The sequence below is a fragment of the Cibotium barometz genome, chromosome 37 (genome assembly GCF_041138505.1).
Source record: "Cibotium barometz isolate CiBa-2024 chromosome 37, ASM4113850v1, whole genome shotgun sequence".
NCBI lineage: Eukaryota > Viridiplantae > Streptophyta > Polypodiopsida > Cyatheales > Cibotiaceae > Cibotium > Cibotium barometz.
Window position 1 is genome coordinate 7,462,703 of NC_141082.1, and position 130,324 is coordinate 7,593,026.

Below are 130,324 nucleotides of genomic sequence, written 5' to 3' on the forward strand. Positions count from 1 at the left end.
GAACAACATATCATGTTCAATTTATACAAATGCTTGAACAGAGATGTGAAGCCTTTAGAAATCCCAGCTGCCCCACCAAAGGTACATGCGTTGAACCTATGTTTAGAGGGAAAGGCTAGTCGATGGTTCATCACATTGATGCCAGCAATTAAGCCCAACTTTAGAACCTTGAAAACAGCCTTTATCCACAGCTTTTCCAGACAAGGTGATCGGTGGAGTGCAGCGAAAGAACTCTATTCAATTGAGCATAAACCAAATGAAACTATTAGAGACTTTATCCTTCAGATAAAACTTTTGGACTCACGATGTGAGTCATGGTGGGAAAAATTAAACGATTTTCAATTAGAGATATGTTTCATGGATGGGCTTGAAAAAAATCAGCTTACACATCTTGATCATTGTATCCAACCCGGAAACATTCAATCAATGTTGTAAAGAAGCAGTACGTTTAGATGAAAACAGGTTGGAAGATGATCATTCTACGAGGTGTTCCTCATCTAAACCAAGTGAAGCAATGGCAAAAGAAAGATTGATCTTGGAATTGTCATCCCCCTAATTCTATGCAGCCTTGCTTAAAAGCTTTCAATCGACATCTTTAAGAGAAGATGAGCTTCTTCAAAACCAACCATCCTTAATGCCTCTACAAGTGAGAAGCGAAATACCTTGTGTTAAGTGCCATCACTACGACCATCCCAATCCCCATTGTGCATACAAGACACCTATTTTTCTGTACTGCATATATTGTAAATCCTTTGATCATGATACTACAAAGTGTCCCAATTCATCAACAATTGACTCAAAACCTCCATCTCTCATGCACCAAACAGAAACAGTCCAAGGGGTAGAAACTGCTCAGGAAGCAATTAATCGAACACTTCAGTGTTTCTATTGTCATGGACCTCACAAAGTGGCAGATTGCATAGTTTGGAATACTTCCATGCCCATAGTTACTAACACTTTTGCAGCCCATGTGTGAATGATGTGGCATTGATCACATGTTCCAAGATTGCCTAAGACGAGTTGCTTCAATGCAAATGGTCTCATAAAATACAACTCTTAACATCTTAAGTGTACAAAATGGGAAATTGTCCACGGTACCTTTAAATGTGCTTACATGCTTATAAGCCAAGGCACGAGAAACGGTACCTTTGAATGTGCTTACACACTTATAAGCCAAGGCACGAGAAATGGTAAAAAGGAACGTAAAAGCCAATACCTCAACATGGGTAGAAGAACATGCTTTAAAGCATAACCCAAATGAAAAAGAAAAACCTTCTAAACCTAAGAAAAACAAGGGACAACAAACTATTGAAACCAAGGTTGAATTAAAGGAGAGGGAAAAGGAGCCTCTAGAGGACATAAACCCAAAAGAGCCAAAAGCTACCACACAAACCCCAAAACCCATATGTGCGACATAGGATACAAAAGCCCAAAAGAGAATTCGATCTCGTCGCATGAACAAACATAATGAAAAATTGACAATTCAAAGAAAGTCAGGAAATAAAACAAGTTCTAGTACGTCACTAAGTGAGGATGAAATAAGTTCTGACTCTTCACTCAATGCACCTCATAGACCAATCAAGAAACTAGAACCCACCCAACCACCCCAAATGGAAAATCATGATCATATGACATATGCGGAACGCAAAAAGCAAGCTCAAGAGAGCATGCTTAGCATGGTTGAGTGTTTTACAGGATCACCGGTTGTGATTGAGCCTAATAATGCCAAACCTAAAAAAGCAACCAAAATACAAAACCCAGAGGAGTACCGCTTCCCCTTTCAAGAGGAAGACATACTCTCTAAAGAAGAGTCATTCGAGACAGATTGCACAAATTATGCAATTGAGAAAGCACGTGAGGAATTCGATGATTCCCTTACAAAATTAAAGCAGTCTCTCAGAATCTCATTTTTGGAGGAATGCTTTTCTCTCATGGTGAATCCATGGTGAAGCCAGCATAACATCAACACTTGCGCCTTTAAGAGCTCAAAATGAGTCATACCAAGACATAAAGAGCTCCATAGAACAAAACTATGAGGATTCACAAGTTTCCAAACACACCTCATTTAGAATTGTCCGAGGACCAAGTGTGCCAGTGTACACATTGGGTACTCTTGAAAAAGCCGAGAGCCAAAAAGAGGATGAAAGTGAATGGGAATATGAAACATAAATAGGATCTGAAGCTGAAACAAAAATTGAAACATCCATGGTTCCTCTTGAAGATTCTATCATGGTATGGTTAGATTTCCCTACAAGCAATGATGTTAAGCATAAATGTGCATTGATTAGCCCTTAAGCTAGTTATAACATCATGTCAATAGATACTTGGGTGTCATTGGGACAACCTAAACTCATCCCTATAGACAATGGTCTTGCAAGAGGAGCCAATGGACAAAACATTGAAGTTCCCGGTTCTTTTAACTATGCTACTCAAACAATCGGTGGGAGATGTGGAATTTACATTCCATGTTACCCTAGATTCCCTTGAGTATGATGTCCTCCTTAGTGGAACTTGGATACGTGACTCGTTGTATTCAATAAATGAATCCATGTAAACAGTTACCTTGAACACTCCTACAGACATTGTATAATTGCTATTACGGGAGGATGAGACCTTGGAGGAGCTGAAACTTTCAACATATCTTACTGAAAAGATCCCTAGGATTGGAACTTTCCAATAAAATCACCACAGCTTAAGCATAGCTTTATCCAACACGAGAATACAATCTAATGACCCTCGAGTTATGGGATTTGTTATGTCAACCCCACCAATACTCACAGCTCATCCTGAAAGAATTCTCTTTACACAAGACTTGAACATGCCATGTGTGGGGTACTTTGAACATACAATGTATATTGAAACTAACCCCCTTACAAGTTTTTTGAGGTTATGTGTTGGAAGCAGATTTGATCTTAGGGCATAAATAGACTATTGCTTACCCAAGCACCACTGTGCTTTGCCAGTGATAATAGAGTCATCACATGATGATCAACGGCACAAATTTGACAATACCATACTGCAAGGTAGAGGATCCAACCTTAATGGATATCTATGATGTTGAATGCAAAAAGTTACAAGCCTCTTTTACGAAAGCCCCTCTACATAATGACCTACCATTTGCATCAACGACTGACTCCGTTAAGGCATCTACTCCTTTAACCCCATCCTCCCCAACAAAGTTCAATGCCAAAACCTCGCAATCAACAAGCATTTTTGAAGAAGTCCCCCCCCCCCCGCACAACCATCTATCTCTAACAAGGAATTCAAAGGAAAAGCCCCCGGAGCCTATGCCTCTTCATTAAAGGAGACAACCTCATGCTCGAAAGGAGACAATCGCATGCTCGAAAGCCTCATCATCGACAACCACTTCACAAGAGACTCTAGCCTCATCATTATCAAAAATACCCATGAGTCTCAAACCTACAGCTTCAGTGCCAACCAATGTGAAGGAGGTCCCAAAATCTTCTACTTCCACCAAAAAGAAAACTCCACCAAGACAGCCAAGATCAAGATATCTTAATGGTATCAAAATGTGGTGGAGAAGACGCTTCTTGTTGCTTAAGGCTACTATAAAGGTGCAAATTAAATTTGGGTGCCTTCACAGTCAAAGCCTCTTCCTCAACGCAGCACTCAGAGGCCAAGGAAAAAGAAAAGTACTCCACAAATTGTCCACAAAAGTCTATGCGAGTTCCTCAAAAAAGAACTCCACCATATCAACAAGTGTGGGTACCAAAAAGATTACTATAAGCACAAGGGTACTACCAAGATAATGCCAAAGCTTGGATTCCCAAGCGAATAAAAAAGTCACCTCAACTTGTTCGAAGAAATAAATGCCAGCACCAATGGCATCAGACGACAGTTTATGATTTTCATCAAAGATGGGTGCCTGTGCATGTGCTTCAACAACTAGGATACTATGAAGGTAATGCCATCATATGGTTGCTAAAATCAAACAATATGAAGAAAGCCTTACCATCGACTCCAACCCCAACAGATTCACCTAAAGTTCGACAAGAATGGAGGCCCAAACAACACCAAGAATGGAGGCCCAAACAACACCAAGCAAGTCACTCAACCACTCTCGTGCAATCAACACCTACACAAGAGCTTGTGTGTTCAAACAACCCCAATGGTAACCAACCAGCAGTCTTACCTACCGCCTCGACAACATTTGAGCCAACAATTTAAGAATCAATTCCCACATTTGCAAAACGGAGACTTATGAGTGATCGTAATACTCTTTTCACCCCTTTGGATGTGAAGTGTAAGTGCAGAAACTACGCGGTAGACATAAGAACCTATTCTCTCAAAAAGGAGAGTAGCCACAAGAACCTGTTGCTCATAAGGTGGTAGGAGTAACGCATATGGCAACTCCCAAGGATCTTCAATAGCCATTATATTTTGTTAAGCTTATCGCTTGCTATTCTTTTGGCTATATTAACATAGCAGCTGCTCCATGAGTACATATCCATACTCATGCATTGGAGGACATTTGCACCAAAGCCTCAGCATCGACAACTTCTAGGTACATCTCTGAATGTGGGAGCCATGGTGGGCGACAGTTTGGTCAATGGTACAATCCATCGCCTGGAATTTTCCTTCAAATTACAAACCTCTCCAAACGACGCTAGCATCTTCACAAATCAATGATCTCCAATCCTTAGTGAGTATATCTATATTAGCCTCGCAAAAGATGATGTAATTCTTTCAATCCTCACCAACAAGTGGCTACTTTAACAAAAAGCAATAGCTTAATAAGAGTCTATATGACTCAATTCTTGTACTTCATGTATATTTGCTTCATAAGAGCACTTAAATATACATAAAAACATAAAAAGCACATGGGAGGAAGCATGCAAGAACAGGTCGTACTCAACATTTGACAAGAATCCTGCCACACAAAGGGACATCATTCGAAGGTCAATTTCTTCAAATGATGAATGTCGCGTTAATGAATTAAGTGAGGAACTGAGAATCACCATCTCGTTCTGATGATTATGTCTATGTTCCTCCGAATCCTTCCTTCTCTTCTCTCCCATTATTAACATCTCTTAGCGTCCCCACTAACACAAATCACATGTAGCCTTGCTTATGATTGCCCAAAAAAAAGTGAGCAAAAAAAAAAGCTCACACAAATATAAAAATACAATCACTGGCAAAAAACCCCACCTCTCCACCCTGCTAGGAATTCCCAAATAAACCACTAATATGTTCATTCACTAACTAGATTTTCTTATTCCTTCTAGAGGAACAACGACCATTGAACGTCAATCAACATCAAAGCCATCGACAAAGCTCGTACATTCTCCCCACACAAAGGTCTTTAACGCAATCACGAGAACGTGATCGCCATCAAAAAGGGGGGGGATGTTAACCCATTCCTAGGGTTAACAAGAGCTACTGCCATTATCTTACATCAAGGAGTCAAGGTAGATACACCAAAGGGTCATACATTCAAGATATGAAGCAATGGTGTCTAAAGCTACAACTTGGACGGGCGCTCGTAATGGTGTGATGAAGTAATTATGGCGATTCCCACTTTAAGAGCGTGTGGTAGAAAGTTAGGATAAAGTCCTAAGTGATTTAATTCATGGATATATTATGAGAGTAGTCATTGTAATAGCATTAGGCCTCTTATGAGCCTAAAATGCCCGGTCTCGCGGGCCACAGTTTAAGTGAGTGTGAACACTTATGGCCATGTATATAAGTGAATATCTCTCATAATACAACATACTCTCCCATTGTACGATTGAGTCTTGCTCTTGCTAATCTCTCTCCTTAATACATGCTAGTGAGTGTGTGTGAGTGAAGTGAGGTCAGAGGAGGGATGAGTACCCGTAGTGTAATGCGGCGGTGTGACAATGCTCGCGGGAGGTGCGGTGGAATTGCTTCTCAAGGAGTTATAGAGCTTGGAGACCTCAAGGGTTATGAGCTCAACCATTGGAAAGATCCTCAACGACAGTTGCGGTTCACCAGGTAATCTCTTGTTGGATGTGTTTCAAGGGGGGTTAGGGTGAGCCATAACAGCATGTCTGGAGATGAGACCTATTCGAGTAGTTCTTTGGCAATTGTTGAGGGACTATCATGGCTTTTGGGTCTACCTCTTGGGGGGATTCTCAAAAAGTGCTTGGTGGTTGAAACTTCTGTTAAGCTCTCGGATTTCCTCAGTTGGTTTTGCGTTAGGCGTGGATGAACTTGCTACAGTTTGAATTGCTTGAGGTTTCTCCTGCAATCGAGCTTGACAGTCCTTAACTAGCTCTTGAGTGGCCTTCAGTCTCCCCTTCTCATCAATCGGGTTTGGATGTTCAGCTAACTTCCTAGATAGCCAACTGGGGTCTATATGCTCTCTTGCTTAAGGGGAAGATGATAGTATCTTTCTTTCATCAGATGAGGAAGATGGCACATTGGTAGTTGTCCCCTTGTTGGACCCACTTTTTATAACACGGCTATCTCCCTTGTTGATCTTTATCGCATTTTTTCTTTTGAGAGCGCCTAGTTGCTCGTGCTTGTTTAGGAACCTCGTTTAGAAGATAAGATCCTTGCATGTCTTGAGGTTTTCTACTTCTGTGAAGTAGACACTTTGGTGCAGTAAGCAACATGGGTTGTGGATTTTCTCTTACTTTGCATTTGAGTGATTGCATTCAGAGGCACTGTGTAGATGAAACTATCTCGTATACTTAGCAAGTTAATGCTAGTGTTGGGTTTAGCTTCATTTCCCTTCCCCATTATACCCGTTCTTAATGGGAAATCCTTGTACATATGGTCTATCCCACAACATGTGCATAGGGAGAATTCAAGAGTACTCACCATGCCTTTCTTGACTAGAGATTTGGCTATTCGATGAGGTATGGCACAATGATAGCATTGCATAGGGAGTCGTTTAGACATGCTCTTCAAGTATCATCCTCGTTGTGTTGGCTGCTAAGTATACGGGGTACATGTGGTCACCTTCCATCACGTAGTGACTTAGGATTTGCGGGGGTGGGCTGCTTGGCTAAGGGGGTTCAAAGATGGTGTTGTTGATAGCTTTTCCCTCCTCACCTTCTTCAAAGATTTTGGTCAGGGTTAACTGATGTGAACAGGGGTTACTCTAGGTAAGAGTGGTGGGCCAATGTGCGCTTCATAATAAGGATCCATATGGTATCTAGGAATACCCTGCAAGGCAGGTAGTTGCTGTACATATGTGCCGTGTGCTAGCTATAGAGTTTTGGGTGGGCTCTTTCTCTTTGGTAAGAGGTCTCTGGATCTTGGTGAGCTAGCTCTTGACCTAGGCCTGGTGTTGGCCTACAATCCTAGAATGAATCTATTGTTTGGCAGTCGGCATGGCTCCCTAGGCCATTGGATCAATCTAGATTGGGTTATTTCTGCCCTGCCCTAGCTCCGGTCTTAGATCTAGCGAAGGTGTGGCAGTACCTTTTGGTTGATGATCCATTCCCGTGTCCCTGGGATGGGGCTCTTCTGATTGTTTGTTTCCCAAGATAAAGTTTCTTAGTCTCGAGGCAAGACTCCTTTGTGAATGTGGAGGGGATCGTGGGTCTTACTCTTGAGTCAATGGTCCACATGCTTGGATGTTCTTTGCTTTCACTGGTGCTATCAAGGATCAAAACCACGCTGTGTTGACCGAAGGGCCAGATCTAAAAAGTGATTGAGTATAGGAGGATTGCCAAAAATCGAGCAAGCAGCAAATAGAGCAACATTAAACTGATCTAGGCTCCTCCTTCCTCGCTAATTCAACATTTAAATACTAGGCTGCAATCCCAACACCCTAATGAAGATAAAGTATATATGCTTGCAAGGTTTAAATGATTCCTCCTTCACATCCCTAAGAGTGAAAGCTAGAAAAGAGAACCTAGGAAACTTGCATATATTAACTGCATAAGAGACTCTTGATTCCCTCAACTTAGAGGTGGCAACCCAAAAACTATGAGACTTTCCCTAGCACACAATTGACTCACGCACCACCTCCCCACAAAAGATTAGCCTTCTTTATGGATGCTTGGGCCTCCTTGCTTATCTTCTCCTTCCATCTCATGACACGTCCATCCCCTCTCTTAGTTGCTTGCACATTGCATGGTGTTGCTTGTATAGCTGCCACATGCTGTGTCACACCATCCAAAATAAAACCTCAAGCTAAAAGTCTACTAGTATCCTCTTCATCCAATTCCTTTAGCAACTTTCCATACAAGAGGTGCACTCCCACAATTTCTAATAATCTTCTCATCCACTCGTGCAGATTCCATCACACTGAAAGGACAAAACCAAAACACATGCCAACTCTCTCTATCCTTATAATGATGCGGACCCTTGAAGCAAGGTGCAAGAATACCCTTTTGTCTTCCATGTCTTCCATCATGAATGAACATGCCACAATGCCTGTGCTTCTCCCTTTCAACACACCCCAACAGTAGTAGATTGACAACCTGACTTGGTCCTTTGGATAGCCCACTCAGTGATATCTACCTCGTGCTCTTTTGGAATGCCAATAGGATGAGCACACTTGGACTTTTTATTTTTGAATTGAATGGTCACAGTTTCATACTCAGGTCGATGGCTATCCATACCTAGCACTATGTTAGCATCTACTTTTCTTCTCTTCCTCAACACACTTCTTTGCTCTGCATGTTACATATACGAGGAGTACATATATCTTTTTCTTCCAACACCACATATGTCAAATCAACTAATCTTTTTTTTGCACCAATTCCCTCATCACCATACACGAGCCTTTTCTGCAATTACCTCAAAGCCGCCCGCCGCAGCCCTCATGTCTCCTTGTTAAGTATGCTTTGTAATGAGCACTTTGAAGCACATCCATTGCAAGATCAGTAGCATAAGCAGAGAACAGAGTGACTTGTTGTTGTGCATACCCCAGGGCAGTCCTCATAGATTCATTCACCATTCTCCCGATGTAACATCCATTTTAACCAATGGCATCCACGCACTTCCCACCAAGCAAGCCATGTCTTCAATGATGGGATGTACTCCTCCCGTGCATGCCCCAATCTAGAAAGAGACAAGTTTGTCTTTTGTTGTTTTTGCAGCAACCTCACTTAGTGCATCTCTCCATTACCTAGATAGTTGTTTGTGCTCCTCTTGATATTATGGCTTAATACACTTGGCATGCTCCAACATACTCTTCTCCCCCAATGAAATGAGCATGATCTTTCTTTGTGTAGAATAACATTTTTTTCACCTCTATTGAAGATTGTCCGAACTACCAAACCAATTGGCATGTGCTTCATCAGCCCACCATAAAGCCATTACATTGGGCAGCCCCATATCCACTGCTCCATTGTGTCATTTAGCATTGTCCAAAATACCACTTGCACATTTATGTTTTCAACCTTAAACTCTCTGATTGCAATAATAAGTAACTCACGTAGAAATGGATGATAAATATGTGTACTCATAGTCTTCAGTGCACATGATCACAGTGGACCCATTGGTTTTCAAGAGGGCCTCCTGGTCTCATTTAGTTCACCAAGTCCACCCCACTACCAGGTCCAATTGATCACATTTTAAACACATGGGGATCATTGCTACTTCCCATCTGATGGAGAAAAAGGATGCTGTGGAAAAAAGGGTAACATCTACTAGTCTTCTCTTTCAAATCAAGAAGTGCCTCCAAACCCATAGACATTCTGGCATGAATGTCCATTGACCTCTGAATCCTGTATGCAATTAATTTTAGTAATTGAAGATTATGTCATAGGCCACATAGCCCTGTATACAAAGTATAGTAAAACCAACACTCAAAACAACATTACCTCTCCCTTGCACTAGCGGTGTAACCTTCTCCTTTAGTTTCTTGACAATAAGCTCTCCCTCTTCAATATCAACCTCATTCTCATCAACCATCATCTACATAATTATATCATAGGCCACTGAGGTATCAATTTACTTACATTTACCTTGAAGATCATATGGCATTCTCTTGCACACCAAAGAGTTAACAAATTCCTAAGCTACTCTAGAAACCCCCTTAGAGACTGGATGAGAGTGATGCCCTTGGTGAATAACACAGCTTGCTGTGTGACCATCATTTAGATAGCAGTAGTCACAAACTACCAGGCACTTTGGAGAGGTAGAGCAATGACGACACACCAAAGTTCCATTATCAGGGGTTAGCAAACCAATTCATGGTGCTTGCTTGATCTTTCCCTTCCATTGAGATTGATTACATTGTTTTATTCTTTCAAAGAAAGGACACTCCACATTGTAGCAATGCAAGTGACCACCACAGACACTCCACATTGTAGCAATGCAAGTGACCACCACCAGACACTTCTTCAAACAACACCCACATGAAATGTTCTTTTGTGCAAGTCTTGTACTCCACCCAAACATGGTTGTTGTATCTTTGTTCTTTTGTGCAAGTCTTGTACTCCACCCAAACATGGTTGTTGTATCTTTGCTCCATACTGGCCATTGGTTTTCCCTTTGGTGACACTAGCAATTCAAAAACCACATTACCATCACAAATTTTTGGAAGTTCCTTAACTTGCTTTATGTCAGTCTAACATCCATGAGAGCCAAAAGTAAGGAATCATTCAAGGGAAGAGCTAGGATGCTATGAACTTTGTCTTCCAAGGGATGACATATCAAAGGTTTGGTAAGACTTTGCGGAGTGTTAATTAAGGGCTTCCCAAGGGGTTCATCTTCCTACTCCAACTCTAGGTCAATAGTGTGCTTGCTAGATTCTCTAGAACCAAACTTAGGTAATTCAAGGCCTTTAGAGGTAGGCACATAGTCTGTGTGAGAAGAAACTAATCCATTATTCAAGGTGGAGATTGTGTACTCTCTTGACACATAAGGGCATAGCTTGAATGCATAAATACCACCCATTAGTTGAATCCTCTCCACATAGTTGATGGGGCCAAGATTGTGGTAGCTTATAGATAATTCTCTTGGCCATACATAGAAGTATTCTTAAAGTTCTTTCTCGATCATTATGATTTCTTCATTAAAAAAATGCAAAGAAAGAAGTCGCGATGACCCAAAAGAGAGAACATCAATGACATGCATCATTGCTCTATCCTAATCAGAGATTAGGCTTGCATGGCACATGAGAAAATATATACGTCTTCAAAAGACATACCCTCATTTTTAATAAATAGAGATTAAAGACTCTAGCACCCCACATCACAATCTGATAGTACAACCCCATACCGTTGTAAAATATTATCATTTATTATAGGAATATATTTATTTATCAGGTTTAAAAATGTTTCTTGAAATCATTTGTTTTGAAACACAACCATTTAACACGTCCCAATGCTCCATTACTCTGGATTTAAATACCATTGACCCCCTGTCACACTACCTCCTATCCTTTAATGAGCTGCAAGCTATAAGCGGTGGGTTTCCTTTAAGCTGCACAAGCACTCAAGCTTGGATTGCATGCACTCAAAACATCCTTGCTCACCTTGACGATGGTGTGCCAAAGCCCAAGCGCCATCACCGCTTGGGCTATCATCGCCTTAGTGCTTGATCACCTTAACCATCTTGTGCATAGTTATTCCATTTGGATGGATGCATTCAAAGCATTTCGACCATGGTGGCCCAAGCCAAGCATCGGCACCGCTTGGGGTCTAGTGCACATAGTGCATAGGTCCTTAAGCTCTTAAGCTGCAAGCATTCAAAGAAGTTCAGTGGTGCTGCTCACCTTGGTCATGTTGTGCACATTCTACAATAAGTGTGTTCCAAGAGAGAACATCCTATGAACCACAGTGGTCCTTGCTAACCTCAACCATGGTTTACATGATCCTAAGTGCCGGCACTTGGGCTTTCATGGCCTTAGTGCACATGATGCATGTGCATCTCACCACCTAAGTGCTTTCTCACATTAACCCTCTTGTACATATCTTATGCTTACTCTCTTGTGTAATATGGTCCTACAGAGACCTTCTTTGCTCTTCGACCACGGTGGCCCGAGCCCAAGCAACGTTGCTTGGGTTGTCTTTGCTATAGGAGAGTCTAAATACATGGTCTAGATTGGTTATTAATACATGGTCTAAATACATTATCTTTTCCATCTATGCCATTTCTTTAATGGGAGATCATCATGCCACCAAAGAAGAAGAGACAACTCAAGAAACAACTTCAAATGGAGTCATCAATGGCTGTGAGTGAAACCTTGTAAGGCGCTACTTTTATTTCAGAGTTCTCTTTAAGATGAATTTATTTTATTTCATGTTGCTCTGATAACCCACATCTTAGGCTAAGGAGCCCGCATAAGAGATTGAGGCTAGTAATGACGACTCACTTGTAGCTCCTCTATCAATAATCAATGCCTATGGAAACATGCTTGTATATTGCAATGTAATTTTAAATATATAACCTAAGGCTAATTTTTATATAGAATTCTAAAAGACAAACAAGCAAAACAGGTTTGTCCAAGACAAACACAAGCACATTATAGTCTATAGTCTATGGCAAACAAGCACTATAGATTTGGAAAATATTGAGATTATGAAAGGCGGTGACATTTTCTCTTTGTTTAGGATCTTGGATGTTTCAAAATGTCCACCTATTCCCTTATGTTGCATGTTTGTTTATCCTAGAGTTCGAGGGCTTAGGTGTGATCTGTCTCTTCTCTCAAAGTAGCATTGGAAGGAGAGTCTTATTGTCTAGAGAAAGGTGTTTTTATTGTCTCGGTCACTTCTCCATCTGGAGAAGAAATTATTGTGAATGATGAGATTCGGGCTTCATGGGATGTCCATTGGCAAGAGGTGAATAAGGAATTCAAGCAAGAACTCAAAGGTAAAAAGAGCCTTACATTCATGTTAGAAAGGATGTTTTACATCTGGGAAGGTAATCACCGAACTGTCGCATGGCTAGAGCTTACATCTGAGAAGTGGAAAGATGAGAGGAAATGGCATATTTGAGTCTCAAGAAATGAAATCATATCACTTGCACACATCTCAAGCCTCTCTATGAGTACAAGTCTCAATCTTGTAAACTAATTATGCTTGAGTCTATTGCACAAACTCATCATCATGAGTAAACTTAGATTACATCCACCTTAGTTTAATCACATTAATCATGTTTAATTAGTGTAGGATTAGGCTTGATTAGGTAGATGTTTTGCTAGTAGGAGAGCTTAATCCATGGATTTCAACATGGTATCAGAGCCTTCCCTCTCTCCTTTAACTTCTCATTAGCTAATCTTTGCATAATTAGTACTAATCTCATCATTAAGTTCACTAATCATCATCTTATCTTCACTACCTTCTTGTGGCCAAAAATTCATTTGCTTGATTCTCCTTGTACTCACAAACATTGAAGAAATCCTCTTAGCCACACATTATCCACACCTCTAGGGGGGAAGCCACAACTCCAAGCATTCATACTAAATCGCATGCTACAGCTTGAATTTGGTGCTCTTTCGGTTGACTGGTTTTTCTCTTCATTCTCCCCAACCACCACTACAAATTGAGCTGAGATCTCTTGGGGGCTTGTTAGTCATCATGTAAGGAGCCTACAGTTTAAATCTTGTGTGATTTGGTGCAACAAGCGAGGTACACGAACTAAAAATACAGTCGGTGTTTTGCAGTAGATACGCGCGATTTGGTGGGTTTTTGAGCTGAATCTTCCACGTAGGACTTTGATCCTAATCAAGGGAAATAAGATTTGGTAAGAAGGTCCTTCAATGGTAGCTTCCACAAGCTCAACTGAAGCCTCCAAAAATTTGGCTTGCTAATCATCCTAATTAAGCACTAATCACTATCATTAGTGTAGCATTAGCAAAAATTGGGCCAACCAAAATTCAAAATTGGAAAAATAGGGTGTAAATCGATTGTGGTAATCTCTCTCTTGCATCCAAATTCATCACATCTATTTGCATTGATCAATTTGAGTGGGTTTTATTACATTCAATGCATTTTTAGTACATAAGCTTGCATCTTATCACTTGCATTATCTTGTAATCAGTCATTGCACAAAAAATTAGAGCCGAATCTTGTAAGAGAGTACAAACACTACCATAGAGACTTGTCACAAGCTCACTTGCCCTTTATTTTTTCCCGTCTTTCTTTGTCTCAACTTGCCTTGGTTGTAATGTAATCTGTGACAAAACTTCCGTTACTTTCTTACATGTGGTATCAGTATCAGCTATATGCTGCATCCTGTAAGCAAATGTATACTAAGTTCTCCACCATAGTTCTTACGATAGCATGCAATTTGCAAAACTTGATAGTCATTTTTCCCAAACATTCTTGTCAAAATAATGGGGAGTATGCACAACAGAAGCAATAGTTGATGGCAAGATAGAACAACATATATAGGAGAGAAAAAGAACACAAGATATATAGAAAGCTTCTATATTACTTTCTATTTCAGCCACTCCAAAGTTGGCTTGACCTTCATCTTCAAGTGTTGTGTCACTTGAGTTGTGTTGTGTTACAAAAAGTGAAGCCTCCTGCCCTTGATATAGGTTCACCAAGGGCTAGGGTTGGGCCAACCCTAGATCCCTTTTCCACCCACATGCCCACTTTATTTGGGGTGTGTTCACACCTACATGACCTCTTTCTCTCATCCTTTATCACTTATACATCATATATTTCAACACCCCCTCTCAATGCCACCATGGGACAATGCCAAACATGGAGCAAGGTGAGCATTGGACATACAAGAACAAAATCACCCCCTCTCAACCATAGGATAGAAGACAAGGTAGGTAGCCTTTATAAATTAGGCTTTTATAAAAGTGACGAGTTATAGAGTAATGTGGTTCACCCCCAATTCTAGCAAACATGCTTCACTCCTCAATTAGAAGAGTTTCTTATCATGTGAGGAACTCCCAAAATTCCCCTCAACCTTAGTAACATCTTTGGTACCATCTCTTCCCCTTAGTGGTTTTGTGCACCACACTTGTTGCTCCTTTGCTTTGATGAAACCATCTTCTTGCAAAAGACAAACTTCAAGTGGGATTTGGATGTACCATTCTTCATTACCTTGGCTTCATTGGTTGCATCTTCGTGCTTCTCCAATCCTTTCTCGTGGTAGACACACTTCATGCGTACATGTATTTTTCCAATCATGCTAGCTTCCTTAGTCTAGCTGCCACGTAGACTAACACAAGGCTGCCATCCATGTTTTAATAGCTTATGCATGTGCTTCTCAATATGCTTCTTGCTTCCACCTTCCTCTTCATCATGATGCATATAGTAGATGACTTCCATGCATATGAGTTCATCAAAAAAATTTAGGATCGGATTTCATGCTTGATGCGTTGATTTTGCTTGGTTTCAGAAATTGTGCATACCTTGCACTTCCAAAGCGAGAACGGCAAAAATAATTTCTTCCTCCGCTTGCCTCTCGAGCTTGAAAGAAATGAGGGAAAACCTTTGAGAAAAAGAACTTTGTAGAAAGGATTAAAGAAAACCTTTGAAAGGTTTGAAAAAACCTTAATAAAGAAGGTTTGGTTTTTTTTCTTTTTAAAAAAAAACTTTGATGATGAAAAAAAGCAAGGTTTTTAAACCTTTGGGATTGCGTTGTTTTCCTGTCGACTGTTGCGCCTTTTATGTTGTTGCTCACTCAGAAGGAAACGACGCTTACAAAGCTTGGCTTACCATACAAGGTGGTAGGCTCACCAGTTCGTCGACGGACTGTGATGGAAATGGACGGAAACTTCGACGACGACGGAAATGCTGGACGGTCGACGGAAAAAAACGCAAAATGGACGGAAATTCAGAGCTACGCTCTTTTTTTTTTTTCCTTGCACTTTGTCTTCTACCTCTTTGATTGTGAGTAAAGCTTTACAAGGAGCTCCAATGCGTCCTTTTCAATACTCCAAGGCTTCAAAGAGAGATGTCGACGGACGGAACCAGATTCACGGAAAAATGGACGGAAATCTTGACGGAAAAACCAGAAATTTTACCAATTTTGCTTGTGTTTTTTGCATTCTTATCTTCTTTGCTCAAGATCTTGAATTTGATGATGAGAATCTCCTCTTTTGTTGCCTTCCTTCTTGATGCCTTTTTGCTTCTCACCTTCTTCTACCACCGTACTTCTTGATGAGGATGTGAATGGCTTATGAAAGTGAGAGAGAGAGAGAGAAAAAGGGATTGAAGGGGAACTTAGCCTTTGCAAGGCTCTGATACCATGTCAAAATAGTAGGGAGTATGCACAACGGAAGCAATAGTTGATGGCAAGATAGAACAACATATATGAGAGAGAAAAAAGAACACAAGATGTATAGAAAGCTTCTATACTACCTTCTATTTCAGCCACTCCAAAGTTGGCTTGACCTTCACCTTCAAGTGTTGTGTCACTTGAGTTGTGTTGTGTCACAAAAAGTGAAGCCCCCTGCCCTTTATATAGGGTTCACCAAGGGCTGGGGTTGGGCCAACCCTAGATCCCTTTTCCACCCCCATGCCCACTTTATTTGGGGTGTGTTCACACTTACATGACCTCTTTCTCTCACCCTTTATCACTTGTACATCATATATTTCAACAATTCATACATCCTACAGGATGCCATTCCACTAAATATTCATCGTGATCTCTTACACTAAGGAATTCACCTTTTGATTCACATTTTACCACATTAAGGATTTCTATTTGATTAAAAATATATATCTTTAAAACCTCATGATCTTCTTTTAGCACTTGTCAAAATAATGTTAAATTTCATGGTGGATCACAGCTTATGGATTGTTGAAAGTATTTAATTAAAATTTAAAAGTAAACACAAGAAATTAAGAAAAATTAAGAGGCTAAAGTATTCCACTAATTAAGCTCATATTAGCATAGATTAAGTACAACTTTTATATAGCTCCATTAAGCTTCATACACCATACAATGGCAAACATGTGGCCATGACAACCATAACTGTTTTTACCATTCTTGTACACCTTTTTCCCTTTTACATTTGACCAAATAAAATAACCAGCCATACAATGTGATGCATCAAAAATTTAAGGTCCATGCTCCCCCTCAAGTGACACAAAATCCATCATTATAATTCTAATAGTCACCTTAGTGACACAAACTAAAGGTCCATGCTCCTTCTCAAACAACACAACATCCATCACTATATTTTTTAATAGTTCCGTTAGTGATGTTTGTTAGTCGATTTATGGCCCATGCTAAGAAATTTTATGGCCCATGCTCCCCTCAACGACACAAAATCCATCATTATAATTTCTAATAGCCCCCTTAGTGATGTTTGTAAGTTAATTTATGGCCCTTGCTAGAAAAAGAAGCCTCAATCATATTTAGGCACTACCTATCAAAGGCACTTTACATTATGATGTTTATTGTCCTTTAGAGAACCTAACATGTTCTTCTTCCATGCATGACATTTTAGCTTATAAGTTTGGGATATGTGAGGGTCATACCTTTCACAATCCTAATGGTTATCATAATGTAGGATTATATAATGAATATGATGTAGCTAAGATAATATATGTCGTCACACTAGATATGGTTGCCTTATGTGTGCAGTGTTGTACATTTCCCCTTTGCTTTTGCTTATTTTGCAAGCTCCATGCAATAAGGATTGTTGTTTCTTTACTTTCCATCCTCATCTCTTATTGCTCTATAAGATTATGGCACCATCATATGTATATGATCTTATCTACATACATGATTTGCACCTTCTATCATCAATAATGCCGTTGCATTGACCCATAGAATCCTAGACAATTATTAAAACCTATTAATTAATTGGGATAGATGGATGATGTTAAAAGAGCTTGAATCTAAATCATTAAAGCTCCAATAAAGCTTTTTCCTTATTGTACTACGTGAGTGTGAAGATGTGGATTTAGTAGGAATTATCTCTTCAAAAAAAAGTTTTCTTCCTTCTCTCTAGGGCTACCTCATGGTGAGTGTCAAGATGGGTGGAAGTATCTCCAAAAAGAGTACCTAGCCCATGGGTTGAATCCCACATCTCTCTAGCCAATCATGGGCTACCTCATGGTGAGTGTCAAGATGGGTGGAAGTATCTCCAAAAGAGTACCTAGCCCATGGGTTGAATCCCACATCTCTCTAGCCAATCATGTAGATTTAGTTCCAACTGCCATAGCTACTAGATGACAAACCATAATAGTAGATTGGTAGGGTGTGTGTGTGTGTGCGCACACGCGCGTGCGTTTGTTTGTGTTTGGGGGCATGTATCATAGAATTTGATTCATGCTTTCATGGGAAAAACACTTGAATTTTGTTGATCTTGTTTGAGTTCATAACCATATAATATCTTTAAATTGATTTAAATATTGTTGTGAGATTGTATGCCATTTGAGCAATGCCAGCATTGGATTCACGTGGGCAGCTTGTGCAAACACCACATGCCATTAATGAATAATTTTGAATTGCTTGCAAGCATCTCATCACCAAAGTTATGTGCCTCAATATTTATGAAGTTCCATATTCCAATCCTACTTTTTCCATGTTGAGAGGCACATGAGGAAAGTATCCTTCTTAAGCTCATAAACATTCTACTAGATATTACATTCATAATTCTTCAATTTAAGGAGGCATATGAGAAGAAAGTCATAAACACATTCGTATTTGCACAAAATAAGCTCTTGTTTTTTTTAGGTAGGAGATATTATTTGTTGCCATGTGCAATACAGTATATTGCCAAGAAAGCCACTCCAAAAGGTAGCCATGAAATGGAATTATTAAAGTTTCAAAAACTGTTAATGAAAGCTATATGCCATGCAACTTTGAGCCACAAGTGGTATGGGCCAAGCAAAGTGACTAAGTGAATGGCAACTATTATATCGTCCCGTGAAAACGATTACCCACCATTCATTTTTGAAATAGTGCAAGGAGAAATTTTTAGAATTTTGAAACTTTTGATGTATTTTCAAATTGTGTTGAAGATTGTGTTGCATTGCGCCACCCTAGTTTCTTCCTTATGGTAATGAATGCATTTGAGAGGTTGCTCTCTACAATCTAGCCCCTCCTCCCCATGCGAAGGAGAGAGATCCCTCGTCCATTGAGGCTATTAATAGACTTACCTCCACCCATTTGGCTTGGACGAAGTAGGTCCTTCATCTGTGAACGACGCACATAGTCTGAGGTTAGCAAACACACAAGAAGAACAAGGCATGTCCATGCATTTGATATCATGGAGACTTTACCCCCCATGCATGTCATGTCATCGAGACTCTGCCTACTAGGCAACCTCTAGACGCAAGTCTCAGAGGCCATCGTAGACCGTCCGCCCATCCTTGTCCATATTTGGCCGGTCGACCCCTATTTGGGTGCAGGGACGCATATGTAAAAGCAAAGGCCCTTGCCCTGTTTGAAGAAGTCAGTAACGAATAATAATTGTATACAACACACTAAATTTGATCTGAAAATTGTGCAATTCTTAGAAAGTTTGACTTGTTTGTTTGTTTGATATATCTCGTACGCCTACGACGGAACGCACGCCATTCCGGCAGTCTTCTGGCCATTCCGGCCGTTTTTGCTTGACGAAACGGCCCACCAATCCTGCGCTTCCGGCAGAGATTCCGTTTAACAGCAGACAAAGACAAGTAGGGCAAGGGCAAGGGCAAGGGCAAGCTCTCTCTCTCTCTCTCTCCCCACCCCCCAATCGCCATGTCTCTTAGGCAGGTCTGAAGCTATTGTTTTGCAGCGCAACTTCGCCATCGCCATTGTGAAGCAGGTCCTGTCAGGGTCGCCATAGCTTTTGTTAGGGTTTTGCAAAAGAGTTTTTTTCTTCGTATATCTGTTAGGGTTTTTCCATCCCTTTGAGAACCAGGTCCTTGCTGAAGTTAGGTTTTTTTGCAGCTTCTGCATCGCCATAGCATCGAGCAGCTCTGTTAGGGTTCCGCAGCACAAAGCCATGGACGGCTCAAGCGGAGAAGATCGTGTGGTAGCCACTGCTCACCATATCCTAAGAACCCTCAGTTCATCACACACGGACGACATGCTGCGCATCCTCTCCACCTTCGACGATCGCTTCTCGCGGTTCAGCCTTTCAATGCCCCGCAGTGCAGCAGGCTCTCTCTCTGCACCGTCCGATTTCGTCTTACAGAACGGAAGAGATCAGCAAGCGTCGCCATCGCCAGATAATCATATTGATGATGGTGGGCATGGTGATGGTGATGATGAGGATCGGCTTCCCCCTGCTCTGCAATCCGCTGAAGAGATCATCATGCGATGGGATTTTGGCTCCTCTGAATCAGCCAGGCAAACGTTTCTCTGGTCAGCTAAACGAGAAGAGGTGAGTGGCTACCTGGATGCTGTAGATAGCTCGCATGCCCTCATTGATTCCCTGTCTTCCTCTTCTTCAGAGGCTTCCCGCCTTGTAGATCATGCTCAGAACGTCCTGCAGTTTGCCATGCTCCGCCTGGAGGCAGAGTTCTGCCATGTCCTCCAGCAGCACAGTGAACCTGCAGATCCAGATTGGTTGTTTAATCTCGTGTCCAGCCGTTCCTCCTGCAATGGAGGCTTCAGCCTCAGCAGCGGCAGTAGCAGCCGTAGGGCCGAAGAAGAACAGGAGAATGGCATTGACCGTCTCCACAAGGAAGGTCATGCTGATGAAGCTCCTGAAGAAGGAGAAGAAGAAGGTATAGCCAAATCACATCCCATCTCGGACATGACAATTGACTTGCTGCCGCCCGAAGTTGTCTCAGATCTGTACAACATCGCCATGCGAATGCTCCGCTCTGGCTACCACACAGAGTGCATCCAGGTCTATGTTGGCATCAGAAAGGCAACCCTAGAAGAAAGCCTGCAGAAGCTAGGGCAAGAGAAATTAACCTTTGAGGAAGTACAGAGAATGTCATGGGAGCTGCTCGAGAGTGAGATTGGTAAGTGGATCCAAGCCATGAAAATCGCTGCTGGATGCCTTTTCCCTAGTGAGAAGCAGCTCTGTCAAAGTATCTTTGCAGATTCACATGCCATTTCAGAGTCATGTTTCATTGATGTTGCCAAGACAGCCCTCATGCAACTCCTCAACTTTGGAGAAGCCATAGCAATTGGCCGTAGAGCTCCAGAAAAGCTCTTCAAAATTCTGGACATGTACGAGTGCCTGCGTGATTTGCTTCCTTCCATCGAGTCCATTTTCGGAGGGGCATCTTCTGCAGGTGTAAGGTCAGAGGCATCTGCCATTCTGACCAGGCTTGGCGATGCTGCTCGTGGAACATTTGCAGAGTTTGAGAATGCAATCCAACGTGAGACCTCTAAGAACCCTGTGCCTGGTGGTGCTGTCCATCCTGTAGCCCGCTATGTCATGAATTACATGAGATTCCTATCTGATTATTACACAGAAACTATGGATCAGTTGCTTTGGGATAGGAAAGATGTTCAGATTGGAAATTCTAATCAGAGAGTTTCAGATCAAAGCCCTTTATCGGCAGTAACTCTGAGTTTAATGGAAAACCTAGAGAGAAATCTTGATGCCAAGTCAAAATTGTACAGGGATCCTGCCCTAGCTTATTTGTTCTTGATGAATAATGTTCACTACATTGGTCAGAAGGTGAAAGACTCTGGTGTTAGGAAGCTTCTGGGTGATGAGTGGATCAAAAGAAACAATGGCAAATTGCGTCAGTATCACAACAGCTACAGAAGAACCGCATGGACAAAAGTCCTTGCTTGTTTAAAGGATGAGGGCATCAACATCAGTGGGGGCTCTGCCAGTGGTGCATCAAGGAATGTGCTCAAGGATAGGTTCAAAAACTTCAATGCTGCCTTTGAGGAGAATGTCAAAACTCAGTGCAGTTGGATTGTTTCAGACCCTCAGCTATGCACTGAACTGAGAATCTCCATCACTGAGATGATTCTTCCTGCATATCGCTCTTTTCTTGGCCGGTTTCAGAACCACTTGGATGTAGTGAGACATCCAGAGAAGTATGTCAAGTACACACCAGAGGATTTGGAGGCCTACTTGAATGATTTGTTTGAAGGCAGTTCAGGCTCTATGAATAAGAGGAAATCATTTCCAGCTGCAGGAAGTGCCCAGTGACATCGTGGAGGGGTTTTTGGGTCCACAACGCAACCTGTTCTGGTTCAGACACTCTTGAACTAGGCAATCAAATGCAGGTGAATGTGTGCCTACAAGTGAGTTTTTTGGTTGGAACTAAAGTGTTTACTCATGATTATATTATCCTTTATCAGAGTGTTCACTTATTCGGTGAAGAAATGTTCCCTAGTTTGGAGAAGGTGGTATGTTCTGTAAAAAAAAACATTTACAGTTGCATGTTTTGTTCAACCTTTCTTTATCTGCATCAGATAACTGTCGATACCCCTGTTCAGGGGCTCACAGCATCTGAAGTTCACAGAAGGCACTTGTTGCACTACCGTTGTACTGTGTACAGATGTTTTTAAAGGCATGGTAAATCTTGAAAGTATGCCCAAATGCCGTGTTCTTATGGAGAAGGAGGTGCCAACAGTTCATGTCTAGTCATGTCTAGGGCAGCAACGGTGGCCCTCCGAACATTCTGCAAACATCTACATCTTCCAGTGCTCTCTACACTGTGTGAACACATTACTGCAAGTGGGAAGGTGGTGTTCAGGCCCAGGGTATTGTAGAGAGTTGTTTTCTGCCAAACACTGCACTAGATCCATTCCATCCATCTGGCTTACATCGACCGAGCGAATGGGGGTGTAATCTGCTCTAAACACTACTCTTATATATGCTCAACCTTTTTTTTTTTGGTCTTTTTAGATTCTATATAAAGCAAAATGCTCTTTTTCTGCTCTTTATTGTCTAAAAGTGTGCTCTTTTAAGAGCAGGTCTTGAAAGCAGTATGTGTGATGAGGAACTTCAACTTGCTGAGAGGGGGGGTTCGAGCTTTGGGTTGTTTTTTTTGCCAGGGCAGCTTCCCTTTGGCTCAAACACATGCTGTCTATGTATTGTCTCGTAACATCTTGTGCATAGTCTCTCTAACTTAAGACTTTTCCTGTGTTTTCTTGTTTCCAATAGAAAGAGGCTCTTATAATGTTTGCAAGTGTACAAATAAAACTTAAGAGGCTCTCGATTTGGAGTGAGAGACTCTGAGAGAGAGAGAGAGAGAGGGAGCATTGAAGTCTTGCTAGTAAGACATGGCTTTTGATCAAATCCTATTTTATAACTGAAACATCAACTAATATTCTTACTTCTACAAATATTGCAAATTTTGGTACATCTAAGTCGGATAGTCAAACGGTGCCTTTATGATCTCAATCTTGCTTTCCTCTTGCTGGTGTTGTATCACTGTGTTGCTTTTGTTTACGTGTGGGGCATGACCGAGTAGGAGACACGTACGTAAGTCTAGCTGGCAAGGTAGTATAAACGAAAATGCAGAGGTCTAGGCCTATTTAAATGCCATGTAGGCATGCATTATGTCTTATGCAAGTGCCACGCCCTTTCGCAAATGGGGTTTCCAACTTGTTTTTTTGAATACTTTTTCACATGCATTTAAGTTTGTATCATTAGCATCCGAAATATTTCCTCCTAGAATATGTATTTTGACATAAATGCAAGTTTTGTTTCAAAATTCTCTTCGAAAAATGAAGAGATTGCAAAGAACATTTTAAGTTTTACTAAAGGAAACCAAAAACACACTAAACAATAAGTATATTAGCATTAATACACATTAAGGAAGAAAAATGGGCCATGTAAAGAAAGGATCAAGAAGTGGTTAAGGTAATGAATCGAGGATATAAAGGGAGGTAACTAGCCTAAAAAGTGTCACTTTCACCCCTATATTGGGGGTTAGTGTATAAAATGTTGGTCCTTCCCTAGAGGGTAGTACATAAAAAGGTGCTCTCTTCTAATTTTCAACTTTTTCAAATGTTCTTTTTGGGAGAAGATTTGAATAGTCTCTCTCCCTCTCTCCCTCTCATTTCTTCATAGGTGTCTCTCTCTAGAACTCAACCATGATGCAAACCACAATTATTAGCTTTCTCTCTCTTTCAAAGCTTTTTCTCTCTAGAACTCACCCATGCTAGACACCACCATACCTCTCTCTCGCTCTCTCTCTCTCTCTCTCTCTCTCTCTCTCATTCTTGACACCATTCCCTCTCCTTTATTCATAGCTTTCTCTCTCTAGGACTCAAAAATCCTAAACATGTGAATGAGAGAACAAAACAAGAAGTGGGAGAAGTAATGTTCAAGGCAATTTAGCTACCTCAAAAGCACTCCCCTTGGTCTTACACTACAAGAGAATGAGGACGTAGCTGCGTGATGTAGCCGCGCACTAGTGAGAGAATGTAGTGAGAGAGTGGTGATTGTAGTGAGTGAATGTTGCAAGAGGACCGCATTACAGCACACGATTATACACGTAGATATAGTCATATATTGAGACAGAATTCTAGAGGCATACCCGAGGTAGAATATTCATAGACACTCGAGAGGAGCAAATGTGTGTTGCACTAGTATGTGTTGGTTTGTGTTGGGAGGTAATATAGGTGCCCAAGGGAGACTAATCGTGGTGCATCTTCATTTTCGAGGAGGACCGAGATTGACATGATCATATTTAGAAGAACAACTCGTATGAAAAATATAAAATTAGCATTGCTAATTGAGAAAATGAATAATGTATTAGGGTGAGCTTAGCCCGACATTAGCCGCATCTTCAATTAAATCCATACATGCTAATTGGTCTATGTCAAGATCCATATCTCCACCCATTGCAAGATCAAAAAAGATCTATGACACTCCTAGCTAAAGTGGGCTCCACATCATCATTATCATCTAGATCATCATCATTGGTATGTTTGGACTCGATTGCTTCATCCTCATCTTGGATAGGGACACCTTTATCTTCATTGGTTGGTGGTATCTCGCTCTTGGTATCTTACACTTGATCCTCTACATGTTCATTTTCAACTCCCACTTCACTCATGAGCTCTTCAATATTTGCCTCTTGAAAAATACTCTTTAAACGAGATGCTATACCACCATTTCTTTTTATGTAGGTCCCGTTAAAACACAACTTAGTACGAAAGAACACACAAAGTGTTAATTAAACATACATAAAGAACTATAAAAGCTAAAGTAAAATATTTATAGTTAGATTTTACTTGTTCACAATGTTGAGATAGCATAAATGTCTTAAGGATGCCTCATGCAATCTCTACACAATCACGAATACTCCTAGGGCTTGTAGGTATTTTTTCAATTCCCTAAAGCACCCCTAGTAAGAAACTGTTTACTAGCCAACCATGGATTAAATGACATCTGTTGACAAAGAAGGTAACACATATACCCCAAGACTTATCAAGGAGGAAAAGAATACAAAGAGGTCTAGGTAGTACGAGGGAGTCACACCACCTCATAGCCTACCAAAGTGAAAGGACATCAAGAGGAAGAGAAAGAACAATCTCTCATGAGGAAATAACTTCAAGAAGAGGCAGTCCAACATAGGAGCGAGAATTCCCCTTCTATAGCCACAGACAAGCCGCCACGAACTTTTGGGTTTCTTCCTCATTGGCCTAATCAAGGTAGAAAGGATGAGGGAAAACATTATCATCCAAAGAGATGCAGTACCTTTCAAGAGAGCAAGGGTAGCTACTCCCTTAGAACCCAGAGTACCAACTCAAGAAGCATGGGAAACTAAAGACCATGTAGTCACAAATGAAGAGCGCCTATACCAGTAGCCAAAACGTACTTATAAAATCATTACCAGCAAAAACATTAGTTAGAGTACTGGCCTATGGGTGTGTGGAACCATCCTACGCACCGGTGGGATACCCAATGACGCATATGCAAACTTACTTCTAGGACCATTACCAACAGAAACATCAGTTGGAGTACTAGCCTATGGGGAAACATCAGTTGAAGTACTAGCCTATGGGTACGTGGGACCATCCTACGCACCAGAACCTCACAGAGATGAACCAAGATATGTAGCCCCGATAGCTCTCCAGAATTAACAATCAAGCCTATAGAACCTAGAGCATGAGCTCGTAGATCCCTAACGAAACAAAAAGAGTGCGATATGTCATTCCTATGGTAGTGGGTTAGAGTTCAGACCGCCTACTAGAGGAATGAGAGACAAATATGATCATGGCCTTCCGAGGATGAGCCTCACATATATCCAAGATTGTTTTAAAGTTTGATGGATCAAGGGATCCCTACAACCAGCTAGCTACATTTAGACAAATTTGTATGGCTGAGAGAGTAACCAATCCCAGAACTAAGATCGATGCCTTCGATTGACCTTAGAGGGAAAAGCCTTCACACAAAGGGACCATGGAGGACATCGAGCTAACATTTACCACAGGCTTCTTGAATATTGGTGTCAAGCACAACTCTGTTACACAGTCATATCAATTCCATTAGTCAGTGAGAGATTGCCTTAAGAACCTGAACTGAACTATTGTTCAAGTTTGCCCAAACCTAGCTAATCTCATTGTTCTTAGATGGTTTGAGATGCAAACAATTGCATGATGCATTGTGTGATGCTAGAAGGGTGAATGGTAAGAATGATAGGAGTGCCTACATTACCAATAGCTTTTCAGCCATTATTAGCTTTACTAGCCCCACTTACAGCTAGACCAAATGCTACTCATGTAGCAATGAACCCTATGTTGGCAAGAAACCCATGTAAAACATCAAATTTACCACCTCCGCCGATGTTACCACCATGGCCACAACGTCGTCGTGTTGATGAGGCTATTGATACTGAACACATTCCAAATGAACCCCCTAGCATGTTAGAATTCTACATTGACTATCTAGCCCACGCAAAAGTGAATACCATTCAGGACAACCAGGACCCCAATGATGAGAGATATGTAACAGTTGACTACCTTAATGTAAATAGCATTGAGAGTGTTGGCGGGGGAATATGATCACTTATTTCCATAGCAACCTATTGAGAATCACAGGTTATGCACGCAGCATACACCGAACAAATACGGATCTAACACAGAGACACACGCAACACACAAATCACTGAAAACTACTGGACTGACTGCTTAAATAAATAGTGCAAGAGCATGATAACTTAACAGATAACTTTAACGACCATAACGACAGAGACACACGCAACACACAAATCACTCAAAACTACTGGACTGACTGCTTAAATAAATAGTGCAAGAGCATGATAACTTAACAGATAACTTTAACGACCATAACATATGATGCGTGAATGAATACACAAAGATGTAACAGGAAGATGAATGTACAAGAAAGAGAGAGAGAGAACAAAAAGAACGGTCTTGCTTATATCAACCCAAAAAAGGAAAATGATACAATCGACAACCAGCCTTTACAGAGCTCAAGATCCATCCTTTTATACTGCCTGCTTGCAGTCTCTATCAGTACTGTGATAAGATGCTTCGGCTGGGTATTAAGGAAGCATCATTTCCTGTAATAAAGTAGGCGGACCCTAACAGTGACGGTGTTCAAATGCGGCGTTTAAAAAAAGGCATTGGGGTTACCCTTTATCATGAGCTAAAGTGTAGATGCAAAACCATAGTATGAATCCGGTAGAGCGGTGTCATTGTTGCTGTATCTCCATCTTCCAAAATGATGGCTTCTTTGTCCTCTCCTTCCAAAGTAACTATCTTTGTCATCAAACCGCCATGTCTGCCATGCTAGATGTTGCCATATCCAAGAGTGAGCTTTTGGAACCCATTCTTTAATCTCCACTCTTGTGAAGAAGGTGTTTCTCTTTCTGGCTATCCTCAGCTTCTCCCTTTATTGTAAGGGTCTTTACTGCCGCCTCCAGATGACTAGCCTTCACTGTAGAAACTCCTACGAGGGCCTAGACAACCGTCGTAGGTGGTGGCTTCCTTTTCAGGATAATGGTAACTTTGGCTTGTGTAACTAGGATCAGAAGAAGGAACTAGGGGCTGTTGGATTTTGGGAGTGTGTTGTACCTCATGGTGGGTGTGGGTGTACAGATGGGTGGTACTTCAGTTTTGGCTATGGGGGTTGGGTTTTCAAGGGTTAGGAGTTGGACCTTGGGCAGATATATGGTATTCTTCATGGCTATATGGCCTAGACAACCGTCGTAGGTGGTGGCTTCCTTTTCAGGATAATGGTAACTTCGGCTTGTGTAACTAGGATCAGAAGAAGGAACTAGGGGCTGTTGGATTTTGGGAGTGTGTTGTACCTCATGGTGGGTGTGGGTGTACAGATGGGTGGTACTTCAGTTTTGGCTATGGGGGTTGGGTTTTCAAGGGTTAGGAGTTGGACCTTGGGCAGATATATGGTATTCTTCATGGCTATATGGAGAGCAGCATGTGAAAGGCGAGAGATAATGTAAAAGGTTGTTGTAGACGAAGGGTTATGGCTTGGAGTGAGAAGGGGTGTTGCATGCAAACAGATATATACACCAAGATTAGTTGGATCTTGCGGGGATTTAATAAGAGTTACCGTGTAGCATTGGTGCGCAGCGGGTTGAAAATTCTTGATGAGACTACGTCATGTCGCTTTGCACTTGAGGGAAATCTTTCATGATTGTTTTGGACAGAGGCGATGTCATGATGGTGATGGGGATGCTCAGGTAGTGGATTGGTGGTGATGTCGCCTTAATGAAGGGGTTCGGTGGCATCAATGCATGGTAGGGTCATAGGCGGTAGCCGTTGAGACTAGCTTCTAGAAACGTTTGCCGTTAAGTGTGTTAACAAGAAAGGTGCCGTCATAGAATTTTCCAACTATCCATAATGGTCCTATCCACTGGAGCTTTAGTTTTCTAGGATGCGGACCCATGCGAGGCTAAAATAAAAGGACTGGATCTTCTTCCTTGGACATGCAAAACTTGGAGTGGCGGTCGACCCATTTCTTCCTTCTTTTCTGGATGACTATGGTGTGACGAAAAAACTCTTGAAGCATGCTTCATCTAGCGGGGCAGGACATCGCTGATCCTCCAGACGATGTTGCAGCAGGGACTCTTTTGGGCTTACTTTTTTAGCAATGGCAATGGGGAGACTTGGTACTAGGTATTCCATTGGTACGACTACCTCTGTGCCATATACTAGTTTGAATGGGGTCATTCTAGTCAAGATCTTATAGGCTATACAGAATGCCCATAAAGTGGAATGCAGCTTTTCATCCCAGTAATTGCGATTTTGACTGACCAACTTTGTGAGGATTTGCTTGAGGATTTTGTTGGTCGACTCAGCTTGACCGTTGGCTTACGGATAGTACACTGTGGAGCATTTATGAATGATGAGCTGTTGGGTGACCAGTTCTTTAGTAACATCATTGACAAAGTGCTTGCCTTGGTCACTAATCAACTCAATCGGGCATCCAAAATGAGTGATTATCATCTCATAGAGGAATTTGGTAGTTGATTGTGCTGTATTATCTTGTAGAGCACGGGTTTCTACCCATTTGGTTGTTGTGTAGTCTATAGCGACTAGGATATACTTGTGACCGGTGAAATGGGATTGGGGCTTAAATGGTCCAACAAAGTCGAGGCCCCATTTCTGGAATGGTTCTAGGGGAAGGATTGGGTTGTGTGGCATCCAGTCTTTATCTGTTGGCTGGCCGAGACGTTGGCATATGTCACACTGTTTGGCCCATCTGTATGCATCACCAAGTACTATCGGCCACCAAAGTCCTTCTTGGAGGATTTTCCTTCGGCGAAGTGTCCTCCAGTAAATCCTTGGTGAGCTTCTCTGACATCTTCCTACTCTGTGGTGGGATACACCTCCGGAGGATTTGGTCAATCCCTTTCTTGTATAGCTGGCCGACTATGACTTGGAATCTGCTTTCGCTAATCTCTGGAAAGATTATCCTCCATCATACCTATAACAACAAACGTTAGCATTTCATCATACCATGAGTGTGTCAATTGTGAAAAGCTCAGCATCCGGTAGGTCATCTGCTACTCTGCTTAGGGCTTCTCCAGACTCCAACCGAGAATATGCCACTGTATGATTGGCACCTAGGGTGTGCACTATTGTGAACTCAAATTCGTGAAGTATTAGTATCCATCTAGCTATTTTTCATGCTAGACTCTGCTTATTCACCAAATACAGCAAGACAGAGTGATCCACATGAAAGGGAAACTTATTGCCCAATAAGTAGTGCCAAAATTTGGTGACTAAGTAGATCGTGCCAAGGGCTTCTGTGTGTGTGGTTGAGTAGTTTTTCTCAGCATTAGAGAGCCTTTGACTGGTGTAGTAGACAAGCCAGAACCATTTCTTGTTGGCCTCTTACATCAAAACACTACCAATTGCCACATCAAAGGCATCCACAAAGACATGAAAGGGCAGTTCCCAGTTTGGGGGCTGGACAACAGGTGCTTCTGATAACATGATCTTGAGATTTTGGAACGCGATGTCGCATTATGCTGTCTAGTTGAAGTTTGCCTACCTCAACTACTTCGTGTAAGAGATGTTTTGATCCGCACCATCTTTTGATTTAAGGGGGCTGCTACATGGGCGAGGTATTTTAGCATTCCGCTGTGCCATCTGACTTGCCCCAAAAATCTTCTCAACTCTTTCTCATTTGTTGGAGTTGGCTTGGAAATGATGTGGTCTAATAGCATTCCGCTTTGGACAGCAAAGGCACATTTGGTTGGGTTCAAGCTTCATCGGGAGATTCTGCATTTGGCCAAGCACAGTTGCACGTGCATCAGATATGGAGATGTTTTGCCAAAAACACTAAAGTCATCAATGAATACCCGCATGAAGGTGGTTAGAAAATTGAAAAAAAAATCTTGGACCATGCGTTGAAATTTGGCAAGAGCATTCTTGAGACCAAAGGCCATGACGTTTGATGCAAAGGCTCCCCATTCATAATGAAAACTGTTTTCTCTCGATCTTCCACCAAGGCCATTTGAACTTGATTATATCCACTGAACCCATCTAGGAATGAGTACATCTCATGGCCTCCCATAGCATCAAGCATGGAATCTGTGAACGGCAAGGGAAAAGGATTTGAGATGGTTGCTACATTCAGCTTCTGGTAATCTATACAGACCCTCAACTTTTGGTTTTTCTTGGGCACAATCATGATGGGGGACAACCATGTCGCCCGATCGATTGGATATATGAATCTGACTTGTAGAAGCTTATCTATTTCTTCTTTCACCCTTTTGGCACGTTTGGGTTCATCCGATATCTTTGTTGTCGGATGGGGATGGCATCTTTCTTTAGATTGATCTGGTGTTGGTAGAAGCTAGGATCAATCCCTTTCATCTTGGTGTAGCTCCATGCAAACACATCTTTGAAGGAAGTGAGCAACACCGGGACTTCCTCTCAGAACTCGATGTCTAGCTTGGCACTAACCCAGACCATCTTGGGATCATTATCAGTTCCAAGGTTCATTTCAATCAATTCATCCACTTTGGCCCTCTTGGAGTGCTTGAGATCTTTGTCAAAATCCTTTTTTGCGTTGCAATGAGTTGCTGTAGGCTCGGAGTAGTGCCGCCTTCCTTGGCCAAAGCCTCATAAAAATCTTCTGCTTTATCTGGATTGTGTCCTTCCATCCATGGGGAACGGACTGATCCTTGGGAACCTTATCCTTGTGTGGACTTCTTAGTCGATATCTGTCCATTATCTAGACTACATCAACCTTAAACAGGTTGATCAAATTAGCATTCTGTTGGAGATACTCCTCCTCCTCATCGAGGTCTAGCCCTTCCAGCATGTTAACTCCTTTGGCTATTTCTAGCCGGGATGGTTTCTCCACCTTCTTCCGCTTACTTGTGTGATAGAGATCTTTATTTTCCTCTTTCCACACCGGATAGTAATCATATACGCGTCCCAATCTTGCTTGATCCGTGCTTGGCAGAGCCAGGGTCTACCGCGCAACATTGGATAAGCGCCTTTGAGATCCTCCATCTGAACGGCTATCTGGAAATTGTATTCGGATACCTCCAGTGTGAGCTCGCGAATTAATCCGAATGGCTGCACTCACCATTGACCCAACATTTTGATAGCAAATGGCGCAGGCTTCCATTTTCTCAACCCGAGCATGTGGCATGTTGCATCTGATAGGATATTGACTCCATAACCACCATCCAGCAGAACTTCTGTTATATCCACTAAAACTTGACCTGGATCATTGGGATGGCTTCATCATAAATGGGGGCTTACCTTGGTGGGGTATCTGCCTTCTCAATATTCAAGGCTTCCAGTGCTACAAGGGTGGTGTTTCTGCTCCCTGAGGTTTCAAGCGACCTATCAGCTCTGCTGCTGCTCCCTGAAACTCGACACCAATGTGAGTAACTGCTCCACCGACATGTGTATTGGCTCTACTACGTAATCCACCCACTTCTGTGCTTCCGCACATTCTTCCGACCGTGGTGTCTCTACACCTTTCATTGGCCGCTGTATTTTGACTAGCAAAGACACTTTGCCTTCTTCTTCTGAGCTCATCTCTAGAAAATTGAATTGTGATTCCAGGGAGGAATAGATTGGCCTTTGCCTTTCCGAATGCTTTTTTCGCAGCACCTCTTTGGCCTGCTACTCCTCCACCCAAGTAGATACTTCTGTCCAGACTTTGTGTTGTACCTGCCAGGTGACTCCTTTCTGCTTCCCCTTCTTATCCAAGGTCTATTCTTGTGCCGCCTCCGGCGTCTTGGGTTGCATGGATCTGGTCATCGCCATGGCTGATGATTTGGTCGCTTGTGTGGTCGGTCGGGGTACTGCTTACTCATCCAGAGCTTGGATGGTCGGTCGGGGTACTGCTTACTCATCCAGAGCTTGGATTTCCACCACGGCTGATGATTTGGTTGCTTGTGTGGTCGGTCGGGGTACTGCTTACTCATCCAAAGCTTGGATGGTCGGTCGGGGTACTGCTTACTCATCCAGAACTTGGATTTCCACCACGTTTACTGCGAGTTGACCGGGTGCGGAAGTCTAGGCTCCCTCTATTTCTGCTTTGTGCTTTCTCCATACTTCACACTCTAACTTCCGGTGGCCTTGGCCATGGTAATAAAAGCATGTGAGGGCAGGCCTTGCGGAACCAACCACGTCCCTGGTGGAAAGTTTTCGCGTGGGTGGAATTGGGGTCTGCGCTACTGGTCAGGCATAGCCATTGGCTGGGTGGGTTGGACGGCGGCCACCACGGGAGGTTGGAGAACTGGTTGTTGTTGCAAAGGGGCTCTCCTGCCATTGTACTGAAAGGCTTTAGTTGTATGTGTGGTCGTCCTGCAAATGGTGCACCATAGTTCATTCAAGTCGTTCATTGGCTGCGTGTCCATAATTGCAACACTTCACACACCAAATGTCTGACCGGATGGTAGGAGTGGGCTTCACACCTTCACTGGCCAACTGATCCCTAGCTGCTACAGCCAGTTCCTTGGTTGTCTTGCCTGCCTTCTTGCTCTTGGGCCTAGACTTGCGATCTTCCTCCGATTCCTCACTGGTTGTGGAATCATCGGAGTCATCCTCTTTGTCTCCGAAGATCCGAATGGGGATTTCTTGGACTTCCTTTTTCTCTTGGACTTTTCTTTGCTTTTTCCAGGGCCTACAAGCACCCGCTCTGCTCTGAGAGCTGAATCTACAAGCTGTCGGCACTAGCAACAGATCGTTTGAGTTACTTGCTGAGGCCCTTCATAAAATAAGAATTGAGAATTTCCTTTGCAGGGCTGATTAGCTGCATCTACCCTTCAGATAAGTTTTTGAAACTTTGTAGCATAATCTTCCACTGCCATTCTCCTCTGGTTCATTCTGCCCAGCTTATCTAGCACATGCACGGATGTCTTGTCTTCTCTGAAGCGTTAAAGGAATGCATCCCAAATGGCATCATAAGTGGGAAAGGGGCATACTCATACTGAGAAACCCAAAGATTCTGGAGTGTGGGAACAAAGGCAACCTTTTTGAGGTACTAGTCTCAACCAGGCCAGGTACATTGACACGACGCCAAGCGGTGTCGAACATCAGGATATGAGCATCATCATTTGAGAATTTTTTAAAAAATTTGGGATACTTTACGTTGATAGCTGGTCGCTACATCATGTTGTGGTAGTGGAGGGGATGAGGCTACTAGGGTGGTGGTGGTGGAGGTGGTATGAATAGTGGTGGTGAGATTGGGGTAATAGGGGTGAGTGGTTCGTCTTTTGAGTGATGCAGGTTGTTCTGGTTCAGGTATAGTGGGTTGGTCTTCAAGGTTGGCGAACAAGAATTTTTGAGCTTGGTTGCACTCCAAGTAGCACCTTTCACGTGTTGACATGAGGGACGAGTTTGAAAACAAGGGGAGGAGATTCAAACACAACGGCAATCAAGCAGCAAAAAGCATCGTGGTCGGGGGAATATGACCGCTTATTCTCTCAACAACCTATTCAGAATCATTGGTTATGCATGCAGCATACACCAGACAAATACGAATCTAACATCGAGACAAACATGGCATTCAGATCACTGAAAACTACTGGACTGACTGCTTAAATAAACAGTGTAAGAGCACGATAATTTAACAGATAACTCTAATGACTATAACATATGACGCATAAATGAATACACAAAGACGTAACAGGAAGACGAATGTACAAGAGAGAGAGAGAGAGAGAGAGAGAGAGAGAGAACAAAAAGAACCGTCTTGCTTATATCAACCCAAAAAAAAGGAAAATGATACAATCGGTAGCTAGCCTTTACAAAGCTCGTCAGTCTCGTCAGTACTGTGATAATATGCACTAGTTGGGTATTAAGGAAGTGCCATTTCTTGTAATAAAGTAGGCCGGCGCTAATAGTTGATGGTGTTGACATGCGACAGTATGCCTGCCTACTGCGGCGCTGGCCCACAACTCAGGCTAGCATATACGGCTAGCCAACAGAGAGCTTACAGGGCATGGGATATTAATAGTCTCTCTCATCAAGGACCCCACAGAGTGGCAGAATTCCCCATGAAGGCAAATCTTGGTGGTAACAACAAACTCACCACCTTTTGATAGATGGTGTATAAGGTGTGGCACAGATTACTTGATCGATGAGACGGCCTACATAAGCCTATAACTCCAAATCCATCTACCATCACACCGTAGCCACCACTAGCAAGTTTTGGCATAGTTAATGTCATATGCCAATCTTCTTCTTCAAAAGAAGAAGAACAAGAAGTACCAGAAACGATTGTGACTAGGGCATTGGCCCAACAAAAATAGGATTAGGTTAGTCCTCAGTCTACGACCCAAGCACCGAAAACTTTCAAGAGTGTAAAAAACAAGAAATGAGGCAAGAACCGTAGTAGCAAGGGAAAATCTACATTACTCGTCTCGCTAGATCGAGGATGTTCTAGATTTAGTAAGCTAAATAACCTTGATGTTCCAATGGACCTATCTTAATAGAGAGAACCCTAGAACTCCGGTAGAAATTTGGAAGAGCTTCACAAGCTCATAGAGAGAAACAAACAACCCTGGGGTTAAATTGTTAGTATACACTCAATGCCCGCCTCTGAGCACATGTATCTCACTTTGATGTATAATGCGCATTTGTTAGGCCCTCATTATTATGAGTAGTAGCCATGGTGCATATGTCTTTAGTGGGAACCCTGGCTTAGACGCGGTGAGGTTATTATTGTGACCATTGATGATGGTTAGGAGATATTCAGGGGTACGAACGTTAACTGGGGTCCCGGGCATCGGCAATGGTATGAGGAATATTCCCTAAAATATTCCCTCTCACAGATACCAGGTCTATCATTAGTGGGTGATGGTCGGTGAGCCGCGTTCTTGACATGCAAGCGGTGACCATGTCTATACAGTGTAATCGTCCTCGTTGTATACACGTCTACCACATCGCCTACATCATCCAATGCTTGTGAGTATCCACCCCCTTTTACACTTCGTACATACTCCATCCAAAGTCTGTCTAGATCACCAACTAAGCTCTACTTGAGAGTGTACAGGTGGACAACACCACCACTTGTACCTCTTTGGTATCAAAATTTTAAATTCTCTCCATTGTGCTTTGTCTTGCTATCTATTGTGTATCTATTGCATTGTCTATTGTGCTTTGTCTTGCTATCTCTTTCCATTGTGCCATATTCTTATATTAACCCAATTGATAATCCGACGTAGAAATAGAAATTATCCCAGAACCGCCAATTCAAATCACTCTTGATAAATCTTGATGAAATCTAAATGTAAGAATTCCTCAATGGGAGTAAAGTTAGAAAATACCATGGGCCTTGTCCTATGAGCAACTTCAAGCCATTCATAAGGTGTCATGAACCTATAGCATACATGTAAATGGGCCCATGGGTAAAACACTATAAATAGGGCCTTGGGCACATGGATAGGACCTTTTGTCATTTTACTAATCTTGGACATTCCATTGTACCTTTGGCTCCTACTATGGAGATGGCCACCTATGGTCAAGGCTCATGGCTAGCTTTCAAGCCATCCTCTTGGTGAGAGGTTAACACACCTAGGCCATTGTGTATCTTTCTCTTTGCTACATACACATATGGATTCTCTCTCTTGTTCATCTTTGGCTATGATGCTTGGAAATGCTAATTTCATGTGTAATGGATGCTAGAATTCATCTTTCATGTGTTTGATTTCATCTTTAACTCTAGCTTCATTCCATTTGGTATCATAGCATTCTATGTGAGAGCGAATGCAAGTGGAAAAGGTCTTGAAGTTTTATATCAAGAGCATGGTGTCATTGCATTTGAGAGTAGTAGCTTTCCGAGAAGGAGATGGAATTGCATGTTTATGAGCAAGAGATGTTGGCTATACTTCATGCAATCAAGAAATGGCATCACTATCTTTATGGTGCTCATTTCAAGGTGAGAAGTGATCATAGGGTGCTGAAATTTTTCCTCTCCCAACCCAATCTTTCTCCCAAACAAAAGAGGTGGTTGGCTACTCTCCAAGGATATGACTTTGAGATATCTTACACTCCGAGAAAGGACAATGTAGTAGCGGGATGCATTGTCTAGAATGTGGGCTTGCACTATGACATCAATTATAGAAGTGTATAGTGAATGGATCAAAGGGATTCAAGAGGAGTATCTTGTCAATAAGAATGCTGCCCATATTTACAAAAAATTACAGCAAGGAGAGGGTGAAGAATTTCCTCATTTATAAGCTTTGAAATGGTCTTTTATGGCACAAGGATAAGGTGTATTTGGTTCCTACCTCATCTTACATTCCCAAGGTGCTTCACGAGATGCATTCTTCACCACTTTCGGGTCATCTTGGTGTACTCAAGACATTTGACAAAGTGAGCAAAAGCTTCTATTGGAAAGGCATGTGGAGAGATGTAAAGAAGTTTGTTTTAGAATGTGTGTCATGCCAAAGGAATAAGGATAGCCACCAATTGCCAAGTGGTTTAGTCCATCCTTTGCCTATTCCGAATGGGAAATGGCATCACATTTCTATATGGACTTCATCTCACGGGTCTACCAAAGACGAAGCATGGATGGGATCAAGTCTTTGTGGTGGTGGATAGACTCACCAACTCAGCCCATTTCATTGCTTCCAAGACTACATATGGAGCCTCTCACATTGCCAAGCAATTTATGGAGCATGTATTCAAGATACATGGATTGCCACTCAATATAGTTTGTGATCGAGATACCAAGTTTATGGGCACTTTTTGGAGGACATTGTATGAGAACTTGGGTACTCAAATCACTCCCTCTATAGCCTATCACCCTCAAACGGATGGGCAAACGGAGTGCACAAACAAATGGCTTGAAGTGTACTTGAGGCACTATTGTCATGACATGCAAGCATCATGGGATGAATGGCTCTATCTTGCTGAATTTTGCCATAATTCCAGCAAGTATTTGAGTATTGGGATGTCACCTTTTGAAGCTCTTTATGGCTATCAAGTGCATGTGCCATCCATTGCCTTTCATGAGGATAAAATGGTTAATCCTTTAGCCAAGGATGAGCTGGAAAGGATGAGACAGCTTCTTCAATTATGTAAGGACAACATGAAGAAGGCTCAAGAAGTCATGAAGGCAAATGCGGATGAGCATAGACGTGAAGTGGAGTTCAAGGAAGGTGATTATGTGTTACTCAAGCTTCCTAAGAGCCGTCACAATATCCTCAAACGTTCTTCCAACCCAAAGTTGGCTCATCGGTATTATGGACCATATTTGATGGTCAAGAGAGTAGGTGAATTGGCTTACAAGCTTGACTTAACTCCTTCCACAAGAATCCATAATGTGTTCCATGTTTCTAACTTCAAGAGGTTTGTGGGTTCTCTTCCTCTCAAGAGCTTGAAGAACTACCACCAATGGATGAAGGAGAGATAATATATGAACCGGAGAGGATTGTAGACAAGAGGACAAGAGCATTGAGGAACATGGATATTGAAGAATTCCTTGTTAAATGGAAGTATTTGCCCATGGATGAGGCTACTTGGCAATCAATGAAGTATTCCTTGATCAAGTGGCATGTTTAGCATGTGGAGAATGGGCATTACATGAGGAATACATATGCTATAATCTTTGGACAGATTTGCTATAATTTCTGGATAGCTTTGGTTGGATCCATTGTTGGGGCCATCATTCTACTCCAACACACTTGGAAGATCATCTTGATATAAGGCAAAGATGTGGGTTGAGGTTATGCATCAATTGCAACCCATTTTTATGGAGATTTCATGAAGTATTTTCAAGGATCTTCACCGACAACAAGGCTGCCATAACAGTCTCATATGATTGCATTGGAGAAAGAGTTTGTGGGCTTCATTACATTTGGACTTCTTCTTCAAAATGTACTTCAAGGGCATTTTTGGGAACCTCTTTACTTCTCAAAGATTGAAGTGTAAATATCTTGTATGATTTTGAGGACAAAATCTTTGGGAAGGGATGGTTTGTCACATGAACCTATAGCATACATGTAAATGGGCCCATGGGTAAAACACTATAAATAGGGCCTTGGGCACATGGATAGGACCTTTTGTCATTTTACTAATCTTGGATATTCCATTGTACCTTTGGCTCCGACTATGGAGATGGCCATCTATGGTCAAGGCTCATGGTGGCTAGCTTTCAAGCCATCCTCTTGGTGAGAGGTTAACACACTTAGGCCATTGTGTATCTTTCTCTTTGCTACATACACATATGGATTCTCTCTCTTGTTCATCTTTGGCTATGATACTTGGAAATGCTAATTTCATGTGTAATGGATGCTAGAACTCATCTTTCATGTGTTTGATTTCATCTTTAACTCTAGATCCATTCCACAAGGCTAAAGAAAAGAGAAAGCAGGAGGCTGAGATGAGCCTAGTGGGAAGCTAAATCTCAGGTGAAAAAACAAAAGCAAAGGAGAGGTATTATACTTGTCCACATGGCTGAAATGCATGACGATCATGAGGAGGAAGAGGTCAAACCCACAATGCTTATCCTAGACTTCCCCGCCGTGAACAAACAAACCATCACCAAACTTGCTTGATTGGATATAGGAGCATGAATAAACTTAATGTCATATGAGACTTGGGTCTCACTAGGAAAACCTACCCTTGATTCGAAAAAAGCTATGGTGCAAACTACCTCTCACACCTTTATAAAATGAATGTAAAGGGATGTTTAATCTTAAGTTCCACATCAATTCTTACCTCATGTGGAATGTAGTTTTTATGTTATAATTGTAGGTACAATGGTACAACTTTGAGGTAGATTTACGGCTACTACGAGCGTGTTTGATACCTCCCATTCCATCATGAAAAGACATCTGAGAAGTGTTTTATAATAGAATTTTTCTAGTGTGGCATATCAAGGTTTTTTAAGCCATTCTCTGTAAATCCTCTACTTTGACATGATTCCATCTCAGTAACTTCTCACTCACACTACTTGCCATACAGTAACGCTTTCGAGAACGAAAGCTAGACTAGGCAGGTGAGTGGGTTACTCATTTTCTAACTTTTTGTAATCCCCACCATAGCTTACATATTTCAGATTGTATATGGCCAAAGGCCCACCTTTGTAAATGAAAGTCACCCATATAAGGCTTGTATATGTAAAGAGAACATGTTTTTCAACACCACATAAGTGGGAGTGTGGGCAGACGAGTAAATGCCACATGTATATAAGTGACTTATGAGGGTGTTTAAGGTCACTTTTTCATAATATAATCTATTATTAATCTCAAGCTTGGGAGCTATTTCCCTCTTGCTTGTCTTATTCTCTTCTAGATTCTTGCATGCTTTCCATGTTTATTTATGATTTAGGCTATGAAGTCTTGTAGAGTATGATTTCTTGCATGCTTTCCATGTTTATGTATGATTTAGGCTATGGAGTCTTGTAGAGTATGCTTTCTTGCATGTGTGACTTGTGTGTGTGTGACTTGTGTGTGTGTGCACATAACATGAGCATCCTTGCTTGATTCTTGCTTGAGAATAGCTAGATGTGGAGTGTGAGTGTCACACACACACACACACACACACACACACACACACACACACACACACAGATGGAGTGAATAGAGAAGTTTGCCAACTTCTCGCTCTTGGCTTTGGATCGATAGATCTTGAGGACTTGGCCACCCTTGATGTTTCCATTCCTGCGATGAGGAATAAGTTGTCAACGACTCTAGATGGGTTATACTCCTTGGTGTTGACATGCTTGTTGTTACAACTTCTCTACACGTGTTCCATGATGTTAATTTGAGACCAAATGTATTGAACCATACATTCCCAATCCAGTTGTAAGTGACGTGGCTCCTCCTTCAATTCCAACCACTTCTTTTCTATGTGTTGCCATGCTCGTGAATCCACAAGGATCCTCATCATTCCATCGGTGGAGTGATTGTACACATACCATGCCATGAGCTTGGTAATAGACTTGCTTTGAAACATGTGTTGAATGTGGGGTATGATAGGAAAATGCCTTATTACCTTCGCGAAACCATCATACCTTGTAAAAATCACTTCGGCATACTCCGTACATTGGGTTGCATCTTTGTGACCACCCCTAAATAGTACACAATCATTGGCATATGTACATATGCGTTCGTATAGGTTACTCTTGGTGCAAAAATAACCAAGGTTGTTTCAAGGACATTCAACAATGATCAAGGTTGGATGCCTTATTACTTTGAATCGACCATACTCTCGAACATGCATTATTATGATTCATCATAAACACACAATCTCTCCCTTACATCTCTCACATGGACATTGAATCTTTTGGCATAATCGCTAATGCTGACGCCTCACGGGTAGCAGTACATTATCCTCAGATGTATCCTCAGATGATGAACATATACACAACTACAAAATTAGACATGGATCTCCCAAAAAAAAAAGATGATTCACTCTTGGGTTATTTATACCTTCTCTAATCTAAGTACACGACTATACACATGACTATGTTAGAAACATGGCCAAGCCCAAGAGGGAGTGAGTGAGTAGAAGGCATGGTTTGTAGAAGGCATGGTTTGTAGAAGCATAGACATGGTGTAAGATTCCTCCCTCTATCTTTTGAGGTGTAAAGGTGTCAGAACCTCCCCTTCTGTTCTTGTAATTATTCCCCTCTCCGAAATAAAATAAAGATCTTGTTTTACCCTGTTTTGGCCTAGAGAGAGAAAATATCTAGAGAGAGATAATCCAAAATTGAGATATCTTTGGATATAAAAATTCTCCTAGTGTCTAAAATGGTTTTCCCTGAAATAGAAGTTCAAAATGAACTTTCTAATGTGCATTAGGAATTAATTGAAAATAGTATAAGGGACCTTAGCCTAAGGGTGTACATTTTCAAAAAAATTTGGATTATGGTCTAATTAAGGTTCCAATGGGCCAATTGGATTAATCCAAGTGTTGGGATGAGATAAATCCAAAGAATAAAATAAAATACCCAAAAATGAGTAAATGCTCACATAAGATGAAGAGTTGACTGAGTACAAGGTTTATTAGTTAGAAATTATGAGATATTACTTAAAAAATGAGATATTTTAGAATAATGATGCATTTTTGACACCTTGGTAATAAGGAAAGGGGGACTCTTGAGGTAGGCACCTCTTTCACATGTGTGGAAGGGTTTTTAATTCAAAAAAATTGTGATATTTTTATCTCTCCTCTCTCTCCTGGATCAAACCAAATCAAAAAGGGAGCCAAACTCGTCCAAATTGAGTCAAACTGAACCTGGAAAATTCTAGAACCCTGTTGGACTTGGTTAGTGGCCTCCCTCACCTATAAATAGACCCTCAGTCATTTGTAATAAAATATTAGAGCTATATTGTGCCGTTATTATATTAAAAATTTATATTTTCTATTATCCTTTAAATTTTTCTCTCTCTTGGGAGCTTGGAGCTCTCTCTCTCTCTCTCTCTCTCTCTCTCTCTCTCTCTACAACAACTCTTGGAGTTGCTCTTCTCCTCTTGGTGGACCAATTGATTGGTCAAGGGCTTCATTGCTAATAGAGAATCAAGCCAAACTTGCAGGTAAAATCAAATTTTATGGTTTTTTCCAATTGATCTCAATGACTTTCTTCTTCTCAATCCCTCTCAAGCTTGAAAAGCTTGAGAGGGGTTAAGTAAATCTCTCTCTCTAAAAGAATAGCCATCTTTATGGCTAAATTCCTTGAAAAAGGATGCTTCTCAATGATAGTCTCTTAATTTAAAGCTAAACTCTAGGCTTGTTAAGCTAGAGATTAAGAAAATGGTATTTTTATGATTTTGTGTTACCAAAATAATGGTTATTTCTTTTAGATTATTTATAAGTAGTTAAAAACTACTTTGATTCATTCTAAATGAGAAATAGATTATCCTATCAATTTGGGAAAAGAGAAATAATAGAATGAGCTTAATCTAGTGGGATAATCAATTAAGTTTATGATTATGGTTAAAATTATGATTTAAATTCATAGTTTGATTTTAAGCATAAAAGAGGAACTACTATCATATTTTCATTACAAGCTTTTATTCTTTAGAAAAAAAATTCTGAACTATCATTAATAGAAGCGAAGCTATGGCAAAAATTTTAGAAAATAATACATATCTTATTTTTATGCATAAATGCTAAAAGAGGACTTCCTACCATATTCTATTTTTATGCATAATGCTAAAAGAGGACTTCCTACCATATTCTAGGATTGGACATCCTATGCAAAAAGAATGATTTTCATCATATTCAAGAGAAATAAATTTTTATGCATAGTTAATTGATTATGATAAAAGAGTAAATTTTGGTAAATTTATTTTTATACAAAAATAGGAATTCCCATGATATTTGAGATCCAAGTAATTAAATGGTAAAAGAGAAATTTTTTGTAAATTTATTTTTATGCAAAAAGAGGAATTCCCATGATATTTGAGATCCAAGTAAATTAAATGGTAAAAGAGGGATTTTTGGCATAATTCAAATTATGAGTATTTATCAAAAGTGGAATTTTGAGCATTATTAATTTTATTGGAAAATATGGGTAGAATTGATTTTTGTAAATCCCATGAATCTCTTACTCAAAAGAAGAATATTGAATATATTTCACTTGTGAAATTTGAGAAAGAATTTGAAAATATCCATCGAGAAAAAGTACCTTTAACTAGGCCAAGCAATTGGACAGAAACGTAGAAAAGTCCTATCGGTATCGAAAGTAAAAAACGATACTAAAAATGTGAATGCGATGTGATAAGATGTGAGTGGATGTGATGAGATGTGATGTGATGTAAATGGATGTGGATGTGGATGTGATGAGATGTGGATGAGATGTGATGTGATGTAAATGGATGTGGATATGGATGTGATGAGATGTGAATAAGATATAATGATATGTGAAAGGATGTGATGTGATGTAAATGGATGAGAATGAGATGTGATGATATGTGAAAGGATGTGATGTGATGTAAATGGATGAGAATGAGATGTGATGTGATAGATATGCATGTGAATGAATGTGGGATGTGAATGGGTGTGATGGATGTGAATGGATGTGATAAGATGTGAGTGGATGAGGTGAGATGTGAATATGATGTAATGAGATGTGAATCGATGTGATGTGATGTGGATCTGGTTAGATATGAATGGATGAGATATGATGTGGATAGATGAGATGTGATGTGATGTGGACTTGGGTAGATGTGAATGGATGTGAAGTAATGTAAATAGATGTGAACGTGATGTGATGATATGTGGATGTGATGTGGATCTGAATTGGATGTGATGTGATATGAATGGATGAGATGCAATGTGGATATGTTGTGATGTGATGTGATGAGGATAGATGTGGATAGATGAGATGAGATGTAATATGATGTGATTGGATGAAGGACGATGGGAATACATATGACTGGATGTGGAATAAGCAATGTGAATTGATGTAGAAGAATGTGGAATAACGAGAAATGATGTGGAACAATGTGGAAAGATGAGAGTTCGTTAGAAACTGTATTTATAAAACCTATTTTTAAATGACTGTTTTATGTCAAGAATACTGGGGAAGCATTTTGACCATCTTGTGAATAAGGTCATGGGGCGACCTACGTGATAAAGTTACACCAACAGCTGACGGAGAGTCAATGGAGGACGTCTCGCGTAGCAAGGTCGGCCAAGGTCTTGACTAGCCTCGGTTTGATTTAAATGGTGAGCTTCCGGTACAATGAATGAGGGACCAAGGAAGCGGCCTATGAGTGAAGCACTAGGTGATCTACAAAGGAGCCTAGAGGGTGCTGACCATACGGTGCTCGGGCTCTGGGTCACCGGCCGCAAAGATACCCACGCATGCATTGGGGAAGAAAAATGGAACAAGGTGTTAGAGTTGTTTTCTGAACTCATGCATGGATCTGGTTGATTGTCCTTGCTGGTCCTCAACAACGGATGAGTCCATGGCTCTTTAATATGGATCTGTTGGTTGATCTTGCTAATCTTCAACGGAAAGTCCATCTAGATTTTCTTATGTGATCATATTGCCGGGTACTATGAGCTAGGAACTATTGAAAAGGCCCCTGAGTGAACAAGTGGTGAGCGTTCTAGTTGTTGCCAATGATACCATAGGTACACCGATGAAGGAATGATTAGAAATTAGAATTCAAGTTGGATATTTTGGAGGATTATAATCAGTGATACTGTGGTTTCATTAAAATATTATTTTAAAGACAGCTGAATCTATGAAACAGGAAATTTCATATTGGGTGTGTAAGTGGTGTGACTATCTTGAAGTTTGCGTGAAGTGCCGGCTAGGGGGCTTGGGAACTCTTTTCCCTGGTACCTAGGACAAAACATAACCAAATTTCTAAATGGATCCTATCACTACAGTGGTTGGCTAACCCATGGGATTGGATGGGGTTAGGCTGGACTGATGGATCCCTAAAATGAGACTTAATTCTGTTAAGTTACGATAGTTGAAGTAAATCCCGGATAACCCTTGTTCTATGAAAAAGAATCAACAATTGTGCCTCTTGATGAGGAAAAAAGCATTGGACTCTATGATCCGAGTGCAAGACTTCCTTGATCTGACCATGAGACTTACGGGTTTGGTCGGATCAGTTTGGTTAGTGATGACCTTGACTACGTTAGAATAAACTATCCTAGAGGAATCGCCTATGTCTGCTGGTGGGCGAGGGAAGTTTTTTCAGGTTTGGTTTTGTAAGAACTGAGGAATTAGTCTCTTGTCCGGATATCCGTGGGGGGCGAGGCCCCGAGTGTGAGAGGTTTTGCCCTGCACAAGCAGTGCTACTTCCGCTGCTAGCACCCTGGAATTCGTTGCGCAAAGGGGGCAGGGATCTTTCACATGGATATGAGAGAGAGAGAGAGAGAGAGAGAGAGAGAGAGAGAGATTACACATGAACACAATGATGGTATTAGGAATGATCATACTCACACCATGTACAATGTATTTATAGGCCCTAAGGTCTTATCATCTGACCCTTACTAAGAGGTGGTTCACACCTAGAGTGTTTAAAAGATTTAATAACCCTTTCACACTACTAACACTCTGATTATTCCAACGCCCCCCTCTCAGAGCAAAGGTGGTGAGACCCGAATGCAAAAGAAGCAAAAAACCTCCAATGCCATCACATCACTACAGAGAGGTGACCTAGCCATGTGCACCTCCCATGCCATACTATTCCCTAAATCAGCTTATGATTGAAGTTGATATTATTGCTTAGTTATCCCTTTTGACTCCTAAGTGGGATAAGAATACATCTAGATTGCACATGAACACAATGATTGTATAGGCACTAAGAGGGCACTAAGGCCTTATCTTTTGACCCTTACTAAGAGGTGGCTCTTCACACCTAGAGTGTTCATACCAAAAGATTTAATAACCCTTTTACACTATTGAGACTCTGATTATTCCAAAATTTTATAGTCATGTGTATGGCCACGTACTAAGATTAAAGGTGGTTCTTCACCCTTTTACACTATTGAGACTCTGATTATTCCAAAATGTTATAGTCATGTGTATGGCCACGTACTAAGATTAAAGGTGGTTCTTCACACCTAGAGTGTTCACACCAAAAGATTTAATAACCCTTACTAAGAGGTGGTTCTTCACACCTAGAGTGTTCACACCAAAAGATTTAATAACCCTTTTACACTATTGAGACTCTAATTATTCCAAAAGGGTATAGTTGTGTGTATTTATAGGCACTAAGGCCTTATCTTTTAACCCTTACTAAGAGGTGGTTCGTGGTTCTTCACACCTAGAGTGTTCACACCAAAAGATTTAATAACCCTTTTATACTATTGAGACTCCGATTATTCCAACAGGTTATAGTTGTGTGTATAGCCATGTACATAGATATAAAAAAAGGTTATAGTTGTGTGTATAGTCATGTATATAGTCGCATGCATAGTCATGTGTATAGTCGTGTGTATAGTCATGTGTATAGTCGCATGCATAGTCACGTGTATAGTCGCATGCATAGTCATGTACGGAGATTAAAAAATGTTATAGTCATGTGCATAGCCATGTACCTATATAATTTAAAAATAGGATTCTACCACGCCACGCGCGACCTAATCTCTTGCCTTGCCAATCGTAGTGCCTCTCCTCCCTTCCCAAAACCTACACCGAAAAGACACATTTCTCCTCCTTTCCTCTCTCCTACCTCAAGCAAGAAACTCATGCTCAAGGTAAGGTTTTCTCCTCTCTATTCCTCTCCTTTTTTTATTTTATTTATTCATATGTATATGTAGGATTAGGAGAATGTGATTAGAATTACCTCCATTTATTTTATTCTTGCCTTGTTCTTCTTTTTCTTCTCACTTCTCTATCTCTGAAAAGAGATTAGAACTATTTTCTTTAAATCTTCCTTTTGGTAGGTAAACGTATTAAATATTTTTAATTAACTCTATTATGTTTGCTTATTTTTTGCAGGTTTAGTTTTTTGTTATGCTTTGCTTCATTTCAATAACCAATCAAGAGGTAAGCCTTTATTTTTATTTATTGATCATATTTTTCTCTTCTTTCATTGTTTTGATTCTTTGCTTTTGGTTTAAAGCCTTATGAATAAAGCTTTAGGGTTAAGCATGCTCTCTTTCTACATGCCTCATCGGCTTTATACATAATGGTTTTCATGCATAAAGCTTAATCGTTATGCTTTTATGCATTAAGCTTTATCCATAATGAGAACATTAATAATGTTTTTCTGCATGCTTTTATGCGTAATGATTTATGCATAATTTAATGCATTAGCCTTAGTATTGATGTCATGCTTAGCTCATTTTCTTGTATTGTAGGTCTCCCCTTTTTTGAGTCCAACTGTTCTCAAACCACTTGAGGTAAGCCCTTACATACAAGCTCTTTTTCTCTCAGATTTTATTGTTTACACTCTTGGGTGTTGGGTGTTGGGTGTTGGGGTTTAGGGTTAGTTATATGAATAAACCCTATGCATGCATAAAGCATGCTGTATGAATAGAGTATGCATGCATAAAATATGCCTCATAGGCTTTATGCATAATATGCTCATATTCATAAGGCTTATGGTTTTTATGCATAATGCTATTCATACCGCATGCATGCATGGTTAAGTATGCATAATATTAGCAATGCTCTCATGCTTACCTCATTTTCCTATTTTTTATTGTAGGTCTCACCTTTTTGGAGCCTAGCTCTTCTCAACCACTCGAGGTAAGCTCTTACACACACAAGCTCTTTTGCTATTCATGCTTTTCTTGTTTGCAACCTTGGGTGCTAGGGTTTAGGGCTAGTATGCATGCATACTAAGAGCTCTTATGTAGCCACAAGAAAAGTCCTAACCCATGGAGATATAGTCACCTACTGAGCATCCAAACGTGGCCAATCCACCATGGCCCCTTGTCCAATCCGGTGAGGATGGCGAATAATAGATAAAGGGAGTGACAACTTTCACTGCCCTTTTAGATGATTAAAAACCCAATGACTAATTTCAATGAAATATTCACAAAAATCCATCAATAAACATATACATCTACCAAACTACCTATTCATATCACATCCAATTCAAAACTCATGACATAAAACGAGTAGTTAAATTACCATCATGAATATCATGAATGGAATCCCCATGTGGTGGAGATGGTGTGTGCTCCACATCCACCTCTATCAGCAAGAACAAAAAAGAAAGGTTAAACACCATATAATCTTACTTCTTTTGGTATACTGCACTCCATGTAGCATGTTGCAAACACTAAACAAAAGCCAACCTTCTTTGTAGTCCTACTTATCCTTGTTCCATGATCTCGACCTTCCAAGAGTATCTTGACCCTTGGGAGGATCGTCGGTCTTCTTGGTGGTAGAATACTGTTTATAGAGATCAAGCTCTCGTGTCAGCACATTTCCACCAGAAAAATCCAACCACCAAGGACAATTGGCCAACTCCCACTGGGAGCGGCCATGCATGGAGACTGGATACATGGATGTTGCAGGGGTTGCATTTCTATCCACCCCTTGCAATGTCAAGGAAGGTCATCAATCTTGCCTTCACTCTTCAAGTACATGAGATATCTAGGTCATTCCAACTGAAAAAAACTATTAAATTTATGCATGGCACAATGATAATGAAACTTAAATGGACATTAGGGGCAAGGCAATTTAAGACCTACACAACATTAACTCAATAGTAAGAAGACTCAAACTTCTCACACTCAATACCACTTACGAATGTCAAACATAGAGTGCAGATACTATATCATGCCCATCTGATCAGATATTTTCCACTGCACTCTGCATCAATCTCCTTCTTCTCTGCAGCTGCTCTCTCCTCCCCAAGGGAATTGTATCCTTTATCCTCTCTAGTGCTTTCTTGATGTATGCATTAAACTCAACCTATAACACATTGACAAAGCAAACAGAATGTACGCCCAAAAAATATGAGTCAATACCCCAAACAAACAAGAGGCAAGAAAAGGGACGTTGCTCTCACCTGAAATACAAGCTTTGCTAAGTACCCTCTACTTAAAGGGTACTAGCCCACAGTTCCTTTCACCTCCCTAGTTCTTGCATTGTTTATGACTCGACGCTCTTGGGGAGTCAAGGAGCTCATGAAAACTTGAGCGTCCCACTCACAAATGTTATTAGCATTCGTGAGTACATCCCTCAAGCTTGGTTTGATAACCGCATGCTCATTCAATCTACAAACATAAATTTTCAAAATTAAATGAATTAAAATTAAAGTAGACACAAACAAGAAAAGAAAAAGAGAAAAAGTCTTACAAGTTCATCCTCTATAGCCCTACAAAGCAGCACAATTTCACTTGTCTTCCGTGGGTCTATCAAAGTGCACATGACTTGAATATGCCGTGCCCGAGTCTCTCTATGTACGACTCTGCAATCACTAACATCCAAGCCATGGTTTTATATGGTTGACTTCCCATACATAGAACATCTTCACACAGAAAGGTATTGGAACTCCTGCTTAGCTTCTAACTCCTTCTCGAATTGTTCATCAACCTCCCTCCACATGGGTGACCAACACTCCCTCAGTGCTGGTGTAACTTGGTCTCCTCCCCACTGCCTGTGCAGATAGAAATTATAAATGCACCCTTTTTGGGAGGTATCCCTCATACTGGAACACACTCTTAAGTGCAGCGACATTACTTCTCAATCCCCTTACTCTAGCATAGGTAATGAATCTAGACAAGGGGATTATAGGGCACTCATCTGAATTGAGTACCCTACATCTAGAAATGATGTCACCCCCTCCCACAAGATCCAAGCTAATATCCTCAATGAAAGAGTCTGTCTCGTCTCCCCCTCCATCTAAATCATGGACATTTGTAGATGTGTCGACTATGCCTTTAGGAGCCTCCATCTCAGATCTATCCCCACCATGGTCATCAAGTTGGACTATGCCATATCAACACTTCTGGACACCATCTCTCTTTCTTGATTGCTCTTCATTGTGTTTCTTTCTCCTAGCCATCCTTGCCTTAGCATTGCTCTTCTCTATCTCCATGCCATTCCTCATCTTTTTGGATTTCTCATTGCTCAACTCACAATGCCGTCCTTCCTTGTTATCAATCATGGTGCTCAGACTTTGGAAATCAGATACGACACTACTGTTTGTGAGGTTTCATTGCTACAACTCACTGATTTCTTTGGTTTGCAAAGTAGTGACATTATCTTCCAAGAGGAGACATGACTTCAGGAATCATTCATCGACCACTTGAGCTGGAGAATTCAGATTCAATGTGGAGCCAAAGTATGGTGGTGTGTTCACTATAGTAACGGCACATGAGGCTACACCTTCTACCAAATCGAGGGACACTGTGAGTGTGATCAGCTTGCTTGAAAGCTCCCACTTAATAGTTCATTACATGTTTCTTTCTTGAGTGCCACCACTATAGAGCAAGTTTCAGAGTTGCCCCGACACTATAATGGCTATATTGTGTTTGAGCTTCCACCATCTCCTGTGGGTTTTGCAATGTTTGGGATGGATCATAAGTCTAATGGTCATGTCTGGACGCTATACTCTACAAGCTCGCAAGACTCTTTCAATGGAATGGTTAGAATAAGTAGGTGTGCGGGCTACTTATTATCCTTACATCGAGCGGAAAAAACTATGCAATGAAACGCAATGGAAAGGAAAATTGAGAAAAACATGTCCAGTGGGTCCAATTGATGGAGAGTGTGGTTCCTTGGTATGCATTCATTATGGCGAGATACCAATCTGTGTTGCACAATGTAAAGCTTTCATTTACTACAACATTCCGCATGATCATGAACATACTTCAAGATGTGCAGTGCATGTGGGAGTTCATGAGCATCCTATTGAGGGGAGCAATTGAGGTTAAAAAAAGAAAGTAGATGAAATGGTATCAGACCGTGCAAGAAAGAACCCTTTCATGTCTTGCAAAAATATTGAAGTTGGTGTTGCCAAAGATATTGTCATGGACATGTTGATTGTTGGTAAAGAGGAAGCAACTGAGGAGTTGGATGAGCTTGGTGTTCAACAGGTTCTTGAGACAATCACACCATTGTCACAAAGAAGGAGGATTCAAAGATCCGTGCAGTCAACTAGATATGGATTAGAAGGAGTGGACTGTGGGCTTGATTAATTGTTGGATTTGAAACGGTGGTGCAGATATCCATTTCTACAGAGTATCCTTTTTCCTAGACAGCTCTCAGATGATCAGCAACCTTATGTCTTCAAGGTCTAATGTTGGTCCAAGTTCAGGGATTGACTTGGTTAATAGAATGAGGCTAGGTGGTATCTTGGGGCAACAATGGTTGCACTTTGACCATGTCCACCGGGTTAAGGGATGGTCTACCATGGGTGCCCATGTGTATGACCCTTTCATCAGAGAGCTTCTCACAATTGCTACATGTGAATTTAAGCTCAAAGACACTGGTGCACAAATAAAGTTTTGGCAGCTCATTAATGATCAAATATTAAAAAATGGATTCCCTTTGCTAGAATTTAGAGGCTTTATGGCAGATGGAGCAGGTGCAAATTGGCCTTGCAGAGTTCGAAAAGTGTATAATGGTGGACCTGATAATGTGATGGAGGGTAAAGAGAGAACATGTGGTTTTCATTGGGAAATGAGCATGATAGAGCATACAAGGAAATGCATTAGGCCTCCTTTTCAAGAAGAGCATAAGCAACTGTGTAGAAACTGGAAGAGAGCGACATCAGATGCTAGTGTAGAGATTTGTAAAGATGCTTTAAAGAAGTGGTGGACACCTATGCATGTAAAAGATGGTGAACTGTCTACCCTTGAGACATGGTTAGCATGGTGGGATATATGGGTTTCCCAATGGGGGGGGATCATTCATGCAACAACATAAGGACATAGGATTTGTTCCTTCTATGAATTTATCAGAGACAAAGCATTCAAGTATGAGGGCTGCTCATGGATATGCTAAACACATAAGCTTATATGAGGCCACTGCTCTTCAGACCTGGCAATATATGTGCTTCAAAGTGCACACTACAATGCCTACATGTCTGGCAAACATTTGGGAACAGAACCTACCCTGGACAAACTAAGGGAGAGGATTATGACAGGAGATTCAAGCAATGTGTTGACAAAGAGACTAGTTGATGTTGCCCACAGTGTTATAGAAGAGGCTGGGCTTCATACACCTGAAATGCAAAGGCCATCAATGGAGAAAACCCAAATTAGAAGGAGAAGAGGCTCTGCCACTCCTACTGTAGTGATGGAGCATGACAAACATAGGCCAGAGTACATTTATGTTACAGGTAGGCGGCCAGTTGGTGGTGGAAGGAGACCTACCTCTTCAAATGTACATGAAGAGGAGATTCTATGCAAGGAGAGTGTTGTTCATGACACTAATTGGGCCATCATAAGAACAGAGCCACGTAGTGTGGTGACATGCTTTGGGTTCATTGCTGCCACAAAGGCTAGATGTGGAGCACTCATAAATACATTAGGTCGTCGAAGTGCAACTGAGGGTGTCCTTGACTGGTTTCTACGAGAAGTTAGTGCTTGGGAACAATTCCACCTTTGTAAGAGCTGATTGGTGCATAAACTAGTGCACTTTATCACTCAATCCTAAAACACTGATGAAGATAAAGTAGACGTGTTTGCATGGAATATACATCCCTTTCTTTGCATCTCGTTACGTGAAGTCCTTGCAGGAGAGCAGCGTCATGGAAACTCTGATATTGTCACTGTGTATGTCAGACCCTTTGTAATAGAACTTTCTCTATGCATGTAGAAAAGATGCATTTCATTTGGATTTATTATCTTCTCTTGCACTACTTCAGCATTCAAACATTGAGCCTTTTGAATCCTCTCTTGAAAATCTTTACTTAGCTTGGATCTCCACTTCACGATCCTATTATCCCTTCGACCAACCCGAACATGCTCAATGCTGTTGCACTCCGCTGCTGCATGTTTGGTCCTTGCACATGCAAACTCTCATCCTCCTCAAGCACAAAACCTGCATGCTGCAATTTCTCCTTTTCATATTTTTTTATGGAAGTCCCAACTGAAACCTTCCAGACCCTAGGGGAATGGTCAGGCACACCAAGGATAGACTGGTCAACACTCCATGTATGGGCTACAGGCCACTTGGTTGAATTTTAAGACTGCATGGGATCATTTTGGACCAGCCTTATGTATTTGCAGTAGGCATGAGAATGCATCAGCTTTTTTTGGGAGAAGAATTTGAGAAACGCTTATATATGTTCTGATAAATCTTCAATATAATTTTGGGAATGTATAGAAGCATCAATGTTACCCTTGCTACAATTTTACTATTTTGATGTTGGCTAACGGTCTAAGAACCCTTGCTTCTAAATGTGTATGGCTTCCTTTATATTCAATAAAATCATGTGGACTTTTGGATTTTACATTAATGAATGGGAAATAACTATATTTGGAACATAAATGACTTAAGGATAATGAATTGACTTGTACATTTTGACAATGAAATAGATGCTCAAGTGGTTTTGGTTTTTCAATCTTTAAGAGACTATTGTTGTTTAAATGTAGGAAAAGTAATTGCTTTAATTTTAATCCTTGAAGTTCTTGACATTAAAAATAACACGGACAAAACATCAACCATAAATAAAGTAGAGAGGGCTATATTTAGAGATGTTTTCAATAAATAAATTTTAACTGGGGATATAACTACATTGTAATTTTTTATAACATATAGATGTAATCAGAGCTAACTAACCACAAATTATACTTTTGATATTGGATATATGTTCTTAAGATCGTTGATCCCATGTTTCTGTGGATTTTTCATATTCAAAAAAATTCATGTACATACGCTCTTCTCCAAAAATGAATGAGAGATACCTCTATTTGGAACATAAATAACTTGCACTTTGTTGTGAAAATCAACAAAAGTCCTCACTCGAATCACCACGTCGCTCGAACGTAGTCGCTCGAATTCTAGTAGTCCTCCCAAACGTATTTATCCAACCATAGAACTCCTCCCTCAGTAGTAATAAAGAACTATTGACTACATTAGGGAGATGACCAAGAAATTGAATTATTATTTCTAAGTCTTAATTTGATGGAATACCATGTTGGTGTGGCTTGGGGGGGGGGGTTGGGGAGGAGGGCTCCCGTATTTGTTTTGCATGTTTTAGCCTAGGTTCTCCTTGACACCAAGGGGAGGGCCCTTGCATGCTTGGTGGGAATTAGAAAATTTAAAAAAGATTCCCCATGCTCGCCGGACCCAAGGTCTAGTAGGGGTGGGGAGATTTTTTAAAGTTTGCCCTTATATCCATAAAGTTCACCCTTATATCCATAAAAATGTTGATGTCAAGATAATCATTTTTAATATTTTCCATGTTTTTGGAAATGTGTATGTACCATCTTTATGACATAGATATTATAATTTTATATTAACAATGATAGTTATCCATTTTAAATAGCAATATATTTTGTAAATTTATGTGGTCACTCTGAACATGGTCTATAAAGGTTTTTGTACATTACACTTGTTGATATATTTTAAGGAAAATCAACATGATTGAAAAATGCGATGCTTGAAATGGAAATGGCCCAAAATAGCAATATATTTTGTAAATTTATGTGATGTCACTTTGAACATGGTCTATAAAGGTTTTTGTACATTACGCTTGATATAAATCAGCACAATTTAAATGAGATGCTTGAAATGGAAATGCCCAAAAAAATATTTTTCAAAAAGTAGAAAAGACCACACATCTAAAGTTCATTCACTGTTATATCCATAAAGTATGTCAAGATCATCATTTTTAATATATTCTATGTTTTGGGAATGTGTAAGTACAATATTTATGACATAGATACTCAAATTTGATATTAACAATGGTAGAAATGACTAGACACCTTTAATCATAGCACTTACTTTTCTAAATATTACACTTATCTATGCAATTACTTTTGATAAATATATTAGTTACACTTATCTATGCAATTACTTTAAATTTTTATTTTTAGCATGTTCTATCTATATATATGGCCCTCTTCCTTTATGTTGCTAGTCTCTCACTCTAACTCTCACTCTCATCTCTCATTCTCATTCTCATTCTCATTCTCTCCCTCACTTTATTGCTAGTCTCTCACTATAACCCTCTCTCTCTCTCTCTCTCTCTCTCTCTCTCTCTCACCTTCATTCACATTCCCCACCCTCACTCCCATCTCTCTTCATGTCTTCATCTAGAATCAAAAACATTCCTCTCAAGGAGACCATTGAAGTTGTTTTTAAGAATCTTTCTAAGAAGATCTTCAATGGTAAGGATAGATAAATCTACAAGCATCTCAAACTAACTCTAGAGGCTTGTAAGCTTTTCGAGAGGCTTCTATCCATTTATCTTATTTGGAAAAAAATTGTCAAATTTAGCGTTTTCTAAGCTCTTAGCTCAAACAAATCACTTTAATTTTGATATAAAATTAAAGTTGTGGAGTTCACATATACGAGACTCAAATGCTACCTATGTCCAAATGATGTGATTGTGTCTCTTCAAACAATGTAATTGTGTTCATAAATTACTTTTGAGAAGATGAGATTAAGACGGACACATATATTTCACACACAAAAAAGATAGAGAGAGAAAGAGTGAAGTTGAATTATTATTTATTTATCTACACATACGAGAGTTGTAGAGGGAGATAGACATATAGAAGTAGTAATAACAAGTTGCCGATTCATTCCAATATATATATATATATATATATATATATATATATATATATATATATATATATGATAAATAGTGCATCATCCTTGACTACATCTTAGATATACCAAACTAATAGAGTTGCTTTTCAGAATGTTCATCTAAGATTCTGATTAGGTCCTTCCTTTTTAAAGTGGGTTGACGTATAAATGTATTACGGTTCGCATCTAACCCAAGTACATAGCTATGCATAATACATGTGCTTACATGCACAATATGATCTACCTGACCCGAACCTAGTTTGAAAATATAAGCATGTGCATAAAGGATTCTTTCCCATAGTCACCCTATACTTTTCACCACATACATGGATTCTTCAATGTCAATTACAAACACTTTCATATGTCCTACCTTAATGATTAGATGCTAAAAGATAGTAGCACTCTAGGAAATTGTGGAATCACCTCAAAGATAGTGTAACTTTGACATTATAAGCATGATATTTGCCTTACATAAATGCATGCTTCTTAGTGCTTTGCAAGAGGGCATAGTGAGATATGAAACATCAACATCACATAAACTAATGGTCCCATGAAACCCTTGCCTACCAACCAACTTGTATGTTTTGTTTCAACTAGATTGGTGGTTGGCATGTGTGACTAAGTAGTGTCATCCACAAATGAGTAAACAATAAGGTCAAACAAGTGTATTTTTTATAAATGAGGATCCAAAATGTTTGCTCTAAATGCAGAAAATAGAACAAGTACTACTTACAACAACAAGGTGCTACCCTAATGGGGATAAGGGGTTTTTTAATTTTCCAAATTTTACTCTTATATCCATAAAGTTCACCCTTGTATCCATAAAGTTCACCCTTGTATCCATAAAGTTGTTGCCATAATGCCCCTGGAACCATGTTGGCCTGGGGAGGGCTCCGGCCATTGTTTTGTGCAAGTTTAGCTCGATGTTAGAAAACCATTTGCTCAATGCTCCACCATCGTGTTTTTTCTATGAGTGACGATGTGCTCTATTATGTAAGGCCCCCTTTATGGGGAGTAACCGTTTGTGGTGGAGCACCCATGCCACGGAATAGCACCCAAGCAATTCTCCCAGTTTAGACATTATACCATGAAGAACTCCAGCTTTTCATGCCATGAAAAACTACCGTGTGTGCTCGCACGTGTACGTGCGTACGATGTATGTGTGTGTATTTGTGTGTGTGTTATGTATGCATGTATATACATATATGTATGTATATTTATTTACTTATTTATGTAGTAATCTAGCTATTGATTGCCTTGATTCTAGCCGTAGGCGATTTTGATACCAAGATAAAATCTTGGATCTAAGGAGCAACAAAGCATTCTGTTAAATCCATAGATATTAATGATACGATGGTTATAATTAGAAAGCATTAATAACGAACATAAAGACAAGCTCTTATTCCATTGCTTAATCAAGCTTCAGGTCCAACCTTAAATAACTCAAAATGAGCATTTATGACACTTTTGACAAAACATTGTACATCTCATGTGAAGCACGTAGCCCTATCCAGACCACGTGCCTAGTACCATTCATGTTCCTCAAGATTGTACCACACCTTTATCCATTTACATCACCAATAACCTTATCAATCAACCTTTCATCAACTCCATACAATTTGGCGTTGCTATCAAAGCTAAGTTTCAATACATACATGCCTTTGTTTTTAGTTACAGGCCAATAGACTACACAAAGGATTGGATTAGACCTCATTCTAAATGATAATGTCAGGTCCACGTGGGGTTACCAAAGATTGGTGTTGATTTGACTTACAATTGAGCCATAAATAAAACCATGTTTTAACTGTGTTCTTAAGTGTGTGATGAAGCCTCATAGTTTTCTATTTTTCATTGTCCTCAATAAGTTGAACTTCGAAAACTTTCTTTTTAGAAAGTCACATAAAAGGCTATACTGTAATGTTGAGAATAATATTTTATCAATATGAAAACTTTATATTGAAAAATCCAATTACAAGGCCAGATTACAAGATATAATACATTTTTCTCATTGCCCATTAAAATATTCTCATAGCTTGAGATTTCAGATTAATTTTGATACCCAAGACCAACCAAAAAACCTTGACTACCATAGTAATAACCCTACTTGATGACAAGTGACACCATATAAACTTGCTCAAATGTATGTCTTATCAGCATCTTCCTTCAATGGTGGAGGCCAATGAGGTGGCTTGCATTCATTCGCCTTCGTCTCCTACATAAGAAGGCTATTCATTTGTATTTCTCATCTTTGAAAGTCTCACGTGCTAGTAATTAGTGTCAAGGTTAGATCTAGATCCTGCTCTTCCTAACACAATCATTTTTAAGAGTTTTGTGCAAACACATCTTAGTATCAAGTTACATTGAATATCACATGTTCCCCTAGTAAATACAGGTTTTCTTTCTCGTCACCTTAATGGTTTACATATAATTCTAGACTTCTCTACAGATCCATGTCACATCATTGAATAACCTGCTTAGATCAAGTATACAGCAGACCACACTACTGTCCTCTTCCAACTCCTCCAGACCCTCCCAAAACCTGTTCAGGTTGAAGCAGCACTTCTGTGGCCACATCTGAACTCCAGGCCAGTGCTTTTGGAGGACAAGAAGAAACTTCAAACACACAGGTACAATGCATATGAAATACCTGGAAGCTATTTGATGAAAAAAGGAGAGTGAAGGCAGATATACATTCAAAGAAGATAGCATATGTCAATGAATACCTCTCTTTTGCCAAAATGACTCCAAACTAACAACACAATGGACTCAAAACTAAACACAGCCATCGCCATTATTACATCAGTCCCAATGGCATTCGTAAAGCCTCCCACATCAAATATGATACGAGCATGTAAAAGGAACTCCTCTAATATGTGGTACATGTAACATCAGATTAAAAGAATGTGATCGTACCAAAGCTTGTCTCTCACACATCTCAAAAGATGTGATTTGATCATTTCTTCAGAAGTACTTGCTATACTGGCTTGTTAGTGAGTCCTTCAGATTGCTGTACAAGCCATACAATGAGTACTGGTGGAGATGATCAATCTCGTACCAGGAATTAAATACTCTGTCGTGCTTATCAGAGCCTGAGAAGGACGTTTGGAAACTGAGGCTGCAATCAACTTTCCCTCCTTGAGTCTTGCAGCTCGTCAATGGAATAGCACAATCTTGCCCTTTCAAACATACGAATGCAGAGTTCCCCTCACACGAGCTGCAACCATCACTTTTCCATAGCACGCTCTGCAGTCTTCCCTTACTGAAATCCAGAACCTGCTTTCAAAAATGTGATTAGAACAAAGTATTGACATTTATCTACATACCTATGCTCGATGACAGTTGACCAATGCTACTCACACTTTCACATAAACCAGCAGTTAAAGACAGAAATCAACATGTGTTCTGGGTATTGGTGTTTTGAGTGCTAATCTGCAGACCTGCCTGTACCAAGAGGCCACCTTACTCGAAGCCTACCTACGTTCCAAAACACTATTTTTTGTTCACAGCCTTAATCCTGGCCAGAATCAGGCCTTCTGGAACTAGTACATCCCTCTTGGGTGAAGTCCTAGTCTGGGTGCCTACAGCAAAGTAATGGGACCAACTGGATCAGTGGGCATGGCTGCTTGAGTGTCCCCCTTAGCTAGTAAAGATGGGCTAGACCATCAATTCAGATTTCAGCAAGAAGAAACCCTGGCCGACCGTTTAGCCCCTTCACCAATGCTCTGCAGCCATCAGCCAAGTTGGTCAATGCAGAGATAATATTTCTGCAAATTGGCAACCAATGCTGCTCCCTTTCCAAACATCTCTGATTTCAAATTTAAACAGTCGAAAAAAGCCTCAGTCTCTTGTTCATATCCACTGCATTTTCTTTCCTGTTGTGCTTTCCTCTAGTTGCCATTCAAGTTCAAAGTACAGCTACCATCTAAAAAGTCCACTGCGAATGCAACTTAGCCTTCAGTTTTGACCAGACCAAATCTTCCCCCCCCCCCCCCCCCCCCCCCCAAAAAAACACACCCACGCACAACGAAAAATAACAAGTCATGTTTCTAAATGACAGCATTTCATAATGACCAGGTGGGCATTTCAGAAACTTTGGCTACTGTAACTCATAGTCATGGGAAACACACATGGACACAGACACGGACACGGAAGCGGAAACAAAAATTTTGGGAGGGTTGAAATGGGAAATGCCACATCAGCAAGGGGATGGGAATCTAGGAGGAGGGCATAAATACATGGAAATGTAATAAAAGGAGAGTATACGACTGGAAACTTGGGAAAAGGCATTCGAGAAGAAGAAAGAACAAAAGAGCAGCTACACCTTCAAATTGGTGTTTTGCAAGGGACACAGCAGGTGTTATCGGGGAAATGGTCAAAATGGCACGAGGAAACAGTTGAAATGTTCCGTTTCAGAAATGGAACTGGCTAAAACGTGTTTCAGATCTTTGGACCCCCTTTGAAACAACTCAAACAGTCCAAAAACCCGGAGTTTCGGACCGCTACTACGTTGTAATAAGCAATCCCTACCATTCATGTGAATCATTGGGGAAATGGTTGAAACGGCATGAGGAAACGGTTGAAATGCTCCATTTCCGAATGGCTGAAACGTGTTTCGGACCTTTGGACCCCCTTTGAAATGGCTCAAAGGGCCCTTAAACCCACAACTACAGAGTTTCGGACCACAACTATGTTGTAATTAGCAATCCCCACCACTCATATGTATCATGACTAAGGGTAAATATGCATTTAGGTGCAAAGGGCATGCATTTGTTCACCTGGCCTCAAAAGTGTACTATCTAGGCCTGCTCTTACACCACTTTCACGTACTCCGAGGAAGCTTTCCAACTAATGACAAATAAAGCACGAAAAGGAGTAGGGAGTATGATTAAAGAAACAAGGGGGAGAGATTCACACCCATACAACACATGTACTAATAATAGAGTAGAATTGTTAGCACATCCACTTTTTGACTGCAAGAATGTGGTGACCTTTCTCCTGGTATACCTGGATGAGTTTCCAGGCCCTTAAAGGATGCTGCGTAGTCTGGACTGCTTCTACAATTCTACTGGACATTGTTTGTTGCTCCACTGCAGGACTAGGGCTGAGATAGAAAATTAATGAAGAATGAGGGGTAAAGGGAGCCTACTTTTTGTGTTTTTCCCTCCTACTGCTAGTGGTCGGCATTTTGGCCCAATAAAACCCCTAGGGGTGTCCAAAGGACCTTTTCACACATGGCTGGGCATTCAAACCTATGGATTTATTGAACTGGCCAGTCTACCAATAGACTTATTGAACTGCCTGTTTATTGTTTTTTTCCCTCCTGCTGGTGGTTGGCATTTTGACCTAATAAATGGGTAAACCCCTAAGAGTGTCCAAAGGACATTTTCACACATGGCATGGTACTGGTGGATGCAACCGGTGGTCAACCGAATGCAAACCTCACGATCTGGCATATTCAACCATCCTTGTCTCCCCTACGCTCAGTTTCTAGCTGGGCTCAGCTAGCCACCATTGCCTGTGAGACACTTGGGGCAGTGGTGAAGTACATTGGGTTCATGCCACGCTGTGAGCTTAATGCAGTGAGGCTTCTTCACAGGTTAATGCCTTTGGCCCTTAGATATAGGCACCCGTGAGTGGGTGTTGCCCAAGGGATATGCACACATAAGGGGCTATCTGAAAATTGGCTTTTGTTTGCTATTGGTCACCTGTGACCATGAAATCATACATTGAAAGACCCGGTATGGGTGCTTTTGGGTGTGTAGTTATTGAAGATAACTTAACACAACTAAGCCATGCACCATATTATACCACTCAGAATAGTCATGAGCAAAAGAACAATAAGACCGGAATGGACCAAATCCCTCCTTTTTATTATCCAAGGAGTCACTCAAGTACGAGCATGAGGGTGTAAACTGGTGACCAGATTTTCACATACAAAAGTTTATGAAAATATTAAATATAAAAGCCAGCCTCAAAAGTATATCCAGGCTCGGAAAAAGGGTATTCATGCTCCCTGGCTGTGCTCCCTGGCCGACAGTTAAAAAATTCTGGGTTTCTTCCTAGCTGAGAGACTAATTCCACAGGCTATTATTCCTTCGAGAAGCTTTGGCAGCAACACTCCTTCAACCTCCTGTGTGCAGTGGCCACAGGTGAAAACACTAACGGGCTGTTCCATGCTTAGGGGAAACAATCATACGGCCAAGATGAGGCAGAGCTAGCATGTCAGTTTTCGCCTAGCTATAGGGTGGCACACTAGAGCAGCAGAAGCAGCACTCACATGACAGCAGGAGGTGCTAGAAATGCAGCAAGGCGGCACTGGAAAGGTGGCATGGCAGCACCTGGGCAGCATGCACCACACAGGGACAGCTGCGGCCAAGACCCGTGAAAGGTTAGCATCATGGCGTAATAAAAAAGAAGATGGTCTGTGGAGACCTTAACATTGGTATCAGAGCGCAGAACTGACGAGATAGAACCAAGGCATGGAAGATGTACGCAACAGTACCCTCATGCAGGCTGCTTTCCTCACGTCGATGTGTGGGAGAGATGAGGAAAAGCAAGAGCCGTGAGCATGGATTTGCATAGCACAGGAGAGAAGGTAAAAAAGCATCATGCAGGCTGAGAATCACCTCCTAGATGAGCACAAACCATGAAACGGTTGGTAGTTTTTTGCCACTTGCTTTTGTTGGCAGACCGGGACAGGCAGAAAAACAACGCATATGTGGCTGCGTCGCACGAGGAGAGGGGGTGGATGGTGGCCTGTAGCACATGAAGGGGGTGGAGTCACCATGAGGTAAGCAGGGGTGGCTAGGAGCCAGCCCACAGCCAGCCAAGGGGGGCCCGCCAAGGTGGCTAGACCTACCCAAACCAGCCCCATACGGCTGAGTCTAAGCCAAGAGGGGGGGTCAGGCTCGGCTCTTTTTGACAATACGAGAAGGCTTGCACACGGGCCAGCCATGTGGGCAGCCAAGGTAAAGCTGCCCATCTGCAAACAGGCCAGCAGACATAGGCGCAGCCCATCAAGCCATGCAGGCTGCGCGACGGGACCCAGATCACACACCAACATAGCGTGCAGAGCACAAGGTGCAGTGCGGGCAGCAGACAGCAGCGCCTGATGTGTGCGCAGGCAAGCCATCAGCGCAGGTAGGAATCTGGGCAGGCCGCACAGGCACTCTGGAAAGCGAGCAGAGGAGAGGGCTGCGTACAAGGCTTGTTGCGCACATGTGATTGTGGTGGGCCATGTAGAGAAGGAAGGCAACATGAGGCATGGGGAAAAGTGCAAGTAAAACAAACAAGCATAAGTGGAAAAAAAAATGTGCTAAAGTGGAAGGGGCTTAAATTCCATTTGTACCCGACTCCCACATCATTGACACGTCATCATTGCCACGTGTCCTCTGCAATGTCCGACTTTGCCTGTCGGCTGCTAGCTGATGTCCGGCTGTGCCCTGCATGTAGGGAATCAAAGTCATATATGTGTGCGTGTCCATCTCCTGTGTCCACCCTGTGCGTCCATCAATGTGTTAAGTGTGTTTGTGTGTGTGAACACTCACTTGTGTGAGTAAATGAGTTAGTACATGTAAACCACTTAAGTGTTTGTGTGTGTAAGCAATGATGTCATCATGTGTCATTGCCCCATGGCTTGTGTGAGTGAGTGAGTTAGTACATGTGAACCACCTAAGTATTCATGTGTGTAAACAATGATGTCATCAGATAGCCATGTGTCATTGCCCCATGGTTTGTGTGTTGAGAAAGATGAGATGTTTTGCCTATAAAACCATTGTACCTTGTAGGCTTCAAAACAATCAATCAAAGCATCACATTGTACATGCAAATACAGTCACTTGAGCTTTGTTCTCTTCTCTCTACCCTTCTCTCATTACTACACACAATATCATGATTCAGTTCGAACCTCCATAGCTTAGGCTCTCAATCTCCTCCGACTCTTCGGTAATCCAGCCACAAAGTCCATAGAAATGTCCACCCATGGCAACTCTGGAACTAGCAATGGGTGAAACTTACTGACAGCTTTCTTCTAGTCTGGCTTTGACTTCTGGCAGGCCACCTTGGTCAGTGGAGGGTTGACGTTGCAACCATGCCCGAGCCGCTCCTCTGCCGAGTCCAGGGAGGACTGCTTGAGAGCTAGGGTTTTCCAGAGATAGGAAGAAGAGTGTGACGGAATCACACATACAACACATACACAAGTCCTAAACTACTGCTCTGTATTATGTACACGAAAGATGTAATACAACTGAAATTTAAGTACAAGATGTGGTTGAGAATGAAGACGTTAAATCATAGCCCTATGACCTACTGTACACTCTTGGCTACCACTTTGCCTACAGAGAAACGCTCTGTGAGGTCCAATACTGAGAAAAGAAGATGAATATGAAGATTTGGCTACCCATGTATATATATCACCAATACTCCTAGTCAGCCACTGGTTTTGTTGTCGGCCATTTGTACCCGACTACCGTGTCACCAACGCCATGTGGCAATGCCACATGTCCTCTGCATTGTCCAACTCCACCTGTCAACAGCTGCTAACTGATGCCCTGCACAGAGGAGGAAGGAAAGGGGGGAGGGGGGCGGGGGGGGGAGGAGAAACCAACTCCCTTGAGAAGAGAGAGAGAGAGAGACCTAGGCTCCAGGTTGTGCATGCACACATAGCCTCTTTGTCCTTTTTTTCATCAAGGATCACAACATGTGTCAGAATATGCAGCGGAGAGGAAGACAAAATCTGAGAACACGAGCAAGTGCATTGCAGAAAAATACAGCAATAGAGAAGGAGAGAGAGAGGAGTGTAACTCTACTATATATACACAAGAAAATCCCGAAGACTGAATACAACAAGTGGGGGCCATTTTATATGGCCCCACATGAGCAGTCGGCCTGCTCAAAAGACAGCCGACGGGACCAAAATGTCCACGACCAGCACATGTCCCCGGTCGACCGGCTTCTCAGAGTCGGCCAACACACAGGACAAGTCGGGGACCAGTAGGGACAGTCGACCAGCATCCAGGACACCCAGACCAGCAGTCGGTGTAAACCGGCCTGACAGGCGGTGAAACAAACACTCGCACATAAAACACTTCAACACCATTGAGGACCTAGAAAAGGAAAACAAACAGGGGGAGCTAGAGTGCTCCTGCAAACAGTACACGGACACCGATTGGCCCCAAAACGCAGTGGCGCCCCTTGCGGTATTTCTTTAATTGATTATAAGAGCTTTGATTACAATATAAGGCTGGGAACTCAGCCGTCACAGTAGAACCCTTGAAGCCTGCAAAGAACCTGCATCTGGTTTCTTGTCCACTCGGCATCCACAAACAAGTCCAGCCATTGTTCATATCAAAAGGCTCTCTCACATTGAGTCTGCATACAGAAGCTTTCTCCCATGATCAAGGCTGCCACAACCATCCATAGCCTCTCACACTATGAACAGCATCACACCCCGACACATCCAGTGCTTCTGCATCACAACACAAACTCCCAAACTGTCTCTCAAAAGAGAACTCGTATCACAGCACAGCATACCATACAGTCGACACACCTGTTCCAACCCTCTCTACCTTCCAAGGGTACTATCCATCTCTGTCATGGAATCCCTGTCCCCTGTCCAATCGGTAGCAAGGCTGTATCATACATGTGTCCAGTCCTGTACCTTCTGCCTGCATGTGACCTATCTCCTGGAGAAACCCAAATACATGTTTCCTCGAGAAACCTACGACCTGTTTCCACATGAAACCCTTAGGCCTGTTTCCCTTTGAAACTTCTGTCCTGTTTCCATACATCTAGTTACCTGTTCCCTCATGAAACATCTAGCAACATAGAGATGCCCATAACTGTAGGTCCCACTGTTCCTTTCTAGCAGGAAGAAAACAATCTGCTCCATGAGCACGCAGCCATGCGAGCTTGCATCTCTCCCATGCCAAGAAACATAACCAAAAGATCTGACTTGTAGACAGAAACCCAAGTACATTGCTGAATTTGCAGCCAAACAAAAACAGCCCATAAACAGTCTCAAAACAGTCCCGTTGCAAGGAGGATCAGCACCATGTGCACCTCTGCAGTCCATCCACGTGGAGTCCATGCCGACAGTCTCTGCGCCAGCTCTATCCGCCTCCAGCAGCCCTGTAACTGCCTGCGCATCTTTTCACCAGGAAGGGGGAGAGACCCACGCTCTGTTCAGTCCTGTGGCAGTTCGCCCTTTTTTAAGAGAGAGAGAAAGCAAAACTCTCTGTATCCCTGGGCGCCACCTGAACGCTTCTACTTCTCCCACAGTCCGCCTCTTTGCACAAGAGAGAGAGAGAGACATTCCACAGTCTGTCTGCCCGTGTGCGCCGCCTAGTGGCTGCTTGCCATGAGAAAAACCAGCCCCTCTGTGTGCCCCTCTGTGTGCCACGTAGGCTGCAATCCCTGGCTACAGCCCACGTACCTCCACATGCACCGTGTCCTATCCTTCAGCCGGCCTATCCCTGCAGACCAGCGTAGCCACATATTCCAGCCTGCCAGTATGCAAGAGAAAGAGAGAGGGAAAGCGAGCGCAGTCCATTACGCTTTCCTGCAGCCCGTCAATCCCCTTCCAAGGGAGAGGTAGAAGGTAGTGTATTCAGCCCGGTGCTTTTTCCCTGTAGCCCAGCAGTCGCCTCTGTGCAAAGAAGAAAACTGGCGTGTAAGAGCAGTCCTCCTCTTGCGGAAAGCGCACACACATCTTGAGATAGGCGCCCCTTTCTGCCTGCCAGCCCCTCTTTTTCCCAAAAAGCACACGTGGCCCCAAAATAGCATATGGGCCACGTTTTCTTTCATAAAAGGCATTAAAAATGATTTTAAAGGTTTTTAAAACCTTTTAAGTTAAAATCTCTTTGCCCCCCTTCACACTTGGGGTTGTCCACATATGGGCTCCCTTTTTGACTCCAACCTGATGCCATTCACACTGTCCACCATGTCCCCGTGCACACCTGCATCTTGTCCAAAGAAAAACACAGGGTCGTGACATACGCCCCTCTTGAAAAATGGCAAGCGTCCTCGATTGCACTCAATGGCACAGTAAAGCATCTTATGAGCAAAGACACCCCATATTGCAAAAACAATGGCCTTCCAATGCATCTGGGTGATAAAAACAATCATCCTGCACAATAAGCCACACTGTCCTCTTGCTTGTTCCTTCAGAACCTACAGCAAAAGTCTAAAACCAAATGGAAACACGTTAACTGTGTTAGCCAAAAACAAAACCATGCATCATTCTACACATGGTACACATATGCATGACACACATGCATTCGCAAACAATATGCTCCTCAAAATGCTCTACCTACTCCAAAGTAACAGTCTAAGGGCTGCTCGCAAGCCTTACGCCCATGGGCATCCCGCAGGACCCACGACTGATGGTACAACATGAGCATATGCAAGCACTCAATGCATCCAAACACTACATCCACTAAGTACTTTCCCACATATGTCTCATGGCCATCCCGCAGGAGTTACACCCAGTGGTGCATCCATGAACATAATAAAGCACTTGATGTATCATACCAACATACATGCAGCACTCAACACAATGCAGAGTATTTCCCAATGTATTCTCAATGGTACCAGGATCCAATGGCACCAGAATACAAAAATACCTCTACCTCAAAAAGTGTATGCATACATGCACAAATAGAGTTCGATCCATATTTCCATGAACCAAACCAACTCTAGGACTGCTCGCAAGACTTATGCCCTCCATAGAGTTATCCATAGTTGCAGTTATAGTTCCAGGTGCACGCGACTGTGAACCATACCCAACTTTTCCATCATCTCATGTGTCTAGAACACAAAATCATAGAAGTCCCATAAGCAGATGTACTGTCAGCCTCAGTACCTTCGGGTGAATACAAAGATGTCACCAAGCGACTCCTAGATAACAACTGAGCCTGTCTGTAACAAGGGAGCGGAGGTGCTACCCCCCTCTTGAGCATCAGGCAATGCTCCAGACCTATGCTCTGCTAAACCTGAATGAGCCGTAACAAGAGTCGACTCCAACTCATAGGCATCAAGATAAAGCTGCAACTCCTGAGGTGAATCTGCTAAGTCACCCTCCTCCATCCACTTCGCATCCATCAGTGAACCTCCTCCATCCACTTCGTATCCATCAGTGAACAGCTCTTGAACTTCACAGGATAGCGACGGGAAACCTTACCCTGTACCTTTCTTTCCTTATGTGCCAGTATATGCTCAGGAATAAGAACCTCGTCAAGTTCCTCCACTTCCATCTGAGCCTCATCTGATACATCCTCAGGCACCCAAAACCTGCTTGCACTCCACCCAAATGGTAAGCACAAGTCCTCGATGAAGCATAGTAGATCACCACAAAGAAACTGTCCTCCGAACCCATGAAGCCTCTATGAAGATACCACCGGTGACAAACTGTCGAAAGCCATAGCCTTCAACGCATCTCCTGCACCATAACACTTCAACTGCTTCTTGTTCCTGGCCGACTATTTCTTGTCCTTGGTGTCTTTTCTCCTGAGCTTCATCTTCAGCTCTTGCTCTTCACCTCATATAGGCAAAGACAAAATCCTCTACTGTGTCCTGCACTTCCTTTTCACTTTCCTCACGTTGAAGCTTTTGATGTGACTCTCATGAGACAACCACGAGCTCGCCCCCTTAGGAAAGTTGGCGATTGTCCCGACCAAAGCAACCACGGACTCGCCTCCTTGAGAAAGTCGACGATGTCCCGGCAACGGAACCTTGTAAACCGGCCTGATGGGCGGTGAAACAAACACTCGCACATAAAACACTTCAACACCATTGAGGACCTAGAAAAGGAAAACAAACAGGGGGAGCTAGAGTGCTCCTGCAAACAGTACACGAACACCGATTGGCCCCAAAACGCAATGGCGCCCCTTGCCGTATTTCTTTAATTGATTATAAGAGCTTTGATTACAATATAAGGCTGGGAACTCAGCCGTCACAGTAGAACCCTTGAAGCCTGCAAAGAACCTGCATCTGGCTTCTTGTCCACTCGGCATCCACAAACAAGTCCAGCCATTGTTCATATCAAAAGGCTCTCTCACATTGAGTCTGCATACAGAAGCTTTCTCCCATGATCAAGGCTGCCACAACCATCCATAGCCTCTCACACTATGAACAGCATCACACCCCGACACATCCAGTGCTTCTGCATCACAACACAAACTCCCAAACTGTCTCTCAAAAGAGAACTCGTATCACAGCACAGCATACCATACAGTCGACACACCTGTTCCAACCCTCTCTACCTTCCAAGGGTACTATCCATCTCTGTCATGGAATCCCTGTCCCCTGTCCAATCAGTAGCAAGGCTGTATCATACATGTGTCCAATCCTGTACCTTCTGCCTGCATGTGACCTACCTCCTGGAGAAACCCAAATACATGTTTCCTCGAGAAACCTACGACCTGTTTCCACATGAAACCCTTAGGCCTGTTTCCCTTTGAAACTTCTGTCCTGTTTCCATACATCTAGTTACCTGTTCCCTCATGAAACATCTGGCAACATAGAGATGCCCATAACTGTAGGTCCCACTGTTCCTTTCTAGCAGGAAGAAAACAATCTGCTCCATGAGCACGCAGCCATGCGAGCTTGCATCTCTCCCATGCCAAGAAACATAACCAAAAGATCTGTACTTGTAGACAGAAACCCAAGTACATTGCTGAATTTGCAGCCAAACAAAAAAAACAGCCCATAAACAGTCTCAAAACAGTCCCGTTGCAAGGAGGATCAGCACCATGTGCACCTCTGCAGTCCATCCACGTGGAGTCCATGCCGACAGTCTCTGCGCCAGCTCTATCCGCCTCCAGCAGCCCTGTAAACTGCCTGCGCATCTTTTCACCAGGAAGGGGGAGCGACCCACGCTCTGTTCAGTCCTGTGGCAGTTCGCCCTTTTTTAAGAGAGAGAGAAAGCAAAACTCTCTGTATCCCTGGGCGCCACCTGAACGCTTCTACTTCTCCCACAGTCCGCCTGTTTGCACAAGAGAGAGAGAGAGACATTCCACAGTCTGTCTGCCCGTGTGCGCCGCCTAGTGGCTGCTTGCCATGAGAAAAACCAGCCCCTCTGTGTGCCACGTAGGCTGCAATCCCTGGCTACGGCCCACGTACCTCCACATGCACCGTGCCCTATCCTTCAGCCGGCCTATCCCTGCAGACCAGCGTAGCCACATATTCCAGCCTGCCAGTATGCAAGAGAAAGAGAGAGGGAAAGCGAGCGCAGTCCATTACGCTTTCCTGCAGCCCGTCAATCCCCTTCCAAGGGAGAGGTAGAAGGTAGTGTATTCAGCCCGGTGCTTTTTCCGGGTAGCCCAGCAGTCGCCTCTGTGCAAAGAAGAAAACTGGCGTGTAAGAGCAGTCCTCCTCCTGCGGAAAGCACACACACATCTTGAGATAGGCGCCCCTTTCTGCCTGCCAGCCCCTCTTTTTCCCAAAAAGCACACGTGGCCCCAAAATAGCATATGGGCCACGTTTTCTTTCGTAAAAGGCATTAAAAATGATTTTAAAGGTTTTTAAAACCTTTTAAGTTAAAATCTCTTTGCCCCCCTTCACACTTGGGGTTGTCCACATATGGGCTCCCTTTTTGACTCCAACCTGATGCCATTCACACTGTCCACCATGTCCCCGTGCACACCTGCATCTTGTCCAGAGAAAAACACAGGGTCGTGACAGTCGGCCAGTGTCTGGATCAGCCAGGAGGCACGGAACATCCTCCCACACCTAGTAAAAATAGGGAATAATAGGGAAAAAATATGGAGAGTGGGGAAAAATAAGAAAACACCTAAATCGGGCGGGCACACCCACAACAAAGGCCCTGCTGTAAATATACAACAGGAGATGACTGCTAACACCCCCTCTCAGCTCCTAGATGTGGAACCAACCCCAGTGAGCTAGAGTGCCACCGGAGCAAAGTCTGAGATAGAGACTTCATGAAGAGGTCCACTGCACTGTCCATTGTCGAACAGAACTCTAGCAAGATGTCATCAGCAACGATCTTTTCACGAACAAAATGTCTCTCGATGACCATGGGTTCCTCCAGTGCAAACCCAATCCTGCCAAGTAACCTCTGCAACCTCACCACCTCGCAAGTAGCACCACGAGAAGCCCGGTACTCTGCCTCTGTCGACGACAAGGCAAAAGATGGCTGCCTCTTACTGCTCCATAAAACTGCTCCTGAGCCAAGGGAAAAACTATAGCTTGATGTTAAGGTCCTCGTGTCTAGCTCTCCTCCCTAATCTGAGTCACTCCGACCGTGGAGTCTGACTCCATCCACCATCAATCCCCCTCCTGTGTAAAAGAGTCCAAGATCCTTCGCATGCTGCAGAAACCACAAGATACGCAATCATGCCTCCCAAGGAGTCCTCTACAAACATGAGCTCAACAGCCTCATCAGGAAGCTCCCATCCAATCTGGTATGCATCAACCAAATCAATGAACCATTTTGCTTCCGAGTCAAGGAGGCATCATACTGCTCACAAGGATCAACACCTATTACGGTGGGATGCCAAGTCCTGGAAACCTGCTGAAGACCACTCAAGGCCTTCGGAAACCTGTAACCAACCCACTCTGAATCCGGAACCACAAAGCCTGGAGAATGTGTAACATCCACCTCCTTCTGCAAGTAATCAGCTACCACCTGCCTGGCTTTCCAATAGGTCCCCGTGGAAAGAACTTTCTCATTTACAGGAGTTTCTTTGTCCCGAACACAAGAACTATCATCATCTGTACTGGAAAGTTCCTGCCAACTGCTACCATCATCTGGCAAGCCATCCACCATCTGGTCCGGGAAAGCCTGCACCTGCAACATATCCACACTTCAATGGCCATTACCAAACTGCCACTCATCACAAAACTAAGGACTTGGGAGAGAGAGTGCTGAAAGTTTATAAACTCCATTCTCCACTCCGCCTTCCCAAACTACCTCGCCTGTTGCCTTGTCCCGGAGAGCAACAAAATGCTCATCAAACTCCACCCGTACGCCAGTCTTGCAAACCTGATGCACTGACAACAGATGAAAACCAAGAGATGGAACATACAACACCTGGGAGGAATGCTTCCCCCTCTACCATCGAGAACTATCTCCAACCTGCCCTCACTGTGAACTGGGATAGTGGATGTATCCCCAGTAAGAATGTGACCAAAATACCAGCACAGATCCTGTAAATCTGAACGAGAAGGAGTCATGTGCCTAGAAGCACCACTGTCTAGAATCTGCTCCCGAGTACCCATAGTGGAGAGTCCCCCAACCACCTCCCTACCCGAAGAAAATGAAACATCAGTGTCCATCACCTCTAGGTGCACAAAAGCTGGAGTCTTCACGGTTGCTGCTGAGGATTCTGCACCCTTCTCGGTGTTCCGCTTGGGACACTGCCTCCAATAGTGGCCTTTCTCGCGCCACATATTACAGGTCCTCTCTGCCTTCAATTTCTCACGGTCTGCGTCGCACATCTTCTCAGAAGACTTCTTCGATGAAGCCTTCCCTTTGCCCTTGTTGTTACGGCCTTTCGACTGTTGGCCAGTTAAGGCCTCCGAACCTCCGCCCTGTGGAGGTTCCAGTGGTAGACTCAGCACCATCACATGGGAGAAACTTGTTCCCATGGTCTTCGACCAGGAGGAAAGATTCAAAGAAGAGTAGAATGCTCAGTACTGAGAGGGCAACTGTGACAGCAACGTGATGGTCATATCCTCCGATGATATCTCTTTCCCAGCCTGAAGAACTTCCTGCTGAAGAGCCTGTAGCTTGTTGATGTGCTCCCGCATCGTCGATGACTTTGCAAGATTCATCACCCGCATCTGTACTTCCAAGGAAATCCTCTTCATGGGCGATACCCTGTTATAGAGAGAAGCCAAATGTTGCCATATACCTCTGGCCAGCGTCATATGCTTGATATGATTGATTACCTGCGGTGTGCAGTTGAGGAAGATGAAAGAACGGACCCTGGCATTGACACGATCCCATAATTGTGCATGTGCCTCGCGTTCCTTCCGAATCGAGGGTAACTCCCCTTCCTCTAACTCCGGCCGTGGAACCCCAACAACAATGAAATCAGCAAGGTCATAAGACTCCAGAACAGATTCCATCATTACCTTCCATATGCCGTAGTTATTCTCGTCCAACTAACGTGTCGGGATCTTCACATGCTTCTCAGCCATCTCAAGTGAATCTGCCATTGCGGGGATGTAACTGAAAAGGGTGGCTGGGTGGGTGGGTGGGAAAAAAGAAGAACTTAAACCTACAAGTGGCTGTCCACAAATCAGCCCGCCTTCCTCTTGCTTCTCCTCTTCCCAGACAGTCCAAAACACTCCACCAATCAGTAACAAAACAGCCCCCCTCTTGCTCACACAGTTCCCAAGATTTATCAAGAGCCTAGAGCTCTAATACCATGTCAGAATATGCAGTGGAGATGAAGACAAAATCTGAGAACACAAGAGCAAGTGCAGTGCAAAAAAATACAGCAATAGAGAAGGAGAGAGAGAGAGGCGTGTAACTCTACTATACACAAGAAAATCCCGAAGACTGAATACAACAAGTGGGGGCCATTTTATATGGTCCCACATGAGCAGTCAACTTACTCAAAAGACAGCCGACGGGACCAAAATGTCCACGACCAGCACATGTCCCCAGTCGACCGGCTTCTCAGAGTTGGCCAGCACACAGGACAAGTCGGGGACCAGTAGGGGCAGTAGGCCAGCATCCAAGACACCCAGACAAGCAGTCAGCCAGTGTTTGGATCAGCCAGGAGCCACGGAACATCCTCCCACACCTGGTAAAAATAGGAAAAAATAGGGAAAAAATATGGAGAGTGGGGAAAAATGAGAAAACACCTAAATCAGGCGGGCACACCCACAACAGAGGCCTTGGTGTAAATATACAAACAGGAGATGACTGCTAACAACATGGGCTGATTCTACAAAACCCTAACCCTTACTCTTAATTTCTAGCCTAACCCTAACCCTAATTGGTAGCCACATGACATATGCATCCAATGACTGAGGATAATGCTTGCAACAAATTATGATGTCTAGGCTACCCCTAACCCCTAATTTGTAGCTCCATGACACATGCATCCAATGACTGAGGATGATGTGTGTTACATAAAGTATTTTGTGTGAGCTAACCCTAACCCTAACCAGTGGCCTTACGTAACACTAACCCTGATTGGTAGCCACTTGACATGCAATGATTGGGGATGATGCATGAGACATGAAATCTAGAATACTACAATCTGTAAAAAAATCACCAACAAAAGCTGGAACACAATAGCTACCAGCATCCATCCCACCCCCCCCCCCCCGAAAAAAAAAAAAAAAAAACCTCTGAAGTCTAAATTCTTCTACTCAAAGATACAAGTGCTGCTGCACAATTAAGACCTGAAAATCTGCTGCACCTTTGCTGTGTTCTGGGTCTGAATTTGCCACTTCTCTCTGGCTGCCAATTTTGCTCCAGATGGGATGCCTGGCTGCTGAAATTAATAAATGCTCAAAAGAGGGAGAAATAAGCCTTTTATCTATGAGTGCTTATACAGGACCAGTAATACCAGTCAAATTTTGTCCTTTTTCCCATTTTCACTTGTAGATATCCCCCTTACACTCATTTTTAGGGCTGTGGAGGCACTTTTCCAGTTCTTTTGCTCCATATTGTCTCCTTTGGTTCCCAGCCTATTAATCTCATAGAACAATGCCAGGGACTTGGAACCCATCATAGGCCTACACCTAGTCTGCCATATGCATTCCTAAACCTTAGTGACTCTCGGTCCATATCACTTTATTAAGAAGGGCTCACAGAGGCCACCAACCCTCTGCTGAACTCTAAACTGACACTAATAGTTCCCCATTAGTATGACACATGCATCCTTGTTTGGGGATAATCATTGATGCTTGTGACAAATAGAAATCATGACCACAAAAGCAAAAACAATAAAGGAAAAGACAACGCTTGACATTTTCTCCTTTCCCATCTGATGAGAAGCATGGGCTCAGTAATACTGAACCATTCTCTATACATGACAATTTACACACCTGAGCCTAGTTTCCATATGCGAGAGAAAAGGGGGGGAGTGGGGGAGGAGCAAGAGATCAAACTCAATCCATGGCATCAAAAACAAATAATGTACCTCAAACATGTGTTAAAGAGCAAGAGAATACCAGCGTAAAACTTGTGATGACATGCTCCTGAGTTGTCACTGTATGAGGAAACGAAAGTGCAGCATACTTGCTTCCAGCAAAGGCCACCATAGAGTGAGTATTGTTCTGCATTCAGGAAAGGAAGAAAAAAAAATATTTCCCTGAAATTCTTCTCTGCAGACCAGCATTGATTTGCAAGCAAAAAAATGTCAGTAACTAAGTTAACAAACGGAGCAAAGGAAAAAATCAGTAATGTGTTTCACATGGAATCCGGATGAGGACTTCCCTTAACAGGAGGAATCACAATCAGTAATTAGATGAGTCATGTGGCATAAGGGTTTTCTGAAGATACAAGAAAATCTTCGAAGAGAAACTTTTTCGAGCGAATGAAAGCTATGCTTTTTCAAGACCAAAAAGTAAAAAATTGTTTTGCGCTTGAGCTAGAGTCCCCCCCCCCAAAAAAACAAAAAAACAAAACAAAACCCACACCTGCATTTGTGCGCCCCATCCCCTCACTTCAGCCTATGCCCCCAGCCTGCTCCCGCCAACCCTCCCCCACTGCCGCCTGGGCCTTGCCATCCGCCTCCATCAGCACCCCCTGCCTCCTCCAACCCCCCCCCCCTCTGCGATTCCTTCAGCCTCCGTCATCGTGCCACCTCCTCCTCCCCTTGAATGCCCCCTTCTTTCCGCCGCCTCTTCCTCCCCTTGACCCTGTGCTGTCCCCGCCCTGGCCTCTCCTATCATCCAACCCTCTGCCTCGCGACTTGCAGCTCCCACACCCTCTCCTTCCCTCTAGGTTCACGCACCTCCTGTGAAGGCAACGGCTTGTTTCCTTTTGTGGCATAGCGTTGCCACCTTTGGTCTTTTCCCTTAGGAGGACACCCTGGCAGATGCTCCGACAACCCCGACTGAGGCCGCCCCTCCCTACCCGTCTTTTTCTGGAGCGGACCTCCAACTCCTCACAGCGACCATCGCCTCCCTTGAGGCCTCCACATTGGTCTGTAAGCTAATTGGTAGTAGCTAGAGGGCACGTGGACAGCTCAAGGACCTTTTGCGGGCTAGCCTCAAAAGCGAGCCTACAAAGATCATTGATATTCATCCTCTAGGGCATGGATACTACGAGGTTGAGTTTGATTCACCTGTGGCATCAGACAGTCATGCAGCTCAGCCCCATCGCACTGCGTACGGCCCAAGCCTTCTTTGCGAGGTGGCAGCACGACTTCAACCCAGCATCCGACCCCCTGGCTAGCGTTTCAAGCTTTCCCATTACAGTTTGCTTTCCCGGCCTCAAGAAGGAATATTTTCCCCTTCTCCCAGTGATAGGTGGAGTGATCAGGAGAGTGATGGAAAACCCCCCCCCCCCCCCCCCCCCCCCGGGGGCGGCTTCAGTTCTAGCTTGGACGGCAAGGTTTCCCTCTCTTCACATCTACATAGCCTCTCTGGAGACAATTCCTCATGTCATATCGCTTATGAGCCTTCGTGGAGCTCCTATTTTGCAGAGAGTTGAGTACTCTGACCTCCCCGGATGGACAGTGCTTCATTTGTTGTCAAATGAGACGCCTTGCTAGAGCTTGTCCTCGCCGTCTTTCCAGGAGAGCGCCACCAGTGGTCCCCCCCCCTCCCCTTTCTTTCGTACAGCCCCCAGCACAACTCCTCACCACCAAGGGGGGCCATCCCCGTCACATCACAGGACCCAATGCCCGCCCCCCTTTCTAGAGACTGCTGCCTGGTCATGATGCCTCTGGAGTCTCCAGGCTTCCAAGTTCTCACTAGGCCCTTTGACCCTTCCTTAAGAGTCCTGGGCGGGCCCGGCCAGCCTCAGCACCCCCCCCCTGCCCCCCCTCCTCTTCCGCCTAACCCGACTTCTACCACGAATTTTGTAAGCCCAATGAGGCATGCAATGACATACTCAACCACGTGTCCAAGAGATAAAAATATAAAGAGGGGGGAGAGAGAAAAGGGAATGGGGATCTTGCACAGTACACATTGAGCGGGGAACAAGCCCCGCCCCCCTTTCAGGAATTTATTCAAGAACAATCCACGAGCACGTTGGCCAGGATCTATACAATCAATGAATACAAAACAAACAAATATGCCGATGTAGGATATCCAAGTCGATGTTGACGCACAAGATCTCTAATGTCGGTTTGTATATGCACGACTAAAATGCTAGAATGTTCAATGTGTGCAAACTTCACTTCTTACCTCTCTATCAAAAGATATCTCATATATATATATATATATATATATATATATATGATTTTAACATTGAAAAGTACTTAACGTTTTTTATGTACTTTATCGTTATCAACGTTATGTACCACATACTAAACTCGTACCATTTCGTACGTTTGGAACTACCTTGGGCTTTATCATCCCCAAGGTTGCTACTTGATGCTTGGCAGTCTTTGATTCTCTAGTCTTTTTTGATAAGCAATGCTACCATGTCCTCGAATGTCGTTGAAGCTAGGCACAATTTTTCGAGGGATGGTTGGAATCGAGTAAAATCTTGCATACGTTTTGTAACAACGGCCATTTTATCTTCATCATCAGGCTCACTCTTCAAGCTAGTGAGCTGTTGAACTAAAGAGAAAAACTTTACAAGATGGTCACTTAATTCTTCAATATTTTCCATCTTAAGATCATAAAATTTAGCCTTCAAAATCACTTTAGAATTAGTGATTTTCTTTCCAATTGTGCCCCAAGTAACTGTGCCGGGGGGACTCGGTCCATAGTTGTTTCTCGTACGCATACGAACCTGTTCGTACGTACGAGTCGTACGGTACGATACCGTACGATATCGTACGGTACGAGTTAGTTTTTTTTTCCCAAAAATTTTTTTCCTTGAAAAAAAAATTCCAAATGCTAAAAAAAAATAGAAACCCTGCTTTACGAAGATCCCAAATGCTCGCAATACTTCGCAACTTTCGTGTCCACTCAGTATTCCATATGGGGTTGTGGAGAGACCTAAAAAACCTGGCGAGGTAGACTGGTAGTGTACACTTGATTGGTAGGATGAGAGAATCTTGCTACATCACTTGGGGATCCCTGGTATAGGTAGGCTAGACAATTAGATTCTCAAGTTATGCACGAGGGAGAACATTTGGACATGGCCATTTTGATCTAGAGAGGAGTCCCTAAACTTATCACCCTAGATGCACTCCTCGTATTTGTGCAAGGACGGTCCCTTAGTCATAAACGTTACACAGGGAGACCTTTGGTATTGCATTACCCATCCAGATTCTTTTTTGGAGACAATCGAGAGATCCAACCGGGAGAGACACATATCCATGTACTGGTTTCTCAAGCACTGTAGCCTCCTCCCCTCCCAACCTTCCCTCACATTCAAGCTTGAAGCTCCATAGCTTGTAAGTGTAAAAAATAAAAACCATATTTTATCGTACGGTATCCGAAAATTTCATATTGTACCAAAAATTCCCGTACGGTATCGTATTTTCGTACCGTGACAACCATGACTCGGTCTATAGTGAAAATGTAGAGAATTCTCTTCCAAACCTGTTGAGCCTTTGGAAAATCCCAAAGGCAATGTCTTTGGGACTCTGAAGATGGCCACACCTTGAACAAAGTGCTGCCCTACCTCTGATGGCCAGCCAAGAACCAACTGCCAAGTTCCGATATACTAGCTGCCACAGAAAAAGAGCGATCTTTTGCAGCCGAAAACAATCCCACAATCTCTTCTAGAAATTTGAGAGAAATTGAAGAGGGAGGCCTTGAGACTGCTAGTGTCCCGTTGCTGCTGGAGTGCCCACAATCATAGGCATCTGAATTTTGTAGCCCAGTTGTGTGGTGTAAGCAAAGAAATGCCGGGTATTCGGAGTCTCTGTGTGTATCCATCGTATAGGTGTACCCGCTTGTGTCTGTGTGAACATCCCTTCTATTATAAAAGCATTGTACTCTTTGAAGCTTTGAACACATCAATCAACAAATTATTGAGTCGTGCAATCATTGTTCCTCTTTCTTTTCAGTTTGTTACATCTCTCACTCTCTCTCTCTACTACACACACCACCATGGACTTGTCTGATCCTCCATAGTGGCTAGCTCTGCTAACCTTAACTTACCCACAAATGGTATTAGAGCCATGTTCTCAGCCTGTTGTTCACTATGTGCCGAGAAACTGTTTGCTGTCGCCTGAGAGCCGTAAGTGGAGGGCGCACCATTTGTGCCTAGCCCATCGGCGGCTCCACCATTTTTTGGCGGTGCGAGTGCCGAGGGAACCGTCACGGCTGTTCCCCACTTCTTCAGCTGCCTCCACCTTGGCCTGCTCGCCATTGCATTTCCGTCCTATTTGTCCTTGCTGCAGAGAGGTTGCCGCCGCCAGTTCTCTGCCATCGCTTCTCTACCATGTTTTCCCTTGTTATAGAGAAGGGTTTCTTCAACACAAAGGTTCAACAGACAACCCTTTTCATCTCTCCCATCGACGCCCTCTAAAGCCCCTTGCCCCTCCTTTGCTCCAGCTCACTATGAGCTGACTTGTAGAGCCTTTTCTTGCCTGCTTCTAGCCTTTGCATAAACCTTCAAAATGGATCGGGGCCCTTCATCAAGCATCTATCTTATGGACAAGTTTTCAGGAATTGGGTTTCCGACATGGCAGACCGAGATGCAGTTACTCTTGATGCAGGAAGGAGTATGGGAGATTATCTGTGACGATGAGAGTGCTCCTCTGGCTAAGGGATTGGGTTTGAAAACTTGGAGGCAACTCATAGATCATGTCAACTTCAAATCGACGGCTAACAAAATCTGTAGGAAGCTAGAACGTATCACCGCCATGGAGCTTCCCATGGAGGGTATCAATGATTTTGAGCCAGATGCTCTAGATGGACTACATTGGGACGGGGTGAGGGTGTCCTTGATGGCGTTGCTACAACGAGCTCTCCAAATATGCCACTAAGCAATACGGCAGCAAATCTCCCATCTTTGGTAGGAACCGGGAGTTTAATGATTAGAAGAGGGACCTAGAATTGGAGAGAGATGGAGATTAGAGACGTGCACGGCAAGGCTCCGATCACATGCGGAAGAGCTACAAGGCCTTCCTGCGGATATGGCGGCACAGTCCTTTTCTCACTAACAGTGGTGGTGAGCCCACTTGGTATTATAGACCACTTATGAGGTCCCCCCCCCCTCTTACTCCCAATTGTTCTGCCTGCCATCCCTCCTCTTTTCTGCGAATTTCCCTCCTGCCCGCCATATCCCTCTTCTCTATGCATGAAACCGGCCTTCAGAAATCTGACGAGCAATGAAACAGACACTCGCACACAAAAGACTTCATCACCCATGGGAAGCTGGAAAAGAAAACAAACAGGGGGAGCTCGAGTGAACCTGCAAACAATACAAGGACACCGATTGGCCCCAAAACGCAGTGGCGCTTGCGGTATTTCTTTACTTGATCAAATATGAGTACAAAGTACAACTCATAGAATCCTCTACCAATAGAATCCCTTATAGCTTTCACCTAGGACTTCCAAATAAGAACTCTCGCTAATACAACAAAGCATTCCATACAGAAGGCGCACCTATAGAACACCTCCCTGCTTGAAAAGGTCTTCTCCATCTCAACCATGGATCCCACAAACCCTTTCCCAAACAGCAGTAGTGCTGAACCAAACCACATGTCCTCCCTATAGTCACAGCTTGCATGTAACCTCGAGAAAACTAGAACCTGTTCACATGAATCCAGAGACATGTTTTCCACATGAAACCAAAGACATGTATCTGATAAACCAAAGACCTGTATCCCATAAACCATAGGCATGTATCCTCGATACCAAAGTCCTGTTTCTTCATTAAACTTTATAAACAATAAAATCCCTTTTGTCCCCTTTCACACTTGGGCTGGCCACCATATATGGGTTTCCTTTTCATATCCAACTTGATGCCGTTCACACTGTCCAACCCGTGCCCGTGCCCACCTGCTTGTTGTCCAGAGGGAAAAACACAGGGTCGTAACAATGCATTTCCCTCTTGCCCGCCATTCACCACGCCCCCTCCTCTCTATTTGCCTGCCTTTTTGTTTGCCTCTCGCCATCTTCTCCCTTCTCCTATACAAATAAGCCCCTCCGCTTGCCTCTCCCACCTGCGTCAACACACACAATAAAATTTATTGTGTTCAAGTCGGCCGCCCACCCTTTGATTGGCATTATGGCTTTTGCCCCAATCATCCTCAAACTTCACAAACCGGGAGAACAATCCTTTTCTCTAAAGACGAGCTTACGAGTAGATTTAGATAAAGAAGTCAAGACCACACTCATTGGAAAGATTTTTGGGTCTCATCCTTCCTGCTCACAAGCTAGGGATTGGATCCTAGTGGCTATCATGTGCATCATAGATGCCATGGACATTCTCAGGGCTAGATCCAGAAGAGGCAAACAGATAAAGACCATGAACCAGTAGAAGATAGGTAGAACCAGAATGTAAGAACTTCAGGTGTAGCATCTGTGGTGGACATGGAGCAGGACAAGTGGGATCATAGAGGGAAGCAGACGACTGAAGCGCATGATCCAGATAAGGGCTGTCGGCTGCAGGGCAAAGGATGCTCACTGCCAGAAGAGCTGTCGGCTGACGTCAGCAGACAGGGAGCAACAAGCGCATCATGAACCAGGAGTATCACCAAGTCGGCTGCATGAAAAAGGATTAATGAATATATGAACTGGCCGACCAGCAGTTGGCCAGTTCCCCATGGATTTCAAGGGGCTATAAATAGCCCAAGTGCCCATCATTGTATTCATTCTCTCCCACTAGGGGATTGGATCATTAGAGGTCCCATAGGGGACAGATTTAGGTGTCATCACCTTTTATGTAAGGCAGCCCATGGTTGCAGATTCAGATACCTTTTTGTATCATAGAAGAATATACTGAATTTCCAGCACTTCTCTCTCTCTCTACTCTCTCTCTATATCTGCGTTTTTGCATCAGATGGTTTCCAAGAGTGTTTAGGGCTGAAAGAAGACTCTCAGAGCTTCCGCGTAGTGGCAAACCCCACAAAGCTAGCCTCGCACTTCACTCATGCATGCTTTCCTAGAAGAGGCTTCTTCCAATCTTTTTTCACTTCCACAGAGGCAACCTCGAAGACTCTTGAGAGCAGCCCGTTTCCTCTTGGCCCAAGGAAATTGTGTGCTAGAACTTCGACCCAATGATATAGGACCGCGACTTTTGTCCCATCTTCCTCAAGTTCCCTAGGCTCCCACCGATCTATTGGAAGTTTTTGGCTTCCATAGAGTCAGCCTTTGGATAGGTTCTAGAAGTCCCCTTCTATGGCTCTAGCAGTCAAGGCCAAAGTTGATGGGGTACTGTAACAGTCAAGGCCAAAGTTGATGGGGTACTGTAACATGCGGAAGCTTGGTGGTCGAATCGGTAACTTCAATGCTCATGTCACGTGCATCCCGCACTTGGATGCAACGTAGACATATCTGTACAGAAGGTGCAGGACCTAGGATGGTGAACTGGTCCCATGTGAGCTCAGTCTGGGACAAGTCAGCCAGGGATGCATCTCAGTTGTCCAAGGTCAGGTGTGCATTGTCCTACACCGGAGTCTAAGGTCAGGTGTGCACTGTCCTACACATGAAACAATGCCAGTCCGTGCTGTGAGTCTCCCTCTGGAATGATGTCAGTGATTCTGTGTATCTGGTATGGTACCGGATGCCAGCTCACTAAGTAGTTAGTTAGGTTTGCGTTTAGAACAAGGGGCTAGCCCATAGGGCTACCCCGGGTCTTTGTGTGGGTATGGGGATAGTGTGGAACCACCCCCATGAGGGCCAGGAAGGCCCTGGCTGAACCCACCAGCCATGGAGGGGCTGTGGGACAGCCCTAGGGGCAAGCTAAAGGCAGATTTCAGGAGATACAGCCTTTGTATGGCTGTAGGGCAGGTATGGCGCAGCCCATACAAGCTGCCCAGCCCTCATGAGGTTTGCAAAAGCACTGTCCAGCCATCCAGAAGCAGGCGCATGATGCCCAGCCAGTTAGGAAAAAACGCAGCATTTTATGTGATTTATTTCAGCATTAAATGCTGAAAACTGAGTCGTGGGAGTATTTTATGCTGGCCGCCTGAGTTAGAACTGGCCGACTGCTCTAGATGGAGTAGTATAAATAGGAGAGTCCATAATCCCAATTGTTCATCTCATTTCTCACCAAGAGCTCAAGCATAAAGAGGCTAGACAAGCCAAGAAGGTGCTAAGCAAAGGGGTGAAGGACTGCGGGTCAAGGGTAGGGAATTTCCAGCCAAGAAAGGTCAAGGATTTCTGTATTTTCTTTCAGATTTACATCATTCTAATAAAGCAAATACACCATCCGTGGTGGGGGCCCTACAGAGGGTATTTGGGACCCAATACTTTGTCCTCTCTCTCTCTCTCTCTCTCTCTCTCTCTCTCTCTCTCTCTCTCACAGAGATAGCCCTGTCTCATGGCGGCACTTCAGAGAGCCCCGGACCCCGACACCTATTGCAGACCCACAGACATGGCACACATATGCAGAGGGCCTATACCATGCCCCACAGCAGCCACCTATACCTCAGCCACAGGAGCCTCGACCTACCACAGCTAGCTTCTTTACCCACTCGATGGTACAAGAAGCTATCCGCCGCCTACAGGGCCGCCGACCATATGGGCTTGCAGGGTGAGCATCTCATATATGCAGTAGATTCTTTAGCTCCTTTTCTTGCACACCTGTTTAACAGGGCACTAGCAGAGGGTTTGCCTGCGGAGTGGACGATGCACACCATTGTGCCGATTCACAAAACAGGGGATATGCTCGATCCGAGCAACTACAGGACGGTTATGGTTGGCCACGTGCTTGCCAAACTCTATGGTGCAGTGCTGGAGCAAGATCTTAGCTTATATGCGGAGGAGCAGGTTTACGCTCATCAGGGCAGGCAGGCTTCAGGAGAGCTTTCTCTACCACTGACCATGTATTCACTTTGAGATGTATGATTGATCAGGCCAGAGTGAGGAAGAGAAAGCTCTATTGTGCTGCTTTGTGGATTTCCGCAAGGCATTTGACACAGTACCACGAGAGAGGCTCTTTCAGCGCCTGCACTCTCTTGGCATACCAACAGATATGACATGGGGCATCTATGCATTATATGAGCAGGTTTTTGGGCGAGTCAGATGTCCAGGAGGTATGTCCGAGACTATTGCTAGCACCATTGGTGTGAAGCAAGGATGCCCACTTTCCCCCACGCTATTTGGGTTATACATTGATGAGGTGGCTGACTTCATTACACGGGGAGGCGGAGATGGAGTTGATTTAGCAGGTACCTCAGTACATATTATGCTCTATGCTGATGATATTGTATTAGTGTCTGAGTCTCCAGGTGGTCTACAGCAGCATCTACATGCACTCGATGATTTCTGCACACAGAGGGGTCTTACTGTGAACCTTGGGAAAACCAAGGTTATGGTCTTTCATACATTGAGACAGGGCAGGAGTCAGCTGACATTCACTCTCGCAGGATGCCAGGTGGAGGTGGTGACATCATACGTGTACCTAGGGGTTACCTTCTCTGCAGCAGCCACACGCGTCACCATGGGTTCAACAGCCAGAGCTAGATTGACACGGGGATATGCAGCATTGGCTATGCTAGAGAGACAGTGCAACCAGGCGCATTTTCAGGAGCCCCGGACGAAGGGGTGGCTATTTGACACATTAGTCACACCGGCATTGATGTATGGAGCAGCGGTATGGGCGCCAGGCCTTGCTACCCATTGGTGGACACAGATAGAGAGACCACAGGCCCTCGTGATGGCACGCATGATACGCAGCAAACCGTCAGTACCTCATGACATTATCCGAGCAGAGTTTGATGCGCCTCCTATGATGGTAGAGGCCATATTTCAGACTATATGCCTGCTAGACAGATTCAGAGAGATGCCATAGGACAGATTGTCATACAGAGCTTTAGAGGCATCTAGACAGCTGACTGAGGCAGGAGACAGAGGATCATGGTATGCACAAGTCACACATTGGTTCTCACAGCATGGCCTTGACATGGATCATCTACCACCATTCCAGTATGACAGGGATGCACCACATATCCGTCTCTCTCATAGTGAGAGGAACAGAGTATTGAGACAGGATCTATGGCAGCTCTATACACGAGAGACATGGATATCGCCTACACAGCCTCTTCCACCGAAGATGCTATACTACAGAGATCACTTCATGAGTATCACTGATGATGGATTTATAGAGAGGCCTAGATACATGGAGGGCTTTTTACCACACGGCTCCCGAGTGGCTATTGGTCAGCTCAAAGTTTCATCACACCGATTGGAGATTGAGACTGGCAGAGCAGCACGGATCCCCCGAGAGGAGAGGGTATGCAGATTGTGCAGAGAGGAGGTGGAGAGTGAGGAGCATTATGTATGCAAATGCAGAGCATATACAGCCATGAGAGAGAGAGATCCCATTTTATTCAGAGAGCCACATTCCCTACGCCAGATCTTTGAGGCAGCAGACCAACGCATACTGGGGAGATACATTCTAGACATACAGCGCCACAGAGAGACATTATTACAGGCTCAGACAGCTCCAGAGGGGGGGCGACAGACACAGATTACTACATTTTTTTAGAGATCCATCCCCCTCCCAGCCCCTACACGGCAGGGAATTACTCTCCAGAGAGCAGAGACACTTAGAGCCCGCAGGAGACAGAGGACACCTGGCTTTCGGACACCACGCCTATACCAGAGAGAGATGATAGAGATCAGAGCTCAGTTTCACAGAGAGGGTGCGGAGCGACTGGCTCGCTTCAGAGCACACCCAGGCATGTTCTTCAGGGAGCTGTGGACACCCCCTTCACTGATGTATACCATTTTATACCCCCAGTATGGTACAGGATGGAGCTGGCTAGGTTGCATATCATGATTGTATACTCCATGCATGTAGCTTTGCATTCTCCTAGTAGTAGAGCTCCATCCCCTGCACACCCACATTCAGCTTTTTTTTTGTTCAGTACTTTTTCATTTTGTTGGGATGACAGAGGATACCCCATACAGGTACTCCGATTTGTCTCAGAGGCCGAGTTCGGTCTTTTGGAAGACGTTAATAAAATCTTTCTTTCTTTCTTTCTTTCTTTCTCTCTCTCTCTCTCTCTCTCTCTCTCTCTCTCTCTCTCTCTCTATTTTCTGCACATCTTCATTCAGTTTGTGCGTTAATTCCTTCGCGAAAAGAGTGCTGATTTCTGAGCATTGAAGTTACCGATTCTTCTCCGAAGCTTCCGCATGTTACAGTGGTATCAGTGCCTACTTCAAGTGCAAAGATTCAGCAAAGAAACCAAAAAATTTTCTCGCTCGTATGATTGGTTTTTAGACGCCGGTGGACTACCCCTTTCGGAGTGACTCCTGTCCCTCGAAGGACAGTTGGTTTTCAGCCTCTGGAAGCCTCCGGACGTCTCCCACACAGATAGTGGATGGTCAGATTGCGTTCCGGAAAGGAAGTGCATTTTCCTGCTCTGGCGAGCTTCGACGACGAGAGAGACCAAGAACCATGGGACCAGAGTGCACCAAGCTTGAGTGTTACAAACATGTTCCAACAGATGATGCGAGCAATCGCAGAACAGACAACCAAGTTGGATGAGCAGAAGGTGCAGATCTTGGCTCTGGAAGAGCGTACCCGTTCTCCAGCGTCGTGTTTTCCATCTCCTCCTCCTCCCTCCTTCCGTATCCCAAATCCCAAATCCTCGACACAGGGACCCTCTCGCGGGGTCACAGCTGCAGCCGAGCTCTTTGCTTGAGTTGCAGATGCGTGCATTGGAGATCCGACAACGAGAAGACGAAGCCATGCGACGCGTGGAACACGAGCATTACCTCAGAGCTTTGGACGCCAGATTGACACCGGCGGCGCCCGCAAATCATTTTCCCAAGAAAATGAACTTTAGTAAGTATAATGGTAAACTCGACCCCACAACTCTTTATTCATGGTTGCATCAATTTGAAGCTTACTTTGCCGCAGTTAGAAAGACAGATACAGACAAAGTGATCTTAGCCAGTTGGTACTTGGAAGGTGAGGCCATTCCTTGGACTCAGTGGGCTCATGCCCACACAAAAGTAGGTATGCCAGCTTATGTGTGGGACGAGTTTGTCCGCGACCTTAAGCAGCGGTTTCTACCGCCCCACTACCTTGAGCGACTCGAAGACTCGAAGACGAGTTCAGGGAAGCACGTCAGAACGCGCAACCAGTCCTTCAGTTTGCCAATAGAAATTCGACTTTATGTCTGCAATTAGGCTTATCTGATATACGGACAAGAAAGGGCAGTTTTTGTATGGCCTTGACACGCAAATCCAATGGGAGGTACGTATGTTTAGGCCAGCCACCTTTGAAGACGCACTCTCGCTTGCGCAGAGTGCAGAAATAAAACATAATGGTGGCAAGCCCAAGACTGCCCAGCCGGCTTCTCCCAGGGCTACCGCCTCGGGGGACAAAGGCCAAAACCAAACGGGGTCTTCCCCAGGACAGAGCCCGAGAGCCTCTGGCTCCAAGAACTCGAACATTGCGTCTAAGCTTACTCTAGACCAGAAAGCGGAGGCAAGCAAGACAGGTGGAAAGTTGAGTGCTGAGGAGCTTTCTCAGTACAAGGAGGAGGGTAGATGTTTCTTTTGTCATACAAAAGGACATACTTCTCGGGATTGTCCTAAGAAGCCTCCAAAGCCCGCCGCCGCTGCCTCCACAGCTTCCGTGGTGAGCTCAGCTCCCACACAGACCCCAGCGGCTACCCCAAGTTCTTCAAACCCCGGTGCTTCAGTGTTAGAAGTCATCTCCTATCTTAATCAAACACCAGGGCCTCTATTGTGGGTGTGGTCGCCCCGTATAGATGTTTTATCATTTTTCCTCACTCCCCGTATTTTTCCCCAATTTTTTCCATTTATTCCATGGTGTGGGTGGATGCCACAAGCTGGCACGAGCCCCTGATGCTAGCCGGCTGCACTCTTGTGTACCTGGAGCTGGCCGACTTGATCAGGAGGGATCGTGGTGTTTTTTCTCTGCTGGCCGACTGGTTGTGCCCAGTCGTGAAGGGCTGGTGGGACACTATGCGCTGGTCGACTGCACTCATGGGGCCATATAAATAGGCCCCATAATTCCCATATTGTATTCATTCAGTTTTCTCGAGATCTTGTGTATAGAGAAGAGTTTACACGCCTATCTCTCTGTCTTTCTTGTGCTGTCTATTTTCTGCACTCTACTTGCTCTTGTGGTCTCAAGTTTGGTTATCATTCCCGCTTCGTATTTTGACATTCACTTGGAGCAATTATTAGCCGGGAGCTCGAAGATAAGCAGAAGGGTGCCCATGACCAGGAGTATGAGCGCAACGAATTGCTCAAGTCCTTTGGCTACATAGGTGGCCAGAGAGTCGTCGTCTTATTTGACAGCGGCAGCACGGAGAATGTGGTCACGGAACAGGCCGCTAGGTGTGCCCGTTTCGATCTGACTTCGGTGGACAAACAGGTTGAGGGTTTTAGCACAGGCATGACAATGAGCGTCAAGTATGAAGCTCTAGGTGCTAAGTTAGTGATTCAAGGCATAGAATTTGTGCGTGATTTTATGGTTGCCCCTCTTGTAGGAGCAGACATAATTTTGGGTATTCAGTGGTTTCACAAGTTTCTTCCAGATGTCAAGTGGGACAAGCACACGTTCCAGATCAATCGAAATGTGTCAAACGCCCCAGTGACCATTAAGTGTGATCCAGGAATTCCGAACTTTCCGCTCATAAGCCACTTGTTGCAGGCTAAGCGAGCAGTCAAGAAAGGCGCACAGTGTGTGATGATTTACATCCAGACAGCCCAGACGGTGGCCAGTGCTTCCGAGAAGGACTCGGTTCTCCATGAAAAGTTCCAAAAGATATTTCTTCGGGACAGCCTCCCTCCCCAGCTCCCTCCGTCCAGACCAGAGGACCACAAGAATACCTCCTCCCAGGCTCGGAACCCCCGAGCAAGTTATCTAAAGAGTGGGTACCACCAAGTGCGGATTGTCGAGGGGGACATCCCCAAGACAGCCTTCCGTACGGAACGGGCCCACTATGAATTTATAGTCATGCCATTTGGCTTGACAAACGCCCCAACTACATTTAACCGCATGATGATGCGTGTTTTCCGGGATTTGATTGGAAAGTGTGTTCATATTTCTGGATGACATATTGGTATTTTCAGCTACAGTTGAGCAGCATGACATTGATGTGGAGAAAGTCCTTAAGTTGCTGGAAAGCAACGAGCTCTACGTCAATGAAAAGAAGTTGGAATTTTATCTGTTCCAGGTGCATTACTTGGGATACATAATTAGTGCTAAAGGCATTCGACTTGATCTAGCTAAAGTGGCCGAGATTGTCAACTGGGAAGTACCTCTGACAGCCTATGACATCAGATCATTTGTGGGTATATGCCAGGCATATTCCACCCACATCGACAAGTTTTCTGACCTCTCGGCATATCTCACCGATCTGCTAAAGGGAGTGAAGACAAGAAGGCAAAAGATTCGAATGACTCTACGAACGTTAGAGGCATTCAAGAACCTCAAGGTGGCTTTATCAGAAGCGCCTTGTTTAGCACTTGCCTCGTAGGACGAACCATTTCAGGTGATCACCGATGCGAGTAACATCGCAATTGGAGGTGTATTGCAACGGAATGGTCATCCAGTAGCTTACATGTCTCGTAAGTTACTCCCCACAGAGAAAAACTAGTCAGTCTACGATCGTGAACTCCTAGCAATTATACAAGCCTTGAAACATTGGAAACATTTTCTGTATGGCCGTGACTTTGAGGTTCGCACTGACCATCAGGCATTACGCTGGATTCAGACAATGCCGGAGTGATCGACAACACCACTGGAGTCAGATATTCCAGCAATTCGGTGGTATGATTGAGTACCTTCCAGGAAAGGCCAATCCAGTGGCCGATGCATTGAGCAGGCAGGGACGACTACGATTCAAACCACTAGACTCGATCTTGTTGGTACAGGACTAGATGACATGAAGCACACGTACGCGGATTCCAAGGAATTCGGTACACAGTGAGAACAGGCATTGGATGCCACAGGACCATGCCACTTTTTGATACGCGATGGTTGGCTTTTCTACAAAGGCCGACTGTGTGTCATGAAGTCGTTCAGGGCAACTCTTCTCCATGATATCCATGACGCCATTACAGGTGGTCATAGGGGCATGAATTCGACTTTGGAGAAATTGGAATGGCAATAAGATAGGGTTGTTACAGCCCTTGCCAATTCCTGAGGGTCCTTTCCAAGACATTTCCATGGACTTTGTCACGAATCTGCCTCCCAGTCCGAGTAAGCGTAATACGCAGTGCTTAACTATTGTGATCGTCCATCTGGAGCATGTGTCCTAAGAACCAAGTGGAAACTTGGGCATACCATGCTCCAATGCCACCCTCAAGTGCGAGTTGTCGTGAGGACTCCATGGCAAGCCTCGGGTATCTGTGACCATGCTGATGCGGTGGAGATAGGTAATTGTTTGAAAAAGTGTCCACCACCATCGAGACTACAGGGTTCTGTCTAAATGATTGCATGTGGGACCAATGGTTTGCTGCGAATCATGCGAGAGAACATCATGCGGGCCTCTCCACATGCTACCAATCCTTCTCTGGTAGATCTAGTCCCCAGAAAGGTGCTCCATACATCAAGGCTAGTGTGACAAGGGTATCGAAGAGCTAACCCTTAATCCTGTGCTATTGGAAATGAGCCTAGAAGCATTGTTGGGACCAAAGCTGCCTATCCTCGTGTCACTCTAGTGTGTACCGATGTGATCATGATAAAGCGGGGGCGATAGATTTAGCAAATTTGTTATGCTTATTCCTTGCAGGGCCAATGTGACCGCCGAGGATGTTGCCCAGTTGTTCATTCGGCATTGGTACCCGATTGGCGGGATTCCTAGGACCATAGTGTCAGACCGAGACGCCAAGTTTACCAGTCATTTTTGGAGGGCATTGTTTGATAACTTTGGTACTAAGTTGAATTTTTCCAGTGCATTCCACCCACAGACGGACGACCAGACAGAGATATACAACCAGTTGGCCTTTGATGTGCTGAAGTGTTATGTCCACGATCAGTAAGGTAAGTGGGAATCTTATTTGCCTTTAGTTCAAGCTGTTTTGAATGATTCGTTTTCTTCAACTATTGGCAGGACTCCATATGAGGCAACGTTTGGAAGACCTTTCCAGTCGTTGTTGACCAGGACTTCGTCTTCAGTACCAGAGGCGAACAGAGTGACGGAGTCTTACCAGGAGATTTTAGAGTTAGTAAAAGACAGATTAGCTAAAGCGCAAGAGGCCTACATTCGACAGGCCAATAAAGACCGAAGGGATATGAAGTTTTCAGAAGGGGATTGGATTTATCTTCGGATTATGAAGCAAACATTGAAACAGGTGGGCAAGCGATGCCCAAAGTTGTCTTTCACGAGCTTTGGACCTTTTCCCATCAGGAAAAAGATTAATGAGATGTCTATGCAGTTAAAGCTACCTCCGAGTTGGACTATGCACGATGTGTTTCACGTCAGTTGGTTAAAGCCATATGCAGGTCCTATCCCTTCAGAAGTCAAAGACGAAGCGGAACCAGATATTGTTGATGAAGCAGAAGTTATGGTTCCAGAACAGATCCTTCTGCACCGTTTCAAGCATGGCTCATGCCGAAGACTAAGACAGTTCCTCACGAAGTTTCAGGACCGAGGGACCCACGAAGCGGTATGGCTCGACAAAGAGTTTTTCGAAGACTATCCGACGTTATTGACGGATTATTTGGAGACTATGTAGCTTCCGTCAAGTTAAGCAGAAGGGGATGTCACGTGCATCCCGCACTTGGATGCCACGTAAACATATCTGTACAGAAGGTGCAGGACCTAGGATGGTGAACTGGTCCCATGAGAGCCCAGTCCGGGACGAGTCAGCCAGGGATCCATCTCAGTTGTCCGAGGTCAGGTGTGCATTGTCCTGCACAGGAGTCTAAGGTCAGGTGTGCACTGTCCTACACATGAAACAGTGCCAGTCCGCGCTGAGTCTCCCTCTGGAATGATGTCAGTGATTCTGTGTATCTGGTATGGTACCGGATGCCAGATCACTAAGTAGTTAGTTAGGGTTTGCGTTTAGAACAAGGGGCCAGCCCATAGGGCTACCCCGGGTCTTTGTGTGGGCATGGGGATAGTGTGGAACCACGCCCATGAGGGCCAGGAAGGCCTTGGCTGAACCCACCAGCCATGGAGGGGCTGTAGGACAGCCCTAGGGGCAAGCTAAAGGCAGATTTCAGGAGATACAGCCTTTGTGTGGCTGTAGGGCAGGTATGGGGCAGCCCATACAGGCTGCCCAGCCCTCATGAGGTTTGCAAAAGCACTGTCCAGCCATCCAGAAGCAGGCACATGATGCCCAACCAGTTAGGAAAAAAACGCAGCATTTTGTGATTTATTTCAGCATTAAATGCTGAAAACTGAGTCGTGGGAGTATTTTATGCTGGCCGCCTGAGTTAGAACTGGCCGACTGCTCTAGCTGGAGTAGTATAAATAGGAGAGTCCATAATCCCAATTGTTCATCTCATTTCTCACCAAGAGCTCAAGCATAAAGAGGCTAGACAAGCCAAGAAGGTGCTAAGCAAAGGGGTGAAGGACTCCAAGTCAAGGGCAGGGAATTTCCAGCCAAGAAAGGTCAAGGATTTCTGTATTTTCTTTCAGATTTACATCATTCTAATAAAGCAAATACACCATCCATGGTGGGGGCCCTACAGAGGTATTTGGGACCCAATACTGTGTCCTCTCTCTCTCTCTCTCTCTCTCTCTCTCTCTCTCTCTCTCTCTCTTTTCTGCACATCTTCATTCAGTTTGTGCGTTAATTCCGTCGCGAAAAGAGTGCTGATTTCTCAGCATTGAAGTTACCGATTCTTCTCCGAAGCTTCCTGTCATGTGCACAGTGTGTATCTACCATGTGCTACACGCACGCAAGACTAGTTTCGAGGCTTGGGGAAGCTTGGAACTAGGCAAGCTGATTGACGAGCTAAGTTAGGGAAAGACTAACGGACGGGCACCCAAGTATGGACGGGCGGGCGCCCAAGTGTGGACGCCCGATGACCGGCCAAGAGCCTATAAAAGGGTGGCCAAGGTTAGTTATTGGGATATAGAGAGTCTCGCGAGTTTGTGAGAGCTCTATGGTCTTGGAGCCTGGATCTAGTGCAGACGTGCACGTGCTTTACGCAGCCGAGGCCGACAGCAGTCTTGAGGCCCGCGAGGGCAGCTTCGTGGCGGTATGGGACGTCGCGAGGAGGAGATTGGTCGGTACGTCATCCTAGTTAGCTCAGCTTGTGGCTCGGTGGGGACAGCCAAGACTGTGGGCTCACCCACAGCTGTCATGGTTGGGAGATGAGTCAGGCCTGCACCCCCCTTGCTTGTTTGTTTGTTCGTTTGTTTGCAGGTTTCGAGTCTCGAACCAAGATCGATCACGAGGGGATCCGTGGGGATTTGATAGTGGTATCAGAGCATACCTCATGAACGAGCAAGTCGGTAGGTAGAGAAGAAGAGGTCGAAGAAAGGTATGTGTTAAAAAGCTTGCTGTTTTTTCTGTGCATACTGCTGTTTTTAGAATAGTATGTGTTTTTTCTTCATCAAAGAAACCCATGTTGATGGGGATGGTAGATGGTAGGATCGTTGCTTTGCAACAAAAAGGAAGATGGCTTTGAACTGTATAAACAGTTTCAGCAGTGAGAGAAACAGAGAAAAAAAAAAGCACGTTTGCTTTTCATGAACGATAGAGAGAGAGAGAGCAAGAGACGTGCTGGATCGCCTATTCGCTCGCAGGTTGTGCGCTGGCGGGTGATCCTGGTTGACGTGTTGTAGGCGACACTGCAGGAGGCGGCCAAGCCTGCCAAGCCGCAGCGCCCAGGCCAGCCCAAGCCTACGCAGGTGCCCCAGCCAGGCCCCTGTAGGCGGCCAGCTTTATGTTGGCAGGCGGGCCAACGCAGGTAACGGATGGCGCAGGCGCAACCTGCCATGAAGGCGCCGGCAGCACATCAGCTGACGACAGCATCCGCCGGAAGGAAAGCATGCGCCGGCAGCTTCAATCGCCAGCGTTAATCCTGGAGGGAAAAAAAAAGTTGAAAGCACACGTTTTTTTATGGGCTTTCGCTTTTTTGAGTTTAAACTTTTTTTTAAGTTTTAAAAGACCCCTCCTCCAAGGTTTCAAAAGTGGTTTTTTTTTTTTAAGAACTTAGAATCTATATATCCATATATATATATATATTAATATATATATATATATTCAAGAAAAAAAAACACAAAAGCAAAAGCAAAAGCTAAGCCTAGCTTTTGGAGATTTTGGTTTTTGGGGCTATCTTTATAAACCCCTTCCATATGATGATGGAAAGAAGATCCAGTTAGCAGCAGGTTTCATGTCCGACAAAGCTTTGCTTTGGTGGAAGGAACTCAACCCTAAGCCAACGACTTGGGCACAATTTGAAGACGTCTTCAAGAAAGAATTCCTCAAGAAAGAGGATGATTATGATGTTGTTGCCCGGTTTTCAGCTTTGACCATGACCTCGCAGCACCTCACTTATGAGGTCTACCTCTAGAAGTTTCGTGACTTGCAGATGAAAGCTACAAAGATGGATCCCACTACTCTTTTGGGGTTTTTCGTAGCTGGTTTACCAGACTCGTACCGATTAAAGGTTAAAAATAACAAATGTAAAACTTTGGACGAGGCCATTCATTCAGCTCGTATCTATGATGATACGATGGTCTCTTCCAAGTCAAAACCCGTTACCGAGCAAGGGAACAAGCATAAAAGAAAGTTCTCCGCACCTATGGCTAACACGACAGAAGGAAAGTCTTCGGACCAACCTTCGAAGAATTCCAGTTCGACACCAGCGAAGAAGAAACGACTCCTTAGGGCTTTAAAGCTCAAGAAGGAAGGACGTGTTTTATCTGCGAAGAAAAAAGACACATGCGTAACGAGTGCCCAAAGCAAAAGGGTACCAAGACAAACGCATGACCCAAGCCAAAGGCAGCTAACCAGTTGTCTTTGACAAGTACGTCAATAACTGTACTTTCTCGCCCTAGTACTTGTTCTGATTGTCTGTTCAATTCTAAAGTATTTGGCTTGCATGATCTTCTCCGAGTTTATGGAGAAGTAAATGGCCATAAGATTCACATTCTTTTAGACCCTGGCTGTCACGTAGGCTGTAACGCCTGTGACCGACGGCAGACCGGATGGCCAAGGATGTGGCCATCCGGGGTTCAGTGGGAGAGGACGCCCATGCGGAGTCATGGGCGGCCAGGCTAGTGTGGACGGCAGGCCACACACTATATAGCCTGGAGGATGAGGGGCAATCCTCATTCTTCCTCTATGGCTGGGTGGTGAGCCAGAGGCCGTCCCCTCTCGTGGTAACGCCCGTAGCGGCATTACGGATATATAACACTGGCAATTCGCATAACTTTGTTAACTACGAACTTGTGCAGAAATTGAGTCTTGATACGACACTCAGCGACCATACCTATGAGGTACGCCTACCTGCGGGAAGGCAAGTTTGGGATCGCAAGGTGGAGATGCTTCCAATCCAGATTCAGGACTACAAAGATACTCTGGAATGCTATGTAATGCATCTAGAGAATGTAGACTTGTTATTAGGGATTGAGTGGTTTAAGACTCTTAAAGTCCAGATAGATTGGTCTAGTCATATTTTTTCTTTTCAGCATAGGAACACCAACTATAGTATTTTAGGTGATTGTATTCATCCCTCTCAGGGACCTCTTGTAAATACAATTGATTTTGGAAATATAATGGATTCTTCTTTGTATACCGCTTTCCATTGTGTATTGATTCCACTTTCTTCTTTTCTCATCCCTTAAATGAATTAAGTGTGTTTGAAAGCAAAGAATTACAGAAGATACTTGATTCATTTCAAGATGTATTTCCTAAGGAACTGCCATCGGGTTTACCACCTGAACGGACAGTAAATCATCGTATTGACTTGATCCCTGGTGCTCATCCTGTCAGTATTCCACCTTATAGGATGAGCCAAGCTGAGGAAGATGAGTTGGCTAAACAACTTGAAGATTATTTGAGGATGGACCAGATCCGTCCAAGTAAATCACCTTGGGGTGCACCTGTGTTGCTTAGGAGAAAGAAGGACAATACCTGGAGAATGTGTAAAGATTACAAGAGATTGAACAAGCTGACCATTAAGAACCGTTATCCTCTCCCTAGATCAGATGACCTGATTGACCGGTTAGCAGAAGCAAAATATTTCACGAAGATAGATTTACGTATTGGCTATCACCAGATACGTATTCATGAAAGGCATGTCGAAAGAACCGCCTTTCGAACTAGGTATGGCCATTACGAGTTTCTCGTATTACCTTTTGGATTAACCAATGCTCCAGCCACTTTCCAACAAATGATAAACGATCTTTTTCGTGAACATTTGGGGAAATTTGTGGTGGTGTTCCTGGATGATATTTTGATTTATAGTCGTACTCTTGAGGATCATGTCAGACACCTCACGATTATCTTATCTATTTTAAGACAGAATCGACTATATGCTAAGTTGAGTAAATGTGAGTTCTTTATGACCGACATCATTTACTTGGGACACAAGATCACTCGAGATGGATTGAGCATTGACTATGACCGAGTTCAAAAAGTTCTGGACTGGCCTATACCGCGAACAGTGAAACAACTTCTTTCTTTTCTCGGTTTTGTTGTTTTTCTTCGGGAATCTGTACGGGAGTACTCTCAGCTCACACTACCGATGACCGACTTATTGAAAGATCGTGGACGTAAGTCAAATCAGCCTATCCCTTGGAATAACGATTTGGATATAGCCTTCAGACTTTTGAAAGATAAAGTCAAGGAAGCACCTATCTTAGCATTACCCGATCCTAGTCGGCCTTATGTTCTTGAAACTGATACTAGTGACTATGCTATTGGGGCTGCTTTATTTCAAGATGGTAGACCGGTTGCTTTTGAAAGTAAAAAGCTAGACGACACTCAATCTCGTTGGCCAACCCTTGAGAAGGAGCTTTATGCTGTGATTCATGCTCTCAAGGTTTGGAGACATTATTTATATGGCTCCAAGTTTGTAGTATTGACTGATCATCAGTCAATCAAGTATGTGTGATGCGGATGATTTGAGAGACAGGAAAGCTCGTTGGACAGAGTTAATGCAAGATTTTGATTTTGAGATCCGTTATCGGAAAGGGTCCATGAATAGTATTGCAGATGCGTTTAGTCGAATTCGAGAGGTGGATACTTTGTCGTTCACCGAGATTTCTACTGACTTATTTCAGTCATTGAGAGGGCTTTGCAGGACTGATAGTTATTTGGTCCATTTTGCCAGAAGATCCAGGACGGGAGCTCATTGATTGACCAAGACTCGATGACTGAGCAGTCTAATATTCGGGCTGCAGGAGGCCAGTGGATGATTCGGAATAGTTTATTATTCCGTAATGACAAAATTTGTGTACCACAGATCCCGGACATTAGGTCCAAGATTCTTAAGGAGTGTCACGACGCCCCTTCTGCTAGACACCCTGGGGTACACAGGACGCTATCATTAGTGAAACACACTTTTTATTGGCCGAAGATCAAAGGGTATGTAGAAGATTATGTTCTCAAGTGTCAAATTTGTCGGGCAAATAAAGCTGAACGCTTTAGACAGGCTGGGTTGTTGCATCCTTTGCAAATCCCAGCTAATAAATGGGAAAGTATTTCCATGGATTTTATTACCGGATTGCCACGAACACATCAAGGCCATGATTCTATTTGGGTTGTGGTAGATCGCTTGACAAAAATGGCTAGATTGTTACCGAACCGGAAGACTATTATAGCTACGCAATTAGCACGGCAGTTTATCGAGCAATTGTTTAGACTATACGGGTTACCGCAGGACATAGTCAGTGATAGGGACTCTAAGTTTACAAGTAACTTTTGGAAACTTGTTTTTGAGAAGTTGGAAACAACTTTGAATTTGAGTTCCTCAGATCATCCTCAATCTAATGGCCAGACTGAAAGAGTGAATCAGATTTTCGAGGATATGCTTCGAGCATATGTATCCAAAAGACAGAGTTCATGGGAGAATTAGAATATAACAGTACTAAGCATACGAGTACAGGGTTTAGTCCTTTCATGCTTATGTATGGTTTTCAACCTAGATGACCTGTTACAGTAGGATTCTCAGGACTTCAGCATGATGCAGCACGTAATTTTTTGCAAGATATGCAAGAAATGTTACAAGTTGCGAAGGAATCTATTAGAAGTGCTCAAGACCGAGACAGGTTTTATTCTAATAGACATCGTTCACCCAGAGAGTTCTCTGAAGGAACGATGGTATATTTGCGAGTTCCGAAAGATTCCGAGACTTTACGGACAGGTCGATCTCCAAAATTATCCCCTAGATATTGTGGACCATTTCGTGTTACACGATGGATTAGTTCAGTTGCATATGAATTGGATTTGCCTTCTCATGTGAAAGTTCATCCTGTATTTCATGTCAGTAGACTTAAGGAAATACTGGGTGGAGCAGATCAGTTAGTTACTCCTCAAGAAATTATAGATGTCGAGGACATGACATTTGTTCCGCACGAACCTAAAAAGATTCTTGGATTTCGTAAACGAAGATTGCGTAATACGCTTATCACGGAATACAAGATCAAGTGAAGGATCGTGTTGAGGAGGACGCTACATGGGAGACATTGACTACTCTTCAGAGAGATTACCCTGGCTTTTTAGTGAGCTCAGGAGTGAGCTCTTAGAGAAAGGGGAGTATGTCATGTGCACAGTGTGTATCTACCATGTGCTACACGCACGCAAGACTAGTTTCGAGGCTTGGGGAAGCTTGGAACTAGGCAAGCTGATTGACGAGCTGAGTTAGGGAAATACTAACGGGCGGGCACCCAAGTATGGACGGGCGGGCGCCCAAGTGTGGACGCCCGATGACCGGCCAAGAGCCTATAAAAGGGTGGCCAAGGTTAGTTATTGGGATATAGAGAGTCTCGCGAGTTTGTGAGAGCTCTATGGTCTTGGAGCCTGGATCTAGTGCAGACGTGCACTTGCTTTACGCAGCCGAGGCCGACAGCAGTCTTGAGACCCGCGAGGGCAGCTTCGTGGCGGTATGGGACATCGCGAGGAGGAGATTGGTCGGTACGTCATCCTAGTTAGCTCAGCTCGTGGCTCGGTGGGGACAGCCAAGACTGTGGGCTCACCCACGGCTGTCATGGTTGGGAGGTGAGTTAGGCCTGCACCCCCCTTGCTTGTTTGTTTGTTCATTTGTTTGCAGGTTTCGAGTCTCGAACCAAGATCGATCACAAGGGGATCCGTGGGGATTTGACACTTCCGCATGTTACAGCTCAAAATTCGGCAATCTTTCACGACGAATATAACGCACAAAACTGAAGTAGATATGCAAAAAATAGAGAGAGAGAGAGAGAGAGAGAGAGAGAGAGAGATGGGGAGAAGAGGACACAATATTGGGTCCCAAATACCCTCTGTAGGGCCCCCACCACGAATGGTATATTTGCTTTATTAGAATGATGAAAATCTGAAAATAAAGACTGAAATCTTGACCTGCAATGTTCACCTCGGTAGGAGCACTCCCTTGGCTGTCCCGGCCCTTGGAACACGTCCACCCGTTGTGAATATATGAGATGGAGGACTGAATTCCAACATTGAGTTTATATACCCCCTACTGCATCCAGTCGACCAGTTCTACATGCAGCAAATCCTCACGACTTGCTAAAAGGCATTAAATGCTAATAAATCTGATCATTTTCACACACATGAAGTGGCTGGCCACCAAGCACACCTGCTGGACTGCTGGACAGCCTGTGTGCTGGCTGTGTGGGCTGCCCCACACCTGGCCGAGAGGCTGTCCAGGGCCTGGGGTCCTATCGGCTGCCTGTCCAGAGGCCCTAGGGCTGGCCGACAGCCCTTCCAGCCCAAGCCATGGCTGGTGGGCACAGCCTAGGCCCTCTTGGCCCCTTGGGGTTGGTTCCATGCCCAATGAAAGAGCTCTAAGCTTTGATATGGGGTAACCCTATGGGCTGGCCCCTTCTCTACATGCAAACCTACATGCCTACAAAAGTCTAGCATTAGTTGCAAACCAGATACACAAAACATCTGACACCAGAGGGAGACTCACAGCACGGACTGGCACTGCCTCATGTGTAGGACAATGCACACCTGACCTAAGACGCATAGAGTGGAACCCTGGCTCACTCGTCCCGGATTGGGCTCACATTGGACCAATTTCTGCACCTTCTTGTTCAGATATGTCCACGTGGCATCAAAGTGCGGGATGCACGTGACAGGCACCATGAGTCTATAGCCCCTGCACCCCTGGCTACCCCAGTCCCCCATATGTCCACATGGCATCTAAGTGCGGGATGCACATGACAGGCACCATGAGTCTATAGCCCTTGCACCCCTAGCTACCTGAGCTAGTTTGGGTTTATAGACAGGTTGACAAACGTGCACCCACTCCTTGATCATGGGAGATCCCATTATGGTGGGACAGATGCGGATGTTGATAATGCGATCACCCGCATGAGGAGCGTCAGCTACACACTGTGTAACGCCATGTTGCTCATGCTTTGGCACACCCATAGAGTTCCCACTCTTAGGCCCCATACATTACAGCTTCCATTCGGAGGAAATTCTGGCAGAGACTAGCACTCGTGCAGGAGAAGCCCGGTATCCTACTTCCTCTAGCTATTTCTACGCGGTGGGTTGCCCACCAACTAGTACAGATCTTATTTTACCATTGACTCCTCTTGTCCTAGATGCCCAGCAGCCCCCAGCTCCATCCGAGACTGTGTCATTGCTTATGGGAGTGCAAGAGGAGCACAGAGGATCTAGGTAGCTCTTGGGCAAATTGAGGAGTGATCCTATCTATATTACTTGGGGTGCTTTTGCGCATGGTTGACTTAGAGCTTCACAGGATCAGATTCTGTTATACTTTGTCAGTAGGGGCATAGCTCAAAGATGTTTGCTTGAGGATATCCCCCAATCACAATTCACAGCATGGCATATCTAAAGGGCCAGATGCTCAGAGGCCCTAGAGCGTATTCAGGTTTATGACACCTAGTGTATTTGCAGTATATGGAGTGACATCAGTCACACTTTTTTGGCCCATCTGGCCCAAATACAGGGATCTTCTAGAGCTGCACAGACAAAGCGCATCAGAGTTATGAGAGAGTGGAACCATAGTATTTTCTTCTCCTCCACTCCTATGGTGCTTTTATGGCAGCATAGAGCCCCAATTGGTTGAGATGTCCCTACTTTTTTGGTTTGAGATCTCCCTTTGTATGATTTTATTTTAGTTACTCGAAGTATCCTTTTTGGAAAAAAAAAATGTGTATGAATGAGTGCGTTGTCATGTTGTGTATCCGTGTATGTGTTATACATACGTACATAAGTATGTACAAAGTGTGCACGAGTGTATGCACTGCATACATACAGAGTGGAATGCATGTATGTATGAATGTGTGTGTGTTTACATACATGTGATGTACGTATGTAATTAAATATTATGCATGTACATACAGTATAGAATTTTACTTTTCTCAGATAAACAATCCAAACCAATAAAAAAAGAGATCCCATTTACTATTGTGTAATTTTCCCTTTCTTATCTTTTACAAATTTGATTTATTTTCAAGGAAAAAAAAAACAGATGATTTTCGATTACTCTAGGCAGGAAAGCTAAGCTTACCAAGTCCAGGAAGCTCTCGTTGATGGTGAGGAGGCTGATCTGGTCGACCTTGGGGCGGAAGAGGGAGAGCTGGCCCGAGGAGAGGTTCAGACGGTGGTCACAAGGGGAGTACTGCACCCCTTTGATGAAGAAGGAGGCATTTGTGTTGAAGGCCAGGCCAAACGTGAACCCATCGCCGACCTGCACTGTGGTGTCCTTGCAAGGGCTGGTCACTGTATTTGTATCACTCTCCGTAAACTTTATCAGATCCAGACCCCACGCAGAGCTCGCCATCAAGGCTATGGTGAAGACAAGGCAGCCTGATGTTACCATATCCATAGCCATCGCTTTGATCTCGCTGATTATACGCAAATGAGTCTACGCTAATAACTATGGCTTCGGTGTATATGTGCTATGGTGTCTTGCAAAGCGTGTGGGTTTTCAGATTTTTTAGTGCAAGTAAAATTGTGTGAACGTTTGGGTGCTTGGGTGCCTATTCACCCAAACTTATTACAGCCCGCGTATATTGGTATTAATTACAGCCCTCATTTAGTAATTACAGCCCGCTAAACGAGGGCTGTAATTAATACCCAATGCAAAGCCTTAGTGAGTAGACACCCCGGCACCTTTACAAGCGCAATGTGAAAGACACATGGCAAAACACCCTCCTCCCCTCCCTCTTTGCGCATCCTCTCTGTTGACCTCCTCCTTCCATCAACGAGCAGATGAACGGCTCACCAAGTTCACAATCACCCTTTGTTTTGCAATTAATTAATGCATGCTACCCGTGAGTAGGCATTAATTAAGGCCTCTTCTTAGACACAGAGAAAGAGCACGATGTCCTCCACATCAGTTTAGGTCTACAACGCCTGGGAAGACCCCCCTCGTAGAGCAAAGGCTGTCGTGTCATGCTACAGAGAGACCGAACCTAGTTTCATATAGGCACATACATGCCTCAGTTTCGAGGTGCGATTCCTCGCAGCATAGGCAACACACGCAAAACTTCAACACATGTTACTGCTTTCGAGAAGAGTCCAACACAGGCAGAACTCTATTTTCGATGAGGTCGAGGTTGAGATTGAGAGAGAGAGGTTAGACGAGGATCCGAGAGAGAGAAAGAAAGAATGCCATGTGCGCAAGCCACCAAAAGAGATGAGACACTTTTGCATGCAAAGGCACGTGGAACATTCCTAAACAAGAAAATTACTTCTGATTTTCTTGCCAAAAAATACCACCTATCGAACATTAACTTTATAACATGTTCTTGCTATGTGAAAGGCCTTCGACCTTAGTGAAATGGCTATCTATTAATTAATTAATTTGGAAAACATTGGTGGAGCTTATTGGTTAATGCAAATTGCAAGCCTGTACCATCAAATGAAGAGTTTTAAAACTATCAACATATATGCATGTATAACTTTATAACATGTTCTTGCTATGTGAAAGGCCTTCGACCTTAGTGAAATGACTATCTATTAAATTAATTTGGAAAACATTGGTGGAGCTTATCGGTTAATGCAAATTGCAAGCCCGTACCATCAAATAAAGAGTTTTAAAACTATCAACATATATGCATGTATACGTATATATGTATGTGTGCGCCTTAAGCTTTCGGTGTTTGTGATAATAGTGATGTGTGTTTCTATGTACATACATATACACATGTATATGTATGTATATATATCTATACATATCTAGTGCTAAGATTTTGGTGTTTGTGCTAATAGTGATGTGTGTTTCAAACCTTAGCAGATAGTGTCCCCCTATGTCTCTCCCTTACTCGTCTAACCTGGCTCTGCATCATCTCTTTGCTTGCACCCCCAGGCTTGAGTTTTGCCATGGCCACCATCAAACACACCTTGCACACAAGCTTCCCCCCTTCGCCTGTGTCACCCTCCTTGCTCCACACCTCAGCCCCAACACCCTTCCAGAGTGGACTCACATCCATAAGGACCTGAGACAAAGACACAGAGAGAGACCATACTAGACCCAAGGAGATGACACAGACCACCGCTAACCGACCTTGGCTCATAACAACTAGGACGAGAGAGAGAGAGAGAGAGAGAGAGAGAGAGAGAGAGAGAGAGAATGAAAAATATGACACCGCCCACATAGAAAAAATCCCCCTGCCAATCGACCTCCATGCGTCAAGGTCGTCCGACTTTAATCTTTCCCAATCAAACTAATTAATCAAAAAAAAAGAATTAGGCACCCATATTAATGAAGGGGTGTGTGTGTGTGTGTGTACCTAGATGAATCCAGGAACATGCCCAAGTCCACCTTATAAGAAAGTGTAATTTATAACCTCATGATAGTCATCCACAAGACAATAAACCATCAACTCATTATGCATAGTATGGACTAGATACTATGACATCCCCACTAACATCATCAGTGCCCAATAGTGGGTGTAGAACTTGGTATCAATATATGCTCCCACACACACACGCGCGCATGCGTTCGCATAAGAGCATACATTCATACAAAGGTCTGTGTACTGAGTTTATATCAGAGCTCCGGAGATACAGGGTAAACTCAGTCATAATGAAGCCTAGCACTAAGGATCATAACAAATAGAAAGAATTATTACAAAAAAAAAGGTAGTAGATAAGGCATATGCACCACTAAAGATAAAAATAATTAACACAATATCAACTGGCTGCAACTTGGACAAAAACTTCACAATGTGAAATTTGCATGTCCGCTAATACGGCATAAAGATATGCTTAGATGAATCTAGGAACATGCCCAAATTCACCTCATAAGAAAGTGCAATTTATAACCTCATGGTAGTCATCACAAGACAACAAACTATCAACTCCATCATGCATAGTATGGACTAGATACTATGACATCCCCACTAACGTCATCAATGCCCAATAGTGGGTTTAGAATATGGTATCAATATATGCTCCCACACACACACCCACGCTCACACACACATACACCTTACATTAGTTGCCTCCCTTGCTAATCTCCCTTGCTAATTTGATAAAAACATGAAGTGTTTTATATTCATATCATAATGTGAAACATCCGTACTCCAAGTGCCCAAGGCAGGCCAACGCATCATCAAAAGATATGCATAAGTTATAATAGGCACAAGTTTCTTATGGATGGGTGTCTTCTTGTAAATGGTATAAAGTGAGTGGTGTCTTTGTACTATCACTCTTATGATATAAACTTATCATGTTCTCAAGGTCACCCCACCTTTATGAACGTGAGATATAAATTCATGAATCTTTATGGTGGTAAAAAGGGGGTGTCTCATTCTTTTCAAGTCATTTAGGATTGTCCCAATAATGAGCAAAAGTTTTGGAGAAAGTTTCCTTAATGAAATATATACTTGCAAGAGCATAAAGGTCTTATGTTATAATTTGTATTTATTAAGCCCATAACTTGCAAGTTGGAATAACATGGGAACAAGGAAAAAAATAGGGTCTAATATTAGCCCAATGGATGATTCAAAGGTTTTTATACTATTTTTTATGTCCTAATTTAAATATCTTTCACAAGTATATGTCTAATTTTAGCCCAATCAAGTACTTGAGTAATAAAGGAGAAGCCATTAAAAATGTTCTTTAGTTGACTATTTAACAATCTAATAGGTTAAATGCATGCACAAAGGCCGCTTGACTGTATGTACCACATGCATGATACTTTATTTCGGCTAGAAGGTGATGTACTAGATGATGATAAGGAATGGTTTATGGTGGAGAACACTATTAAAGCTGACAAGCCACATTTATAAAGACTCCATCAAAGTTGGCACAATATACAGTGGAGTTCATGCCCCTCTTTAATAGCACCTAGGCGCCGCTTTTAATAATTGCACTTAACTAAGATCACCAAACATAGGTTACTAAGATGTCAATGCCAAGTGCTTCACATTTAAAAAGGTAAGGCCTATAAACAAGACAAATGAATGTGATTGCAAGGATATATTAGTAGAGCTAATACAAAGATATATACACGTAGTATGAATGTAACTTTTTGCTTAGTATGCTTAGTATTACTACTTTTTGCCTACTATTTAGCTTTTCTTAGATGCTATTGGAATGGCTTAGACCATTCCGTCAACCTCATGTATCGATTTTCAAGTAGGATGAGTTACAATTTTATCTGATTTTCCATGTTTACTAAGCCACAAGAATGGGAGTAGCTCATTATGCAAGTGCAATTTGTAATCAGCTATGTATTGATGTTTACTTGTACAGCTATGCTATTGCTAGTATTTCTAAATATAACTTTAATGAGTCACCTATTCAACTTCTCAACACACACACCATATATATTCGTTGTGATCTAAGGTCCTTTAGACCTTCATACATATGCACATACATGCAACACTTGTGATTTCTCCCTCAAAGGCATGATACCATCACCTTAATTTCCAATAGTTGACCAAAGTCAAGACTACTAAATAATAGAAATTAACATGAGTGTTGGATTTTTTAAACTCCTTGCCACCATTATTCCTAGCACCAAGGTGAAAATGGGACTAATGTTAAAGTCATTAATGAATAAGATTAGGTTCATGTTTCATGAGGTCCACCCTTGCACATGAGCTTCAACTACTGTATACTAAAGGTTACAAAGAAAGAGAGGACTTAGAGAATAAAAAATTTCAATGTAATAAAAAACATAAAAAAATTGTTTTGTAATAACTTCTTCTTCAATAGAGAGGCCTATTTAGTCATTAAACAAGTCAATTATGGAGGTAAAAGACCTTTACATAGTAATGAGGGAATATTTAGTCATTAAACAAGTTAATTATGGAGGTAAAAGACCTATTGGAGAAGCTGAAGCAACTTCATGCGATTTGATGATGGAAGTCATTGAGTAACCTTAGAGCGGGGAATAACTAAAATATTTGTAATATTTTTCCTAACCCTGCCAAGGATAGGAAACCCGAAGCCATGTTAGGTAGGGCCAAAATAAATCTAATCCAAGGGTCGCCCAAAGGGAGAAAATTTTGGCAAAACATTAGCTATCATTTTTCCAAAATTCACACCCTTACAAACATGCACCTTTTGGGCCCCATTTAACCCAAAAAACATAACATAAGTACTTTAGGGCCTCCAAATAGGGCAAATGATTCACCCCAATTTTCTTAAGCTGATACCATAAGAATATTATGAGTGATTGCATTGCCATCCATAGGAAGGCTACCCTTGTCCCAAAAAGTCTCTTCCACTGTAAATCTCATGAACTGTGAGCCTTCAAGACATTAATGACAACCAATTCTATTTGTCCATTGAATATTTCTACCAAAATTCACATGTAATTGTCTTTGGGGGAGACCTAGCTCAAAATCATGTTAAGAGACAATCCTTTGCACAAGATTGAATGTCATTTTAGAAGTCTAGTTGTTCACTTTGCACAAGAATGAACATCTTTTCAAAAGTCAAATTGTTCACTTGCACAAAGTTAACAATGTTGGATTTTACCAAAAATAGAATTTCCTTGTGGTTGATCCCTTGAGGACATGTGCCTTGGAAAACTAGAGTGTTCCTAAAGGGCCAAACTTCCATACGCAAGTAAAACTTATAAATGAAAATAGCGAATGGGCTTCTTTTCTTTAGTAAGTCCCACTCTCTTGCCTAGGATCCAAAGTGACTAGGATATATGCTCTTTAAAATTGGTTTACTCCATCCATCTAAAAGTTTGCATCCAAAATATCATCAAGGCTAGACATGCCCGAATTACATGTCTTTACGGTCTTCAAATCACACGTTATTTGAGCAAAAGGGCCTCCAAACAGGGCAAATGATTCACCCCACTTTTCTTAAGTTGAATACCATAAGAATACCCTAAGTGATTGCATTACCATCCATAGGAAGGCTACCCTTGCCCCAAGAAGTCTCTTCCACTATAAATCTTATGACAGTGATCCTTTAAAACATAAATGACAACCAATTCTATTTGTACATTGAATATTGCTACCAAAATTCACACGTAACCATGATTGTGGGAGAGCTAGCTCAAAAGCATGTTAAGAGATAATCCTTTGCATAAGAATGAATGTTGTTTTAGAAGTCTAGTTGTTCACTCACACAAGAATGAACATCTTTCCATAAGTCCAAATTTCTCACTTGCACAAAGTTAACAATGATGGATTTTACCAAAAATAGAATTTCCTTGTGGTTTATCCCTTGAGGACATATGCCTTGGAAAACTAGAGTGTTCCTAAAGGGCAAAACTTCCATAAGCAAGAAAAATTATACATGAAAATAGAGAAGGGGTTTCTTTTCCTCAGTAAGCTCCACTCTCTTACCTAGGATCCAAAGTGACCAGGATATATGCTCTTTAAAATTGGTTCACCCCATCTAAACATTTGCATCCAAAAGATCCTCAAGGCTGTACATGCCTAAATTGCATGCCAAAAATCCTCTTTGCTTGTCTTGCATCTTGGACACCTCCCAAAAGGTATGTTTTTTATTTGTACTTTACATTCCATAGGAAGGACCCCACCTGCACCCTCTAATAAGAAAGTTCATGGAATGAGTAGGCATATTTGACTTCCATATTCCTAAGCTTCTAATCTTCCGACATTCCTTACTTCCATATTCTTAAGCACCTAAACTTCCAACATTCCTTACTTCCATATTCCTAAGCACCTAACATTCCAAAATTCCTATGCACCTAACCTTCCAGCATTCATTACTTCCATTCACCCTCCAGATTCATTACTTCCATATTCCTAAGCACCTAACATTTCAAAATTCCTATGCACCTAACATTTCAAAATTCCTATGCACCTAGCCTTCCAACATTCATTACTTCCATTCACCCTCCATAGCTCATTAAGGTTCATGAAATCCTTTTGTTGACCCAATAAGAGCATATAGACTGTTACAATTGAAGGGGCAAAAAGGGGGGACTAACAAGCCTTTAAATTGTATTATTAAGAGTGATTAGAGCTAATTGTAAGGTAGATTTATCAAAATTTGAGCTATCATACATAATTGTCAATTGTTTTTAAGTCTCTCAACCCTTTAGTAATTTGAAAAATTCACCAATGTTGTACTTTGGAGCCTACGGGTATGTGTTGTTGTAACTACTTAAGTTATGAGTGAGAGCTTTTGATTTTTCCCTCCATCCAGTGGAGGAGTATATCCATCGAATCCTGGTGAACCTATTTTACTTCCTATGCATGTGAGTGCACGTCTCTCTTACCCTGGTTCATGGCTTGGTTTAGCTTTTCCTCCTTGGTGGATGACATTGGTGGTGGTGCTCTCTCTTGGTGGTTACTTGGTTGAACTTGCTTCTTTTTCCAGATCAACTTTGTTGCTTCCTTAGCACTTGATTTAGCTGGGACTTGGTCCTATCTGTGCTTATGCAGAATTAGGTTTTGGATTTGTTTTTGGTACCCATACCATTTCATTTCATTGATAATAGCCTTGTGCCACTAGTAAGTCTTTTCGGATCCACCACTATTGAATGCTGAGTTGCATACGGGCTTGCCTGGAATATAGCTTCCTGTCCTTGTCTGGCTTTCCTTGTCTCTTGCTTGTAGCATGTGTTTTTTGATTTGTTCCCCATGAGGCTTTTTCTATCTCATAGTATCCTTGTGCTTGAAGCTGGGCCTTGGGAACCCATTATTTTTTGCATGGATACTTTTGCTACCTTTGCTTTGGTTCTCTTGAAGAGGGATGACCTTTCGATGTGGATGCTTGTTTTGTTAAGCAATCTATTTTTCGTGGCATTGGAGATTCCATGTTGTATGCCATTTCTTATTTCCCCTTATTCAATGGACACCATAATGGCACGACGATGATGTCTTTGCCATCATTGAGTTGTACTTCTCATTTTGCCCATTGGATGTGGCAGTTGTTGCCGGTGCATATCTAGGATCGTCCAAGAAGCATTTCCTCTTACATGGTTTCTGTAGGCATAACAAACACCTTCCTCTTACATGGTTTCTGTAGGCATAACAGACACCTTCCGACCAAGCGATTATTTCTGATTGAGATGTTTATATTCAGAAGTCTTATTGTATGTGTAGCTCATGGATGTACTCTGTGAACCTGTGCATTAGTTGCCTCTAGGGGGGGTTCGTTTAAGGCTACCCATGTCTCATAGGAAATCAAGTTATGACTTGACCCCGTATCAATTAGTGCGATGCTTGTTGTGTGACCCTCCTTTGTAGATCATGTAGGTTCAATATCCAAGTCATCCTTGTCAAGAAAGGTGAGTGAAGCCATGTTGATGTGTAGTGTTCTCCCTTGGAGTCTTTGTTTTGCGTTGGCTTCCCTTGCCTTGGATTCCTCTTGAGCTTGTTTGATCTTTTCCTTGACTAGCTCCTTCTTTTGTTTTAGGAGATGCTCTTGTGTGAGCATTTCATGGGTCAGGGGTCCATAATATTTATTAAGTTTGCTTCTGTTGATATACCCTTCCATTTCTACCCCTTCAATAGTTTCAATTTGGACTGCCCCTTGAGGGGTGATTTCGAACACTCTAAAAGGCCCTAACTCTTCGTATTTTAGTTTCTTTTTCTTGGTGCTTCCCACACCATACATGAGGAAGAGATCCCCCGTTTTTAGTTCTTTGTGTTTCAAGTTATGGTCAAACCAGTGTTTTCTCTGTAGTTTTTTGACCATAAGCCCATGCGAGGCAATCAGCCGGGTTTCATCGAGTTTCTCCAAGTCAATCAACCTCTCGACTAACACATTTTCAGTGAGCCTTTCCTGTACGGCAATTCACTGGCTTGGAACTAGGAATTACATAGGCATTACCACATCAATGCCATAAGCTAGATGAAAGGGAGTGTATCTCATCGCTACCTTATATGATGTGCGATAGGCCCATAGTGTTGTAGTAGTCAGCTTGTGTTCCCAATTTGTGTGACTGGCTTCCATGGTTTTAGTCAAGATAGCACATAAAATCTTGTTTGTGCTCTCTACCTAGTCATTTTCTTATGGGTAATAGGGTGATGATTTGCAATGGACTACAAGGAATCTTGTTTGTGCTCTCTACCTAGTCATTTTCTTATGGGTAATAAGGTGATGATTTGCAATGGACTACAAGGAATCTTGTAATGGACTACAAGGTGATGATTTGCAATGGACTACAAGGAATCTTGTAAGTAATTGTTCAATCACCTCATCAATGAAATGTGAACCATGGTCATTGACTAATTCAAGTGGGCACCAAAATCTGGAAATAATCTGTTCATATAAGAACTTGGCCATATTCCAAGCATTAACTCTTTTAAAGGCTCTCGACTTTGCCCACTTAGTGAAATAATCTCTAGGCACAACAATACACAATGGGCTTGTGTGATGGATGCGCTGCTGGACTAAAGGGTCCAACAAAATCAATACTCCATTTCTTAAAGGGTTGTCTCTCACAATCACATGGGTGAGTGGCATCTTGTCCTTTTTTTATGGAATAGCTAATCGTTAGCATTCCTCACATCTCTTTATCAATTATATGGCTTCCTCGAATAACGTAGGCCACCATAGTCCCGCTTGAAGCACTTTACGTGCTGTAACTTCTCCCATGAAATGTCCTTCGGCTATTCTTGCGTGTGCTTCTTCTAAGATCGTGACAAACTCATCTTCTCATACACATGTCTTAAGGATATCATCCTTGCCTAGCTTATATAATTATCCAGCAATCAATTGATAAGGTGTGGCCAGCTCAATAAGCCGACACATCTTATCTTTGTTCAAGGGTTAATCTTGTGGGAACCCATGAACTAGATAGTCAGATATTTCCTCACTCCACTTAGGCACCATTAGCCCGCTTTTGGAAGCTCCACTCCTCTAATCTCCATCTCCACGCTGTCACCACAGAGTCGCTCTCACCACAATGCAAGGCAATCTACGTCTCACTCTTACACATGCATAGAAGAGGAACATGTACTAGAGTACACTCTCACTATCTCTCTCTCTCACTCTCACTCACAAGACAAAGCAAGAGCTCTCATATCACAAAGGGGGATTGTGTCCTTTCATTATGAGAATTTGCTTTTATACAATTGGCCCTTATTCATACTCAGGCACCCAAAACTTACTAACTAAGGCCTTGGGTGGCCAGTATCTCAAAATGTACAACTTTTATAGTGCCTTTACATAACACTTATTAATGTTCTCAATTGGAGGAGCATCTTTGTTAATCCAAAATGGGATTAACATCCGCTATTACTTCTTTTCCAATGACATTGTTTTCGTCCTCTTCGCGAAAACAAACTCGGGAAACCTTTTCTTCAGTGTAGCTACTCTTTCCCAAGTTGATCCTTCTTTTGGTCTATGTTTCTACTTTACTAAACATTCTTTAAACGCAGAATGTATAGTTTTCTTTTCTCAATATTTGAGAATATTTTCAGGCTCATGTGGAAGAATAGGTGGTTCTATAAAAATCCACTATTGCTTCTTTTTCAATGACATTGTCATTGTTTCCCATCTTGTGTTTTAGTCTACTAACATGAAACACAGGATGTACTCTTCATGTAAAGCTACCTTGTAAGCTACACTTCCAGTTTTTTTAAGTACCCATTATCGATGGAAAAAAAGTTCCAACGATCTTTTTCACTTATTGACCCTTCTTTTCTTTTGAACCACTATCTTTTTTAAGTGACACCCTTATATCACTAGGAGTTGCATTTTCTTTCTCTCTATTTGAGAGTTGTCTTTTTTAATCAAGTAATTCCAAACTACTTTAATAGCTAGGGTCATTAGCACATTTTTCTTTTAAGTGAGCCATCAATTCACTTTCTAGTTAAGTAAAACCTAACTCATTTATCATGGGTGAGCATATGCCCATGGCATTAAATTTTCATTTTCTATATCTAATTTAAAAATCAAACTCTTGTAGGATTTCAGCCCATCTAGCCTTCCTACCTCTTAACTCCTTTTGAGTATTTAACCATTTAAGACTTTCATAGTCACACAATACTTCAAAATTGGCACCATACAAATAATGAGGCCACTTCTTAAGAGCACGCACAATTGCAAATAGTTATTTTTCATAAGTTGAATAGTTACTTTGAGCTTTGTCCAATGTTTTACTTTCAAATGCAACTAGCCTTCTCTTCTGCAATAATATTGCTCCTACAACAAAATTACTAGCATTCGTTTTCAATACAAATGGTTTATTTGGATCCACTAATTACAAAATAGGAAAGTAGTTGTTGCTATTTTTAATTTTTCAAAACTAGTTTTGTTTTCCTTTTTCTTTAAGCTGATTCGTCATTGGAACAGCTATCTTAGAATAATTCCTTATAAACTTTCGTCGATAGAACCCTCCAAGTCCTAAAAAGGTTTATAATATATCTATGTTGGATGGGACCTTCCATCTTAATACAGCTTCAACTTTATGGGGATCTATACAAATCCCTTCCTCGGACATCATGAGAAAAACAATTGGGATGAGTATCTTCTATTATTAGAATTTGCTTATAATAGAGCTAAACATTCTACTACCGGTTTTAGTCCATTCATGCTAATGTATGGATTTCAACCTAGAGCACCCATAGTAGTTGGGTTACAAAAAGAAAAATTGCAGAGTGTAAAAGACTTTCTCAAAGACATGCAAGACATGCTAAACATTGCAAGAAGCATTGTTAAGAGAGTGCAAGATCATTCTATTAGTTATAAGAAAGGTAAAACAAGACCAATTAATTTTGAGGAAGGTGATTCAGTTTATGTAAAAGTTTTTGAAAAGTCCGAAACTTTAAAATGAGTAAAAGTTCTAAAGTTAAGTCCAAGGTATTGTGGACCTTATACAATACTTAAAAACATTAGAAGTCTAGCTTACAAGGCAGCTTTATCTGAAGGTTCTAGAGTACATCCTGTCTTTTATATTAGTAGACTGAAATGCAAGATGGGAAACAATGACAACGTCATTGGAAAAGAAGCAATAGTGAATTTTATAGAACGACCTATTGTTCCACATAAGCTTGAAAAGATTCTCGAATATTGAGAAAAGAAAACTAGACATTTTGTGTTTAAAGAATGTTTAGTAAAGTGGAAAGATAGACGAAAAGAAGTGTCAACTTGGGAAAGAGTGGCTACACTGAAGAAAAGGTTTCCTGAGTTTGTTTTCGAGGAAAAGGAGCATTACATTGGTATTGTAAACTTTGTTTCTTGGTCATATGCTATATTTACTGGCAATCCATACAATCTGTATAAGGGTGAAAGCATGATAATGTGGTGTCCTGGACAATGGTTTACAACTGGTTGTGAAACAATGGTTTACAATGGTTTACAACTGGTTGTGAAACACTTTTATGCAGAGTTAGAGAATTAAAACATGGTTGTTTAATCTTATTTCACATTTATTATATTTAAAAGGCACTAGATAAATTGCTAAATGCATCTTATGATGATTTTCAATCCACTAATATTTGTTGTCTTCAAGTGTGGTAGCAACCTTTGCAGCTGGTAGAAAGTGTACCACCTTATCATGCTTTCACCCATAAATGATGGATAAGCATTCTAGCCAATTTTAGTGTTTTTAATTCTTTTTTAGTTGGTATAAATTGTACCAACTTGGTTAACCTATCCACTATTACCCACACTAAATCATGCCCTCTACTTGTTCAGGGTAGTCCCACTTTGAAATCCATAGAAATACTTTACCACTTACCCTCGAGTATTTGTAGTGGTTGTAATATTCCACTTACATTTAGTTTATTAACTTGGCATTTAGGGATTTTTATAACATAATTCTAGATGTCCTTCTTTAAACCTGCCTAGTAAAACTATGTTTTAACAAGTGAATAGGTTTTAGAAATTCTCGAGTGCCTCACACTTGGGTTGTCATGACATTCTAATAAAATATTCTCACGAATATTTTCTTATTTAGGTACACAAATGTGACCCAAGTATCCATTATATATTTTCTTATTTAGGTACACAAATGCGACCTTTATATAACAAATATTTTCTTATTTAGGTACACAAATGCGACCTTTACATTATCGATGGAAAATTATTTTTCACTTATTAACCCTTCTTTAAGTGATTCCTTTGAACCACTATCTTTTTAAAATGACCCTCTTATATCACTAGTAGTTGTATTGACCCTTCTTTAACTAATTCCTTTGAGCTACTATCTTTTTAAAGTGAACCTCTTATATCACTAGTAGTTGCATTAACCCTTCTTTAACTAATTCCTTTGAGCTACTATCTTTTTAAAGTGACACTCGTATATCACTAGCAGCAGAGCTGCATTTTATTTACCCTCTATTTGAGAGTTATCTTTTTTAATCAAGTAATTCTAAACTACTTGATAGCTAGGGTCATTAGCACATTTTCCTTTTAAGCGAGCCAGCAACTCACTTTCTAGTTGAGTAAAACTCAACTCATTTATCATGGGTGCTCGACTTAGAGTATATGCCCCACCAACGACATTAAATTTTTTTTTTCTCAAAACTAAATGAAATAGATATGCAAGCTTTAGAATTTAATGATTATGAGGATATGGAAATGAAGGAGATGAAAGAAAAAATCTCTAATATAGAAAACAAACTTGAGAAAATGATAGCTCTTCTTAGCTTCTTGATGGGAGGGGAAGGATTAGGAGTAAAAGAAATATCTAAAAGTAACATTAGTGAGGGAAGGGAAAAAATTATAAAAAAGGGTTGAATAAAACCATATTTGAAGAGGGTTTTAAAATAAGAGACCAGGGTATGGTATTCAAAGATTTAAGGTCACCCACTTTTACTGGAGAAGAGAAGGAGAGAAATAAATATGGGGTCCATATTTTTCTACAAAAATCACAAGATTTGCATCTTTTAAGAAATATGCTTGACCACCCCATTGAAGCTAGCATATCCTTACACCGTAAAGATTATAAGTGGTGGATGAGTTTAGTGGAGGCTAGGCAAGTTTTCGATTCTTGGAATTCATTCAAGGAATTATTCTTAAAGGAGTATCTTCCTGAAAATAAAGAAGATCAAAATTGGGAGGAGTGGGATAATAGTTCTATGGAACAAAAGAATTTAAATCTCACTCAATATATAGCTTGCTATAGAGAAACTCTAACACTAAGTAAAATGGAAAATTTCTTACAAAGTAAAGAAGATCAAAATTGGGAGGAGTGGGATAATAGTTCCATGGGATAATAGTTCTATGGAACAAAAGAATTTAAATCTCACTCAATATATAGCTTGCTATAGAGAAACTCTAACACTAAGTAAAATGGAAAATTTCTTACAAAGTAAAAAACAATGCAACACAATGACCTTACTTAGTTAGGTAATTATGAATTGTCCCTCATGATGTGAAGAATAATTTCATTGATTCTTCCTTGTTGATATTTGCTTCAATGATCCTTCAAGCTTGTCTTGTACTCCACTTGCTCCATGTAGAACTCCAAAGTATGCCCAATTTATTAGACAAAAGGTATTTTGTATGGAGAAGATTTGAGAAATTAGGGATTAGCTTATGGAAATGAATAGAAATGAGATTAAGGAGTAGAGATTAATGGGTATAAGAATAATTAGAGTTAGAAAGGAGTAGCTCAATGGAAACATGCAAGAAAAAAGAACTTGGCTCGGATACCAATGTAATGCTCTTGCATTATAAGCTTGAGGACTTGTAGGACTAGTACTTTGACTCTCCACCCAACCATCTCCCAAATAAACCCTAAACTCATGGTGATATAGGCCTAAGTGGTGCATGACCTTCCAAGTTCAACCCCCTTGATCTTTCATTGGCTAAACATTACCTTTTCATTAGCCAATGTCTCTTCAACTACCCCTAGAAGTGGGCACCCTCTTTTGTGTCCCTTAGGCTTCCATTGTGCACCATTTACTTTCTATTTTACTTTAGCTTTAATGCCTATTAGCCATTGCTTAGGTATTTCCTAGTGGAAATCCCTTGAATCTTATTTATATGCAAACCTTTTACATATAAATAGTCTTTCCTAGTCTTACCTTTTAGTGTTTCCTGTTAGTCTTATAACATTTCTTACCCCTTGAAAGAGAAGTTTTCATCCTTAAAAACAAACTCAGGAAACCTTTTCTTTAGTGTAGCTACTCTTTCCCAAGTTGATCCTTCTTCTAATCTATCTTTCCACTTTACTAAAAATTATTTAAACACAAAATGTCTAGTTTTCTTTTCTCGATTTTTGAGAATCTTTTCAGGCTCATGTGGATGAATACGTTGTTTTATAAAATCCACTATTTCTTCTTTTTCAATGACGTTGCCATTGTTTCCCATATTGCATTTTAGTCTACTAACATGAAAGATAGGCTGTAATCTGGAACCTTCACGTAAAGCTACCTTGTAAGCTACACTTCCAATTTTTTTAAGTATTGTATAAGGACCACAATACCTTGGACTTAGCTTTGGAATACTTTCCACTTTTTAAAGTTTTTGACTTTTCAAAAACTTTTACATAAACTAAATTCTCTTCCTCAAAATCAATTGGTCGTCTTTTACCTTTCTCATAACTAATAGAACGGCCCTACTTTTTGCAATGTTTACCATCTCTTGCATGGCAATTTTTCTTTTTGTAATCCAACTACTATGGGTGCTCTGGGTTAAAATCCATACATTAGCATGAATGGACTAAAATCGATAAGTAGAATGTTTAGCATTATTATAATCAAATTCTAATAAAGGAAGATACTCATCCCAATTATTTTGCTTATGATTAGCATATGCTTGAAGCATATGTTTTAGGACTTGGTTAACCCTTTCCATCTGTCCCCATCACTTTGTGGCTGTTCAGATGTACTCGTACTAAGTTTGGTGTCTAATTTTTTGAACACTTCTTTCCAAAAGTGGCTTGTAAACTTTATATCTCGGTCACTTACTATATATCTTTTGTAATCCATACAATCTGTATAAATGATGGATAAACATTCAAGCCAATTTTGGTGTTTTTAATTCTTTTTTAATTGGTATAAATTGTACTAACTTGGTTAAACTATCCACTACTACCCACACTAAATCATGCCCTCTACTTGTTCGGGGTAGTCCCACTATGAAATCCATAGAAATACTTTTCCACTTACCCTCAGGTATTTGTAGTGGTTGTAATATTCCACTTACTTTTAGGCGCTTAGCTTTATTAACTTGGCATTTAGGGTATTTTATAATGTAATTCTAGATGTCCTTCTTTAAACCTGCCCAATAAAACCGTTTTTTTAACAATTGCATAGGTCTTAGAAATTCCCAGGTGCCTCGCACTTGGATTGTCATGACTTTCAAATAAATATTCTCACGAATATTTTCTTCTTTAGGTACACAAATGTAATCTTTATATAAAAAGTACCCATTATCAATGGGAAAAAATTTCCAACGATCTTTTTCACTTATTGACCCTTCTTTAAGTGATTCCTTTAAACCATTATTTTTTTAATTGACATCTTTATATCACTAAAAGTTGCATTTTCTTTACTCTATATTTGAGAGTTATCTTTTTTAATGAAGTAATTCCAAACTACTCGATAGCTAGGGTCATTAGCACATTTTCTTTTTAACTGATGTTAATCCCATTCTGGATTAACAAGTATGTTCCTCCAATTGAGGACATTAATAAGTGTCATGTAAATGATTGAATGTGCAGCGGAAGAAGGGAAAGTGGAAACACAGAAGAGAGAGTGAGAGAGAAAGATGGAGAGAAAACACAGGTGAGAACCTGATCTCAATATCATCACCAAAAGGAATACATGTCCCGAGCAAGAGGGGAGAACCTCATGAGTGAGGGACTGTAGCTAGACAAGCAATGCTAAGCAGTGAAATATGAGGGAGGCATGCCAGCTATATATACTACTACATGCAGGCAGCCGACTGGAGCAAAAGAACCTCCACGACTGGGAAAAATACCCAGGACCATAAATGGGGAAAGCTCCACAAGCAATCTCCTCAGTAACTCAGCTACAAAAGCAATAGAACAAACTGCCAGGTACACCGCTCCTCTGGAAGAAAATAACCATATAGGCTGCGACGTGCTGCTCCAAATAATGGTTCCAAACCCAAGTGTAAGAACACTCCCCAAAGTCGAATGTCGTGTATCCAGCCTAGAGAAGGTATGAAAAACCTCAAAACTAACCAAGATCAGATCATGTATATAATCAATCCTGGGAGAAGCAAACTGCTCCTCACTGGAACCCTTAAAAGAAATAGAGAAGGTATGAAAAACCTCAAAACTAACCAAGATCAAATCATGTATATAATCAATCCTGGGAGAAGCAAACTTCTCCTCACTGGAACCCTTAAAAGAAATAAAGTCAATCCGCTCCAAATTTGTACCAAGAGTAGCCAAATGTTGTAGTACAAAAGCATCCTCTGAAAAGATCGGGATCGCAAGATGTAAAGACTCTGTAGAAAAGATGGGGTCCATCTGCTCAAACTCCATAACATGAGTTGCCCAATGCTATACATAAGTACACACCACTGAGGTAGGCATCGTAAGATAAAAGGACTCCACGACATCAATGCCGCAATTCACGGGATTACCTTGCCAAAAATAGGTAGCCTTATCCTGGCACATCTGACCCCACGAGGTCTGACAAAATTAAGAATCGTGAACGTGTAGAAAATCATTCACGATGTGAACTATTTCAGAGCACTTCACGACGTGAAACATTTTCATTTCATGACGTGAACCATTTTAGTACCCTTCACGGTGTGAACCATTTTTAGTTCACGAGCGACGATGTGAACCAATTTCTTTTCACGACGTGAAACCTTCTCTCTTCACGGTGTGAACTTTTTCTGTAATTTCACGCCTTAATCAAATCAAACTACGAACTTGGTATAGTCAGATAAAGGTTAAAGAAGTCTTGAGAAAATTGAAAATCATAACAAGGTAACGTTGAATTCTCAGTCCAAAAGCAAAAATTTTAAACACATGAAAGTGCAGAAAATCATTCCATGACGTGAACTGTTTTCTGACACTTCATGCCGTGAACTATTGTCTGCAATCTCATGGCCTCAGAAACCAAGTCGACAAAATCTGATGAAAATTTAATTGGGGTAGCAAAATAGCTTATCAAAGCACACATACATGCACTTGAGGTCTAGAAAACTCATCGAAGATGACCTCACTCCTGACGATAGTGCATCAAATCACCCAAGATCTTCCTATCAAAAGAGTGTGGGTTCAGGCCACTCAGTAAGCACTCAATTGAGTTTCTTAAGAAATCTAACCACAGTTGAAACTAGTAATGAAGAATCCATAGAAAAAGGGTTGCGATACTCTAGGCTTGGGGAAGAGGAGAAACCACCCTCCCCAACCAAATCTAATGATATCATTGATATAGCCCAAGGATTTTTTGGTCTCCAAACTAGCAATGACGAAGAAGTGCAATCTACGGGCATGGGTCCATCAACCAATGTTGGACTTGGTCCAAGGCAAGAAATGCCTATCCAAACGTAAATTCGAGGCTGTCAAACACTGGCACCCCTCGAATGAGAAGAGACATGGAAAGTGCAACTAGGATGGGTCGAGTGTTCTTCCCGACCTCAAAGGAAGTAGAGTTAGATCTAAAAAGGATCGATGTGGAATGACAACAAGAATTGAGCTTAAGGAAATAAGAGCTTGATATTCAAAGGGCTAGAGCCAAAAAAAAAGTGATGGGAAGTGTAGACTTACCCCAATCACACGGGGTAAAGAGCCGAAAATAGTCATGGGAAGAAGTGAGGGAGAAATTCCAAAATTAGAACCCATTAATGAAGAGCCTAGAGTGGAGGAAGGGTTTGTAACCCTAGAAGAAGAGGATAACCTACCAATAGTAGTGGGCAAAGTGGAAGACTGCCTATACACTAAAAAGGACATCGAGCAAATGATCAATCATACCACGTTCCTACAGGACATGGAACTCTTAATTCTACAAAGGCATACAAAGGCGGCTAATGATAAGCCATTCCAAAATGAAGTGGCAGGACCATCCCATAGACCAAAGCCTAGAAGAGCCAACATAGGAAGAGGAAGAGGTATAGGTAGGGGGGAGCAGTTCCTCAAAAACCAAGGGTGGATCCAACCATCGATCTTAATACAGCCATAAGGAGGGATTTATTGAATATGGTTGCAGAGATGGGCCGAGAAATGGTCACGGAACTAGGCATTGCTCTAGAATCCCGACCCTCCCAAATGAAGCCACACATCATTTCCTCGTTCAAAAAATCTTTGGGACTTGGAATCCTATTCAACATGTAGAGATTTTTGAATCCACATGTGAAACGTGCAGGCCAGTAACGTAACAATGATTCATGCTTTCTCACTGGCTCTAGAAGGGAAAGCGCATCAGTGGTTTCGAACCCTCAAATCCGAGGATAAGGTTAACTTCACACGACTTAAGAATGTGTTTGTGCTCAGCTTTGCCAGACGTGGCGATAGATGGAGTCCTATGGCACAACTACACAATATCAAACAAAAGGAAATGGAGTTGATGAGAGACTATGTGTCTCATCCTAAAGTACTTAAATTCAAGGTGCAAACTATGGGAAAGGCTAACTAACAATCAGTTATTACCTTGCTTCCAAAGAGGAGTTAGAGACTATTAGCCCGATCGACTAGTCTAGATGCATGTTGCAAACTGGCAATTGAATATGAAGATAATATGCTGGAATTGCCACAATCGGAAGATGTCAGAATATCTTCGGCAACAACGACTTTGCGTGTTTCAAGTCACCAAGAGATTCAAACTCGGAGCAAGCAAGTCGGAAACATGACTATGGACTTGCTTAGTGATGCAATACTAAAGAAATTGAAGGTAAAGGAGGGAAGAGAAACATCTGGGCATGGGCATACCCATCTTTACCCCCATAGGGAATTGGTGTGGTGCTCTATGTGCAGATTGAATCACACTACCACCGAATGTCCATAGTTAAGAGCAGGGCCACTACTCTATTATGCACACTGTGAGACAAATTAGGAAATCATGACACTTCCATGTGTAGATATCTAAGGTTCCAAACAGTTGCCCAACCACCGGCACCTAGAGCTCCATTGGCCCTACCAGCACCACCTGTGCAAGTCACTGTAGCTGTAGGACAACCCAACTCTTCTTATTTATCTAGGGGGATGTTTCGGGTATAGGACACTTCACCTCTACCACCACTTGTTCTACCACCACAACCACCACATGCTAAAATCAACCAAGTATTGATTGAAGAGCCATCATAAGATATTGATATGGTGCATCAAGTAGAACTTAGTGGAGAGTACTATAAGGAAGCTGCGGAGATTGCACCAGAATTCTATGTCCTACAGAATAACACGCCAGTACCTGTGTTTCAAACCACGATACAATGGAAGGGAAAGGACATAAACTCAAACATGAGGAGAGGACCGCTACAATGTTTTAGCTACAGTGGGCCACATCGAGTCGCTGAGTGTCCAAACAAGAATGTGGTTCATATGCACCAACCCCAATAATTGACTGCTTCGCCCAATGACATGCCAGTACTTACTTATAATAAATGCGGCATTGATCATTTGATCAAGGAATTTCCATACTGCACAAGTGGTTCGACTTCCACTTCTAACCAGGCCATCGTTTGAACAACTAGTGTGTAGCTTGGAAATATCACGCCACTCAATGTCCTGACACGAGCCCATGCCCAATTGGGGGACAAGGGGAAGAACCGAGCAGATGCGACCACTTCTAGAACTAGCCCGGAGAAGAAAAGTGAAAAAAGTGGGTAAGGGTGACACCAAAGTCACAATCCAAGATGGATCCTAAGAAGATATGATCGACACCGGATCCACCCAATCGAGAGAAGAACTCACGGATGCCCAGTGGGTGGCTGAGATACCTCGAAGCCACTAAGATACATGATGAGTTCTCTAAGGATTGGGGTGAGGAATTGAGTAAGATATCACTTGAAGGAAACATAAGGAGAAAGTCATCCCTCAAGAACCAAAAACGCCTAAGCTTATGAAAGCTGGGCGTCAAAAACGAAACAAAGCTTTGGTAGAAGCTAAGCGAGAGGCCAGGAAAGTCATGTTTAAAACAAAAAGTAAGAATGAGGATAAACTAGACTTACCTTTAGTATCAGACCACTTCAAAACCTACATTGTTGAGGACGAATGGAAAGTGGTCAAACTAACGGCAAAAAGAGTTAAGGAAGATGGGTTGTCCACATCATATGATGGCCCAATTGAAGTAAAAGAAGTTGATATTGCGAGGCCATGGGAGGAAGCCAAACCTATTTATATCGCTAAGGACTTGTGACTTCGGCTGAAGAAAATGAGCTCGTTACTCTCCTTAAGGAATTTAAGGATTTTTTCGCCTGGAACTACAAGGAGATGAAGGGTGTACCACTTGAGGTGGTGCAACATACGATCCCAATAACGGAAGGATCAAGGCCAACTAGGCAGAGACCATACCAGATGTATCCTAAATATGTGACAATTGTAAAGGAGGAAATTGATAAACTCATTGTTGCGGATTTTATCTATGAGATAGAACATACGGATTGGTTGTCACCAATCGTAATAGTGCCAAAAAAGAATGGGAAACTTAGGGTATGTGTTGATCTTAAAAAGGTCAACGTAGCTACTAGAAAAGACCATTATCCATTGCCCCCTATACGGAACATGTTTTGGCGAGAGTGGCTGGTGAAGAAACTTACAGCTTCTTGGATGGATTTTTAGGCTACAATCAGGTGTCTATAGCGCTAGAAGACGAGCATAAGACAACTTTCAATACAATGTGGGGGACATTTGCATACAAAGTCATGCCTTTCAATCTCACCAATGCCCCAACAACATTCCAATGATTGATGTGCATAGCCTTCAAAGACTACTTACAAAAGTGGCTGGAGGTATTCATTGATGATCTGTGTGTACACTCTCAATGGACAGACCATCTAGCTTGCTTAAGGAATGTGTTTGAGCGATGTCAATTATATCGTATATCCCTAAACCCTTTAAAGTGCCAATTTGGGTCAAACATGGTGTGATATTGGGACACATTGTCTCAAAGAATGGTATATCCATGGATGACAAACAAGGTCAAGTTGATCTTGGAAACTGCCACCACCCACTAATTACAAAGGTGAGTAAAGATTTATGGACCACGTTGGGTATTACCGCCGCTTCATAATCTTCTATGTTGAAATCGTCAGGCCACTATACAAGCTACTCATTGTCTTTGAATGGATTGAGGAATGCCAGGAAGCATATGATCGATTGAAGCAAGCATTGGCTAGTACACCAATTCTAAGACCCCCCCAATTCGGACCTCGTATTTCATGTGCATATCGATGCATCAAACTCTACTATTGAATGCATACTAGCATAGCCCAGTGAGTTCAAATTGGAATATCGAGTCTGCTTTGCTAGTCGTCGTCAATTGAATGATACAGAGGTGAATTACACCACCACAGAGCGAGAAGGGTTGGCCATGGTTTATGCAGTTAAGAAGTATCGACATTACCTATTGGCCAACAAATTTGTATTCTTCGTGGACCATCAGGCCTTATTATATTTGGTGAACAAACCTTGCACCACGGGAAGAATCACATGCTTGTTGCTATTACTATTGGAATTTGACTTTACAGTTACGGTAAGAAAGGGGAGATAGCATGTGTTGGCCGATCATATGTCAAGAATTCCAAATGGGGAACCAGCAACAACTGGCGTTGATGTGATGACCTCCCTGATGCTTGTTTATTGAAACTGGACATGGTGCCTAAATGGAGCGATGAGATATCAGATTATCTAGCTTATGGTTTTCCACAAGAAACACCCTTGAACAAAGATAAAATGCGACGGCTTATCAAGCTTGCTGCACCTTATCAATTAATTGCGGGAGAACCATATAAGCTAGGTAAGGACAATGTCCTAAGAAGATGTGTGAGAGAAGATGAGTTCGTCACATGATATTGGATGAAGCTCATTCAGGGATAGCTAGAGGGCATTTTGCTGAGAGATTATGGCTCGCAAGGTACTTCAGGCAAGACTATGGTGGCCTACGTTATTTGGGGATACTATAGAGTTTGTCAAAAGGTACGAGGAATGTCAACGATTTGCTATCCCACAACAAAGGGACAGGATGCCACTCACCCATGTTATTGTAAGACAACCTTTCGAGAAATGGGGGGTTGATTTTGTTGGAAACATTAGTCCAACGACACATCTATCACAATCCCGATATATAATCGTGACCACGGACTATTTCACTAAATGGACAGAAGCCAGAGCCTCAAAGCGAGCTAATTGTAAGATTCTTTCCCAGCTCTTAAAAATGTGTAAGTTCTCCTTTCAGTCCCCACAATGATCATCCCCTTTTCATAATGCAAAAAGGCATTGTTTTCTCTTGTTTTTGGCCTAGAGAGAGGTAATAAAAATTTAAAATATTTTTTGATAAGTATTTTTTTCCAACCAATAGGAAGTGATCCCTTGAAACAGAATTTTAATCAAAAATTTCTAAGTTGCATTAGATTTGGACGGTGGGTGGACCAAAAGGAGACTCCTAGTTCAAAGTTCAAAGCCTTATTAAATTATTTTGATTTTAAAAATGTGATATCCTTATACAATAAGGTTGGAAAATAGAATTAAAAGAAAAATAGAAAAATTTGGAATTATCCACAAGAAAATAGTAAAGAAAGGCTTACATGAGGTGGGGATTTCATAATCATGAGTTTCTGATATGTAAAGGAGACTTTTTGGAGGCCTTATGACACCTCAGGGGAGTGGGAAGAGATCTTCAAGGAGGCGCCTAGAAGTCCCATAAATCCCCTATTTTTTTATTAAAAAATACTCCAAAATCATGGGATATTTCATCTCTCATCTCTCCTCTTCCAAACTAGATCTGAAAGTGGGCTTAACTAGTTTAAAACTTGTCCAAATTGGATTAAATTGAAACTAGAAGCCTCTAGATCCCAGTTGGACTTGGTTGGTGGCCTCCCTCATTTATAAATAGAACCGCATTCCTTTGTATTTTCATCTTAGTGCATTTTCATGCTAGTGTAATTTTCATTTTAGTGTATTCCCTTCATCCCTCTTCCTTGCCTCTCCATTGTGAAGCTTTGGTGCTTCACTAAACCTCTTCTTCTCTTAAAGACTACCCTCTTCTCTTGGTGGCCAAGCCTCTTCCTCCTTGAGGGCTACACATCTCCTTACAAGTTAAAGAATCAAGCCCAAATCAAGGGTAAGCCTAAAAAATGTTGTTTATACTATCTTCTTCTCCTCTACATGCTTGGGAAGCATTCCATCTCATGGTTTCTTCTTAAAACAATGCCCTTCTTGAATTATGTTGTTGTTTAGATTAAGTAATGTTAATCTCCTATGCTTAAGTGTATTGTTTATGATTTATATTCACTCTTTTATGAAGGAATACTCACTTCTTATGGTTAAATCCTTCTTGGAAGGTTAAACCTTAATTCTAATCTCATTTTCTTACCCTAAACTCTAAGCTTATTAAGCTAGAGATGAAGGCTAAACATTTTTTTGTTTATTAACCTACTTCTAAGAATGAGATTAATTCATTTAATCTTGTTTTTATGATAAGAAATCTTATAATTATTCATTTTATGATGAAAGAGAGCTTATGATAACATTTATATATCTATTTTCATATGGAAGTTATATTTGAATATTTTTATTAAATAAACAAGATGTTTAGATGCATTTATGTTTATGTTTATGCTCAGGTTTATGCATAAATAATTTATATATTAAAAGAGGAAGTCTTATCATATTCAAATCATGTTATGCATAAATATTATAATGCTAAAAGAGAAATTTTCATGATATTTTATGCATAAATACTCTAATGCTAAAAGAGAAAGTTTTATGATACTTTTATGTATAAATATTTATGTATTTCTATGCATAAATATTCTAAATGCTAAAAGAAGGATTTTCATTATATTTATGTTTATACATTCTTAGTATGTGTATACATAAATGTTTAAATGTCAAAAAGAGAAAATTTTATTATATTTTCATAATTATATTCATGCATGTGTATGCATGATTGTTTAGATGACAAAAGAGGTTATGTGAATATATTATTATGTATATTCATGGTATGCTTATGCCTAGACATTTTAAATATTACAAGTAGATGTGTGAATATATTTTAAATATGTATATTCATGGTATGTATATACATGAATATTTTTGTTTATCAAAAGAAGAATTTTTATCATATTTTTAAATATGAATATTCATAATTAATTTTAGCATCAACAGAGAATGTTTCATCAAATTTCCATGGCATGTTGATGCCTAGGTTTAAATGGAAAAGAGAATGCTTAAGAATATTTTTATGCGGATATTTTAATGAAATGATGCATGCATATTTATTGAAGGATAATTTAGAAAAGAAATATCCATGTTTAAATCTCATTATTCATGGAGTAGAATTATTTATAATTCTTTTATATCCAAAGTAGAACGAATTTTCATATTATTGGTGGACGTTTATCTATGCGATTAGAATTCACATTTATTTTATGAGATAAATGGAGAAATATCTATAGGAAATAAATCTATGAATAAATTCAAGCATTTTGGTGCTAGACCATGACCACATGAGAAAGGTGGACAGTAAGATGCATGCCCATCTCTTGAATCATAAATCAAGCCAAAGACTTGTGACCATCCCCATTTCTTCTGTACGAAGAAGGGATACCTACCTGATTTAGAGAAGTTTCCTCTAAGACCTGAAATCGTCTAGAAATAAGTAAGAAATTCGTCTTGAAATAAGTAAGAAATTCGTTTTGATTTGTATTTAATGGATGGATCACCCGAGATACGAGATTCGTGATTTCCATTAAGGAAGTCTAGGTTCTGAATGAAAGGTCTTGTGAAACCAATACTAGAGATGTTTTCTCGTGAAATAGCTTTTTATGAGATGAAAACAAACTCAATGGAAAAATCCTTCTTTGGATTGGCGAGAAATTTAATTAAGTAAACTAGAAACTATGAAACTGGATCTCGTTGGTTGACTAGCCGGTCTTCAACGAAGAGTCCGGATGACACTTGATTGGAAAACAATGGAACTAGATTATTTTTGAGTTATGTTATTTTGTAATCAATGTATTCGTGTGATATTTGGTTACTCTTCCATGTTTTGAAAGTGGAATGTGTGCGTACAAGGTGTGCGTGCATAACTGTTTTCGAAAGCTAAAGCTAAGAAATGACATTTCAATTATGGGTGTGTGAGTAACTGAATATTCCACCACCATGTACAGTGGTTGGCTAACCCATGGGATTGGATGGGGTTAGGCTGGAATGGTGGAAGTTTTATAAATTAAATAATAAAGGTTAATCTCGGTAGGAGTTCATTTAGGATATGACCAGTAGCTTAGAAACCTGGACAATCTGCTTTAAGAGATCAGATCAACGGCTGTGCCTCTTTTTGATGAGAAAAAAAGCGTTGGTTTCTATGAATCATGCGTAAAGATTATTCCTCCTTCAAGTCGGTCATCTGAGTGAAGGATAGCCTAGACTCTTGACTCGTTAGATAAATTTTTGTTAGAAGATTTTCCTAGAGGAATCGCCTATGCTTTCTGGGCGAGAAAAGTTTTTCCGAGTTCGGTTTTGGAAGAGCCGCCGGACTAGTCCCTTGCCCGAACATTCATGGGCAAGGCTCCGAGTGGGAAGCTCTGCCCTATGCGTGAGGTTGCTACTTCCGCTGCTAGCACTCCAGAGTTCAATGTGCATAGAGGGCAGGGGTCTCACACTAATGCACGAACAACATAAAAATTCTTATATGAGCAAATTATCTCGAGATTCGGCTGCCCATTAGAATTAGTTAGTGATCGCAGTTCACATTTTATTAATGAGGTGATTGATCATTTACTTGTCGGATTCTTAGTAATCCACTAGAAATCATCACCTTATTATCCACAAGCTAATGGTCAAGTAGAGAGTACAAACAAGATTTTGTGTACTATCTTGATGAAAACTTTGGAAGCAAGTCGAACAAATTGGGAGCATAAGTTGACAGCAGCCTTATGGGCATATCGAACATCATATAAGGTAGATGGGATACACTCCCTTCCATCTAGTGGTGGTAGATGGGATACACTCCCTTCCATCTAGCTTATGGTGTTGAGGTAGTAATGCCTATGGAATACTTCATTATGAGCTTGAGGATTGCAATGCAAGAATGTCTGACAGAGAATGCATTAGCTTAAAGGCTAATTGATTTAGAGAAGCTTGATGAGGCCAGACTAATTGTATCGCACGGACTCATGGTCAAAAAACTACGAAGAAAACATTGGTTCCACAAAAACTTAAAACAAAAAGAACTGGAAACGGGGGACCTTGTCCTCGTGTATGATGTAGGAAGCACTAGAAAAAATAAACTCAAGTACAAAGGTCTAGGACCCTTCCGAGTGTCTGAGATCACACCTCAGGGGGTCGATTAGAATTGAGACAATTGCGGGCATACAGATAGAGGGTTATGTTAATGGGAGCAAACTCAAAAAATATTTTGGACCACTGACCCAAGAGATGCTCTTGCAAGAATATCTCTTAAAACAACAAAAGTAGCTCGCAAAGGAAAAAATCCAGCTAGCTCAAGAAGAGGCTAAGGCAAGGGAGGCCAAAGCCAAATAGATACTCCAGAAGAGAATGTTGCACGTAAACATGGCTTCACTAACTCTTACGAACAAAGAGGAGTTGAACATTAAGCCAGTACAACCTAGGGTGGGGCTCTCTATGGCTAAATGTCATGCAATGAGCATTGCATTGATAGAGACGAGATCAAGTCATAACTTGATCTCATATGAGACATGGGTAGCCTTAGATAAACCGCACCTTGAAACCACCAACACACAAGTACGCAGTGTGCACTTGACAACTACGAAAGCTGAGCGATTTTTAAGTGTTAACATTTCCATTAAAAATAATTCCTTGGTTGGGAAGGTGTTTGTCATGCTGCCTTTGCAGGCTCCATGGAAGAGGAAATGATCCTAGGACGATCCTGGATTTGCGCGCCAGCAACAATTGTGATATCCAATGGGAGAAGAGGACAGCACTACTGAACGAGGGTGACAATGTCATATTCGTACCCTTATGGAGCCCGATAAACATAGGGAAGCAGGCCATGATTGAAAAGATAGAAACACCAAGCACGATGACATCAACTAATGAAGTAAAAAAGGTAGTAATTCCACAATCCCTACGTAAAAAGCATCCCAAGTCACAGGGTACACAACATTCGGTGCCTAAGATTCAACTTAGAAACGAGGTCCACAAGGAGGAGAAGGAGGTTAATAAGGAATCAACAAGAAGGGTTCAAAAAGGAGTCAAGGAATAGAAATGGTCTTCACAAGTAAGTTGGCGGTACTCCAAACAAATCAACACTCCACAAGGCATTTGTAAGCAATGGGTCCGAAAGGACTTACTAATGGCACAAGGTTACTACCAAGCAATACGACAGTATGGGTGCCCAAACCCCACCCAGTGGCCACCGTTTGCAAACACCTCTTACAAAGGAAAGGGTAGTAAAGGCATTCAAAACCAACTCCCAACTAAAACCAATGCCAAGAGTGTACAAACCCTGGTGTGGAGGAAGAAGCCAACCCAACAAGGTCCACATAGAGTTAAAACGCCTACAACAACACCTACCCAGAAGTGCTAAAGTGCCACCTTGGTTCCCATGACAATAAAAAGATGAAGGTATCCATTAGTCACAAAATGGATACAAGGTAAAACTGGGTATCATTCACTCCTTTATATGCATGTTTGAATGTCTGAGCATGAAGAGAAACAGAAGGTATCAATCTTGCACACACATGATCCAAAAAAGTTCACGCAATGATGAACTGGTACAAAAAGGTTCACACCGT

General features: G+C 42.3%; 1 protein-coding gene and 1 pseudogene across 3 annotated transcripts; one reads left to right on the forward strand and one right to left on the reverse strand.

Moving 5' to 3' along the window:
* Positions 1 to 19,052: 19,052 nt before the first annotated feature.
* LOC147616884 (exocyst complex component EXO70B1 pseudogene) lies at positions 19,053 to 22,678 on the forward strand (annotated as a pseudogene). 2 transcript variants are annotated; one of them, XR_015262346.1, is made up of 2 exons: positions 19,053 to 19,504; positions 19,750 to 22,678. The product of XR_015262346.1 is annotated as an exocyst complex component EXO70B1 pseudogene, transcript variant X2 (transcript). The 2 variants fall into 2 exon arrangements; XR_015262345.1 differs by having other exon boundaries at positions 19,344 to 19,624.
* A 35,819-nt stretch (positions 22,679 to 58,497) lies between these two features.
* On the reverse strand, positions 58,498 to 102,069 carry LOC147616885 (uncharacterized). The gene is made up of 3 exons (XM_086776528.1): positions 101,625 to 102,069; positions 74,951 to 75,055; positions 58,498 to 59,071 (listed from the first exon to the last, which is right to left on the reverse strand). Exons 1-3 carry the CDS (start codon positions 101,946 to 101,948, stop codon positions 58,760 to 58,762), a joined length of 741 nt encoding a protein of 246 aa, XP_086632654.1. The 5' UTR covers positions 101,949 to 102,069; the 3' UTR covers positions 58,498 to 58,759.
* Between the last annotated feature and the right edge of the window lie 28,255 nt (positions 102,070 to 130,324).

Excerpts from the sequence above, each read along its gene's own strand:
- LOC147616885 (XM_086776528.1), bottom strand. The coding sequence starts at position 101,948 with ATGGCTATGGATATGGTAACATCAGGCTGCCTTGTCTTCACCATAGCC. Across the intron at positions 75,056-101,624 it reads ACGAGAGCTTCCTGGACTTG|AACAATACTCACTCTATGGT; the intron begins GTAAGCTTAGCT and ends TCCTGAATGCAG. Across the intron at positions 59,072-74,950 it reads TCATCACAAGTTTTACGCTG|GTTCTGGATTTCAGTAAGGG; the intron begins GTATTCTCTTGC and ends TTTTGAAAGCAG.